The sequence below is a fragment of the Phyllobates terribilis genome, unplaced genomic scaffold, assembly GCF_046119375.1.
Source record: "Phyllobates terribilis strain yellow unplaced genomic scaffold, ASM4611937v1 Scaffold_11__3_contigs__length_659146591, whole genome shotgun sequence".
Taxonomy (NCBI): domain Eukaryota; kingdom Metazoa; phylum Chordata; class Amphibia; order Anura; family Dendrobatidae; genus Phyllobates; species Phyllobates terribilis.
In genome coordinates, this window is record NW_027362771.1 from 583413927 (window position 1) to 583558105 (window position 144179).

Genomic DNA, 144179 nt, shown 5'->3' on the forward strand with positions numbered 1-144179 from the left:
TCATAGCACTGAGTGGGCTCTCACTCATAGCACTGAGCAGGGTCTCACTCATAGCACTGAGCTGGGTGTCATAGCACTGAGCGGGGTCTCATAGCACTGAGCGGGGTCTCACTCATAGCACTGAGCGGGGTCTCACTCATAGCACTGAGCGGGGTCTCACTCATAGCACTGAGCGGGGTCTCATAGCACTGAGCGGGGTCTCACTCATAGCACTGAGCGGGGTCTCACTCATAGCAATGAGCGGGGTCTCGCTCATAGCACTGAGCAGGGTCTCACTCATAGCAATGAGCGGGGTCTCGCTCATAGCACTGAGCAGGGTCTCACTCATAGCACTGAGCAGGGTCTCACTCATAGCACTGAGCAGGGTCTCACTCATAGCACTGTGCGGGGTCTCACTCATAGCAATGAGCGGGGTCTCGCTCATAGCACTGAGCAGGGTCTCACTCATAGCAATGAGCGGGGTCTCGCTCATAGCACTGAGCAGGGTCTCACTCATAGCACTGAGCGGGGTCTCACTCATAGCACTGAGCGGGGTCTCATAGCACTGAGCAGGGTCTCACTCATAGCACTGAGCGGGGTTTTATTGGCACATTTTATTTTTACCGTCTGGGCTCTGGATCTTCTCCCTTTCTCCATAGCCAGGCCTCCATTCTGGGCACAGAGTTTATATCTTTATTCAGTTTTTCTTCCCGTATTACAAGCTCACAACTGCAATCATACAGGCACTCACACATCATCAGCTTTATCTTTGGATCAGTCTCTTTGCTAATTTTAAGTTCCAGTTTAAAAATACTTTTCTTCGTTACTCTAGCACTGGGGATTTATTCAAAATTGAAGGCATACTGAACCAGCATGGCTACCACAGCATCTTGCTGCGGCATGCTGTTCCGTCCGGTTTGTGTTTAGTTTGATCATCATTTATTTTTCAACAGGCTGTGTAAGGGCTATTTGACCAAGAAGGAGAGTGATGGGGTGCTACGCCAGATGACCTGGCCTCCACAGTCACCAGACTTGAACCCAATAGAGATGGTTTGAGGTGAGCTGGACCGCAGAGTGAAGGCAAAAGGGCCAACAAGTGCTAAGCATCTCTGGGAACTCCTTCAAGATTGTTGGAAGACCATTTCCGGTGACTACCTCTTGAAGCTCATCAAGAGAATGCCAAGAGTGTGCAAAGCAGTCATCAAAGCAAAAGGTGGCTACTTTGAAGAACCTAGAATATAAGACATATTTTCAGTTGTTTCACACTTTTTTAAGTATATAATTCCACATGTGTTAATTCATAGTTTTGATGCCTTCAGTGTGAATGTACAATTTTCATAGTCAAGAAAATACAGAAAAATCTTTAAATGAGAAGGTGTGTCCAAACTTTTGGTCTGTACTGTACATGCAACCGCCAATCCTCACAAGATCTTCTTCTCTACTCCCCTCTTAATTCCTCTTCCCACAATCGCATATAAGATTTCTCCCGTGCATCCCCCTACTCTGGAACTCTCTACCCCAACATATCAGACTCTCGCCTACCATGGAAACCTTCAAAAGGAACCTGAAGACCCACCTCTTCCGACAAGCCTACAACCTGCAGTAACCACCGCTCCACCATACCGCTGCACGACCAGCTCTACCCTCACCTACTGTATCCTCACCCATCCCCTGTAGACTGTGAGCCCTCGGGGGCAGGGTCCTCGCTCCTCCTGTACCAGTCAGCGACTTCTATTGTCTAAGATTACTGTACTTGTTTTTATTATGTATATCCCGTTTCACATGTAAAGCACCATGGAATAAATGGTGCTATAATAATAAATGATAATAATAAAGAGTGGCAAGAATAAAGTAATTTTTGAAAGCAAGCCATAAGAAGTCCCTTTCGCCGTTTGCAAAAAGTCATGTAGGGGACACAGCAAGCATGTGGGAAAAGGTGCTCTGGTCATATGAGACCAAAGTAGAACTTTTTGGGCTAAATGCAAAAAGCTATGTATGGCGGAAAACTAACACTGTACATCACCATGAAAACACCATCCCCACCATCACACATGGTGGAGGCCGCATCATGCTGTGGGGAGGCTTTTTTTCAGCAGAGACAGGAAAGCTGGTCAGAGTAGATGGGGAGTTGGATAGAACTAAATACAGGGCAGTCCTGGAGGAAAACCTGTTAGAGACTGCAAAAGACTAGAGACAAGAACATAACTACATTAATACTGCTCCTGGTAGCTGGGAATATAGAAGCGAGGAACCATGTCATTGGCTTCTGTGAATGTTAGAACATACATGTCCAGCTCAATCTTCTTGTACAGGGCAGGTTATATGAATTTTATGATACAGCACTGTGTCTTGATGTTCAGTACCATGGACAGTGGAGAACAGCAGATATCATGCAATATAACCTTTGATATATTTTTGACTTGTGTATCTCCTCTTTTTAGGAAACTACAATTACCAGCAGACCCTAACATCTGCAGAATTTTTCTTTATAAATGAGTGGGATATGCCAGCTGGTGTAGAAGTACAAGTGCCAGCATGCACACAGAAATTTACATAGAGATATCTTAGTTTGTTGTACAGTGCATGGTATAAAATATCCATGATCATCCATCAAGTCCTACCAGGGGTCAGAGTAAGCTTGTATGAGGACTGAGCATATAAGAAGGAGCGGCAGGTGCTGGACACAAGGCAGGTGCTGGACACGGGGCAGGACAAGACTCGGGGCAGGACAAGAAACGGGGCAGGACAAGACACTGGGCAGGACAAGACACAGCTACAGCAGGAAAGAGAACACAGCACTCTCCATTGTCTCCAATATAATGTCAGGAGGAAAGTGACAACCTCAGCACAACTCTTCTCATAATCATACACACAGTGACCCATCACCTCCCACTCACAGTCACATGCACACTGTATACAGCTCATACACCTCCTAACCTAGTCTTATACACAGCATACAGCTCATACTTCTCCTACCAAGGGGGCCATCATAAAGTGTGGGGGCCATCATACCGGGTGAGGGGGCAGTAGGGTGGCCATCATACAGGGTGGGAGCTAATAAGGGGGCCATCATACAGAAGGGGGCGGTAGGGTGGCCATCATACAGGGTGGAGGCTAATAAGGGGGCCATCATACAGAGTGGGGCACTGGGGTGACCGTCATACAGAGTGAAAGCTAGTAGGGGGGCCATCCTACAATGTTAGGGCTACTGTGGAACCCATCATACAGAATGAGGCTACTGTGATGGCCATCATACAGTGTGGGGGTAACAGTGCTAACCACTGAGCCACCGTGCTGCCCTGTCATAGTCTTTCTTTCTTTCTTTCATTTTCTTTCTTTTCTTCTTTCTTTTTTATTCTTTTTTTCCTCTCCTCTTTATTTTTCTCTTCTGTTCTTCCTTCCTGCCTTACCATTCTCTTTCACATAATTCCTTTGGTTCTCCCTTTCTTTTTTCCTCTTCCTTCCTCTTTACTTCCCTTTTCCTATACTTTTGCCTCTTTTTTTCCTTATTTCTTTCTCATTTCCAGACTTCCTGCCTTATTTTCTTATGTCTTACCACTCTTTCTTCCTTGTTTCTTCCCTTTCTCTTTCATTTTCCTTCTTTCTTTCTTTCTTCTTTCCTTTCTCTCCTTTTCATTCTCTTTTGTGTAATTCCTTCCACCCTTCAACTCTCGCTTTCTTCTTCATTCCTCTTTACTTCCCTTTCTCTCCCCTGTATTTCTTTTTTTCTCTTTCTTTCTCATTTCTTTCCTTCTTTTTTGCTCTTTCGTTCTCTTTTTTCCTTCCTTCCTCTCCTTTCCATTCACCTGTTCTTCCCCTCTCCCTTTATTTTTTCTTCTTGCTTCATCTTTACTTTCTTTACTTTCTTTTCCATCTTTCCTGTATTTCTTTCTTTTTTCTTCTTTTCTTTTTCTCTTTCTATCTTTCTTTCTTTCCTTCTCCTTTTCTTCATTCATCTTTACCTCATTTTGCCTCTCCCTGCATCTATTCCTTTATTCCTTCATTTACTTCCTTCCTGTTTTACTTTATAACATCTTCTCACTTTTCTTTCTTTTTTCCTTCCTTCGTTTTTATTCTGTCCATTGTCTTTTCTATAATTCCTTCCTTCTCTACCTTCTTCCTTTCTTTTTATCTTCTTCCTTACTTTCCCTTCCTTCCAAAGCATTTTTTTTATTTATTTCTCTTTTTTTCCTTCCTTTGTTTTTATTCTATTCATTATCTTTTATATAATTCCTTCCTTCCCTCCCTTATTCCCTTTTTCCTCTTTCCTTCCAAAGCATTTTTCTTTCTCTCTCTTTCTTTCATAATTTCTTTCCCCTTTACTCTTTCTTCCACACTTCCCTCCCTCTCTGATCCCTTTATTATTTCTTCCTTCCTACCTTTCTTCCTACTTTTATCCTTTTCTTTTTCTTCCTTCTTTACTTCCCTTTCCCTTTAATTAAATTTCTTCCTTTTTTCACCCTTCCATCTCTCACTCCACCTTCTATTTTTTTCTTCCCTCCTTTTCACTTCCCCATCATCCCTTCCTTCCTACTCTTTTCCATCCTTCCTCCTTTTTTTTGTTCCTTTCTTCCTTCCCTCCTACCTTTATTCCTTCCTTATATTTTCCATCTTTACTTCCGCTTCTCTCTCTCCTTTCTTCTGTTTTTTCCTTCCACCTTCCTCGTCTCTTCCGTTTTTCCAGGTCCCTTTACCTTGTACATATCACACATAGGTGGAGATATGTGAACTCGCGGGACGCTATATCATCGTCCATGTAGAATATTCTTGGAGCAACAAAACTGTGGAAAACTTTGATAAATTAGTCGATTAAACAAATATTGATTAGAAGAATGAAAGAATATTCTTTGTACAGCGCTACGGAATGTGCCAGAACTATATAATGATAATTCAGTGAATATATAAATATGTAGTAATGGACTGCGGAAAAGTCAATCCTTGCAGAAACAGATGCAGCAGAGCTGAGTTTGTCATTTGTCGCAACTCCTCGGAATATGAAAATGCCACTAAGCCCAGCCCCGCCACATCAGCTCTGCTACATCAGCCCCTCGCACACTACACCATTCCACTTCCGACAGGCAGTAGAAGGACATCAGATAGGACCAGGGCAATGGACCGCAAGAAACAGGAGGCAGAGGAGGGATGGGGAAAGGATGCAGAGGAGGAGGATGGACAGAGGGGCGACTTCCAGAGAAGGATTAGAGGCAGATACAAGGGATGGGGGCATAGCTGATGGATGGAGACATAAAGGGGCAGCTTGGCAGGTGCGACCGTCCCCTCCTCTATGTCCCTCCACTCAGGGGGGCCTGGAGCAAAGAAAAGGAGGAGAAAAGAAAAAAATCACAAGAAGAGAGGAGGGAGAGATTGAACTTGTCCTCCTCCCTCCGCCCTCCCTCTGCACTCACCCCCTCCAGTCCGCAGCCAATAACGGAGAGAGCTGCACCATCCGCAGTGCCATATATAAGTGTGCAGAGGGGGATCAGACTGTTCACATGAAGGGAGACCAAGGTGACGCAACTTTGGGATTAAAACGAATAACATCAGACTCTTCCCTCTTCCCTTTCTCTCAATCCCCGTCTCCAAAATCTCGTGCCCCCCCCACTTTCCTTTTCATTCCAGACAAAGACCCCCCCTCCCCTCTCACCCCAATCGGCCTGCACAGCACTTTTTTTTTTTCTTGCCTTATCAAGACCGTTTTTTCTATCTATAGATATATCTATTTTGGGATCTTTTTCTACCATTTTTGATATAATTTTGGATATTTTTTTTTCCCTTTTAAGAAGCTGGGGGAATATTTTTTCATAGCGCTTGAATTTTTTAATTTTTTTTTTTTGTAATATTTAGCTTTTCTTTTTTCTTTTTTTTTTTTTTTTCTTCACGCTCCGGTTTCTTGTCTCGATCCCGTGACGGCCGCCGGGAGGGGGCAAGGGAGCGGCGGGGTGGGCAGGCGCACCTCGGACGCCAGAACGCTGAGAAAAGGAACCCGACGGCAAGAGAGGCGCAACCGAAAATCTACAGGATCCAACCTACGTTCCCTCAGCATGGTGACTGTAAGTACCGCCATCTTTCTTTTTATCTAGAAAATGTATAGTGAAGAAAGCGGTTAATCAGGAGGATGCTGCTGGGGTGAGGTATTTTTTTGCGCTGTGCTAGCAGAGGAGGAGGAAGAAGAAGGTGCGGAGAAAGGTGGAGGGATGGAAAGAGAAATCTCAGGGGAGTCCCAGCTGGGACTAGAAGGCATCTTACAATGCAGCAATGAGGACAGAAAGTGGGGGAGGGACGGAAAGGAGAAGGAGCGCGTGTCCTTGGTACTCTGAGATACTATGGATGGATGGATAGATATATAGATAATAGATAGATAGATAGATAGATAAAAAGATAGATATTAATTTAGACATGAGATAGATATGAAATCTTTACAAGATAGATAGAAGATAGATAGATAGATAGAAGATAGATAGATAATAGATAGATAGATAGATAGATAGATAGATAGATGACTTGGGATGGTTGGGTGGGATGGGGTATAAAAATGCAGACACTGCACAGACTGATACCACCATCACCCTGCCCAGTTGCAGCTGGTACCTACAGGAACATGGGGGTGGGGGTTCTTGAGAACAATAGAAGAGACATGGCAGTCACTGGGCGTGTGAGCACGCGTGTATGATGGATGTATACTGCGAAAACGTACTAGAATAATTACCCATATCTTATCAATGTCAATGCCTTGATTAATACATGAATTGGTAACACATCGATCTATCATTATATATATCCATCACTCGGGGCGGTCACACAATACTATATCTATGGCCTTGTTTCCCCCTTTACCGTCCTCCGTTCTTGACATTTTGGGTCACACAGTACTTTATTCTGACTGCCTTATGTGACCCATTTCCAGAAACACCCGGCCCTAGGTCGTCCTTGCACGTGCCTGGCACGCTCACACACCGCCTGGTGTATACTGTCCGGTGTTACATATGGCCTGACATTATATTATCTTCCACATTAGTCCTGGCTCACACATGTCACATGTGCCTGTTCTATCTATCTATCTATCTATCTATCTATCTATCTATCTATCTATCAATCTATCATCTATCTATTATCTATCTATCTATCAATCTATCATCTATCTATATCTATCTTCTATCATCTATCTATCGATCTATTATCTATCTATCAATCTATCATCTATCTATATCTATCTTTTATCATCTATCTATCTATTATCTATCTATCATCTATCTATTATCTATCATCTATCTATTATCTATCATCTATCTATCTATCCATTATCTATCTATTATCTATCTTCTATCTATTATATATCTATTATCTATCTATTATCTATCTATTATCTATCTATCATCTATCTATTATCTATCTATTATTTATCTATCATCTATCTATTATCTATCATCTATCTATTATCTATCTTCTATCATCTATCTATCTATTATCTATCATCTATCTATTATCTATCTATTATCTATCTTCTATCTATCTATTATATATCTATTATCTATCTATTATCTATCTTCTATCTATCTATTATCTATCTTCTATCTATCTATTATCTTCTATCTATCTATCTATTATCTATCTTCTATCTATTTTCTATCTATCTATCTATTATCTATCTATTATCTATCTTCTATCTATCTATCTATTATCTATCATCTATCTATTATCTATCATCTATCTATCTCTTATCTATTATTTATCTTCTATCTATCTATTATCTATCTATTATCTATCTATTATTTATCTTCTATCTATCTATTATCTATCATCTATCTATTATCTATCATCTATCTATCTCTTATCTATTATTTATCTTCTATCTATCTATCCCTCTATCTATCTATTATCTATCTATCTATCTATCTATTATCTATCTATTATCTATCTGTCTATTATCTATTATCTATCTGTCTATTATCTATCTATCTATCATCTATCTATATATCTATGTATATCTATCTATTTTTAATCTAATATCTATTATCTATCTATCTATTATCTATATATCTAATCCCAAAAACAAGCAGCACTTCAGTTTAAGTGAAGAAAATAGTAGGCTTCTTTATTTGACCAAGAGTTATCCACTTACACTGGAGTGCTGCATGTTTTTTGACAAAAGATGGTGACCTCCGTGGACCAGTGGATTACATGGCATACACCCAAATTATTGCCTCATCTATCGCTCTATCTATCATCTATATATTATCTATCTATTATCTATCTTTTTATCTCATATCTATCTATCTGTGGTTTTGGTTGTCAGCCACTTCCGGCGTCCCTGCCCGTGACAGTCCACCTTATGTTACATGCGGCCAGTGCCCGAGTCTGTGCCATGCATCCCTCTTCAAAGGCTCCATTCTGTAAGGAACCTCACTCTGGCTCCGTCCTCCTCCTCCTCCTCCCTGTTTTCTCTGCATTATCCATCCCTTCCTAGTCCTTTCTCTGTCACACACAATCCGTCCTCTGTCTGGCACGCTCAGTTTTCACACCATATGCGCTCTAACCCAAGACATACAGATGTAGCAGAGCTGAATTTGTCATTTAACTCTTTGCAATACATCTTTTGTGGAACATGAGATCTCTTAATGTATTCCATGAACCTTCCATCCTGGGTGACAAAACAATGAAAGATGGTTTTACAATGAGTTGTGCAAGATGGTAAACTCAGCCCTGCTGCATCTGACAAGCTTGGCTCTGCTAGATTTGATAGAGTGGCTAGTGGGGATGTATATTATAAAATCGTACCGCACAAGACATATCTGCAGGCCAACACATGTGGGCCTCGTATAACCAGTGCAGAGATTTATATATCAGGATGCTGTTTATGTGCGGAGATTAATATATGGAAATGTTGCTTATGTTCTGCAGTTTTGAACATGGAGCTTACGTTACAATAGAGGAGTCGGGGTGGCGGTGATATTGACAGGGAGATAGATGAAAGAGACCATAATGAGATTTGGAGAGGCGACGGAAGGAAGGGACTTATACCCAAGATGGAAGCAGATTGATGAGGAGGAAATTTGTGAGACAAAGAAGAGTATGGAAGACCGTGGTCTGTAGGTGGCGGGTGTCACCATGATACATTGGACTAGGAACAGGGTCACATATTCTGGATTAGAGGAAGATGGAGGGGACGTAGACATGGGTATAAAAGGGAATCTATCATTAGGTGCAGCAGGATGTGGAGGAGGGGGGGGGAGATACTGAGAGGAAGAATGGAGGTGGACGCTCAGAGGAAGCAACAATGATGTGAAGGACATTGTGAAGGAGAAAAGATAAACTCAGTATTGTTGTCAGTGATTCCAGGTCAATCTTTGAGGGGTTTGGCCAAGGTAAAATGTTGATTTATATAAACACAGATTGAAAGCTTAGTGTGGTACAGGCTCACCTAGAGATCTTTAAGATAAAGGATAAATGTAAAAAAAATGATAAACATAAAACTACAAGGGGGCTAAAAACATGTGGAATCTTTACACATGTTGCAGTAGTCTCTCAAACGCCATGTCTCAAAACCACCCACCTCTGCCATAAGTGTACCTGCTTGTAGAGATGAATATGGCACCTATTGCCTTTCCACTTCTACCTAAAATACAAATTCCTGGAAGGGTACTACCTGTTCCATAAACTTTATAGCTCCAGAAGTTATAGCAATCATAAGGAAAAGAGAATGGAAAACTAAAGAACTAGTATCATAAAAAAAAAATAGAATGTTGTTAGGTCCCGCTATGGGTGCCTAATACACCCCTGGTTTTAAAAATGTCTTTAATTTCTTGAATATCACAGTTGTGTGGTCTTAAAATAACATAACACAGAAATTCTACACCTACTGGACAATTTTTGATGCCAAAACATAGCTGTGGCACTGATCTGAAGATTTCAAACCTGATATGACATATATCTTATTATGTCATTATTTTCTGGACATGCGGCTTTGATTATGACTATGGTTCTTAAAGCTTCTGTTAAGAATCTAATATTGAAATCGTGTTACTCCTCTGTACACCTTCTCCCCTATCATGGAAGTATATGGAACGTACTGAATACATGAATACACTAAATGATGACATGGCGGTAGAAACTGAAGCAAACTTCTATTTGAATGAGAATACGTTTGTCAACTCTAACTTTACTAATGATCAATGAGCATCCCTCAAAATAAATTAAGACCACAGTAGTATATGAGTAATAACTCTTCATGTAGTCTATGGACACTTATTTTTATGGGTTGCATATGAATGTACAGCAGTGTAAATTTTGCATGCCTGTCGTGGCCCCCATAAATGGACTTGTTTCTGTTTACTATGTGAATTTACAGGCAGCAAACCAGTAGACAACAACCATTAGATCTTCTAATTAAGCAATTAGGCCACAAATTGTTACTTTACTGCAGGCCTTCAAAGGGCCAACAATTATAAAAGAAGAACCAAATGAGCAACTTAAACGGAGTGGCTTTGTTTGAACTAATTAGCATTATTTTCCCGGTAATGAGAACTGAGCGCAATGAAAGAAAAAAGACTTTACACCATAGTGATGTGACCTGTGAGTATCACTGTAAGCTGCAATGTCAACCATGCCTTCACTTCACAGTATAAATAGTCTGTGGACCTCAACCCAGACAAGAGCCTTGCAAATAGTCCTTACACTCTTTATAATCATATAGCTGCCATTAATGGCTGGGTAATGATTAACATTATTACAATACTCCATAACTTCATTGTTGGTCAACAACACTCGGACCATTGGGGAACCTTTCTCTACTAAATCATATTCTGACTTTTCATCCTAGCTCTTTGAGTAGATTTTACATTTTCAATATACCGGGAAGGCTTTGGTTTCATATTCTTCAGAGTTTTTCTTCATTGACCTTATTGGCAATTCAACTATACAACATTCATCTCTCATTTTATTATTAAAAGTTATTGTATATGCCAACACAGCTCCAAATTCTCAAACACCCTTGAGATTGTTCTTTAGTTTATTTGTGCATCACTTGGCAGGTGCTTCTGCTTCCTCCTCCTCCTCCGTTCCTTCACCTTCTTGGTGATCTTCATGCAAGTTCCTTTCATTAATGAATAAGTCTGGTCATCTGATGGGTTTGGACAACATGAATTCTATATCAATTCAGTTGATAAGAAGTCCAAAACATTACTGTAATAACTCACCTGGTGAGATGTATTTGCTAAGCTGTAGGTCATGGTGAGAAGCATGGACCAGAGTTGGATAGGCCGAATGCTATGTGGAACTGCAAGGATCAGTAGAGTTGGATATTCTGAATGTCACGTGGATCAGAGGAACCGGATGTGATGGAGGGCACATGAATCTGCAGAGTTGGATATGCTAGACAGTGCATGTACAGCAGAGCTTTATGAGATAGATGGCAAATGGAACAGCAAGGGTCAGCAGATCAGGAGATGTGGACAGGCACCTTGGAATAATAGAGCTGAGTATACAGACAGCACCTTAAAGTGGCTGAGCAATTTACATGGTTAGGGACCTTTGCACAGCAGAGACTAGGGTGCAGACAGCACCTTAGAATACAGTCATGTAGACAGAAAGGTACTTTGATGCAGCGGGGCCAAGTGTGTGAATAGTAGCTTGGCAAAACAGAACTGAGCTGGCAAGCAGGTACCTTGATGTAACAGAGCACAGCTAATCTTCTGGCTAGGCTTAAGTGTTGGAACATGGTTGCACCATAACATGACAATCTTAATACTCAGGTGGTGTGCAGGGCCTGAATCAGCCTTAAATGGGATGAGATACCATGATTACCTGTTGCATACAAGGTAAGAGAGAGCTGGGCGTCAGGGAAGGAAAAGGCGCAGACCGCTGCTTGAGTTGGGGTGGATAAGTAACAGTTACCTTACTCTTCGAGATATTGGTGATCATCCGTGTAGCTGCTGATCTTCAATGTACCTCTACAGTAGAAGTAAAAAGTAGTCAATGTAGAATGTCCCCTCATCAGAAGTCCTATAACAATGACACTGCTAGACCTTATGACTATCCGTGTGACTTTCTAACTGTGGAGTAAACTCCAAGCCGTATCTGGAATTCAATAAAGTGTTCCCCTATAGTTATAATAACTCTTTCTGAATTCTAGTGCATGTTGTGCCTATGACAAAAGTTACTTTACCCTTTTCCAACTTAATTACAACTTTAAATCATATCCATCCTTTCAGATGGCATTTTAGAATAAGTTGCCCTTTATGTGTACATAAATACTATTTCATTGCATGACTTGGATCCTACTTTTTCCCCCAACTTTTTCCTCTCCATCTCAAATTTTCAGTTGTATCTGAGCTAGTGGGTAGAGACTAGGTGCTTTGATGTCTCCCATACACAGCATACACAGGTATGAGGAGGATTCCTGCTCTCCTGTATCTGTGTTGCACATGTTCAGAAGCTGCCATAGCACAGAGGACATCCACAGCAGTACTGAGCAGTGTAGCTGAGAATCCAGCACTGGCGTAGAATAATGGAGAGAGGAGCAGAATCTCTGATTAGATACAGTATATATACACTACCGTTCAAAAGTTTGGGGTCATTTAGAAATGTCATTATTTTTTAAAGAAAAGCACATTTTTTTCAATGAAGCTAACATTAAATGAATCAGAAATACACTCTATACATTGTTAATGTGGTAAATTACTTTCTAGCTGCAAACATCTTGTTTTTATTGCAATATCTACATAGGTGTATAGAGGCCCATTTCCAACAACCACCACTCCAGTGTTTTAATGGTACATTGTGTTTGCTAACTGTGTAAGAAGGCTAATGGATGTTTAGAAAAGCCTAGAAAACCCTTACACAAGTATGTTAGCCCTGCTGAAATTGGTTTGGCTGATTTGAGAAGCTATAAAATTGACCTTCCTTTGAGCTAGTTGAGAATCTGGAGCATTACATTTGTTTGTTCTATGAAACTCTCAAAATGGCCAGAAAAAGAGAACTTTCATGTGAAACTCGACAGTCTATTCTTGTTCTTAGAAATGAAGACTATTCCATGCGAGAAATTGCCAAGAAGCTGAAGATTTCCTACAACGGTGTGTACTCTCTACAGAGGAGAGCACAAACAGGCTCTAACCAGAGTAGAAAGAGAAGTGGGATGCCCCGCAGCACAACTGAGCAACAAGACAAGGACATTAGAGTCTCTAGTTTGAGAAATCGACGCCTCACAGCTCCTCAACTGGCAGCTTCATTAAATAGTGCACGCAAAACGCCAGTGTCAATGTCTACAGTGAAGAGGCGACTCCGGGATGCTGGCCTTCAGGGCAAAGAGGCAAAGAAAAAGCCAAATCTGAGACTGGCTAATAAAAGGAAAAGATTAATATGGGCAAAAGAACACAGACATTGGACAGAGAAAGATTGGAAAAAAGTTTTATGGACAGACGAATCAAAGTTTGAAGAACATTTGTGAGACGCAGGACAATGACCCAAAGCACACCTACAAATTATGCATGAACTATTTAGGGAAGAAGCAGGCAGCTGGTATTCTATCTGTAATGGAGTGGCCAGCGCAGTCACCAGATCTCAACCCCATTGAGCTGTTGTGGGAGCAGCTTGACCGTATGGTACGCAAAAAGTGCCCATCAAGCCAATCCAACTTGTGGGACAGGCTTCAGGAAGCATGGGGGGAAATTTCTCAAGATTACCTCAGCAAATTAACAGCTAGAATGCCAAAGGTCTGCAATGCTGGAATTGCTGCAAAGGAGCATTCTGTGACGAAAGCAAAGTGTGAAGGAGAAAATTATTCTTTCAAATAAAAATCATTATTTCTAACCTTGTCAATGTCTGGACTATATTTTCTATTCATTTTGCAACTCATTTGATAAATAAAAGTATGAGTTTTCATGGAAAACACAAAATTGTCTGGGTGACCCCAAACTTTTGAACGGTAGTGTATATATACACGCTTGTGCTATCTATTTAGGTGAATTTTCAACATGACCGTACTGACTGGAAATGTTAAAGGTCTGGTTCATTTTCCTCAACCTCAGAGGTATATCTATAGGGCAGAGGCCCCCATCCCGTAGTTTGGCTTCTGGGCCTCTGCTGTGTGGCTTGTGACTATCTGCTAGTTCGGCGCATTAGCGTTGGTATACCAGACAGACTAGAGTTGGATGAAGTGAAATATGGGACGAGTCATGGAAAGTCTGCAGAGTAGCGGCACTGCGGCTGCCTCCTCCTTCTTGGTGTGGTATCCCTCTTAGCGCAGGGCTGTCCTGGTCACCTCCTCATCCTCCTAGCTTGTCCCTAGCGGTCTTCCTCAGCACTGGCCACTTCTTGGCTGCCGGCTCCATATTGCACAGTCCTCTACTCCCAAGTATGAGTATGCACAATACAAACACCCGGCTCCCCATTGTTCCCCAAAATCTAGAACTCTTAATATCTTGAACATTTTCCACCACCACAAGTTATTAAAGTGAGAGGAAAACAGGTCATAAGAGTGCGCATTTTACATAATTACCGTTAAATAATTATTCTGGCTCCATTAACTTCCGTATCGGGAGGTGCATCACATCTACAGATACCAGCCGTGACGTGTGTAATTGGCAGCTGTTGTGGACCTGTTGTATTTATCAGGACCTGTGCGCAACACCCGACGATGGCTCCTTTACCCTGACGTGACGTCACCTGCGCTGCTCATCTCCCAATTAAGGATTGTCCCACTCCACTCACTTCAGTATCGGGAAGTGAGAAGTACTGGTGCAGGGACATATGCACCACCAACAGGTATCACGCAGGTACGAAAAAGGATTAGAATAGGACAAGAGCAGAGACCTGTCAACCTGTAGGTATCTGTAGATGTAACGTCACTTCACTGGTGCTGCTTGCCTCCCCGAAACCAAAGTGAGTCACCTTTTAAGGACCAGTTATCGGACATTTGTGGAAATATGGCTTCTATCATTTCTTCCCATAGATTGTGGCTTGTGGCCAACTCTCAAAGCTGAATGTGGCTCTCAAGGTAAAACAGGTTGTGGACAACTGCCACAAGGGGTGCAGATGGGACCAAAGGGCTCTCTGATATATAATTAACCCAATGTAGGTGGAGGAGGGTCCAAGGTGAAAAATGGCATAATCACTAATGGGAAAAATGGTGGCACCTTGGAGTTGACAGAAGGCGTAAGAGATAACTGTCGCCTATTGCTTGCTTTTCTGGCTCACGTGGCGGACTTTAAGGTTGTATATGTTGGTATCTTTGGCTCATGTATTGGATGTCATATATTTTGACATAATTACACCGGTTTTATTTTAGGTGAAGAGATGAAGAAACAGAGGTGCGGGGGTTGTGGGGCAGGTCCAAACGGCTGCGATATCTTTATGGCTGCACCTCATCCAGGCGGCACCGGTGACAGGCGCATCTCTCCTGCAGTCATTATCCTTGTACTTGTGCGGCTTTGTTCAGATCTGCTCTGATCCCCTCCTCGCTGTCTCCTCTCTATTCATAGATGCCTACACAGGAGGAGAAGGAGAGCGTCTATTTTTGTGAGATGATTTTATACACCTGGGTTATTTTTATACTGTGAGATCTCTGTGCATTCACCTGAAAGACTCAGACTGTGTAGGCTGCAGCGACGCCGTCACCCGGCAGACACAGATACACTATCTCACGTGCAGTCCCTATCACTAGTATTCACTACAACCGATATACACAAAAACCACCCTACATCAAAGAGGTTTCTTTATGGCGTAAAAATACTTGTAATGTCGCAAAATATTTGCACAACTCAAAGTTTTGTAAACATTTTCTTACTCTTGGCTATGGCGACACAGGGAGTGGCAAAGCACGATAGCCAATATCATCATGATTTGTGCCACAAGGGTGTAATAAATTACACAAAAGACATAAGAGAGCCCCGAGCTGGGGTAACATTTCTGACCAAGGCGCATATGAGTTGTAGGGTCAAATTCATTAAGAAATATAGGCCTCACAGTAAAAGTGGCATATCCTACTGCACAGCACTTTTCATTACCTTTGCTATACAAAACAGCCGCATGCAAAATGCTACCTCTCCCTCACACTACCACACCATGTCAGGTATACACAGCACAGGTACAGTACACACATCTCCTCCTCACACTACTACTACACCATGCCAGGTATACACAGCACAGGTACAGTACACACATCTCCTCCTCACACTACTACTACACCATGAGAGGTATACACAGGACGGGTACAGTACACACATCTCCTCCTCACACTACTACTCCACCATGACAGGTATACACAGCACAGGTACAGTACACACATCTCCTCCTCACACTACTACTGCACCATGACAGGTATACACAGCACAGGTACAGTACACACATCTCCTCCTCACACTACTACTACAGCACCATGACAGGTATACACAGCACAGGTACAGTACACACATCTCCTCCTCACACTACTACTACTACACCATGCCAGGTATACACAGCACAGGTACAGTACACACATCTCCTCCTCACACTACTACTACACCATGACAGGTATACACAGCACCGGTACAGTACACACATCTCCTCCTCACACTACTACTACACCATGACAGGTATACACAGCACAGGTACAGTACACACATCTCCTCCTCACACTACTAATACAACATGACCGGTATACACAGCACAGGTACAGAACACACATCTCCTCCTCACACTACTACTATACCATGACAGGTATACACAGGACAGGTACAGTACACACATCTCCTCCTCACACTACTACTACACCATGACAGGTATACACAGCACAGGTACAGAACACACATCTCCTCCTCACACTACTAATACACCATGACAGGTATACACAGCCCAGGTACAGTACACACATCTCCTCCTCACACTATTAATACACCATCACAGGTATACACAGCACAGGTACAGTACACACATCTCCTCACACTACTACTACACCATGACAGGCATACACAGCCCAGGTACAGTACACACATCTCCTCCTCACACTACTACTACTACTACTACTACTACACCATGTCAGGTATACACAGACCAGGTACAGTATACATATCTCCTCCTCACACTACTAATACACCATCATAGGTATACACAGCCCAGGTACAGTACACACATCTCCTCCTCACACTACTATTACACCATGACAGGTATACACAGCCCAGGTACAGTATACACATCTCCTCCTCACACTACTACTACACCATGACAGGTATACACAGCCCAGGTACAGTACACACATCTCCTCTTCACACTACTACTACACCATGACAGGTATACACAGCATAGGTACAGTACACACATCTCCTCCTCACACTACTAATACACCATGACAGGTATACACAGCCCAGATACAGTACACATATCTCCTCCTCACACTACTACTACACCATCACAGGTATACACAGCACAGGTACAGTACACACATCTCCTCCTCACTACTACTACACCATGACAGGCATACACAGCCCAGGTACAGTACACACATCTCCTCCTCACACTACTTTTACCCCATCACAGGTATACACACCACAGGAACAGTACACACATCTCCTCACACTACTACCACACCGTGTCAGGTATACACAGCCAAGGTACAGTATACATATCTCCTCCTCACACTACTACACCATGACAGGTATACACAGCCCAGGTACAGTACACACATCTCCTCCTCACACTACTTCTACACCATGACAGGTATACACAGTACAGGTACAGTACACACATCTCCTCCTTACACTACTTCTACACCATGACAGGTATACACATCACAGGTACAGTACACACATCTCCTCCTCACACTACTACTACACCATGACAGGTATACAAAGCCAAGGTACAGTATACATATCTCCTCCTCACACTACTACACCATGACAGGTATACACAGCCCAGGTACAGTACACACATCTCCTCCTCACAATACTACTACACCATGACAGGTATACACAGCCCAGGTACAGTACACACATCTCCTCCTCACACTACTACTACACCATGACAGGTATACACAGTAAAGGTACAGTACACACATCTCCTCCTGACACTACTACTACACCATGTCAGGTATACACAGCCCAGGTACAGTATACATATCTCCTCCTCACACTACTACACCATGACAGGTATACACAGCCCAGGTACAGTACACACATCTCCTCCTCACACTACTACTACACCATGACAGGTATACACAGTACTGGTACAGTACACTCATCTCCTACTCACACTACTACTACACCATGACAAGTATACACAGTACAGGTACAGTACACACATCTCCTCCTCACACTACTACTACACCATGACAGGTATACACAGTACTGGTACAGTACACACATCTCCTCCTCACACTACTACTACACCATGCCAGGTATACACAGCCCAGGTACAGTACACACATCTCCTCCTCACACTACTACTACTGCACCATGACAGGTATACACAGCACAGGTACAGTACACACATCTCCTCCTCACATTACTACTACACCATAACAGGTATACACAGCCCAGGTACAGTACACACATCTCCTCCTCACACTACTACTACTGCACCATGACAGGTATACACAGCACAGGTACAGTACATACATCTCCTCCTCACACGACTACTACACCATGACTAGTATACACAGTACAGGTACAGTACACACATCTCCTACTCACACTACTACTACACCATGACAGGTATACACAGCACAGGTACAGTACACACATCTCCTCCTCACACTACTACTGCACCATGACAGGTATACACAGCACAGGTACAGTACATACATCTCCTCCTCACACGACTACTACACCATGACTAGTATACACAGTACAGGTACAGTACACACATCTCCTCCTCACACTACTACTCCACCATGACAGGTATACACAGCACAGGTACAGAACACACATCTCCTCCTCACACTACTACTACACCATGACAAGTATACACAGTACAGGTACAGTACACACATCTCCTACTCACACTACTACTACACCATGACAGGTATACACAACACAGGTACAGAACACACATCTCCTCCTCACACTACTACTACACCATGACAAGTATACACAGTACAGGTACAGTACACACATCTCCTACTCACACTACTACTACACCATGACAGGTATACTCAGCACAGGTACAGAACACACATCTCCTCCTCACACTACTACTACACCATGACAGGTATACACAGCCCAGGTACAGTACACACATCTCCTCCTCACGCTACTACTACACCATGACAGGTATACACAGCACAGGTACAGTACACACATCTCCTCCTCACACTACTACTACACCATGACAGGTATACACAACCCAGGTACAGTACACACATCACCTCCTCACACTACTACTACACCATGACAGGTATACACAGCGCAGGTACAGTACACACATCTCCTCCTCACACTACTACTACACCATGACAGGTATACACAACCCAGGTACAGTACACACATCACCTCCTCACACTACTACTACACCATGACAGGTATACACAGCGCAGGTACAGTACACACATCTCCTACTCACACTACTACTACACCATGACAGGTATACACAGCACAGGTACAGTATATACATCTCCTCCTCACACTACTACTACTGCACCATGACAGGTATATACAGCACAGGTACAGTACACACATCTCCTCCTCACACTACTACTACAGCATGACAGGTATACACAGCCCAGGTACAGTACACACATCACCTCCTCACACTACTACTACACCATGACAGGTATACACAGCGCAGGTACAGTACACACATCTCCTCCTCACACTACTACTACACCATGACAGGTATACACAGCCCAGGTACAGTACACACATCTTCTCACACTACTACTACACCATGACAGGTATATACAGCACAGGTACAGTACACACATCTCCTCCTCACACTACTACTACAGCATGACAGGTATACACAGCCCAGGTACAGTACACACATCACCTCCTCACACTACTACTACACCATGACAGGTATACACAGCACAGGTACAGTACACACATCTCCTCACACTACTACTACACCATGACAGGTATACACAGCCCAGGTACAGTACACACATCACCTCCTCACACTACTACTACAGCATGACAGGTATACACAGCACAGGTACAGTACACACATCTCCTCACACTACTACTACACCATGACAGGTATACACAGCACAGGTACAGTACACACATCTCCTCCTCACATTACTACTACACCATGACAGGTATACACAGCGCAGGTACAGTACACACATCTCCTCCTCACACTACTACTACACCATGACAGGTATACACAGCCCAGGTACAGTACACACATCTCCTCCTCACACTACTACTACAGCACCATGACAGGTATACACAGCCCAGGTACAGTACACACATCTCCTCACACTACTACTACACCATAACAGGTATACACAGCACAGGTACAGTACACACATCTCCTCCTCACACTACTACTACACCATGACAGGTATACACAGCACAGGTACAGTACACACATCTCCTCCTCACACTACTACTACTACACCATGACAAGTATACACAGCACAGGTACAGTACACACATCTCCTCCTCACACTACAACTACACCATGACAGGTATACACAGCACAGGTACAGTACACACATCTCCTCCTCACACTACTACTACACCATGTCAGGTATACACAGCCCAGGTACAGTATACATATCTCCTCCTCACACTACTACACCATGACAGGTATACACAGCCCAGGTACAGTACACACATCTCCTCCTCACACTACTACTACACCATGACAGGTATACACAGTACAGGTACAGTACACACATCTCCTCCTCACACTACTACTACACCATGCCAGGTATACACAGCACAGGTACAGTACACACATCTCCTCCTCACACTACTACTACACCATGACAGGTATACACAGCACAGGTACAGTACACACATCTCCTCCTCACACTACTACTACTACTACACCATGACAGGTATACACAGCCCAGGTACAGTACACACATCTCCTCCTCACACTACTATTACTGCACCATGACAGGTATACACAGCACAGGTACAGTACACACATCTCCTCCTCACACTACTTCTACACCATGACAGGTATACACAGCACAGGTACAGTACACGCATCTCCTCCTCACACTACTACTCCACCATGACAGGTATACACAGTACAGGTACAGTACACACATCTCCTCCTCACACTACTACTCCACCATGACAGGTATACACAGCACAGGTACAGTACACGCATCTCCTCCTCACACTACTACTCCACCATGACAGGTATACACAGCCCAGGTACAGTACACACATCTCCTCCTCACACTACTATTACTGCACCATGACAGGTATACACAGCACAGGTACAGTACACACATCTCCTCCTCACACTACTACTACACCATGACAGGTATACACAGCACAGGTACAGTACACACATCTCCTCCTCACACTACTACTACTACTACACCATGACAGGTATACACAGCCCAGGTACAGTACACACATCTCCTCCTCACACTACTATTACTGCACCATGACAGGTATACACAGCACAGGTACAGTACACACATCTCCTCCTCACACTACTTCTACACCATGACAGGTATACACAGCACAGGTACAGTACACGCATCTCCTCCTCACACTACTACTCCACCATGACAGGTATACACAGCACAGGTACAGTACACACATCTCCTCCTCACACTACTTCTACACCATGACAGGTATATACAGCCCAGGTACAGTACACACATCTCCTCACACTACTACTAATGCACCATGACAGGTATACACAGCCCAGGTACAGTACACACATCTCCTCACACTACTACGACACCATGACAGATATACACAGCACAGGTATAATAATAATTTTAATTTATATAGCGCCAACATATTCTGCAGCACTTTACAATTAAGCGGGGACATGTACAAACAATAAATTCAATACAAGGTGAGACAGTTTAAACAGTTACATCAGGAGTGAGGTCCCTGCTCGCAAGCTTACATTCTACAAGGAAATGGGGGGACACAATAGGTGGAAAGTGCTTGTTATTTTAGGTCTGGCAATTATAATAAGTCGGGATTATCATATAAAGCTGTATGATCCGGTCATCAGCCAGTATGTTTAAGTGCAATACTCAATTACCGAGTGCAGTTATCGTGTGCATGGAGGTTGTAGGGACAGATGAGCAGTAGGGAGCAGATTCTGAATAGTATTTAGGAGGGAACAGAGGAAAGTTAGTTTACTGGGTATTTGAGATGGTAGGCTTGTTTAAAGAGATGGGTTTTTAAAGCGTGCTTGAAGACATCGGGGCGAGGCATCAATCGGATCGTCTGGGGTAGTGCATTCCAGAGAACTGGCGCAGCACGAGAGAAGTCTTGGAGACGGAGGTGCGAGGTTCGGATTATGGGGGATGTTAGTCTTAGGTCATTTGTGGAACGGAGGGCACGTGTAGGACGATAGACTGAGATGAGAGAGGAGATATAAGGTGGTGCAGAACTGTGGAGAGCTTTGTGGGTGAGAGCAATGAGTTTATATTGGACCCTGTAGCGAATGGGTAACCAGTGTAATGACTGGCACAAGGTGGAGGCATCGGTGAAGCGGCTGGACAGAAATACGACCCTGGCTGCCGCATTCAGGACAGATTGGAGAGGGAAATTTTGGTAAGAGGGAGACCGATCAGAAGAGAGTTGCAGTAGTCCAGACGAGAGTGAATGAGAGTGACAGTCAGAGTTTTAGCAGTTTCCAAAGTGAGAAAAGATCGGATTCTGGAGATGTTTTTAAGATGCAAGTGACAAGAGCGAGTGAGTGATCGGATATAGGGAGTAAAGGAAAGGTTAGTGTCGAATATGACCCCAAGGCAGCGGGCGTGCTGCTTGAGAGTTATGGTTGAAGCCTCCAAGGTAATTTCGATGTTAGGTAGAGTTAGGTTAGTAGAGGGGAGAAACACAAAAAGTTCAGTTTTGGAGAGATTCAGTTTAAGATAGAGGGAGGACATGATGCTAGACACAGTAGACAAACAATCCTTGGTATTTTGTATTAGGGTAGGGGTGATGTCAGGGGAAGAAGTGTATAATTGGGTGTCGTCAGCATAGAGATGATACTGGAAACCCAAATCTGCTGATTGTTTGTCCAATAGGGGCAGTGTATAGAGAGAAGAGGAGGGGGCCTAGGACTGAGCCCTGCGGGACCCCGATAGTAAGGGGACGAGGAGAGGAAGAGGAGCAGTACACACATCTCTTCCTCACACTACTATTACACCATCACAGGTATACACAGCACAGGTACAGTACACACATCTCCTCCTCACACTACTACTACACCATCACAGGTATACACAGTACAGGTACAGTACACACATCTCCTCCTCACACTACTACTACACCATCACAGGTATACACAGCACAGGTACAGTACACACATCTCCTCCTTACACTACTACTACTACACCATGGTAGGTATACACAGCACAGGTACAGTACACACATCTCCTCCTCACCCTACTACTACACCATCACAGGTATACACAGCACAGGTACAGTACACACATCTCCTCCTCACACTACTACTACTACACCATGGCAGGTATACACAGCCCAGGTACAGTACACACATTTCCTCCTCACACTACTACTACTACACCATGGCAGGTATACACAGCACAGGTACAGTACACACATCTCCTCCTCACACTACTACTACACCATGACAGGTATACACAGCACAGGTACAGTACACACATCTCCTCCTCACACTACTACTACTACACCATGACAGGTATACACAGCACAGGTACAGTATACACATCTCCTCCTCACACTTCTAATACACCATGATGGGGATACACAGCACAGGTACATAGAAAACAATAAAATTCTGGGCAGCCCAATACATCATTGATCTATCAACTCATAAATTATCCAACCTACAGAGCACCATTATTGAGTCAAACAAGATCCAGACCATAAATTACAACAAACTCAGATCATATTTATTGAAAACACATAGACAAACACAATAAAAGAGCCATGCGAAATGGCCTCGGCACATGATAATAATTCCTCCTTAGTAATAGCTACAGAGGTATAAGTACAGGCTCACAACATAATGAGCAAGAAAAGCATACAAAAGGTTATATATAAATACATGTGTATACAGGGAAGACCTAGAGTAACCGCTTAAATTATTGATAAACAATATATAATGATCACAAATGGGGCCATAGCAGCAATAATTATCTATCAAGATTATAGATTGTTAGTTGATATGGTAGTTATATCTCATGCTGCCACAATCTCATTAGCTCTCATTGGCAAAAAAAGAGATGTATAAAGTACAGGTATGCCCTGTAATCACAGCAAGCAGGGAGTAACATGTTAAGTAATAATGGCGTGATATTAAGTAATAAGTAAGTAATATTAAGGCGTGATATTAAGTAATGGCGTTAAGCAATAATGACGTGCTTCACCACTTGGTCTCGTGCCCCTACGCACGTTTCACTGAAAGCATCTGAAAACGGATACTGGAAGCCTGTGCTAGCATTTCTTCTGCGGTGTTGCTATCAGTGTGTGAAGAGTGGGAGAAGAGGGTTGCATTGACAATCCAACACAATGGGCAGCACTTTGAACACATTTTATAAGTGGTCATAAACTTGTAAAAAACTCATGAAAGAATAAAGTTATGTTAAAACCAAGCACACCATTGTTTTTCTTATGAAATTCTCAATAAGTGTGATGTGTCACATGACCCTCTTCCCATTGAAAAAAATAAAGTTGGATCCAAAATGGCTGACTTCAAAATGGCTGTCATGGTCACCACCCATCTGGAAAAGCTTTCCCCCTCCCATATACTAATGTGCCACAAACAGGAAGTTGATATCACCAACCATTCCCATTTAATTTAGGTGTATCCATATATATGGCCCACCCAGTATAATCTTGATAGGTTGCTTGATAGATAATTATTAGTGTTGCGCGAGTATGTTCTATTAACCCTTTCGCCGAGTATGCTCGGCCGAGCTCCGAGTATTTACAGCTGCTCGGTGATAAGGTTAAATCGCTCCCGTGTGCATGATTTGCAACTGTTTGACACTTTTATTACATGTGAGGAATGTCTATTTCTTACACATTCCTCACATGTAATAAAGCTGTCAAACAGTTGAAAATCATGCACACGGGAGCGATTTAACCTTATCACAGAGCAGCTGTAAATACTCGGAGCTCGGCCGAGCATACTCGGACAGAACATACTCGCTCAACACTAATAATTATTGCTGCTATGGCCCCATTTGTGATCATTATTTATTGTTTATCAATAATTTAAGCGGTTACTCTAGGTCTTCCCTGTATACACATGTATTTATATATAACCTTTTGTATGCTTCTCTTGCTCATTATGTTGTGAGCCTGTACTTATACCTCTGTAGCTATTACTAAGGAGGAATTATTATCATGTGCCGAGGCCATTTCGCACGGCTCTTTTATTGTGTTTGTCTATGTGTTTTCAAAAATATGATCTGAGTTTGTTGTAACTTATGGTCTGGATCTTGTTTGACTCAATAATAGTGCTCTGTAGGTTGGACAGCGCAGGTACATTACACACATCTCCTCTTCACACTACTACTACTACACCATGACAGGTATACACAGCACAGGTACAGTACACACATCTCCTCCTCACACTACTACTCCACCATGACAGGTATACACAGCACAGGTACAGTACACACATCTCCTCGTCACACTACTACTACACCATGACAGGTATACACAGCACAGGTACAGTACACACATCTCCTACTCACACTACTACTACACCATGACAGGTATACACAACACAGGTACAGTACACACATCTCCTCCTCACACTACTACTCCACCATGACAGGTATACACAGGACAGATACAGTACACACATCTCCTCGTCACACTACTACTACACCATGACAGGTATACACAGCACAGGTACAGTACACACATCTCCTCCTCACACTACTACTCCACCATGACAGGTATACACAGCACAGGTACAGTACACACATCTCCTCGTCACACTACTACTACACCATGACAGGTATACACAGCACAGGTACAGTACACACATCTCCTACTCACACTACTACTACACCATGACAGGTATACACAACACAGGTACAGTACACACATCTCCTCCTCACACTACTACTCCACCATGACAGGTATACACAGCACAGGTACAGTACACACATCTCCTCGTCACACTACTACTACACCATGACAGGTATACACAGCACAGATACAGTACACACATCTCCTACTCACACTACTACTACACCATGACAGGTATACACAACACAGGTACAGTACACACATCTCCTCCTCACACTACTACTACACCATGACAGGTATACACAACTCAGGTACAGTACACACATCTCCTCCTCACACTACTACTCCACCATGACAGGTATACACAGCACAGGTACAGTACACACATCTCCTCCTCACACTACTACTACACCATGACAGGTATACACAGCACAGGTACAGAACACACATCTCCTCCTCACACTACTACTACATCATGACAGGTATACACAGCACAGGTACAGTACACACATCTCCTCCTCACACTACTACTACACCATGACAGGTATACACAGCACAGGTACAGTACACACATCTCCTCCTCACACTACTACTACACCATGACAGGTATACACAGCACAGGTACAGTACACACATCTCCTCCTCACACTACTACTACACCATGACAGGTATATACAGAACAGGTACAGTACACACATCTCCTCCTCACACTACTACTACTACACCATGACAGGTATACACAGCACTGGTACAGTACACACATCTCCTCCTCACACTACAACTACACCATGACAGGTATACACAGTACAGGTACAGCACACACATCTCCTCCTCACACTACTACTACACCATGACAGGTATACACAGCACAGGTACAGAACACACATCTCCTCCTCACACTACTACTACACCATGACAGGTATACACAGCCCAGGTACAGTACACACATCTCCTCTTCACACTACTACTACTACACCATGACAGGTATACACAACACAGGTACAGTACACACATCTCCTCCTCACACTACTACTACTACACCATGACAGGTATACACAGCACAGGTACAGTACACACATCTCCTCCTCACACTGCTACTACTGCACCATCACAGGTGTACGCAGCACAGATAGAGTACACACATCTCCTCCTCACACTGCTACTACTACACCATGACAGGTATACACAGCACAGGTACAGTACACACACCTCTTCCTCACACTACAACTACACCATGACAGGTATACACAGCCCAGGTACAGTACACACATCTCCTCCTCACACTACAACTACACCATGACAGGTATACACAGTCCAGGTACAGTACACACATCTCCTCCTCACACTACTACTACTACACCATGACAGGTATACACAGCACAGGTACAGTACACACATCTCCTCCTCACTCTACAACTACACCATGACAGGTATACACAGCCCAGGTACAGTACACACATCTCCTCCTCACACTACTACTACACCATGACAGGTATACACAACACAGGTACAGTACACACATCTCCTCCTCACACAATTACTACACCATGTCAGGTATACACAGCACAGGTCCAGTATATACATCTCCTCCTCACGCTACTACTACTACACCATGACAGGTATACACAGCCCAGGTACAGTATACACATCTCCTCCTCACACAACTACTACACCATGTCAGGTATACACAGCACAGGTACAGTATTACACATCTCCTCCTCACACTACTACTACACCATGACAGGTATACACAGCACAGGTACAGTACACACATCTCCTCGTCACACTACTACTACACCATGACAGGTATACACAGCACAGGTACAGTACACACATCTCCTACTCACACTACTACTACACCATGACAGGTATACACAACACAGGTACAGTACACACATCTCCTCCTCACACTACTACTCCACCATGACAGGTATACACAGGACAGATACAGTACACACATCTCCTCGTCACACTACTACTACACCATGACAGGTATACACAGCACAGGTACAGTACACACATCTCCTCCTCACACTACTACTCCACCATGACAGGTATACACAGCACAGGTACAGTACACACATCTCCTCGTCACACTACTACTACACCATGACAGGTATACACAGCACAGGTACAGTACACACATCTCCTACTCACACTACTACTACACCATGACAGGTATACACAACACAGGTACAGTACACACATCTCCTCCTCACACTACTACTCCACCATGACAGGTATACACAGCACAGGTACAGTACACACATCTCCTCGTCACACTACTACTACACCATGACAGGTATACACAACACAGGTACAGTACACACATCTCCTCCTCACACTACTACTACACCATGACAGGTATACACAACTCAGGTACAGTACACACATCTCCTCCTCACACTACTACTCCACCATGACAGGTATACACAGCACAGATACAGTACACACATCTCCTACTCACACTACTACTACACCATGACAGGTATACACAACACAGGTACAGTACACACATCTCCTCCTCACACTACTACTACACCATGACAGGTATACACAACTCAGGTACAGTACACACATCTCCTCCTCACACTACTACTCCACCATGACAGGTATACACAGCACAGGTACAGTACACACATCTCCTCCTCACACTACTACTACACCATGACAGGTATACACAGCACAGGTACAGAACACACATCTCCTCCTCACACTACTACTACATCATGACAGGTATACACAGCACAGGTACAGTACACACATCTCCTCCTCACACTACTACTACACCATGACAGGTATACACAGCACAGGTACAGTACACACATCTCCTCCTCACACTACTACTACACCATGACAGGTATACACAGCACAGGTACAGTACACACATCTCCTCCTCACACTACTACTACACCATGACAGGTATATACAGAACAGGTACAGTACACACATCTCCTCCTCACACTACTACTACTACACCATGACAGGTATACACAGCACTGGTACAGTACACACATCTCCTCCTCACACTACAACTACACCATGACAGGTATACACAGTACAGGTACAGCACACACATCTCCTCCTCACACTACTACTACACCATGACAGGTATACACAGCACAGGTACAGAACACACATCTCCTCCTCACACTACTACTACACCATGACAGGTATACACAGCCCAGGTACAGTACACACATCTCCTCTTCACACTACTACTACTACACCATGACAGGTATACACAACACAGGTACAGTACACACATCTCCTCCTCACACTACTACTACTACACCATGACAGGTATACACAGCACAGGTACAGTACACACATCTCCTCCTCACACTGCTACTACTGCACCATCACAGGTGTACGCAGCACAGATAGAGTACACACATCTCCTCCTCACACTGCTACTACTACACCATGACAGGTATACACAGCACAGGTACAGTACACACACCTCTTCCTCACACTACAACTACACCATGACAGGTATACACAGCCCAGGTACAGTACACACATCTCCTCCTCACACTACAACTACACCATGACAGGTATACACAGTCCAGGTACAGTACACACATCTCCTCCTCACACTACTACTACTACACCATGACAGGTATACACAGCACAGGTACAGTACACACATCTCCTCCTCACTCTACAACTACACCATGACAGGTATACACAGCCCAGGTACAGTACACACATCTCCTCCTCACACTACTACTACACCATGACAGGTATACACAACACAGGTACAGTACACACATCTCCTCCTCACACAATTACTACACCATGTCAGGTATACACAGCACAGGTCCAGTATATACATCTCCTCCTCACGCTACTACTACTACACCATGACAGGTATACACAGCCCAGGTACAGTATACACATCTCCTCCTCACACAACTACTACACCATGTCAGGTATACACAGCACAGGTACAGTATTACACATCTCCTCCTCACACTACTACTACACCATGACAGGTATACACAGCACAGGTACAGTATATACATCTCCTCCTCATGCTACTACTACTACACCATGACAGGTATACACAGCACAGGTACAGTATATACATCTCCTCCTCACGCTACTACTACTACACCATGACAGGTATACACAGCACAGGTACAGTATACACATCTCCTCCTCACACAACTACTACACCATCACAGGTATACACAGCACAGGTACAGTATACACATCTCCTCCTCACACTACTACTACACCATGACAGGTATACACAGCACAGGTACAGCACACACATCTCCTCCTCACACTACTACCACACCATCACAGGTATACACAGCCCAGGTACAGTACACACATCTCCTCCTCACACTACTACTACACCATGACAGGTATACACAGCACAGGTACAGTACACACATCTCCTCCTCACACTACTACTACACCATGACAGGTATACACAGCACAGGTACAGTACACACATCTCCTCACACTACTACTACACCATGACAGGTATACACAGCCCAGGTACAGTACACACATCTCCTCGTCACACTACTACTACACCATGACCGGTATACACAGCACAGGTACAGTACACACATCTCCTCACACTACTACTACTACACCATGACAGGTATACACAGCACAGGTACAGTACACACATCTCCTCTTCACACTACTACTACACCATGACAGGTATACACAGCACAGGTACAGTGCACACATCTCCTCCTCACACTACTACTACACCATGACAGGTATACACAGCCCAGGTACAGTACACACATCTCCTCTTCACACTACTACTACACCATGACAAGTATACACAGCACAGGTACAGTGCACACATCTCCTCCTCACACTACTACTACACCATCACAGGTATACACAGCACAGGTACAGTACATACTTCTGCTTCTAACTACTACTACTACTACGAAACCATGACAAGTATATACAGCAGGTATACACATGAGTACACGTATCTCTTCCTTACAGAACTGCTTTACACAATGACAGGTATAAAGAGCACATATACAGTACACAAATCCTCCTCACACACCGTTACTTCCTGACAGGTATACACAGTCCTGGTACAGTACACGCATCTTCTATCACTACTACTACTACACTATAACAAAAATCCACACACAGGTGCAGTACACAAGTCTCCTCCTAACACTACTACCGTACTACTTCATGACAGGTATACACAGCCCAGGTACAGTACACACATCTCCTCCTCACACTACTACTACACCATGACAGGTATACACAGGACAGGTACAGTACACACATCTCCTCCTCACACTACTACACCATGACAGGTATACACAGCACAGGTACAGTACACATATCTCCTCACACTACTACTACACCATGACAGGTATACACAACACAGGTACAGTACACACATCTCTTCCTCACAATACTAATACACCATGACAGGTGTACACAGCACAGGTACAGTACACACATCTCCTCCTCACACTACTACTACACCATGACAGGAATACACAGCCCAGGTACAGTACACACATCTCCTCCTCACACTACTACTACACCATGACAGGTATACACAGCCCAGGTACAGTACACACATCTCCTCCTCACACTACTACTACACCATGACAGGTATACACAGCCCAGGTACAGTACACACATCTCCTCCTCACACTACTACACCATGACAGGTATACACAGCACAGGTACAGTACACACACCTCATCCTCACACTACTACTACTACACCATGACAGGTATACACAGGACAGGTACAGTACACACATCTCCTCCTCACACTACTACACCATGACAGGTATACACAGCACAGGTACAGTACACACATCTCCTCAAATACTACTACTACACCATGACAGGTATACACAACACAGGTACAGTACACACATCTCTTCCTCACAATACTAATACACCATGACAGGTGTACACAGCACAGGTACAGTACACACATCTCCTCACACTACTACTACACCATGACAGGAATACACAGCCCAGGTACAGTACACACATCTCCTCCTCACACTACTACTACACCATGACAGGTATACACAGCACAGGAACAGTACACACATCTCCTCACACTACTACTACTACACCATGACAGGTATACACAGCCCAGGTACAGTACACACATCTCCTCACACTACTACTACACCATGACAGGTATACACAGCCCAGGTACAGTACACACATCTCCTCCTCACACTACTACTACACCATGCCAGGTATACACAGCACAGGTACAGTACACACATCTCCTCCTCACACTACTACTACACCATGACAGGTATACACAGCCCAGGTACAGTACACACATCTCCTCCTCACACTACTACACCATGACAGGTATACACAGGACAGGTACAGTACACACATCTCCTCACACTACTACTACACCATGACAGGTATACACAGCACAGGTACAGTACACACATCGCCTCCTCACACTACTACTACACCATGACAGGTATACACAGCACAGGTACAGTATACACATCTCCTCCTCACACTACTACTACACCATGACAGGTATACACAGCCCAGGTACAGTACACACATCTCCTCCTCACACTACTACACCATGACAGGTATACACAGCACAGGTACAGTACACACACCTCATCCTCACACTACTACTACTACACCATGACAGGTATACACAGGACAGGTACAGTACACACATCTCCTCACACTACTACTACACCATGACAGGTATACACAGCACAGGTACAGTACACACATCGCCTCCTCACACTACTACTACACCATGACAGGTATATACAACACAGGTACAGTACACACATCTCCTCACACTACTACTACACCATGACAGGTATACACAGCACAGGTACAGTACACACATCTCCTCTTCACACTACTATTACACCATGCCAGGTATACACAGCACAGGTACAGTATACACATCTCCTCCTCACACTACTACTACACCATGCCAGGTATACACAGCCCAGGTACAGTACACACATCTCCTCTTCACACTACTACTACACCATGCCGGGTATACACAGCACAGGTACAGTACACACATCTCCTCCTCACACTACTACTACACCATGACAGGTATACACAGCACAGGTACAGTACACACATCTCCTCCTCACACTACTACTACACCATGACAGGTATACACAGCACAGGTACAGTACACACATCTCCTCCTCACACTACTACTCCACCATGACAGGTATACACAGCACAGGTACAGTACACACATCTCCTCCTCACACTACTACTACACCATGACAGGTATACACAGCACAGGTACAGTACACACATCTCCTCCTCACACTACTGCTACACCATGACAGGTATACACAGCACAGGTACAGTACACACACCTCATCCTCACACTACTACTACTACACCATGACAGGTATGCACAGCACAGGTACAGTACACACATCTCCTCCTCACATTACAACTACACCATGACAGGTATACACAGCACAGGTACAGTACACACATCCCCTCCTCACACTGCTACTACACCATGACAGGTATATTCAGCACAGGTACAGTACACACATCTCCTCCTCACACTACAACTACACCATGACAGGTATACACAGCACAGGTACAGTACACACATCTCCTCCTCACACTAGTACACCATGACAGGTATACACAGCACAGGTACAGTACACACATCTCCTCCTCACACTACTACACCATGACAGGTATACACAGCACAGGTACAGTACACACATCTCCTCACACTACTACTACACCATGCCAGGTATACACAGCACAGGTACAGTACACACATCTCCTCCTCACACTACTACTACACCATGCCAGGTATACACAGCACAGGTACAGTACACACATCTCCTCCTCACACTACTGTACCATGACAGGTATACACAGCACAGGTACAGTACACACATCTCCTCACACTACTACTACTACACCATGACAGGTATACACAGCACAGGTACAGTATACACATCTCCTCCTCACACTACTGCAACATGACAGGTATACACAGCACAGGTACAGTACACACATCTCCTCACACTACTACTATACCATGACAGGTATACACAGCACAGGTACAGTACACACATCTCCTCCTCACACTGCTACTACATCATGACAGGTATACACAGCACAGGTACAGTACACACATCTCCTCCTCACACTGCTACTACACCATGACAGGTATACACAGCACAGGTACAGTACACACATCTCCTCCTCACACTACTACTACACCATGACAGGTATACACTACACAGGTACAGTACACACATCTCCTCCTCACACTACTACTACACCATGACAGGTATACACAGCCCAGGTACAGTATACACATCTCCTCCTCACACTGCTACTACATCATGACAGGTATACACAGCACAGGTACAGTACACACATCTCCTCCTCACACTACTACTACACCATGACAGGTATACACAGCACAGGCACAGTACACACATCTCCTCCTCACACTACTACTATACCATCACAGGTATACACAGCACAGGTACAGTACACACATCTCCTCCTCACACTACTACTACAGCACCAAGACAGGTATACACAGCACAGGTACAGTACACACATCTGCTCCTCACAGTACTACTACTACACCATGACAGGTATACACAGCACAGGTACAGTACACACATCTCCTCACACTACTACTACACCATGACAGGTATACACAACACAGGTACAGTACACACATCTCCTCCTCACACTACTACTACAGCACCAAGACAGGTATACACAGCACAGGTACAGATCACACATCTCCTCCTCACACTACTACTACTACACCATGACAGGTATACACAGCACAGGTACAGTACACACATCTCCTCACACTACTACTACACCATGACAGGTATACACAACACAGGTACAGTACACACATCTCCTCCTCACACTACTACTACACCATGACAGGTATACACAGCACAGGTACAGTACACACATCTTCTCCTCACATTACTACTACACCATGACAGGTATACACAGCACAGGTACAGTACACACATCTCCTCCTCACACTACTACTACACCATGACAGGTATACACAGCACAGGTACAGTACACACATCTCCTCATCACACTACTATTACACCATGCCAGGTATACACAGCACAGGTACAGTACACACATCTCCTCATCACACTACTATTACACCATGACAGGTATACACAGCACAGGTACAGTACACACATCTCCTCCTCACACTACTACTACACCATGACAGGTATACACAGTACAGGTACAGTACACACATCTCCTCCTCACACTACTACTACACCATCACAGGTATACACAGCACAGGTACAGTACACACATCTCCTCCTCACACTACTACTACACCAACACAGGTATACACAGCACAGGTACAGTACACACATCTTCTCCTCACATTACTACTACACCATGACAGGTATACACAGTACAGGTACAGTACACACATCTCCTCCTCACACTACTACTACTGCTCCATGACAGGTATACACAGCACAGGTACAGAACACACATCTCCTCACACTACTACTACACCATAACAGGTATACACAGCACAGGTACAGTACACACATCTCCTCCTCACACTACTACTACACCATGACAGGTATACACAGCACAGGTACAGTACACACATCTCCTCCTCACACTACTACTACTACACCATGACAGGTATACACAGCACAGGTACAGTACACACATCTCCTCCTCACACTACTACTACTACACCATGACAGGTATACACAGCACAGGTACAGTACACGCATCTCCTCCTCACACCACTACTACACCATGACAGGTATACACAGCACAGGTACAGTACACACATCTCCTCCTCACACTACTACCACACCATGTCAGGTATACACAGCACAGGTACAGTACACACATCTCCTCCTCACACTACTACTACACCATGACAGGTATACACAGCACAGGTACAGTACACACATCTCCTCCTCACACTACTACTCCACCATGACAGGTATACACAGCACAGGTACAGTACACACATCTCCTCCTCACACTACTACTACTACTACTACACCATGACAGGTATACACAGCACAGGTACAGTACACACATCACCTCCTCACACTACTACTACACCATGACAGGTATACACAGCACAGGTACAGTACACACATCTCCTCCTCACACTACTACTCCACCATGCCAGTTATACACAGCACAGGTACAGTACACGCATCTCCTCGTCACACTACTACTACACCATGACAGGTATCAGGGGCATACATAGAAATCATGAGGCCTGTGAGGCAGTGAGGGAAATCATATACAAGGGTCCTTAGGTGTCCCCCAGGATGTGCATAAAAACATACTGAACCCGCTGGTTAGCATTGTAATTACAGCCACAGTTGTGGCTACAATGCAAAGTAAAAGAGAGTGTGGCCTGGGTCAAGCTATTTGACCTAGTCAGATTTAGGAAAACCTGACATGGGCTTTTAATTTTGGAGAGATCTGTAGGATGGTATGGAGACGGATCCCTCCCTCCATCCGGGTCTTCGGAGTGGCCCATGTCCACAAATTCTTATTTCAACTTTCAGTTAAGGTTTGGGTGTGTCAGTATTTGGTTTTGCAAGAATCAGAGCAGAAGCTGTGTGTATGTCAGGTGTGTGTGAGACTGAACACAGGTGAGAGCCAGAGAGAGCCAAGCCATTGCCGCACTCACGAGTTACACGGTGGTGCGGTCACCCATGGTAATGGGTTGTTACAGACTGTTACTAACAATCTGCCTGCGAACCAGAGGATAAAGTTTGGATTTATCTTCGTAAGTTGATAAGTTGACAAAATAAAGATATTTAAGTTAAACTATCTTGGGTCACTGCCTCATTACCGCACTGTCGTGAAAGCCGCTGTCTTATAGGCCCCATAGCAGAAGTTCTAATTGAGCCTACCCCACCCCCCCACCCCCAAAAAATAATTAATTAATTTCGGCAGGGTCGCATTGACTCGCCCATGGGGATATGGGGGACTCAGTACCCGGGCCTTTACCTTCTTTGTAGGATGTCACGGCAGTCGGTTCCCGGGCCCGTACCCTGGGGTCACTCTTTAAAAGGGGGTTTTTGTTAACAGTTTGTCTCATGACGCCACCTGTGGTTTCTGGTAATAGTTACCAGCGCTGCTGCAGACCTCCGGGGTATGATGGGATGGCAGCTGGGATGTTTCTGCTCCCCACAGGCGGAGCGGACCCCCTGGGCAGGGTTGATGGAAGGAATGCAGGGCGTTGTAGCGTAGGAGGGATGATGGCGTAGCGGCAATAACCGACAGAGACAGTGGAGTGCAGTCGTGCGATTTTACTCACAGTTCTTTTTAGGTTCCACAGGTACACTGTACAGGTTATCGCTTCCCGCGTCGCGCTGCGTTCACCAAGCAGGGGTTCAGAAGTACCTCCGGCAATTCGAGAGTACTTATCGGGACCCCCTTTCCATATGTTCCTTTCCTCATCCGACTTTCCGCGCTGGGTCTCTCCCTCCTGCCCTGCGCCTCACAAACTGAGTCCCAAGATGGCGTCCTCGGATCCCTCAGGGTCACCTGGAGTTCCCTGATCCTACACGGCTACCTTTCTTGGCTACTCGGATGCGAGTATGGCAACTGCACCATAAAAGTCAGAAGCCTCCAGTTTCCTAGCCGAGACTTGAAGTGACACGACTAGCCCAGGGATTGGTTCCCTTCTTGCGGCCTGGTCCCTCTGACACTTGACAGATTAGCGCGTACGGGTGGCTTCCTGCTCCTTCCGTACCCCTGGGACCCCTTCAGTTACCGGAGCCTTCGTCCTCTGCTCTCCTCCTCTTCTCTCCTCTGCTGGGCCTCATTCACTAGGCCCACTCTGGAGCAGAGCTCATGCAGAGCACCTCCTCCACTCACTAGAGTAGGAACTCTCCCCTACTCACTGCACACTCCTTCTCTCTCTAACTAAGATGGATCCCCTATTTATACTCCTAACAAATGCTCCCCTAAACTCCTTCCTCCACCCACACCCACTACTTGGTTCCCCCTCACTCTGGTTCCCCCCACTCCAGCCAGGGACAGGGCTCAGCAGAACACAGTGCATCTTGCCCTTCCAGCCGGCCTGGAGCAGTGTAGTGTTGGATGCAGGTGTTGGGGTCCCGGGCTGTACCCTTTCCTTACCAGAGAGTGAGGCACCACCAGTTGTAGTACCTCTGTGGCGACTGAACCCTCAGGGGCGCCACAACATAAGATCATATCTCACAACTTTGCGGCCTTTGCAAAGTAATTTTTCTCCTACTAAAGCCCTAGATTCCTTTCATTGCACCCATATAGTATAATGCTAACAAAAGTGCCCCACAAATGATGTAGGATACCCCACAGTGGATTGTATAATGGCCCACATTAGCATTAAATACTGTATAATGGGCCGCACTAGTTCTCCAAACAGTTTAATGGCCCCCACACAACATAATGGACCCCACACAAACCTTCACACTGTATAATTGCTTGCATACAGTATAATGGCCCCCACATAGCCCTCCAAATATTATAATGGCCCCCACATAGCCCTCCAAATATTATAATGGCCCCCACATAGCCCTCCAAATATTATAATGGCTCCCAGATAGCCTTCCATATAGTATAATGGGCCTCACATAGCCCTCCATGTAGTATAATGGATTACCTTTCATACATTGCCTTTCATATATTATAATGCACTTCTCATCATCCTCCATATATTATAATGCCCTTCCATATACCTCCATATGGTACAATGCAATCCCCATAGTCCTCCATACAGTATAATGCAGTCCCCACAGTTCTCGATATTGTATAATGCACTCCCCATAGTGCTCCATATAGTATAATGCATCCCATAGTTCCCCTACATTATACCGCACTCCCCATAGTCCTCCATATAGCATAATGCACCCCATAGTTCTCCAAATAGTATAATGCACTCTATAGTCCTCCATATAGTATAATGCACCCCATAGGCCTCCATATAGTATAACGCACTCCTCAAAGTCCTACATATAGCATAACACACTCCCCATAGTCCTCCATATAGTATAATGCTTGCCATAGTCCTCCATATAGTATAATGCACCCCATAGTACTCCATAAAGTATAATGCACCCCATAGTCCTCCATATATTATAATGCACGCCCCATAGTCCTCCATATAGTATAATGCACGCCATAGTACTCCATATAGCATAATGCACTCCATAGTCCTCCATATATAGGGTGGGCCATTTCTATGGATACACCTAAATAAAATGGGAATGGTTGGTGATATTAACTTCCTGTTTGTGGCACATTAGTATATGGGAGGGGGAAAACTTTTCCAGATGGGTGGTGACCATGGCGGCCATTTTGAAGTCAGCCATTTTGGATCCAACTTTATTTTTTTCAATGGGAAGAGGGTCATGTGACACATCAAACTTATTGAGCATTTCATAAGAAAAACAATGGTGTACTTGGTTTTAATGTAACTTTATTCTTTCATGAGTTTTTTACAAGTTTATGACCACTTATAAAATGTGTTCAAAGTGCTGCCCGTTGTGTTGGATTGTCAATGCAACCCTCTTCTCCCACTTTTGACACACTGACAGCAACACCGCAGAAGAAATGCTAGCACAGGCTTCCAGTATCCGTTGTTTCAGATGCTGCACATCTTGTATCTTCACAGCATAGACAATTGCCTTCAGATGACCCCAAAGATAAAAGTCTAAGGAGATCAGATCGCGAGACCTTGGTGGCCATTCAACTGGCCCACGACTACCAATCCACTTTCCAGGAAACTGTTCATGTAGGAATGCTCGGACCTGACACCCATAATGTGGTGGTGCACCATCTTGTTGGAAAAACTCAGGGAACGTGCCATCTTCAGTGCATAAAGAGGGCAACACATCATCATGTAGCAATTGCAGATATCCAGTGGCATTGAGGTTTCCATTGATGAAGAATGGCCCCACTATCTTTGTACCCCATATACCACACCATACCATCAATTTTTGTGTTCCAACAGTCTTGGAGAGATCTATCCACTGTGGGTTAGTGTCTGACCAATAGCGGTGATTTTGTTTAACTTCACCATTCACAAAACAGTTTGCCTTATCACTGAACATAATGTTCTGTGTAAACTGAGGATCCTGTTCCAATTTTTGTTTTGCCCATTCTGCAAATTCAGTGCGCCGATCTGGGTCATCCTCGTTGAGATGCTGCAGCAGCTGGATTTTGTAAGGTGCCATTTGTGAGTAGCTAATACCCGCCGAAGGGATGTTCGACTGATGCCACTCTCCAGTGACATGCGGCGAGTGCTACGCTGTGGGCTCTTGCTGAATGAAGCTAGGACAGCCACTGATGTTTCTTCACTAGTGACAGTTTTCTTGCATCCACATTTTGGCAAATCCAACACTGAACCTGTTTCACGAAATTTGGCAAGCCGTTTGCTAACTGTAGCATGGGAGATGGGTGGTCTCGTAGGGTGTCTTGCATTGAAATCTGCTGCAATGACCCGGGTACTGCGTTCACCAGACATCAACACAATTTCTATCCGCTCCTCACGTGTTAACCTCTGCGACATGTCAATGGCTGTAAACAAAGAGAAACTTGTAAATAACTCATGAAAGAATAAAGTTACGTTAAAACCAAGCACTGCATTGTTTTTCTTATGAAATTCTCAATGAGTTTGATGTGTAACTTGCCCCTCTTCCCATTGAAAAAAATTGTAGTTGGATCTAAAATGGCCGACTTCAAAATGGCCACCATGGTCACCACCCATCTGGAAAAGTTTTCCCCCTCCCATATACTAATGTGCCACAAACAGGAAGTTGATATCACCAACCATTCCCATTTTATTTAGGTGTATCCATATAAATGGCCCACCCTGTAGTATAATGCACGCCATAGTTCTCCATATAGTATAATGCACTCCCCATAGTCCTCCATACAGTGTAATGCACCCCATAGTCCTCCATACAGTGTAAGGCACCCCATAGTAACATCTCCTCCTCATTCCCCTGCTGCTCCGGTCTCTGCATCGAGTGTTCTGAAGCGCTGCACATCTCAGCACAGCGGGCGCCATGTAGTGACATCATCGCGCCCACTACGCTGAGACGTCAGATGCAGAGGAAGAATGATAGAGGAGGGATCGCCAGCTGACGCTCTCTCCTCCATCATTGCTTTCAACTAAATCTGCATCCGGGATGCTGATACAGTTGAATGTGCGGTACGCCACTGACGGGTACAGTTGAATGTGCGGTACGCCACTGACGGGTACAGTTGAATGTGCGGTACGCCACTGACGGGTACAGTTGAATGTGCGGTACGCCACTGACGGGTACAGTTGAATGTGCGGTACGCCACTGACGTGTACAGTTGAATGTGCGGTACGCCACTGACGGGTACAGTTGAATGTGCGGTACGCCACTGACGGGTACAGTTGAATGTGCGGTACGCCACTGACGGGTACAGTTGAATGTGCGGTACGCCACTGACGGGTACAGTTGAATGTGCGGTACGCCACTGACGGGTACAGTTGTATGTGCGGTACGCCACTGACGGGTACAGTTGAATGTGCGGTACGCCACTGACGGGTACAGTTGAATGTGCGGTACGCCACTGACGGGTACAGTTGAATGTGCGGTACGCCACTGACGGGTACAGTTGAATGTGCGGTACGCCACTGACGGGTACAGTTGAATGTGCGGTACGCCACTGACGGGTACAGTTGAATGTGCGGTACGCCACTGACGGGTACAGTTGAATGTGCGGTATGCCACTGACGGGTACAGTTGAATGTGCGGTATGCCACTGACGGGTACAGTTGAATGTGTGGTACACCACTGACAGGTATACACCGCACATCTGTGCACGATTTCTTATACAGTCTTCTCTGCGCATGATGCCATAGTGATTGTGTAGTATACAGTATATAGTCAGTCCATTGTAGTTCTTCAGATGGATTTGTCTTTGACCACTTATGTACATGCAGCTTCATTTAGGAAAACATTGGCCACAGAGACTTGTAGTAAAGCTGTCACTAATCAGCGTAAACCCCCATACTGCAGAATGCTCTATGCAGGGCTATGGGAAGGAAGGTAACACTAATTATGCTTTGTGTATGCAGTTTTAGTTGCTGAATCGCAGAGTACATATTGATTCCCTGCAGGAAGCATCTTCTAATCAGCATTTTTTGTTCGTACCTGGCTTTACGTCAAATTTCCCACGTTATAGGAAAATCTAAGCAGTGCAAAATCAATTCTGCCAGATCTGCACTTTCCAGCACATTTTTGTGTTACCGTGCTCAAAAACTACCAAGGACCATTGATGGACCTGGTTTTCTTACATAGAGCCGTAGAAACTTTTGGACCACCACTGTCCATTGCCTGGGTGCGATTGCAACCTCTGCAACCAACCAGAAGGCGTACTCCAGGACCCTTGTGTGATAGAGACCCCAAATTGGGCCCATTTTCACCTTCCAAGAGCTATAACTTTTTTTTATTTTTCAGTCGATAGTTGTATCAGAGATTTTTTTCTCGCAGTACGAGCTGTAATTTTCATTATTACTATTTTGTGGACCATATGGATGTTCTTTTATTTCTCTTCTTTAGGGGAGACAAAAATGACCAAAAAACTTCAATTTTGCCATTTTGACTTTTATTTCCCTTTTTCTAAACGTTACATTATGGGACAAAATTTATAATATTTTATTAGGTCAGATAATTCCTCATGCAACAATACCAAGTATGTTTTGGGTTTTTTTTTTACGCTTTCTTAGATTTCCTTTACGTTCCTAAAAAGGAGGTTGATATGGAAGTTTATATATGAATTATTATAGTTATATATATATACAGACATGGCCGAAAGTGTTGGCACTCTTGAAATTGTTCCAGAAAATGAAGTATTTCTCCCAGAAAATTATTGCAATTACTCGTTTTGTTATACTCATGTTTATTTCCTTTGTGTGTATTGGAACAACACATTAAAACAGAGAAAAAAAAGACAAATTGGACCTCAATTCACACAAAAAACCCAAAATGGGCCAGACAAAATAGTTGGCACCTTTCCAAAATTGTGGGTAAACAACTTTGTTTCAAACCTGTGATGCTCGTTCAAACTTACCTGTGGCAAGTAACTGGTGTGGGCAACATGAAAATCACACCTGAAACCAGATAAAAAGGGGAGAAGACTCAATATTTGCATTGTGTGTCTGTGTGTGCCACACTAAGCATGGACAGAAAGAGGAGAAGAGAACTGTCTGAGGACTTGAGAACCAAAATTGTTGAAAAATATCAACAATCTCAAGGTTACAAGTCCATCTTAAGAGATCTTGATGTTCCTTTGTTCATGGTGCGAAACATAATCAAGAAGTTTACAACCCAGGGCACTGTAGCTATTCTTCCTGGACATGGATGGCAGAAAAAAATTGATGAATGATTGCAACGCAGGATAGTCCGGATGGTGGATAAGCAGCCCCAATCAAGTTCCTAAGAAATTCTGCAGGCTCAGGGTGCATCAGTGTCAGCGCAAACTATTCGTCAACATTTGAATAAAATTAAAGCTATGGCAGGAGACCCCACTGCTGACACACAGGCATGAAAAAGCTAGACTGCAGTTTGCCAAAATGTAAGTGAGTAAGCCAAAATCCTCCTGGGAAAGCATCTTATGGACAGATGAGACCAAGATAGAGCTGTTTGGTAACGCACATAATTTCACTGTTTACCGAAAACGGAATGAGGCCTACAAAGAAAAGAACACAGTACCTACAGTAAAATATGGTGGAGATTCAAAGATGTTTTGGGGTTGTTTTGCTGCCTCTGACACTGGGTGCCTTGACTGTGTGTAAAGGCATAATGAAATCTGAAGATTACCAAAGGATTTTTGGTCATAATCTAGTGGCCAGTATACTTCATACATACTACATACTTCAAGAAGCTCCCAGAAATGGATGGAAACAAAGTGCTGGAGAGTTCTGAAGTGGACAGCAATGAGTCCGGCTCTAAATCCCATTGAACACCTATGGAGAGATCTTAAAATTGCTGTTGGGAGAAGACACCTTCAAATATGAGAGACCTGGAGCAGTTTGCTAAAGAAGAGTCTTCCAGGTGAGAGGTGTAAGGAGCTTGTTAATGGTTATAGGAAGCGATTGATTGCAGTTATTTATTCAAAAGGGGGTGCAACCAGATATTAAGCTAAGGGTACCAACAATTTTGTCCAGCCCAATTTTGGGGTTTAATTGCAATAATTTTCGGGAAGAAATACATCATTTTCTGGAACAATTTCAAGGGTGCCAACACTTTCGGCCATGACTTTGTATGTATATATGTGTATATATACTATATATATATATATATATATATTTTTTACATTAATGATAAATTAATGAAGCTCAGCTGAGCTATAGATGTACAAGCATGGCAGACATGGGGGTCTTCAGTAGCCCGTCACTGTCATGACAATGCCATCAGCATTAGTGATGAGTGAGCATTCTCGTTACTCGAGATTTACAAGCATGCTCGGGTGTTTTTCGAGTATCTTCAGCGTGCTCGGGTGTTGTTTTAATCACTGCGTGCTCATGATTTGCGACTGTTTGACAGCTTTAATACAAGTGAGGAATGCCTGTTTCTTAGGCATTCCTCCCATGTATTAAAGCTGTCAAACCATCGCATATCATGAACACAGAGTGACTAAGACATAACACTCGAGCATGCTGAAGATACTCAGCGAGCACCCGAGCATGCTTGCCGAAAGGGTTAACATACTCGCTCATCACTAATCAGCATCCTTCAATCAAGTGATGGCTATCAGAAAGGACACTTCTTCACGTCCAACCACTTAAATGCCGCTTAAACACTTGGCAGTATCATCCAAGGGGTTAAACTACTTCAGTTTGATATAGGTGCCGAGTGCGTCACACAGCTGGCACCGGTGCTGTATGTAGCTTCTGGCTCCGCGCCATGCTGTACACACATCAACAATACATGTACAGCAGGTTGAAATCTGAGCCGAATAGGGCCCCCAGGGTGCAGGGGGCCCCAGTGGTTGCCCAGGTTCCCGGGTGCTAACGCCATTCCCTATAGTTATAGTCCAAATATCAAAGTTGGGTAGACCCCTGTGTTGTACCGATCTCTATGCCGATCATTAATGGCGAAATACCACATCATGGAGTCATACCGTTGCCGGCATTTCTATTTCAGCTTTGTCATTCTCTGTCTCAAGAGGGAGATGAAGGGGTTATAGCGGAGCATGTTATAGCAGCACTTGCCGTTTTATCCATAGGATGCTCAGTTTCTATGACAACAGGACCAGTAGGCCTCGGGCCTATATTCCAGGCCTTGCAAGACAGATGTCTGCAAAAGAATTGCAGGGGGTGGCTAACAATGAAAGGCTTTGCCGCAGGACCGGGCCTGTGCGCACATGCCTGTGAAGATTGAGCCATATCGAATAAATCATAGAGGATGCTGACAGAATACACGGAGGCTAGATAGACGGAAAATGGAGGCTAGGCCGCAATTAAAGGGCATTTCCACCTTCAGTATGAAAAGTCCTTGAAATCTCTCACGTTATGGAAAATGTGACTCAGCCGTAATGTCTGTGTCTAAGAAACCAATAAGTGGCCATTATAGACTCAGTCAATTTTTTTTTTTGCCATATTAACACAATTTAGTAAAATTTTAGGGATTCATGTAAATCTCTGACATGTTGGGAAACCTGGATTGAATGACCCATGGTGCATAAAATATTACGCACAACTAATATTAAAAAGTTGTCCACCTCTGGAGACTTTATTTTTTTGTTTATTTTTACTTAAATGCATGTTTTTTGGAGATAAAAATCATTTTTGCAATTGGGTTTCATTAAAAAAAAATGTCATCGTTTTGCATTTACAGACGTTTTGTTTGACGACACATTCAACTTTAGTCATAAATCAGCTGAAGGCAGCTAAAAAAAAAAAAAAGGAAAAACAATTACCGGTACTAACTTTCCTCGTTAGACTACTGCCAAAACAAGCTCACTGATAGATTTTCAGTTAACTCATTCTGCAGCCAGCAATAAACAGTGCAACGCAGAGGCTGTAGAAGGAAAAATATTTCATGTTAACCAATTAGCCAAAAATACATGCATTTAAGTAAAAAAAAAAAAAAAAAATGTTTCCAAAGGTAGACAACACTAGGGATGTATTGCTGTTTATTCACTTCACTGGTGAAAGATAGAAAAAAAAATACTAAAGTTAATTGCGAAAGACACTTACGCCACTCTCATTGCTTAATTCTCGCTGCAGGATGCAGCCCCAGAGCATAGATGATGTCCATGAAAGATGACTTGACTCTCATTAGTATGGACCTTGTGATGACCTCTAATATGCAGAAGGGTCATGGGAAACCGTGCTTCTTATTACATATATTCCTTATAATGCACCAGGCCCTTTTTTATAATACATGAAGCAAGAAGTAAATCATCCCGGTTTGTAAAATTGTACATTTTGAGCTCACATTTACTGCAATTCTCCACTGTTTCCTAGTTATGACAGGTGGAGTAGCCCTTTAAATAGGACCTGTCACCAGGACAAAAATTGGCCATTTTTTACTCTTATTTTATTTCCACTGCTTCCATGAGTTTTCCAATTTTTTTATTTTTATTTTTTTTAATCCACCTTATGATTTTGGAGATATGAGACTTTTTATTTGCCGCTAATTTTTCTGTCCTTTACTGAGTGGGTGTGGCTCAAAGGATCCTCTGGGGCGTGTCTTTAGGCTGTTTTGCACCCTATAAGCACCGCCCTCTTGGTAAGAACCAATAAAATTGGCGCTAAATAAAATGGACAATATCTCTTGAACCTTATGGCAGATTTAAGAAAAACAAAAAATGGAATACTCGGGGGAACAGTGGGAATAAAATAAGAGCGAAGACGGGCAAATTTTGACCTGGTGACAAGTTCTTTGACTAAAATGAGTTTTCAGAAAAATATGATTAGTAACGCAAGTTGAGTTGGGGAATGGCATGACGCAACCGCAGCTTTTTTCCATTCACCTGGGCAGCATGTACTCAGCAACCGATCTGAGGTCAGAGAAGGAGCAAAGGGGCTTGACAGTATCCAAATTATCTATCTGCCATAGCAGTCAAATTTCAAAAAAAAAATTAAGGGTTCTTCTATGTAAAACAGCTGTAGGCTTTTAAAGAAAAAAAAATATCTCTATAGGTGGTTAGATAAAATTTTGCCAAAATGGCCGATTTTGACCAGATTGAAAAATTGTTGGCTGATTAGGTGAAACAGTGGTTTGTTTCGACCAACGAGCATTGCTTCAAAACACCAAAAGGGAATGTTGGATCCTCTGCAGATTATGGTGAATGTTGGCTGCTCCATCGACTGAAAAAAAAATCTACTTGTGTCCGATGCAGCTTGAGATTTTTATCTGGCGTTCATGGGGGCCTTAAAGGACTAAGAATTTTTTTTTAGAGAGAAGAAAACAAATCAAAGGTTTATGGGTTGATGGGACAATTCCAGTCATATGGTGAGGGCAATGTGGCCCTTAAACTACTGGGGCCAGCCAGGATCCTTAGCAGACATTTTACAATGTACAAAAGGGAATTGTGATGTATTAAGGGAGTAGGAAGGGGTTCCAGGAATTGGGTTCTCCCTAAATTGGAACAATTGATACTATGGTTGTCTAAGTTCTGTAGTGGTGTAAATTGGAGTTGCAGAGGTTGCAGTTGCATCTTTACACTTGAGCCTCAAGGATGCCCAAAGGGCCTTCAGCTTAGTTAAAGGGGTTCTCTGGTGAAAATAAGTTATCACTTACCCACAGGATAGGGTGGAGGTCCGACCACTAGGAGAAAGGGTAACTTTTATCCCATTAAGAATGGAGCGGCAGTGGGCATGCTCAATTGTCACTCCATAAATCCCTGCCCCAGGTGCTCCATAGACTGTGAATGGAGCAGTGGCCTGGTGTTCGACTTGCCATGCCATTTTGTAACAGAGATAAAAGTTTTCCGTAGGAGATAAAAATTCTGCTGATTAGTGGTCGGACCCCCTCCAACCAGCAAGTTATCACCTAAATTGTTTACACTGGGCAACCCCTTAAATTTGACATTTTCAGGAATGAACTTGAAGCTTCAGGGCCTCAATACAAAATCAGTAACGAAGCTCCCAGCTGCATGGACCATTTATAGTACCGGTGACTTCTTATGTGACAGGGGATCTTTCGTCCCCCATTACGGACCAAGACCCAAATATGAATCCTGCATTGAGCAGGGGGTTAGACCAGATGACCCTGCAGGTCCCTTCCAACTCTAACATTCTAGGATTCTATGATTCTATATAACTGATATTTCAGCCCTCTTACCATTCACCATTACCTGATCCTTGCCCGTTGGCAACATACCTCGACATCTGCAGTTGGAGCAGGGAGGCTTGGTTAATAATAATATCACATATTAATAAGAATAATTTGACGTCATTATTATTATGTGCTGATGGGTTGACTATTTTTTTTCTAATTCTCGCTATATATAGAAGAAGCATGAACGGCTTTGATGCCAGCGTTTCCATATCTGGGTCACTGGCAATGACTTGGTACCCAGTTAAAAGAACTGTCAGCATTTCGTTCTTGGATAAAGATTCGCTTGAAGGGGTTTCATTCAGGGAAGGTGGGGGAAGAAGGGGGCCTCGTCCTTAACCCATTCACTGCTGTAGGGCTTGGCCAGTAATGAGTTTAAAGCTTTATCTCCTCTGTCCCCTTTCCCTTAATCCTCGGCCTGGAGGATGAGTAGGGTCTTTAAAGGCATAATGCGGCTGCAATCTCGTTAAAGACATCCTGCTTATTCGCGGCTGCCAGGCTAATTACAGCGGGAGGCTCGCGGCAGACAGATGCCCATCAAGCCCCTCCATACACTGACATGTACACAGATGTCCCTTCCTATCCGTGATGGTGGCCGGTGTAGAAGAGAGTTTAGATGGCACCCTATCAGTACTGGACACATGTTCACCGCCATTTATCCACCACACCGGGGCCCAGGAGTTTAGTGTGTCATATTCAGTCCAGCTGCTGCAGAACCTCTTAGTGAGGAGAGTTAATGAGGATTGACATGAGGTTCTGCCGCAGCATGTGTGTAGCCTAAGAGGTTCTGCATGTATCCTGTAAATCCTGACCGTATAACTATAGTCAGTTCAAGGGTTGCAGTTGCACAGGGGAATAGTGGGCCCAGAAGGTCCCTTAGGCCCATATTCTTAAAGACCCGTGATAGTTGGAGATTTTGCCTGACCTTATACTGTGAAGGCATCACAACAGATCTGCCTCATATTCCTGATGACCTCATGAGATTTCCGGCATATGGTGACATAATCACATGCTTTGGTATTGTGTGCCAGGGAGAGCCGCCATTACAGATGACCTCACAAGGTGAGGCCATGATGTGACTCACTAAGCCGTGACATAAAGATGGACACTGACGTGCTGCTCTCTTCTCTTCTTCTCTTCCCTCCAGCAGATAATAAGCACCATGGAGACGCAGGCCAGCAATGGTCCCGGCAGTGTGGGCATTCTCAATGGCACAAACGGAGCTGCGGACGACAGTAAAACCAACTTGATCGTCAACTATCTTCCTCAGAACATGACGCAAGAAGAGTTCAAGAGCCTTTTCGGAAGCATCGGAGATATTGAGTCCTGTAAGCTCGTCAGAGATAAAATCACAGGTACGAGGCCATATAAAGGGTTAATAGGTAGCACCATCGGGCACTGTCCGGCCATTATTATTGTGGGCAGGACGGAGTACACGCAGATGTGCCGTATGGCAACTCTTGAGTCCGTCGCAGAGAATGGTTCTGTGATGGGACCGAAACGTCGCCACATGGAGTAATAAAAAATCCTCCTTTTTTTCACATTCATTTGGAGTGCTGCCTACTTTTTCTAATTATCTATTATCTATCTAATATCCATGTTTGTATAATTAATATCTATCATCTATCTTTCTCCTATAAATGTTATATTTCTCATCAGTCTATCCATCTATGTAAATATAAAGAAGGCACTCCAAAAGTTGGGATGCTGCCTGCCTTCTTTATATTTTATATAGTGGACTTCAGGTCACTGTCCAGGGGCTTATACCAATACTCCATGGTGTGGCTGGTATCATTTTTTTTCATTGATTTCTGTTATCTATCTATCATATATCTTTTATCTATATATAATTCTCATCTATCTGTCTATCTAGCGAGCTAAATACAGTGGCATGTAAAGGTTTGGGCACCCCTGGTCAAAATTACTGTTATTGTGAACAGTTAAGCAAGTTGAAGATGAAATGATCTCTAAAAGGCCTAAAGATGACACATTTCCTTTGTATTTTAGGCAAAAAAAAAAATATTGTAATTTTTTACATTTTAAAAAATGCAAAAAGGAAAATTGGTCGATGCAAAAGTTTGAGCACCCTTGAAGATTTGTGTGCTCAGATAACTTTGACCAAGGTTTCAGGCCTTAATTAGCCTGTTAGAGTTATGGCTTGCTCACTATCATTGTTAGGAAAGGCCAGGTGATGCAAGTTTCCCAGCGTTATAACAACCCAGCCTCCTCTAACCTTGTGCCAAAAAGCAGCAGCCATGGGTTCTTCTAAGCAGCTGCCGAGCACTCTGAAAATAGTGGAAGCCCACAAAGCAGGAGAAGACTATAAGAAGATAGCAAAGCGTTTTCAAGTTGCCCTTTCCTCAGTCTGAAATGTAATTAACAAATGGCAGTTACCAGGAACAGTGGAGGTCAAGATAAGGTCTGGAAGGCCAAGCAAAATTTCGGTGAGAGCTGCTCATAGGATTTATGGAAAGGAAAATCATAACTCCTGCTTGACTACAAAAGATCTTCAGAAAGATTTAGCAGACTCTGGAGTTGTGGTACATTGTTCTACTGTTCAGATACCTGCACAAATATGGCCTTCATGGAAGAGTCATCAGAACCTCTCCTGCATCCTTACCATAAAATTCAGCATCAGAAGTATGCAAAAGAAGATCTAAACAAGCCTGATGAATTTTGGAAACAAGTCCTGTGGACCGATGAGGTTATAATAGAACTCTTTGACCACAGGAAAAGAACATCTCGCCAACCATTAAGCATGGGGGTGGCTCAATCATGCTTTGGGGTTGTGTTGCAGCCAATGGCATGGGGAACATTTCACAGGTAAAGGGAAGAATGGAATCAATGACATTTCAACAAATTCTTGATGTAAATATAACACCATCTGTAAAAAAGCTGAAGTTGAAAAGAGGAGGCTTCAACAAATGGATAATGATCTTAAACACACATTAAAATCCACAATAGACAACCTCAAAAGGCACAAGCTGAAGGTTTTACAATGGCCCTCACAGTCCCCTGATCTGAACATCATTGAAGATCTGTGGCAAGACCTCAAAATAACAGTGCATACAAGATGACCCAGGAATCTCACAGAACTGGAAGAATTTTCCAAGGAAGAATGGATGAAAATCCCTAAAAAAAAAATTGAAAGGCTCTTATCTAGCTACAAAAAGCGTTTACAAGCTGTGATACTTTCAAAAGGGGGCGCTACTAGGTACTAACCATGCAGGGTGCCCAAACTATTTCATCGGCCCATTTTCCTTTTTTGGAATTTTTAAAATGTAAAACATGAAAAAAATCTATATTTTTTTGCCTAAAATACAAAGGAAATGTGTCATCTTTAACTTTAGCCCCTTTAGAGATCATTTCATCTTCAACTTGCTTAACTGTTCACAATAACAGGAATTTTGACCCAAACTTTTACATGCCACTGTACCTGTTATCTATCTATCTATATATCTATCTATAGAAAAGAAGCAGCACCTGCAAAAGATTTATAAGGGAGCCTCCCAGGCAAACACTGTTCCTCCATCGTAGAGACAAAATAATGGAGACAGCACGCCGATTGAAAACGTAGACAATTTTTTTGTGGTTTAATAGCCCATTACGGTGACGTTTCAGTTCATACAAAATTGTGCTATTAAACCACAAAAAAATTTCTATCAAGGTGCCATAACTCATTAGCTTATCAGGTGTAAAAACTTTATAAAAATAATTTAAATATAGTATATCTACCTATCAGTAACTATATCTCATATCTATCCATCGTCACACTCGTTGGACCCGATGCGTTTGATTCAGAACGTTCTCCTGGTCAGGGACACATCTTTGGCCCGGGGTTGTGTAGATGTCTGTTTATCATTATTGCTCCTTATTAATGGAAGGTAAAGCATGTTTGACCAAGACAACTAATAGTTTGGGAGGGCAGCATCATCCAGCCCTGACCTTAGGGTGAAGACCTCCAAACTGTCTCCATCTATGCCAAAAAATATCGTGGGTAAGAGCCGCAAGTTTAGTATCTATAAATAAAAACTAATAGAGTGGAGGGAAGAGATGAAAAGATTTCTCGAATTGTCTTTGTTCCCTAGCTGTATGTTGTATTCGCTGTTGCAGGATGGTTTCTACATTGTTGACAGTAGGAAGGTTCACACCCTGGACATTTTTTCAAAAATTAGGTTTTTTTTTTTTTTAAGCTCAGTCATCATTGATTTCCTATGGAGGAGTCATCATTGAAGAGTCATTCACTGACTGTTTTACATGGATTACTTTGGAGAACATGGTTGACAGATGGAGAACACGGTTGACAGATGGAGAACACGGTTGACAGATGGAGAACACGGTTGACAGATGGAGAACACGGTTGACAGATGGAGAACACGGTTGAAAGATGGAGAACACGGTTGAAAGATGGAGAACACGGTTGAAAGATGGAGAACACGGTTGAAAGATGGAGAACACGGTTGAAAGATGGAGAACACGGTTGAAAGATGGAGAACACGGTTGAAAGATGGAGAACACGGTTGAAAGATGGAGAACACGGTTGAAAGATGGAGAACACGGTTGAAAGATGGAGAACACGGTTGAAAGATGGAGAACACGGTTGACAGATGGAGAACACGGTTGACAGATGGAGAACATGGTTGACAGATGGAGAACATGGTTGACAGATGGAGAACATGGTTGACAGATGGAGACATTTTGGAGGTTTTCGGCCTAGGGTTAGGGCTGGACGGTGCAACCCAACCTCTTAGGAACGCGGTTGTGTAAATGTAGCACGTTGGCGGACGGGACACCATTTAACATGGGATTTGTCCTCAGAAACCCCCGTCATATATTCCATTCGTCTCCCAAATCCATGTATCTAGATGCAGGATCTTGGTACAGGCAGGTGGTGGCTTTGTGGTCACCAGGAGACCTCTGACCCGTGAGTGCGGCTCCAGCCGGGATCCTTTTATGCTGTCTCTGACTTATGTCCTATGAAATAACACCGACAACCACGTATCTAACTTCTCCCTGCAGGTCAGAGCTTGGGATACGGATTTGTAAACTACGTGGACCCCAATGATGCAGATAAAGCCATAAACACCCTCAATGGACTGAAACTACAGACGAAGACTATCAAGGTGAGGAGAGGACTGTGGGAGAAGCGTTTCCTGCATATGGTATCACACAATGGCTTAGATACACCAGCTCAGTAAATAGTATCATACATGACAAGCTTAGATAATTGGGCTCAGCAGTCAGTATCACACATAACTGACTTATATACAACAGCTCAGTAGACAGTATCACGCTTGATAAGCTTAGATACTTCGGTTCAACAAATAGTATCACACATGATAAGCTTAGATACTTTGGCTCAGTAGACAGTATCACACAAGAAAGGCTTAGATGCATAAGCTCAGCAGACAGTATCACACAAGAAAGAAATTAGATACATCAACTCAGCAGACAGTCTCTATCATGAAAGGCTTAGATCCAGCGAATTAGCAAACAGTATTGCATTATAGACTAGTATCACACATGATAAGCTTAGATACTTTGGCTCAGTAGACAGTATCACACGTGATAAATTTAGATTAATCTGCTCAGCAGTCAGTATCACACAAGATAGGATTAGATACACAGCTCATCAGAGAGAATCACACGATAAGATTAGATACACGGCTCAAAAGACAGTATCACATATAATAGGATTGGATACAGCAGCTCAGCAGGCAGTATCACACAGGCTTAGACACAGTGTAGCAGCAGACGGTACCACACACACTGGCTTAGATACAGTGTATCAGCAGACAGTATCACACACAGGCTTAGATACGGTGTATCAGCAGACAATATCACACACAAGCTTAGATACAGTGTATCGGCAGACAGTATCACACACAGAACAGACTTAGATACAGTGTATCGGCAGACAGTATCACACACAGAACAGACTTAGATACAGTGCATCAACAGACAATATTACACACAGGCTTAGATACAGTGTGTCAGCAGACAGTATCACATATAATAGGATTGGATACAGCAGCTCAGCAGGCAGTATCACACAGGCTTAGACACAGTGTAGCAGCAGACGGTACCACACACACTGGCTTAGATACAGTGTATCAGCAGACAGTATCACACACAGGCTTAGATATGGTGTATTGGCAGACAGTATCACACACAGAACAGACTTAGATACAGTGTATCAACAGACAATATTACACACAGGCTTAGATACAGTGTGTCAGCAGACAGTATCACATATAATAGGATTAGATACAGCAGCTCAGCAGGCAGTATCACACAGGCTTAGACACAGTGTAGCAGCTGACAGTACCACACACACTGGCTTAGATACAGTGTATCAGCAGACAGTATCACACACAGGCTTAGATATGGTGTATTGGCAGACAGTATCACACACAGAACAGACTTAGATACAGTGCATCAACAGACAATATTACACACAGGCTTAGATACAGTGTGTCAGCAGACAGTATCACATATAATAGGATTAGATACAGCAGCTCAGCAGGCAGTATCACACAGGCTTAGACACAGTGTAGCAGCTGACAGTACCACACACACTGGCTTAGATACAGTGTATCAGCAGACAGTATCACACACAATCTTAGATACAGTGTATCGGCAGACAGTATCACACACAGAACAGACTTAGATACAGTGCATCAACAGACAATATTACACACAGGCTTAGATACAGTGTGTCAGGAGACAGTATCACATATAATAGGATTAGATACAGCAGCTCAGCAGGCAGTATCACACAGGCTTAGACACAGTGTAGCAGCTGACGGTACCACACACACTGGATTAGATACAGTGTATCAGCAGACAGTATCACACACAATCTTAGATACAGTATCGGCAGACAGTATCACACACAGAACAGACTTAGATACAGTGCATCAACAGACAATATTACACACAGGCTTAGATACAGTGTGTCAGCAGACAATATAACTCACAGGCTTAGATACAGTGTATCGGCAGACAGTATCGCACACAGATTTAGATACAATGTATCAGCAGACAGTATCACACACAGGCTTAGATACAGTGTATCGGCAGACAGTATCGCACACAGATTTAGATACAATGTATCAGCAGACAGTATCACACACAGGCTTAGATACAGTATATAAGCAGACAGTATCACACACAAGCTTATAGATACAGTGTATAAGCAGACAGTATCACACACAGGCTTAGATACAGTGTATCGGCAGACAGTATCGCACACAGATTTAGATACAATGTATCAGCAGACAGTATCACACACAGGCTTAGATACAGTATATAAGCAGACAGTATCACACACAGGCTTATAGATACAGTGTATAAGCAGACAGTATCACACAATAGACTTAGATAAATCAGTTCAGCAAACAGTATTGCACATTATGAGCTTAGATACAGCCGACAGTATCACATGACAGGATTAGATACACCATACACAAAAAAACATTCACCACAGAATTTGCTGTAAACGTGCGATTTATTTGCTTTTTGCTGTAGCGTATCCCCCATGATGCGCTGAGATACACCTGCTCAGGTGCATAGTACCGCACGTAGCTTAGATACGCCGCGTCATTGCCATCCATATTTTCCTACATGTGACGTGAGGGCTGTGCACATACAGAGAAGGGGAATAATGAGTGTGTCCCACCCTACCACAAAGAGTCAGATGTGCCCCCCCACCCGTGACAGATGCCCCCTATCTCTCCATCTTCTCCCTGAAGGTCACGTCTTATGGTGGAGGCAGCAGGTCAGGGAGGACCGGAGAAGTCTTTTGTCTTCCCTTTGTCATTGAAATCTGGGGCCCCGGGGGAGAGCGGTGCTGTGAATAGTGGGGCGAGGGGGAGGAGGCCAGACAAAGGCCCTTCGCCATCTGTCCCCTCTCCGGCTAATTATGGGGTATTTCCCCTGGAGATTAAGTGATGGGGGGCAGCGGAGATTGGCACAGGAAGCCAGCTGCTGTGATTAAAACCCAAATCAGCTCCTCGCAGGAAAACTTAAAGGATAAGTCCTGTGTAGCCGAAAAGTGACTTAATCAAGGCTAATAATGGCGAGGTCAGGCGCTCAGCGGCGGCTCCGTGACCAAACACAGCGCCGCGTTTAATGGCTGTCATCTCCACTCCGACCTAATGACAGTGACATGGAGCACGCGGCCTCCGTGCCGGGGTGTGAGCAGACAATGCGCGGCCTCTACATCTAACATCAATGGAAATGAGCCCAGCAACAAGACTACAACTCCCAGCAGATCAGTGGAACATAACTTCACTATGAATTAAGAGATATTTAATAGAGGGGATTACACTCCCCCCCTCCATATTCAGCAAAGTGTGGCGACAATGAGCTTCTCTCACCCTGGACGACCCGGCACATCCATAAATAGACGATTCATTTCAGTGAGAACCATGACATACTTAATTTGTCCTGTGGTGGCGCTACAGAAGAATTAAACATACGCTGCTTATCTGCTACTGCAGTACTGCTCTGTAAACTGTATACGAGTATACAGATGATACAGTAAATTGTAGGGGACGTTCACTGTCAGTGCAGGTGCTCACTTTATATTTGCTTCTCTATTTGGCCCAGACCGCAATGACAACTTCTTCCATCCATGACTCATCTCTGCAGAATGTAACACACAGGCATCTTTAGCTTTTTAGCAACCCGTCTACTTTTCCCCTACCTCTACACCAACTCCATACTGCCATAGACAGTAATAATGCCCACTTCAATATAACAGTGCTCCCCTCTGTGCCTCCATATAGCAATAGTGCCTCCTCTGTGCCTGCATATAGTAATAGTGCCCCTCTCTGTGCCTCCATATAGTAATAGTGCCCCTCTCTGTGCCTCCATATAGCAATAGTGCCTCCTCTGTGCCTGCATATAGTAATAGTGCCCCTCTCTGTGCCTCAATATAGTAATAGCGCTCCTCTCCATGCCTCCATATAGTAATAGCGCCCCTCTCCATGCCTCCATATAGTAATAGCGCCCCTCTCCGTGCCTCCATATAGTAATAGTGCCCCTCTCTGTGCCTCCATATAGTAATAGTGCCCCTCTCTGTGCCTCCATATAGTAATAGTGCTCCTCTCCGTGCCTCCATATAGTAATAGCGCCCCTCTCCATGCCTCCATATAGTAATAGCGCCCCTCTCTGTGCCTCCATATAGTAATAGTGCCCCTCTCTGTGCCTCCATATAGTAATCGTGCCCCTCTCTGTGCCTCCATATAGTAATAGCGCCCCTCTCCGTGCCTCCATATAGTAATAGTGCTCCCCTCTCCGTGCCTCCATATAGTAATAGCGCCCCTCTCCATGCCTCCATATAGTAATAGCGCCCCTCTCTGTGCCTCCATATAGTAATAGTGCCCCTCTCTGTGCCTCCATATAGTAATAGTGCTCCTCTCCATGCCTCCATATAGTAATAGCGCCCTTCTCCATGCCTCCATATAGTAATAGCGCCCCTCTCTGTGCCTCCATATAGTAATAGTGCCCCTCTCTGTGCCTCCATATAGTAATAGTGCCCCTCTCTGTGCCTCCATATAGTAATAGCGCCCCTCTCCGTGCCTCCATATAGTAATAGTGCTCCCCTCTCCGTGCCTCCATATAGTAATAGCGCCCCTCTCCGTGCCTCCATATAGTAATAGTGCCCCTCTCTGTGCCTCCATATAGTAATAGTGCCCCTCTCTGTGCCTCCATATAGCAATAGTGCCTCCTCTGTGCCTGCATATAGTAATAGTGCCCCTCTCCATGCCTCCATATAGTAATAGCGCCCCTCTCTGTGCCTCCATATAGTAATAGTGCCCCTCTCTGTGCCTCCATATAGTAATAGTGCCCCTCTCTGTGCCTCCATATAGTAATAGTGCCCCTCTCTGTGCCTCCATATAGTAATAGTGCTCCTCTCCATGCCTCCATATAGTAATAGCGCCCCTCTCCATGCCTCCATATAGTAATAGCGCCCCTCTCTGTGCCTCCATATAGTAATAGTGCCCCTCTCTGTGCCTCCATATAGTAATAGTGCCCCTCTCTGTGCCTCCATATAGTAATAGCGCCCCTCTCTGTGCCTCCATATAGTAATAGCGCCCCTCTCCGTGCCTCCATATAGTAATAGTGCTCCCCTCTCCGTGCCTCCATATAGTAATAGCGCCCCTCTCTGTGCCTCCATATAGTAATAGTGCCCCTCTCTGTGCCTCCATATAGCAATAGTGCCTCCTCTGTGCCTGCATATAGTAATAGTGCCCCTCTCTGTGCCTCCATATAGTAATAGCGCCCCTCTCCGTGCCTCCATATAGTAAAAGCGCCCCTCTCCGTGCCTCCATATAGTAATAGCGCCCCCCTCAGTGCCTCCATATAGTAATAGTGCCCCTCTCTGTGCCTCCATATAGTAATAGTGCCCCTCTCTGTGCCTCCATATAGTAATAGTGCCCCTCTCTGTGCCTCCATATAGCAATAGTGCCTCCTCTGTGCCTGCATATAGTAATAGTGCCCCTCTCTGTGCCTCCATATAGCAATAGTGCCCCTCTCTGTGCCTCCATATAGCAATAGTGCCCCTCTCTATGCCTCCATATAGTAATAGTGCCCCTCTCTGTTCCTCCATATAGTAATAGTGCCCCTCTCTGTGCCTCCATATAGTAATAGCGCCCCTCTCCGTGCCTCCATATAGTAATAGTGCTCCCCTCTCAGTGCCTCCATATAGTAATAGCGCCCCTCTCCGTGCCTCCATATAGTAATAGTGCCCCTCTCTGTGCCTCCATATAGCAATAGTGCCTCCTCTGTGCCTGCATATAGTAATAGTGCCCCTCTCTGTGCCTCCATATAGCAATAGTGCCCCTCTCCGTGCCTCCATATAGCAATAGTGCCCCTCTCCGTGCCTCCATATAGCAATAGTGCCTCCTCTGTGCCTGCATATAGTAATAGTGCCCCTCTCCGTGCCTCCATATAGTAATAGTGCCCTCTCTGTGCCTCCATATAGTAATAGTGCCCCTCTCTGTGCCTCCATATAGTAATAGTGCCCCCTCTGTGCCTCCATATAGTAATAGTGCCCCCTCTGTGCCTCCATATAGTAATAGTGCCCGCTCTGTGCCTCCATATAGTAATAGTGCCCCCTCTGTGCCTCCATATACTAATAGTACCCCCTCTCTGTGCCTCCATATAGTAATAGTGCCCCCTCTGTGCCTCCATATAGTAATAGTGCCCCCTCTGTGCCCCCATATAGTAATAGTGCCCCTCCCTGTGCCTCCATATAGTAATAGTGCCCCTCCCTGTGCCTCCATATAGTAATAGTGCTCCCTTCCTAAAGAGAATCTATCATTATAATCAACCCTCCTAAGCCGTCTATTTGAGCATGAAGGTCATAGAAAATGGAATAAAATGATACCTTGATATCCGCTATCTGCTTTATTATTCCAGAGAAATCCACTTTTTTTCTTAATATGTAAATGAGCTGTTAAGATCTATGGGCCGGACACTGATCTCCTGAGAATCTGCCTCCAGAGATTATTATAAATAAAAGAGGACACTACCAGTGTGAGTCAAGTAGATCAGGAGAGCAAACTGTCAGTCATTACATGTCTCACACTGGTAATGTCCCCTTTTATTTATAATAATCTCTGGAGGCAGATTCCCAGGAGATCTGTGTCCGGCCCAGAGATCTTAACAGCTCATTTACATAATCAGAAAAACGTGGATTTCTCTGGAATAAAACATTGGATTGCAGATATGTAAGGTGTCATTTTATTCAACTTCCTATGACCAGCGTGCCCATATAGATGGCTTAGGGCTGATCCTACTGACAGATTCCTTTTAAATCTGTCAGTGCCCTGCAAATAAAAAAAATGAAAATACACTGAAACAAACCACATCCCATTCCCACGACGGTGCTGTCCTCTTCCTTTTCCTCTGCAGTCCGGCACAGACAGTGCAATGAATTAATAATGTCATGGAGCCATTTGACATTCCCTGCATGACCTCGACCTCTGGAAGGTCGCCTGCCTGGAGCAGTCTGCGGCCTGTCTGAGTGGCTGGTGAAGAAGGGAGCTCACAACCATCTCCTTTGCTACAGTAAATGTGAAAACTGTTATAAGTAATGCGGACCCAAGTAGCCCACTGCTAAACCAGTCCATCTGGCATCTGTCAGTCCAGCCCTGACTGACAATAAGTTGCATCCAGAGCTGCACTCACTATTCTGCTGATGGGGTCACTCTGTACATACATTACATTACTGATCCTGAGTTACATCCTGTATTATACTCCAGAGCTGCACTCACTATTCTGCTGATGGGGTCACTCTGTACATACATTACATTACTGATCCTGTACTGATCCTGAGTTACATCCAGTATTATACTCCAGAGCTGCACTCACTATTCTGCTGGTGCAGTCACTGTGTACATACATTACATTACTGATCCTGTACTGATCCTGAGTTACATCCTGTATTATACTCCAGAGCTGCACTCACTATTCTGCTGGTGGAGTCACTGTGTACATACATTACATTACTGATCATGAGTTACATCCTGTATTATACTCCAGAGCTGCACTCACTATTCTGCTGCTGCAGTCACTGTGTACATACATTACATTACTGATCCTGTACTGATCCTGAGTTACATCCTGTATTATACTCCAGAGCTGCACTCACTATTCTGCTGGTGGAGTCACTGTGTACATACATTACATTACTGATCCTGAGTTACATCCTGTATTATACTCCAGAGCTGCACTCACTATTCTGCTGGTGCAGTCACTGTGTACATACATTACTGATCCCGAGTTCCATCCTGTATTATACTCCAGAGCTGCACTCACTGTTCTGCTGGTGGGTTTGCTGTGCACATACATTACATTATTTGATTTCCCGCCACATCCCAGTGATTCCTCTATGAGGTGTACGGCCGTGGATGGACACAGTTGCATCAGATCACTGTGTGACAGTGACGCAGGCTCAGGGTAGGCTCCCTAGAGCGTCCCAGCATTTCTGTGGTAACAGTGTCTATGGGCGCAGCAAACAGTCAAACCTCTCAGGGGAGATCAGACAATTAACCTCTTCACTGCTGCAAGCACCGCCATTATGTAGGAGAGTGTACAACCTATGGGGCACATACCTGATGACTCTATACCGAGCCCAAACCCATGCTCTCCATTCCCCGTTCACGCATGGCATATACATCTATATAAGGTTACCTTTGGTATGATGTTTTGTTATTCTCTATCTTTCCCAGGTATCCTACGCCCGCCCGAGCTCAGCCTCCATACGCGATGCCAACCTGTACGTGAGCAGTCTCCCGAAAACCATGAATCAGAAAGAAATGGAACAGCTCTTCTCCCAGTACGGCAGAATTATCACTTCGCGCATCCTGGTCGACCAGGTCACAGGTATAAATTATCACACTGGGGCATGGATGTCTGCGGAGCCATTAATAAAGTCGGAGCAAGCATTTGGCGCAGGTCTCCTACCTCATGCTGGCTGCTATCACAGCCTGTCTATATACAGTAGTATGCAAAAGTTTTAGGCAGGTGTGGAAAAAATATCACAAAGTAAGAATGCGTACAAAAATAGGAGTGTTAATAGTTTATTTTTATCAATTAACAAAATGTAAAGTGAATGATCAAAGAAGAAATCTAAATCAAATTAATATTCGGTATGACCTCCCTTTGCCTTCAAAACAACATCAGTTCTTCTCAGTACACTTCCACAAAGTCTGGGATTTTGATCATCATTTTGAGATAAGGGTTAAAAGTCATGAACTAAAACAGAAACAGCTGTGTAGGATGTTTAACACTGGTTGAGGAACAGACAAACTCTGCTACAAAGGTGAGGTTGTGGAAGACAGTTTCAGGTCACAAGTCATACACAAGCACAGCAAGAAGACACAAGATAGTTAGCCAGGTCCATAAATACTTGGACAGTGAGTGAGAAGTTTTGGCATTTTAGCTGTTTACCAAAGCATACTCAAGATAGAGTTATATAATCAAATTGGGCTTACAGTGCAGACTCTCAGCTTTAATTTGATGGTATTCACATCCTATTTGGAGTAAGGGTTTAGGAATTACAGTTGTTTAATATGGAGCTGAGTCTTTTTAACGCAGGGCTGCATGGGTGTTTCCCTCGTTAATCCAACATAAATTAAGCATGTAAAAGGTTTGGAGCATATTCCAGGTGTGGCATTTGCATTCGGAAGCTGTTGCTGTGAACCTACAACATGCGGTCAAATGGGACTCTCAATGGAAAAGAAACAGACCATCATTAGGCTGAAAAAAAAAATCTATCAGAAAGATAGTAGAAATGTTAGGAGTGGCCAAATCAACAGTTTGGTACAATTCTGCAAAAAAAGCACAGTCGTGAGCTTGGGAACTCAAAAAGGCCTGTTGTCCACTGAAGACAACAGTGGTGAATGATGGCAGAATTCTTTCCATGGTGAAGAAAAACCCTTTCACAACATCCACCCAAGTGAAGAACACTCTCCAAGAAGTAGGTGTTTCAGTTTCTAAGTCTACCATAAAGAGAAGACTTCATGAGAGCAATTACAGAGGGTTCACCACAAGGTGCAAACCATTAATCAACCTTAAAAATAGAAAGGACAGATTGGACTTTGCCAAAAAATATCTAAAGAAGCCACCCAGTTCTGGAAAAGCAAAACTAAGATAAACCTGTACCATAATGATGGGAAGAAGAAAGTACGGAGAAGATTGGACCGGCTCATGATCCAAAGCACAGCACAGCACACCCTCTGTAACACATGGTGGAGGCAGTGTGATGGCGCGGGCAGGCATGGCTTCCAATGGCACCGGGTCACTAGTGTTTATTGATGCTGTGACTGAAGACAGAAGCAGCCGGATGGATTCTGTGTGTACAGGACGATACTTTCTGCTCAGAGTCAACCAAATGCAGCAAGGTTGATTGGATGGAGCTTCACAGTACAGATGGATAAATGACCCAAAACATCCTGCGAAAGCAAAGAAGTGGATTATTCTGCAATGGCCGAGTCAATCACTAGATGTCAACCCCATCGAGCAGCATTCCACGTGCTTAAGACACAACTTAAAGGGAATTTGTCAGCAGCTTTTTGCTATGTAATCTGAGGACAGCATGTATTGGGAGCTGAGACACTGAATTCAGTGATGTTTCATTTACAGGTGCATCTCACTAAATTAGAATATCATCAAAAAGTTAATTTATTTCAGTTCTTTAATATAAAAAGTGAAACTCATATATTATATAGAGTCATTACAGAGTGATCTATTTCAAGTGTTTATTTCTGTTAATGTTGATATGAGTTTCACTTTTTGTATTGAAGAACTGAAATAAATTAACTTTTTGATGATATTCTAATTTAGTGAGATGCACCTGTATTAGGCTATGTACTGTTTACTTACAATTAAGGTTTTATCACTAGGAGATTATCATTGCCCTGACCACAGTAAACGTGAGCACTAGTCCAACCCCATCACCTCCTCTGATAAGCAGCTCACTGTCCATAGACTATGTATACAAAGAGCCTGATGGTGGCGAGGGGGGGCGCTTTACGAGCTCTCCTGCACGCTACATCTAAAAACTCTGATTGTGTCACAACAGCTGCATCCAGTAAACTAAGTGACACATCGCTGGAATCAGGGTCTCTTTTCCTACATTATGCTGCTCTCAGATGAGGTAGCAAAAACCTGGTGACAGATTCCCTTTAAGGCAGAAAGACTCCGAAACAAGCAACAACTGAAATTGTTGTAAGTAAAGACCAGCAAAGCCTCAAAAAGGAGGAAATCCAGCATCTGGTGACCTCCGTGGCTTCTAGACTTCCGTCAGTCATCACCTGCAAAGGATTCTTTACAAAGTATTAAAAATGAACATTTTATTTACGGTAAAGTTTAATTTGTCCAATTACTTTTGAGCCTCGGAAATGAAGATACTTTGTAGAAATATGGGTGCAATTCCTAAAAGTTTCACAGGATATTTTTGTTCAACAACTTTATTAAACCTGAAAGTCTTCACTTCAATTGCATCTCAGATGTTTTATTTCATTATATACAAAATAGTGGCCTGCAGAGCTGAAATCACGAAGATTCGGTCACTGTCCAAATATTTCTTGACCTAGTTTTATACTACATCAGCCAGGTCTCTTCCAGGTAAAGATTTCAAAGCAGAATGGGGATCTTTAGAAGATACGCCAAAAAATGGGCAACGTTGAGGATCGTAGACACAATGGTCGGTCCAGGAAACTTGTGCAGCAGATAAAAGACACATCATGTTTACTTTTCTTTGAAATCAGAAGATGTCCAGCAGTGGCATCAGCTCAGAACTGTCATCAACAAGTGGGACCCAGCTGCACCCGTCTACTGTTCGGAGAAGTCTGACCAGAAGTGGTCTTCATTGAAGAATTGCCCCCAAAAATCCTACCTTCCACTTAGTAACAAGGCCAAGTGACTCATCTATACATGAAAACATAGGAACTGGGGTACAAAAAAGTGGTGCTGTGGACTGATCAAAATTTGAAATATCTGATTGTAATAGAATACAGTTTATGCCCGAAGGGCTGTAGAGATGCACAATAATGAGTGTCTGCAGGAACGTGAAACTTGTTAGAGGCTCCATGCAAGTTTGCAACTGCAATCAGCAAATGGAGTTGTGGATTAGGTCAGGTTTAATGGTGTCCTCAATGTTTAGAAATACAGGCAGCTACTTATCCATCATTCAATACATCAGGGAGTTGTCTGATTGGCTCCAAATTTATTCTGCAGCAGGACAATAGCTCCAAACATCCAGCCAATGTCAATAAGGACTTCTTCAGTGTAAAGAAGAACAAGGAGTCCTGGAAGTGATGATTTGACCCCACAGAGCCCTGATCTCACATCATCCTGTCTGTCTGGGATTATATGAAGAGACAGAAGGATCTGCACAAACCTCATCCACAGAAGATCTGTGGTTAGTTCTCCAAGATGTTTGGAACAACCTCCTACCAAGCGCCATCCAAAACTGTGTGCAAGGACAGATACAATTGATGCTGTTATGAAGGCAAATGGCGGTTGTGACGCCCTGCGGCTGCAGGCTGTCACAGAACTTCTGGGTGTTGCACAGACGGATTCTCCCCAGTGGCCTCAATACATGCAGACACCTCCACCCAAGTCCACTAGATGGAGCCCTGTCAGGTATATATATACTGGGGGGTGGAGTTCAGGAAGTCAGTCAGTGGGAAGCAGTGAGTGTGACACGATGCAACAGCACCAGACAAGCTGAAGTCTGTGTGGCTGAAAGCCAGGCTAGGCCCAAGCTGCGGGCTAGTCTGTCTAGTGGAGAGCGTAGAGTGGGCTAGAAGGCAAGGAGAAGAGAAGAGCCATGAGGGACAGAGGAACCACAGAGGGTTCGTCCCCTGATGCAAGCTGGGCACCGGGCCCGAGCCTATTGGGACCTCCATGCCCAGTAGGGAATCCGGCATACTGAGGAGGATTTCACATCCCTCGGTCCACCCGTGAATACCGCACATTCAGAGGACTAGGTACCATGAAGGCCCCAGCATCCAGGGAGAGTGGTAACCAGGTGAAAGCCCTCGCCGCAAAGCATACGGGTGAGAGAAACATCAAGGAAGCTAGACCCTGTTCCAGGCAGGTCAGAAGCTCCAGGGAGAGAGACAGGAAGATACAGACTTACACCCGCTCACTGGGGAGCAAGTCCAGAAGTGCACACCACCTACAAGTACCCCGGATCATACCTGCCTACCATCTGCAGTAAAGGTACTGAAACAAGCCCCGGTGTGTGTGTCTGTTCTTCCTCTGACCCGGCTGGGTCCCCTCTCTCCTGCATCCCTTCACACTACACTGCCCCGGGGGCCCGCTCCACCTGTGGGGAGCAGAAACATCCCAGCTGCCATTCCATCACCCCCGGAGGTCTGCAGCAGTGCCGGTAACTATTACCGGAAACCACAGGTGGCGTCACGAAACAAACTAAAAACACTAAAACCCCCCTTTTAAAGAGTGACCCCAGGGTACGGGCCCGGGAGCCGACTGCGGAACATCCCAAGAAGGTAAAGGCCCGGGTACCGAGTCTACCCCCCATATATTCCCCCTGGGTGAAACACGGTCACACCAAATATTGAGGTTATTTAGGTTTCTCTTTTTTCGTTTACTTTGCATTTTGTTATTTTATAAAAATAAACTATTAATACTTCTATTTTGAAAGCATTCTTACTTTCCAGCATTTTTTCCCACACTTGTTAAAAACTTTTGCACCATAATGTATGTGACTTTATTATACTTGTCATTGTATCACAGGGAGGGACTTAAAACAAGTCTGTGTCACCTAGAAAGATAGTGTATTGTACAACAAATTGAATTTGCCGTGACCAATTTAGCATATTTAGAACCAGGAATGTAAATATTGGTCACCTATAGAGAGGAACCCAGGAAATCCAAGATAAATTCACATAGAACTTACAGCTGGATCACTTGCCCCAAGATTGTTTTCCAAACTGTTCACAAAATAGAAGTAGTTAGTTACACCCTGTAAGTGGATGTTTCCTTACATATAATTTTGCATTTCTCTCCTTACAGGGGTCTCTAGGGGAGTAGGCTTCATCCGATTCGATAAGAGGATAGAGGCTGAGGAGGCTATCAAAGGGTTGAACGGGCAAAAACCTCTTGGTGCCAGCGAACCAATCACCGTGAAATTTGCCAACAACCCTAGTCAGAAAACAGGCCAAGCTCTGCTTACCCACCTTTATCAGACCACAGCCCGGAGGTACACAGGACCTCTTCACCACCAGACACAGAGATTCAGGTGAGAGACCCACCACCCGAAATCCAGTTCTTCACAAATTATCAAACCTTTCATCTTCCTTCTTGAACTTTCCCCACTTCGTGTAACAGTCCCGTCACTCATACCATACATCTGTTGCTAACAGTGTCCTCGTAATTAATCCTTCTGACTCTCAATGCCAACTCATCGTCAATTCTATGGCATTCTTATGTACCATCTACAACTGATGTCTATACATTGCTCAAACCCTTTGCAGATGTTTTGTTGATGTATAGGTGCCATACACCTGCATAAACTATAGAATAGAAAGAAGTGGTGGTCCTCTCTTTTTGAGTTTTTTTCTTGCCGCCATACAATCTGCCAACACCCATTATTATCTGTCCACCACCTACCTTTTTCTCAACATTTCCTCGATTTCTTTCCAACTTTTGCCATCCGTCTATATTACTGTATTTGTCACCACCGTCTAAGATCTCCATGTCTTGGTTATATGATATCCAAACGAGCACCAGTGTGGTCTTCAACATGTCCCATGATACAATTAGCTGTTTCGAAACCTAGTACAATGAAATATGAGACATCTTAATCCCAGATTATTTGAAATGTCCACAAGTCTTTCTTTCCAAGTGGTTTCAACATCGCTCTCCATCCAAAAACACCTTCTATGCATGTCTACAGTAAGCATTGATTTAGGTGTACCGCCAGTTGACATTACCGCCCTCACATACAATAGATAAAAATGGGCTAATGTTCATTGGTTGAACAAAAGTCGATGACCCAAAATATATCACAGATTACATCAGCTAATGTATTTTTTTATCTGATGATGCACCTAGTGTTGATCCAACATGCCCGACCAGTGTTTTGGATGATTATGGGTGCTCATTGTCAGTTGAAGCAAACGATCGTTCATTATGGTCATGATTGACCATTTTGTTCAACTTTAATCTAATGTGTATGGACTCCCTTAGTGCTCCCTGACTCTTCAGTAGCTAATATAATGTTAGTTGACGAGCCTTTGATCAGGTGCCATCTATATATTGAACATATTTATATTCTCGAATTCTTGTAATTTCCATGGAGGAAACATACCCAGTCTAGTAGCATTTACTACCAGCCACGACGGCTTATATAAGCGGACCCCGAGCCTAATGTCACCATGGTGTCTTGATTTCTCCATCACATAAAAGGTTAAGGCTTCCTAGGTCTTCTCACCAATTGCTCATTCCATAACAAGTCTCCACTCTTACCCCCCCACACACTCATCCAATCCTCTCTAATCAGTTAATTCTACTTTTTAATCACATTTCCCATCTTCTAAGACATACAAGAGTATAAAAAAAAAACCTTTTCTGGATATCAAAAAGTTTATGAACCATTGTCCGAGACGGGGACAATTCACTTCTCCAAGATTCCCTCTACTCTTTACACATTTACAATCTTTTGCTTGATGACCAAGCTTTGGAGTTTAGCTCTTTCAGGTGGGATTCGGACGTTGTGTTTTCGGAAAGACTATCATCATGCACATTAACGAAAGTTGTCAAACACAAGGCCAATTGATCAATGCACAAGAAGTCTGTCAACATTGTCTTGTCATGATCGAATGCTGGTTGTATGGATCTTGAGAATAATTATTTAGACCTGGGCAATGTCTGTTGGGTTATGGTTACCCAACTGGAAGTCACTGGATAGAAGTGCCCTGGTGGCACAAAAAATAGAAATCTCTACTGTGGATTATGGTTGTGAGGCATTGCATGGCTATGGATGCTGCCCACTATTGGGTGACGTTGTATAGCTCCAATCTTTCATGACTATACTTCCGTAGAAAAGACTTTGTGGTCATATGTATGAAAGAACTAGGCCAGTGTCATGTATGTGATGATATGTAAGAATACGTGTATTGATGTATGGAATAGAGTTGTGGTCACCTCCCGGCTCTTTCTTTTTTTTTGTTTGTTTCCTTTTTTTTTCCACTACTTTTTTCTTTTCTTTTTTTTTGTTCTCTCTGGGGCGGCATTGTGGACCCCATCCCTCTATTCCTTGCGCGATGACTAATGTACCACTCCCTCTCCTGTCCCTTCTATCGCAGGCTGGACTCTTTAATAAACATGGCGTATGGAGTCAAGAGGTAAATAAGAGACCCAGACCAATCCCTTTGGCTACTTTGAGCTCTTTTCTTAGTCTGTATCCACTGCGGCTTAATGAACGGGCTGAGATACCCTACTGAAGAGGGCGACACTTTCACCAGAGATGTAGATTATAGGGGTATTTGGTCCCGATAGTAACAGCAAGGGTCATAACGATTGGGTGAATATCATTTTTTGGCTCTGGCCTCTAAGGATAAAAAGTTGGGACCTCATAGGTACCTTGATGGGAGCTTTTAAAGTCCCAAATTCTTCATTAAATCCCATAATAATCCTCATAGTCGTGGAAGATCAGTCGGCCTTTTTTCTCCCTTACATGGGAAGAGGAGATCTTTTCTCCTTGCCTATGCCACTGTGAGCACAGGGCTAGCCTTCTTTATAGATATCTAAAACAGGAAAGGGGCAAAACCTCAATTCAGCCATTCCTACTAACAAAGGACTGGATGACACCAGAAGAAGGCCCTCGGTCAGTTCTCTGTTTTTATGGATATTCCCTACTTACTAACACGAGATGGTATCTCTTGCCCGTACAATAACCAGCAGTTCCCCGTCCTCTCCCCTACTTAGATTCGTGGCTGACTATAAATTATTTGCTACTTTTTGGCTGCTCTGAGATTTTTCTTTTAGTATTTTTTATTTTTTTACAGTTTTGGTATTACCTGTTTGTTCTTTGTTTTGTTTTTTAATTTTTAGAGACTTTTTTTTGCCATATTGTTCTGGCTGTGTTGTGTCGTGTTGTGTGTATCGTCTAAAGCAAGAGCAGATATAATAACATGGCGTTAGCGCTGTTATTGTGCCGTTAGCCATAACAACCAATCAGATATTAGTGTTAATGGACAGTCATTGTAGCAGGGGCAATGGGTTGACAGTGCCCAGTTGAGCTGAAAGCCATTGGGGGGCGCTTTTATCTCCGCCAATAGCCCTTATAACCTCTGTGGAACTATGATATCATCAAATACACATTGCTTCGAGGTAGGCACGATCAATAATAGTATTTACCGCTAAGGTCACCTGATCCCCGTCTCAGCAGAACTCTTATCTGATTGGTTATTATGTGGGACAGAATTTTGCTTATATATCCACCATGTTATTAAAGAGGACTTGCCACTTGCTCAAAAAAAAAGGAGTTAAATATCTTGTTAAAATCCCTGAACTCCCCTGATTCTGCCGCCCTCTTCCGTTTCGCGCTGCGTTGCTCCAAAGCGGAGATAATCAAATGTATTTCTTCTGGAGCCCAATATGTGAAATCTCTGGTTGTAGTGTAACTGGGCATTTCTTCAGAGTCTTTTCTGGGCGTGTGTACTTTCATCCCTCCCTCCCATATGTTACCAGTCGCAGCTCAGCAGTGATTGGTTTTGTCTGGGAGGAACATGTGAAATTGCACACCCACAGAGAAGACTCTGAAGAAACACCCAGTTACACTACAAGTCGAGATTTCACATACTGTGAATACAGAAGAAACAAAAGTGAATATCTCTGGAAAGGAGCGACGCAGCACAAAACAGAAAAGAGCGACAGAATCAGGGGAGCTCAGAGATTTTTACAAGGTATTTAACTTAGCTGTTTTTGAGCAAGAGATAGGACTTCTTTAAGCTTTCAGACGTTTTGTTATGTTCTGCATATAGAGATATCTGTAGTAGTACTGCCCGGTATCTAATTACATGTTAGATACACTCCCCAGTAGAAAGTATCTAACCTTTGGCTGTAGACTCTTCATGTTCCTAAGCCAGTTTTCTGTAATTCTTGGAAAATGACATGGGTTTGTGATTTTCGACGGCTCAGATTCAGCCTATTAATTCCAATGGAGGTGGGGATTCTAGAGTGGCCATAAAAAAATGTCAAAAATATGTACATGAGCTATTCCAAAAATTAGAATTGCCAAGGAAGTGAGCCAGCCCCTTACTAGTCAGTCACAGTTCTCCATGACAGTACCAGTCAGTCATAGTACTCCTATAGCAGTGTGGGCAACATTATTCCCATAACAGAGCTAAGCACAGTCCTCCCACAATAGTACCAGCAACAGTTCCCCAGAACAGAGCTAGCCATAGTTCGCCCATAAGAGCAAGCCACAGTCCGCTCGTAACAGTGCCAGCCATAATAACAGATATAGTCTGCTCTTTACATTGTTATAGTGGTACTATAACTGGCAGAGACAAACACAGTGCTCCCATAAGAGCCAGTCGCAGGGCTCTCATAACTGTGCCAGTTATAGTACCACAATAACAGAGACAATCAAAGTACCCTAATGACTGGGCCAGCCATATTGCTTCACAGCTGTGCCAGCCTCCAAACTTCCACAAGAGTACCAGCTTCAGTACCCTAGCATAGAGCCAGCACAGTCCTGTCATCAAAGTGCCAACCATAGCATCACCATAAGTGAGCTTATCATAGTATTCTAATAACTGTGCCAGTCACAGTGCCCAGATAACAGTATCAGCCTATATTACCCCAAAACAGGGAAAGTCAGTGTCCTAATGACTGGAACAGTCACAGTACTCTAAAACTGTGCCAGCTACAGTGCCCTGATAATAGTGCCAGTTATACTACACCAAAGACAGTCACAGATCCCTAATAGCTGTGCCAGTCATAGTGCCGTGATAACAGTGCCAGTCATAGTACCCCAAAACAGAGACAGTCAAAGTGCCCTAATGACTGGAACAATCACAGTGCTCCTATAGCAGTGACAGATCAGTAACCTTATAACCACAGTGCTTTTATAAGAGTATCAGCTACGGTGCCCTAGAACTGAGCCAGCCATGCTGTTCTCATAACTGTTCCAGCCATAGTAGCCCCATAACAGAGCCAAATACAACTTCCTCATAACAGTATCAACCATGGTAGCCACATACAGTCAAATACAACTTCCCCATAAAAGTACCATACCAGGGTAAAATATCGCCTCCTCATAACAGTACCAACTATGGTACCATCATACAGTCAAATACAACTGCCCCATAACAGTACCATACCAGGGTAAAATACAGCTTCCTCATAACAGTACCAACCATGGTAACCCCATACATTAAAACACAGCTTCCGCATAACAGTACCAACCATGGTACCGTCATACAGTCAAATACAACTGCCCCATAACAGTACCATACCAGGGTAAAATACAGCTTCCTTGTAAAAGGACCAACCATAGCACCCCAATAACAGGGCCAATCACAGTGGCAACCATAATGCTACAATAGCACTGTGATGCCCATTAGAGAGCCAACCCCAAGGTTCCAATAACAGTACCAACTACAGATCCTCCAGAACAGAGCCAAGCAAAGCCCTCTATCAAGAGTGCCAGCTAAAGTCTCCAAGAACAGCCAGCCACATTACACCACAAAGTGCCAACCACTGAGCTTATATAGTGCCACACTTACCTCCACCACCACCATAATTAACTTTAGCAAGAAGTTCACAGATGACATCCAAAGTCAATCGGACAGTTCTGGTGACAGTAAGAAGCCTCGGAGGCTCAGTATTCATTCAGCTCATGACTCATAACTCCTACATATGAATTCTGCCATACTACAGTGCCTTGGAAAAGTATTCATACCCCGTGAACTTTTCTACATTATTTCACATTATACCCACAAATTTAAATGTTTTTATTGGGATTTTATATGATCCACCATCACAAAGTGGCAAGCATTTGTGAAGTGTAAAGGAAATGATACAAGGTTTTCTAAATATTTGAAAAATATAAATCTGAAAATTGTGCCGCGCATTTGTATTCAACCCCCTTAGTCAATACTTTGTAGGACCACCTTTCTCTGCAATTACTGCTGCAGTGTTTTGGGGTCTGTCTCTATCAGCTTTGCACATCTAGAGGTGACATTTTGCCTCTTCTTCTTTGCACACTCGCTCTCGCTCGGTGAGATTGGATGGAGACGTCTGTGATCAGCAATTTTCAAGTCTGGTCAAAGATTCTCACTGACATTTAGGTCTGGACTGTGACTGTGCCATTCACACACAGGGATATGCTTTGATCTAAACCCTCCATTGTAGCTCTGGCAGGATGTTTAGGGTTATTGTCCTGCTGGAAGGTGAACATACGCCCCAGTCTCAAGTCTTTCGCAGCCTCTAGCAGGTTTTCCTCCAGGATTGCCCTGTTATTAGCTCCATTCATCTTCCCATCAACTTTGACCAGCTTCCCTGTCCCTGCTGAAGAAAAGCCTCCCCACAGCATGAAGCTACCCACCATGTTTGACGGTGGGGATGATGTTTTCAGGGTGATGTGCAGTGTTAGTTTTCTGCCACACATAGCATTTTACATTTAGCCCAAAATGTTCTACTTCGGTCTCATCTGACCAGAGCACCTTCTCCCACATGCTCGCTGTGTCCCCTAAATGGCTTTTTGCAAACTGAAAACAGAACTTCTTATGGTTTCCTTTCAAAAATGTCTTTCTTCTTGCCACACTTCCATAAAGACCAGATTTCTGGAGCATATAACTAATAGTTGTCCTGTGGACAGATTCCCCCACCTAAGCTGTGCATCTCTGCCGCTCCTCCATAGTGACCATGGGCCTCTTGGTGGCTTCTCTAATTAGTGCTCTCCTTGCTTGTGATGTCAGTTTAGTTGGACGGCCATGTCTTGGTATGTTTGCAGTTCTGCCATACGTCTTCCATTTCTGGATGATAGATTGAACAGTGCTCCGTGAGATGTTAAGAGCTTGGGCTATTTTTTTTATAACCTAACCCTGCTTCACTCATCTCCACAACTTTATTCCTGATTAGTTTGTTTTTTTCTTTGGTTTTCATGATGCTGTTTGATCCCTAATGTTCTCACACAAACCTCTGAGGCCTTCACAGATCAGCTGTAGTTATACTGAGAATACATTTCACACCTGTGGACTCAATCTACTAATTATGTGACTTCTGGGGGCAATTGGTCACTCAGGATTTTATTTAGGGGTATCAGACTACAGGGGGCTGAATACAAATGCACATCACAATTTTCAGAATTATATAATTTTTTAAATATTTAGAAAACCATGTATCATTTCCTTTACACTTCACAAACATTTGCTACTTGGTGTTGGTATATCACATAAAATCCCAATAAAAAAAAACATTTAAGTTTGTGGGTGCATTGTGAAAAAATTTAGAAAAGTTCAAGGGGTATTAATACTTTTTAAAGGCACAGTCCACGGAGGTGCTGTTTCCTTAATATTATTATCTGGTTACATCAGAATATCTGCAACATACCTAATATATTGAATCTATATCTGCATAGGCAGCATCATGTGCCGATCAGTTTACAAGTTCAGGTGTCACAAACATCATTTATGTCCTGCAGTCATCGGCACAAGTCTAATAATGAAATGTGAGCTCAGGACTATGTATATTAACATAATAGGTTGAAACAAAAAGAGTGTAGGAATAAAATAAGTTCACTACAAGACAACATTAAATTCAACTATTAAGTGTTGTCTCCTCAAACTCCAGTAGCATACAGAGCTGTATTCAAAGTTCTGCTGGCTGCGCTGATACAAACAGCTTGGCTACTAATCTGCAGCTCATTGTACTGTGAGAAATGCTTTATTTCCTATAAATACTATATGTATTTATACTCAACCCATCAGGGGAAATCAAGAAAATCTGGAGGACCCCTGGATAAAATGGTGGACACATACATTTACTCCATCCCTACTGTAAACTAGACTTGGAGTTTCTATCTTCTAATGAACCTCTAACCACGTACAAAGGAAAACCAAAACTCCATAGAACCAAACCTGAGAGCTAACTGGAAACCAGCAAAAGTTTGAATGTAGTTTTCGCTGAAACTAGAGTAGTAGACTGGGCATATCTCAACATCAAACCACCGAGCGCCTCATATTGACACCTACATAGGGTTCTACCTTGCCCTAGTTGGGTTATGTAGCTGAGTGCTACCATAAAAACAGCAGAAGTTTGCATTCCTCTTTGGCTGTTACCAGCATAATAGACTAGATGTAGCTCACAAATAAAGTACCTGAATGTCGTGATGATCGCTGTGCTCCTTATGTTGATGTAGCTGGAAAACTTCTATTTGAGCATACGTTCCTGATTCTTCGAGGATCATCCTTGACCTTTTGGAGTCTTGATGTATCTGCTTGTGTTCTCTTCCATCCTGATACACATTTGTAGTTAGTTTATAGCTCTAAATCATTTCCATGTCTTCACCTGTCATTCTTTTGTTCATCAACTTGGCAGAAAACAAAATGTTAGGCTCTTTTTCAGGTCAAGTAATCAATCGCCTTTTTGCTCCTCAATATTGTATATTTTAGGGTGTTCTTCTTTCTAATGATTCACTCCTACTTTTCACTCTCATGGACCTATTCCTTACACCCAATGTAGTCCGCTCTCTTTCCTCCCCAGGTTCTCACCCATAACCATCGACAGTGTTACCAATCTTGCCGGAGTCAGTTTGACGGGTCCTACCTCTGCTGGCTGGTGCATCTTTGTCTACAACCTATCTCCGGAGGCTGACGAGAGCGTCCTGTGGCAACTGTTCGGGCCATTCGGTGCAGTGACAAACGTCAAAGTTATCCGGGACTTCACCACAAACAAGTGCAAAGGTTTCGGATTCGTCACCATGACAAACTACGACGAGGCGGCCATGGCCATTGCCAGTCTGAATGGATACCGGTTGGGGGATAGGGTCCTGCAAGTTTCATTCAAAACTAGTAAACAACACAAAGCATGAAAGAGAGGGCAATGAGTGGAGGGCAGAGGGCAAGGAGAGTGAGAGAGAAGTGGTTAAGACAAGAGGGTAGAAGTAAGGTATGCCAACGTCTAGACATACATCACATTCTGACTCCCATGAAATTATAGACAGGGAATTAGAAGCTGATCCGTGCTCAGCACAAATATAAGCTTCCTGTGGTCTACCAGGTTTGGATCCACTGGTTCATAGTTGACCACAGCTAGGGTTTGGGAGCCAATTCTGATTGTTCTAGGGTTTTATGAAGGGTCGAACGCCACTGGTGCCAACCCCCGCTGGGCATATGGCCTATTAACTGATCATGATACTTCTCCAGCTATCTTAGAACCTTCAGAACTTGGTGTAACCACAAGATGTGATTGGGCGCCATCCAAAATAAGCAAACATTTGGGTAAAAAAAAAGTGTCCCACCTCCATGGTGGGAACGGGCTGACATTTCGAGTAAGACAGCATGTGTTTGGTTTTTAATCTCTCTCACTTTGGTCGTGAACTGGTTTACTATTCTGCTGCCGTATGGCTTAGCACCATTTCGCTGCCTCTATCCCTTATCCCATCCCCACCACTCGATATCCTCTCTTCTCCTTAAGAGTAATAAACAAAGAATTGAGAGCAGAAACAAGAGAACAAAAAAAAAATATCTATTTTTATAAAAAAGGAGAAAAAAATCTCAATGAGCATTTTAAGCCTTTCGCACTTGTCCCAAAATAAAGAGTCCATGAAAAATATATAGGTACATAATAATAGCTCTTTTAAATCATTACGGGGTAAAGCAACAGAACAAATAAACAGCAAAAAAAAACAAAACACAAAAATAAACTTTTTTCTACCAGATAAAATACCCCCTTTCCATGCTTGTGGCTTCCAAGAAGAATTAAAGTAAAAATATTATGCAAAAATAACTTGGGGGGTCATTAAAAAATGTTGAAATTTCATATCTACATTTATGTTGGCAAGTGCAAAAATACAATTTTGATCATTTTTATTATTTTTTTTTTTATTTTGTATTTTGTGGATTGGTCATAAAAAAGGATGGTCATATTCGCTTCAGGAATACAACAGAAAAATATACAACTTGCAATAATTCATATCATTTTAATTCCCCCAAGTTGTTATTGCCTAAGAGAAAGAAAAACATATCTGAACCCGTGATGCATTTTAGATTTGAACTGCAATATATTTATATGTTCCGGGATTCCCAATTTTTGGGACTTGTTTAGAAGACTTTTCATTCAGACTGTCTTTATATATTTTACACAGTGGCCCCTGTTTTATTAATTAAAACATGCAACATCCATCATCATAATGGAAAATCCCAAAAATTGTGTATTTTTTATTAATTATTATTATTGTCATTATTATTATTATTATTATTATTATTGAGTATTGTGCCAGGCTTGGGTTAAAATGTCTGGACTGGTTAAAAGTTAAGCTTCAGTCCCACTTATCAAGAGAAAAAGTAAAAAATGAAAAATTTATTTTCATTAATTCAAAAATATTAGAAAAAACAATATTACGATTCCAACAAGGAAACAGAAGCAGAAAATGATTATTTGTATATGTCTTACATTGAGAATTAGTCCTGCTCTTTACCATTGGAATTTGATAGACTTCTAAAACGTTTTTAAACAAAAAAAAAATGAAATAAAACTCAAATTTCTCAAATTTTATTAAAGGGAATCAATCTGTCACCGGGTATTTGCAATATGATCTAGCAGGTGAGACCCTGATTCCAGCAATGTATCACTTAGTAAACTGGGGTCAGCAGTTGTGATACAATCACAGTTTTCTCTGCTGCTTAGAATGTTGAGTTGTGTATAACGCCGCCCACATCACTGATTGGCTGCTTTCTGTGTAGCAGTGCTGGGGGGGGACGTGGTTGGACCAGGAGGCAGGAGTGATAATCTCCTGCTGATAAAACACTGATTTTATTGAAACAGTTAAACACAGCCCTGTAAGTGACACAACACTGGAATCAGTTTTTTTCCCCTACATCATGGTGCTCTCAGATTACATAGCAAAAACCTGCTGACAAATTCCCTTTAATAGTCGTAATAAAAAAATATTTTTTATTACTAGAATAATTTAATTAATTTAAAAGAAAAATGTTAAACCAAGTCAAATTATATATATATATATATATATATATATATATATATATATATATATATATATATATATATATATATATATATATATATATATATATATATATATATATATATATAAAATTTACAAATCAAATATTGAGATTATTTTTATTATAATTCATTTCTTTTTCCCCCCTCTTTTACATATTAGTCTGACCAAAGCCATACTAACTATTTTCACAGAGAGGGGACAGTATATATCAAATGCGAAAATTAATAGATTTGCTAAAGCTGGCTTTCCTCAATGAAAATCAGAACAGAAATAACATTGAAAAAATTCAAAAAGAAAAAAAAAAAAATTGGAAAGTGGGACTGAAGTCTTAAGAAAAGCAAATATCCATAATATATACATTGAATTAGCTTGCCGTTGAATTGTGTAGCTAAAAACAAAAAAAAATAAAAGTAGAGATAATTTGGTTGTTTATTAGTTAATGTCTGTTCTATAACTCGTTTTTGTTTTTTTTTGGTTACTTTTTTTTTTTAGGTTTACAGCCCAGACATTTTTCTAACATGTGTTTTTTTTATTATTTAATTTGATTACATTTTTTTGTGCTTTTATTTCTAATATTTAAAAAAATATATATATAAGGTAGTTGGGATCAGAGGACATCGCTCGATCCCTTAATTTTAGTTAGTTCTTTGTGTTCTAGGTTCTGTGTGGTTTCTTTGACTGTGTTTAGTAGAATGTTGTAGGATCTCTTGAAATTTAAAAATTAAATGAAAAGTCGACAAAGCATAAAAAAAAAGACATTTATGTAAAGAAGAAAAAAGAACAACAGAGAAAAATGTAAAAAAAATTTGAGAACCTGGCGAGATCTTTTGAAATGTTGTTTTTAACTTATTTGGAAGTATTTATTCTTTATTTGCGTGGGTATAAAATATGTGCATATTTATGTTTGTTGAGCGTAAGCAAACAAGTTTTTTTCTTTTTTTTTTTTTTTTTTTTTTAAAATCCGGTCAAAGCCCAGTCTCCATAGAGAATATAGGGCTTATTTGGGAATTGGAAGAAAAGGTAATAATTTATTTAAAGAACAAAAGGGGTTGACACATTGTTTAAAAAAAATAAAAAATAAAATAAAAAAAAAAAAGAAGAAAAAAAAGAATAACTTGCATTTTTTATAAGCTGGTTTGAAATCCATTGAGCTGAGAGCACTGAATAATAAAACGTATAAAAAAGGAAATAAAAAGATTATTAATAAAAAAAAAAAAATTGTTGTACTGATTATTTTGTAAGGGTGGAAGTAAGAGGTGTGATTGGGATTTAAGAGTACGTTGCAAAACCCCATTAACATGAATTCCACAGAAAAATCTGAGAAATTTCACAAGGAAAAATGAATCTAATGAGAAATAACAGCCGATATGTGGTGAAAAACATGGATTTGCTACAATACATCTGTACACATCCAGTGTCACCTTGTCCGTAGGCTGTGTATGATACTGATGTCTAAAGTGAGATTTTGATTGGTCTGTCTTTTTCTGGTTTTAAATTTTCAAGTATAGAACTACTATAATACTGCCCCCTATGTACAATAATATAACTACTATAATACTGCCCCCTATGTACAGTAATATAACTACTATAATACTGCCCCCTATGTACAAGAATATAACTACTATAATACTGCCCCTATGTACAAGAATATAACTACTATAATACTGCCCCCTATGTACAGTAATATAACTACTATAATACTGCCCCCTATGTACAAGAATATAACTACTATAATACTGGCTCCTATGTACAAGAATATAACTACTATAATACTGCCCCTATGTACAAGAATATAACTACTATAATACTGCCCCCTATGTACAAGAATATAACTACTATAATACTGCTCCTATGTACAAGAATATAACTACTATAATACTGCCCCCTATGTACAGTAATATAACTACTATAATACTGCCCCCTATGTACAAGAATATAACTACTATAATACTGGCTCCTATGTACAAGAATATAACTACTATAATACTGCCCCTATGTACAAGAATATAACTACTATAATACTGCCCCCTATGTACAAGAATATAACTACTATAATACTGCCCCTATGTACAAGAATATAACTACTATAATACTGCCCCTATGTACAAGAATATAACTACTATAATACTGCTCCTATGTACAAGAATATAACTACTATAATACTGCCCCCTATGTACAAGAATATAACTACTATAATACTGCCCCGATATATAAGAATATAACTACTATAATACTGTCCTTATGTATAAGAATATAACTACTATAATACTGCCCCCTATGTACAAGAATATAACTACTATAATACTGTCCTTATGTATAAGAATATAACTACTATAATACTGCCCCCTATGTACAAGAATATAACTACTATAATACTGCTCCTATGTACAAGAATATAACTACTATAATACTGCTCCTATGTACAAGAATATAACTACTATAATACTGCCCCTATGTACAAGAATATAACTACTATAATACTGCTCCTATGTACAAGAATATAACTACTATAATACTGCTCCTATGTGCAAGAATATAACTACTATAATACTGCTCCCTATGTACAAGAATATAACTACTATAATACTGCCCCTATGTACAAGAATATAACTACTATAATGCTGCCCCCTATGTACAAGAATATAACTACTATAATACTTCTCCTATGTACAAGAATACAACTACTATAATGCTGAATCACATGAAAGTCATAGGAAACCTTGCGGTAACCTGGTATTCAGCTCACCCATGGACTGAGGATCTCCTCTGCACAGACGCCTTGTAGTATAGCAAGGAACAATGAAGAGAAAAGGAAAGTACATCCAGCACTGGGTCCTCATAAAAAGTTCTTCTTTATTGCAAATCCAAAAAAATCTCTAGACAGAGTAATCGCATACGTGTTTCAGACTGTTATGTCCTTACTTATTGCATAATACTGCCCCTATGTATAAGAATATAACTACTATAATACTGCTCCTATGTACAAGAATATAACTACTATAATACTGCCCCTATGTACAAGAATATAATTGCTATAATACTGCCCCATGTACAAGAATATAACTGCTATAATACTGCCCCCTATGTACAAGAATATAACTACTATAATACTGCTCCTATGTACAAGAATATAACTACTACAATACTGCTCGTATGTACAAGAATATAACTACTATAATACTGCCCCCTATGTACAAGAATATAACTACTATAATACTGCCCCCTATGTACAATAATATAACTACTATAATACTGCTCCTATGTACAAGAATATAACTACTATAATACTGCTCGTATGTACAAGAATATAACTACTATAATACTGCCCCCTATGTACAAGAATATAACTACTATAATACTGCCCCCTATGTCCATTAATATAACTATAATACTGCCCCCTACATACAAGAATATAACTACTATCATACTGCTCCTATGTACAAGAATATAACTACTATAATACTGCTCCCATGTACAAGACTATGACTACTATAATACTGCCCCCTATATACAAGAATATAACTACTATAATACTGCTCCCTATGTACAAGAATATAACTACTATAATACTGTCCCTCTGTACAAGAATATAACTACTATAATACTGCTCCCTATGTACAAGAATATAACTACTATAATACTGCTCCTATGTACAAGAATATAACTACTATAATACTGCCCCTATGTACAAGTATATAACTACTATAATACTGCTCCCATGTACAAGACTATGACTACTATAATACTGCCCCCTATGTACAAGAATATAACTAATGTAATACTGCCCCCTATGTACAAGAATATAACTAATGTAATACTGCCCCCTATGTACAAGAATATAATTACTATAATACTGCCCCCTATGTACAAGAATATAACTACTACATTACTGCTCCCTATGTACAAGAATATAACTACTATAATACTGCCCCCTATGTACTAGAATATAACTACTATAATACTGCCCCCTATGTACAAGAATATAACTACTATAATACTGCCCCCTATGTACAAGAATATAACTACTACCACCTGCCTTATAATGCCCCATGCAGGATGTCACTCCCCCCCCACCATATAATGCCCCATGCAGGATGTCACATCCCCCCCTCCCTTATAATGCCCCATGCAGGATGTCACTCCCCCCCACCATACAATGCCCCATGCAGGATGTCACATCCCCCCCTCCCTTATAATGCCCCATGCAGGATGTCACCTCTCCCCCCCTCCCTTATAATGCCCCATGCAGGATGTTATTCCCCCCTCCCTTATAATGCCCCATGCAGGATGTCATTCCCCCCCTCCCTTATAATGCCCCATGCAGGATGTCATTCCCCCCCTCCCTTATAATGCCCCATGCAGGATGTCATTCCCCCCCTCCCTTATAATGCCCCATGCAGGATGTCATTCCCCCCCTCCCTTATAATGCCCCATGCAGGATGTCACTCCCCCCCACCATATAATGCCCCATGCAGGATGTCACATCCCCCCCACCATATAATGCCCCATGCAGGATGTCACATCCCCCCCACCATATAATGCCCCATGCAGGATTTCACATCCCCCCTCCCTTATAATGCCCCATGCAGGATGTCACTCCCCCCCCACCATATAATGCCCCATGCAGGATGACACATCCCCCTCTCCCTTATAATTCCCCATGCAGGATGTCACCCCCCCTTCCTTATAATGCCCCATGCAGGATGTCACATCCCCCCCTTCCTTATAATGCCCCATGCAGGAAGTCACATCCCCCGCATATAATGCCCCATGCAGGAAGTCACATCCCCCGTATATAATACCCCATGCAGGAAGTCACATCCCCCTCCATAGTGCCCCATGCAGGATGTCACACCCCCCCCTCGTTTATAATGCCCCCTCCACGATGTCACACACCCCACCCCACCATTTAATGCCCTATGCCCCCATACAATAAAAAAAAAAATCCAATACTCACCTCACTCCTCACGCGCGCCGGCATCTTCCCGCTCTGCGCTGTGACCGCTCAGGAGAGAGCGCGGTGGAAAGACGTCACCGCGCCCTCTGACCTGAGACGTCACAGAGCTGCAGCGGAAGAGACAGGAGCTGCTGCGGAGGCACGGGGAGGGGTAAGTATTGCGCCGGGTGCTGATCTCCCGAAGGTAGCTGCATGGAGGTCAGCGGCGCCTCCAGTCAGGGGACTTATGCTGCGAGCAGCCGGCTGCATCGCCGCTGACCTCCATGCGGCAGATGAGCCGCTAACGGCCGCCATCGTTTTCTGAAATGCCGCGTCGCTGATTGGCCGCAGCCGGACCAATCAGCGACGCGGGATTTCCTGGACAGAAGGACAGACAGACAGACGGGATAAGACAATTATATATATTAGATAATACTGCCCCCTATGTACAAGAATATAACTACTATAATACTGCTCCTATGTACAAGAATATAACTACTATAATACTGCCCCCTATGTACAAGAATATAACTACTATAATACTGCCCCCTATGTCCATTAATATAACTACTATAATACTGCTCCTATGTACAAGAATATAACTACTATAATACTGCTCCTATGTACAAGAATACATCTCCTATAATACTGCTCCTATGTACAAGAATATAACTACTATAATACTGCCCCTATGTACAAGAATATAACTACTATGATACTGCCCCTATGTACAAGAATATAACTACTATAATACTGCCCCCTATGTACAAGAATATAACTACTATAATACTGCCCCCTATGTACAAGAATATAACTACTATAATACTGCTCCTATGTACAAGAATATAACTACTATAATACTGCCCCTATGTACAAGAATATAACTACTATAATACTGCCCCCTATGTACAAGAATATAACTACTATAATACTGCTCCTATGTACAAGAATATAACTACTATAATACTGCCCCTATGTACAAGAATATAACTGCTATAATACTGCCCCCTATGTACAAGAATATATCTACTATAATACTGCTCCTATGTACAAGAATATAACTACTATAATACTGCTCCTATGTACAAGAATATAACTACTATAATACTGCACCTATGTACAAGAATATAACTACTATAATACTGCCCCCTATGTACAAGAATATAACTACTATAATACTGCCCCTATGTACAAGAATATAACTACTATAATACTGCCCCTATGTACAAGAATATAACTACTATAATACTGCCCCTATGTACAAGAATATAACTACTATAATACTGCTCCTATGTACAAGAATATAACTACTATAATACTGCCCCTATGTACAAGAATATAACTACTATAATACTGCTCCTATGTACAAGAATATAACTACTATAATACTGCCCCCTATGTACAAGAATATAACTACTATAATACTGCCCCCTATGTACAAGAATATAACTACTATAATACTGCTCCTATGTACAAGAATATAACTACTATAATACTGCACCTATGTACAAGAATATAACTACTAGAATACTGCCCCTATGTACAAGAATATAACTGCTATAATACTGCCCCCTATGTACAAGAATATAACTACTATAATACTGCTCCTATGTACAAGAATATAACTACTATAATACTGCTCCTATGTACAAGAATATAACTACTATAATACTGCCCCTTATGTACAAGAATATAACTACTATAATACTGCCCCCTATGTACAAGAATATAACTACTATAATACTGCCCCCATGTACAAGAATATAACTACTATAATACTGCCCCTATGTACAAGAATATAACTACTATAATACTGCCCCCTATGTACAAGAATATAACTACTATAATACTGCCCCTATGTACAAGAATATAACTACTATAATACTGCCCCTATGTACAAGAATATAACTACTATAATACTGCCCCTATGTACAAGAATATAACTACTATAATACTGCTACCTATGTATAAGAATATAACTACTATAATACTGCCCCCTATGTACAAGAATATAACTACTATAATACTGTCCCCTATGTATAAGAATATAACTACTATAATACTGCCCCCTATGTACAAGAATATAACTACTATAATACTGCTCCTATGTACAAGAATATAACTACTATAATACTGCCCCTATGTACAAGAATATAACTACTATAATACTGCCCCCTATGTACAAGAATATAACTGCTATAATACTGCTCCTATGTACAAGAATATAACTACTATAATACTGCCCCCTATGTACAAGAATATAACTACTATAATACTGCTCCTATGTACAAGAATATAACTACTATAATACTGCCCCCTATGTACAAGAATATAACTACTATAATACTGCCCCCTATGTACAAGAATATAACTGCTATAATACTGCTCCTATGTACAAGAATATAACTACTATAATACTGCCCCCTATGTACAAGAATATAACTGCTATAATACTGCCCCTATGTACAAGAATATAACTACTATAATACTGCCCCCTATGTACAAGAATATAACTACTATAATACTGTCCCCTATGTACAAGAATATAACTACTATAATACTGCTCCTATGTACAAGAATATAACTACTATAATACTGCCCCCTATGTACAAGAATATAACTACTATAATACTGTAGCATAGAAAGGTGCCCACGCCCGCTCACTGAGACACAGGTGCACAGATCTAGTATGGCATAACTGATAGCCGAAAAAAAGAAAGTGAAAATCCAGCACTCTTGAAGTGTATAAAAATTGTATAAAAAACACCTTTTATTTTCAAAAATTAAAAAACAATCCAGAACAAGAAAATATCAATCTGACGCATTTCGAGGGCACAATGCGCTCTGAGTCCTGTGAATATTTTGACAAAATCATAATTTTTATGCAGATTTCCAACTTAAAACTGTATCAATTTTAATGCTTATTGGATGAAGCAGATCAGGTGATGTATAATTGTGAAATGAGGAAGGTGCGGCCTAAGGATACAATGCCCTTCATAAAGGTGTGCAGAATTATTAGGCAGCGTGTTTTCCTCAGGCAAAATGGGCCAAAAAGACTTTAATTGCTTACCGGTAATGGGATTTTCCAGAACATTTGACAGCACACAGAGAGAGATGATCCTCCCTTCAAGGACAGGAAACCTACAGAATAAAAGGGAGCAGCCCCCCAACGCATCAGTGGTTTACAGAGGAGGAGATGTTTGATAGTATGAGCATGAGAGGTATGATAGTGATCAGTGCTTACCTGGAAGCTCATGGGCTCCAAAGCAAAAGCTCTAACAGGGCCCCCATTTATTGCAAATCTTTAATAGTATTGGTCTTTTCATATAGGTTAAAGAGACTTTTGGGATCCCTTAGGCTCCAGGGCCGGGTGCAATTGCAACCCTGTACCTATTGTAGTTACGTCCCTGATAGTAATTATGCATACATCAATGAACAATTCTCATTTCTTCTTTTTTTTTTTGCGACACCACGGTCAACACCATAAAGAACCAAAAGTCACCCTCCAATTACCAGTGACGGGAGGGAATATAAGGGTGTTGTCAGGGGTTCTGGAAAATCCCATCACCAGTAAGTAATTAATGTCTTTTACTAATCACTCATGACAGCACCTACTTAGAGTTAAAGAGAACCCTTAACCTTAGGGCTGGACCACTGCTTCAAAAACCCTTCTCACAAAGGAAATATCAGCAGAAGTCCAACCTATGGTGCTTGTAGAAGGTGCAAGGTGAGGGCCACATCGCAGCCTTACATATCTGCTCGATGGAGACATTCACTTTCCCCGCCCAGGAGGTTGAAATAGCCCTAGTAGAATAAGCCTTCAGGTCCCCTGCAACTACTAGGTTACTTGCTGAGTAATCTAACTCAATAGCCTCTTTAATCCATCTAGCTAGTGTGCTTTTGGAAGCCCCAAGCCCCTTTTTGGGGCCCTGAAAGGACACGAAAAACTGACCAACATCTCCAGGCTTTTGTGGCCGAAAGACGTATTTCAAGAGTCCTCTTGACATATGCTTTTCTTCCTCCTTAGGGGTCCCTGGATTAGCACAAGAGGAAGGGAGCACAATTTCTTGACTCCTATGGAACTTGGAGGCCACCTTGAGAAGGTAGACCGGATCCTGTTTTAAAACTACTCTGTCTTCCAGGATTTGAGTAAACGGAGGATTATCCAATAGGGCTTGAAGGTCCCTGTCCCTACGTGCAGAGGTCAAAGCCCCCAGAATGATGGTTTTCAGTGTAATAAACTTGATAGAAGCTGAATCCATGGGTTTGTACGGGGGTTTGGTTAATGCCGTGAACACTAGATTCAAATCCCAAGATGGCAGTTTCGGGTTCGATACTGACTTGGACCTTTTTGAATCTTAAAATCCAACGATCACTTTCCAGAAATGGTCATATAGGACACCCAGAGACGATACCTGGACCTTAATTATACTTGTAGACAGTCTTTGTGCTAACCCTTTCTGGAGAAATTTTCATACCTTTCTGTTCAGATTGTCCACAATAAGATCTATTTCTGGGAGCCCACATAGGTTCATAATTTGATCGAACACCTTCTGAGTCAGAGTTCATCCTCCCTGTTTCCGTTGGACGCTACTTAAAAAGTCTGCTTTGTAAATGTTTTTCTCCTTTATGTGAAGAGTTGTCAGGGACAAGAGATGAGCCTCCACCATTCGAAACATCTGATCGGTCTCTGTTATTAGGGATCTGGACTTCGTTCCCTCTTGATGACTTATATAGGCCACAATTACCCTGTTGTCTGACAGGATTCTTACATGGTGACCTTGTATGGACAAAAGTAGCTCTTAGTGCCTGCCTTACCGCCAAAAGCTCTTTTAGGTTGGAGGAAATGGACTTTTCTTCTTCCATCCATTTGCCCTGGACCAGGAGATACAGTAGATGTGCACCTTGCATTTGTTGTAATTATCCAAGATATCCGATTCGTCCAGTATATCCCTTTGGGCTGGTTTTGTTTCTAGACACCAGAGGAGAGAGCGAATTATTGTCGAAGAAAGAGTTAATTTGGCATTTGCCCTTTCAATGCTTGTCAGGATTTCCCATTACAGCACTCAAGTGTGTGCCTGAGTCCATGCTACTGCCGAGAAACAGGAGGATAAAGATCCTAACACTGACATTGCCTTCCTTAAGAGTCGGGACCGGATTGTCTACCAATTTTGATACTTGGCAAGACACCCTCTCCTTTTATTCCTCTGGAAGAAAACAACTCCGATTGATCGCATCTAGGAGAAGGCCAAGAAGAACCTATACCTTTTTGGACTCTAACCTTGATTTTTTTTTTTTTTATTTACTATCCAGACCAAATGTGTCAGGGTAGCTCTGAGCCCTTCACTGCTCGTCAGATCTGCCCTCAATCAGGAGATCGTAGAGGTGAGGTTTCACCAGTGTATCACTCTCCCGAAAGTGATCTGTCATCTCGGCTACAATCTTAGTAAAAATCCGAGGAACAACAGACAATTTGAAGGGAAGGGCCCAAAACTGAAAATGCCGGATCTTCCCCCTTTATGCTGAGAGCTACCCTCAGGAATTTTTAGTGTTCTGCATGAATTGGAACATGATAATATGGATCTTTTAAATCCAGAACTGCCATGTAACAATCTGGATAGAGAAGCTTTATTGCCGATCTTATGGACTCCATTTTGAAAGATTTGATTCTCAAATATTTGTTTAGGTTTATGATGGTTCTGAAAGTCGCATCCATTTTTTATTACTAGAAAGACGGGTGAGTAGAACCCCTGTCCTTTTTCTTGTTTTGGGACCTCTATCAGGACCGATTTTTTTCCCACTAGCTCCAGAACTACTTTTTCTATAGCCAGCTGTTCCCCAAGGGAACTTTGGGCTTTTGTTACTAAAAAATTATGTGGGGGGACAGCCAGAAACTCTAACTTTAGGCCAGATTCTACGATGTTAAGAAACCAATTGTTTGAAGAAATGTGTGCCCAGGTAGGAAATAAGAGACTTAGCCCATCCATTACCTGGGGCATGGTGTCAGTGTGCAGGCTTTTTGTTCTCAGAAGAGGGACCTCCGAACATGAAGCCTCTGCTTCTCTTCCTCTGTCCCCCCATTTGTCCTCGTTTCTTGGGGGTCTTTTACGATTGTATCTCCTCCGAAAAGATATTTTATGAGGGCACAACCAGATTAGGGAACCTCTTTTTATTGCTTTCTCCAAGATATCACCCACTACAGGGCCAAAGAGGTATTCACACTGACAAGGTATAGAGCAAAGCCTAGATTTCGACATGATATCTCCCGACCAATCCTTCAACCATAAAGAACAACATGTCGCATTAGATAGAGCAGCAGATCTGGTTGGCAAACAAATTGTGTCTGCTGAGGCACGTGGCAGAAAGGCTGCCGGCCTCGCCAGCATAAGGAGAGCATCTAGAATACTTTCTCTCGCCATCTTATTACTCAGCTAGCATTTCATGATGTCCAACAACAGGGACCTGATCTTCCATTTGTAATCTATGGCTGGTTTAAAAGACCCCGCTGAAGACTCCAAAACCCTCTTTCGAAGACCGTCCGCCTTCCCATCAAGGTGGTCTTTTAATGCTCCCATATCAAAGGGTAATAAAGATTTCAGAAATGCCTTTGAAATGGCTACATCAATCTTTGGAGCTTTATCCCAGACGGTCGTCAAAGTATCTTCCTCAAAGGGGTAATAAATTTTGAAGCGGACGGTAAGAACCCTTTCCGCTTAGGCTCCTTCCATTCCCATTTGATAAGTGAAAATACCTTATCATTCACAGGAAAGGTCCAATGTTTACTTTGTTCTAGTCCCCCAAATATTATGTCCTGCATGGATTTTGGAGCCCTGGACTCGTCTATGTCCAGAGTGGACCTAATAGCCTTAATCAGCTTTCCGTTTCAATTGGAAAACATGGACGTCCTGCACCCCATTCGTCAGAAGCGGATGATAAAGAAGATACATCTTCTCCTGACATGACCAGCTCATCTGAAGATACAGCTCTGGTCTTTGTTTTCTCTCTTTAGGGAGGATTAGGGACCTAAGGGAACTCTTTGCTTCCACCATAGTTAGAAATCTAACATCTGAAAACGAAGCCAGGAGATTCCTCACGGATAATTTTCTCTATACAAGACTGACAGAGTCTCTTCTCCCACGTACCTGATAGCATCCCTTTACATAGCGCACACTTCTTGTGCTTCGTTTTTTAAACACATTTTCTAGTTTTTTCAAAAAAAAAAAAAAACAGGAATATGACAAAAAAACTCCCTTTAAAAAATGTAAATGTATTCACGGAGGTCACTTACAATGGCTTTCAAAAGTACTCACCCCTTTGACATGTTTCATATTTTGCTGCTTTTTTTGAGGGTCTGCATCAGTTCATGTAAAATAACAAAATAACTGAAAACTTCCATGTGCATAACTAGTCACCCCCCGAAAGTAGAGCCTCCTTTTGCGACACAGTTGTAAGTCTCTTGGACAAGTCTCTATGAGCTTTCCACATCTGGCCACTGGGATTTTTGCCCATTCCTCAAGGCAAAACTGCTTCAGCTCCTTCAAGTTAGATGGATTCCTCTGGTGAACAGCAATCTTCAAGTCTGAAAACAGATTCTCCATTGGATTAAGGTCTGAGCTTTGACTAGGCCACTCCAAAACATTTACACGTTTCTCCTTAAACCACTCGAGTGTTGCTTTCGCAGTATGCTTTGGGTCATTGTCTTGCTGGAAGGTGAACGTCCGTCCCAGTCTGAAATCACTGACAGACTAAAACAGTTTTGGTCAAGAATATCCCTGTATTTAGCACCACCCATCTTCTCCGTGACTCTGATCATTTTCACTGTCCCTCCTGCCAAAAAACATCCCCACAGCATGATGCTACCACCACGTTTCACTGTGGGGATGGTGTTCTTGGGTGATGGGTTGTGTTGGCTTGGCGCCAGACACAGATTTTACCATGGTGGCCAAAACATTCAGTTTTGGTCTGATCCCACCACAGATTCCTCCATACATTTGGGGAGTCTCCCACATGTCTTTTGGCAAACGCAAAACGAGCCTTACAATTTTTGTAAGTAAAGGCTTTTTTCTGGTCACTCTTCCGTAAAGGCCACCATTATTTTTTTTTTTAAGAATCCAACCTGACTTGTACTTCTCTACAACATTGTCCCGGACGTGTTTGGAGATCTCCTTGACTTTCATGGTGTTGTTTGGAGATCTCCTTGGACTTCATGGTGTTGTTTGGAGATCTCCTTGGACTTCATGGTGTTGTTTGGAGATCTCCTTGGACTTCATGGTGTTTGGTTAGTGGTGCCTCTTGATTAATGGTGTTGCAGCCTCTGTGGCCTTTCAGAAAAGGTAAAGTGTATATACTGACAGACAAGTGACACTTGGATTGCACACAGGTGGACGTCCTGTCACTAAGCATGTGACTTGTGAAGTGAATTGCTTGCATCAGACATTTTTAGGGGCTTCATAGCAAAAGGGGTGAATACATATGCACATGCCAATTTTTAGTTATTTGATCCCATACATTTAATTTATGCCTTTATTTTTCTCACTTCACTAGCTTGGACAATTTACTGCTGATGCATCACACACACAAGTCGGATTACAAAACTATTTACACACAGGTTGTAATGTAACAAAATAGGTAAAAAGTCAAGGGGTGTGTGAACACTTTCGCAAGCCACTGTATCCACTCAGGAACTTTTAAGTACTGGATTGGGAGGAATCACTTCTTCCAAATGATCCCCACTGGAGGCTGTGGATTCATAAATTGTGTTGCCAATTCACTGTCTGGCCACCACTGGTGACGACCACTGCTGCTGCTGCAGTTAAAGAGGAACTTCCAACTGACTGCTGACCAGCCATCATCCCCCACGGAAGCCACAGTGGGAGAAAAACGCCATGTGAAAGCCCCCACAGACTTCATCTTTACAAACTGAATAACACCAAGTTTTTAACCTGTCTATGTTCTGCGGTCCACCCATTCTCTTTAAAAGGAACCTGTCACCAGAAAAAAAACAAACCCGTTATTAACCTGCAGCATACAGCGAAGGTGATTAACCATCTATCTGCATGTTAATAGTGTTTTTTCCCTTAAATAACCTTGGTTGCTCTTCTCTGAACTCCCCTCTAGCTCAGCTATATCCTTTTTATACACCAGAGACCAAAATTGTACCCAGTATGCCAAGTGTGCCTGAACTTGTGGCTTGTATAGAAGCAAAACTATATTCCCGTCATGAGCATCCATGTTTCTTTTAAGGCATACCATGATTTTTGTTTTTGCTTTAGCAGCAGCTGCCTGACACCACTGATCACTAAAGTTGAGTTTGCTGTCTACTAATACACTGGCCAGTTGTACCCAATGAAATACTATTTAGGAGATAGTTCTACATTTAGGTTTCCTCTTTAAAACTGGATCCTTTTGCATTAATCTATTTATAAAGTGCCTTTTTCTTTGCCCCAGCCGCCGTAAATCCCTTTGTAATATTAAATGATCCTCCTCTGTTATTACCTTGTAGAGATTAGTATCGTCTGCAAATATTGACATTCTACTCGGTACATCCTATACAAGGTCATTTATAAACATATTAAAAAGAGGGCCCAATACTGACCCCTGTGGTACCATATTATTGTGACCAAATCAGTGTCTTCCATTAAAAACCATCTTCTGTTTCCCCTTCACACATTTTCCCTTAGTCCTATTGCTCTCATTTTATGCAATCAAATCATAGCTCACATTCACCCATTATCCCAATGATTTAATATTGTTGGAAGCAAATTATGATTTCTAATTCCTTCATCTTGTAGGTAAGGCCTCTAGCATTAGTGTACATGCACTTTATGTATTTCGCTGTAAGTCTTTTTCTCTTCTCTGTATCTGTCCTAACCCCATAATATCTATATCTATATCTATCATGAGGTTAGGAAATATAGATGTATATAAAACACTACCTGAATACGCCACTAGGAGGAGCTCATTACATAGACTATTGTAGCTCCTATCGAACAAGTCCTCAGTGAGCTCCCCCTAGTGGTGGCTGCTGATGTGCAGAAAAGAATAAAAAACACAATTCTGATTGTCATTGAGAACAAAGCACTAGTGACAAAGTGACACGATTGATGAAGGAAAAAAAAAAAAAAAAAAGTGTATAACACCTTGAGTTTTTATAGAAACTAAACATGTATTTCTGAGCACAGAACAATCCCACCACTAGCATGGAAACAAGAAATACAATAGCAGCTACTTGGAATATATTTTTTTTTTAAATAAAGGGGATATCCTTGATTTATGTATATTTAAAAAAAAAAAGTCTACATTTATCAAGCAAAATTGCCATTTCTGTCCTTGGGCTTTGTCTGGCTTTGCAGTTTACTTGTATGGGAAAGAGCTGCAATACCAGGCACAACCAATGGGCAGAAGTGTCACTGTTTCTCAAGAAAAAAAAAATACATTTAATGGATATCCCCTTTAAGTCCCAAGTGTGAGAACAAAGTGAAGGTGACGCAGGGGAGCAGCGTTTGAGGGGATGGCGGATGGAATGTGTCTTTCGGTTGCCTGTGTCCTTTACTGCAGAGATGGGGCGAAGGTGGGACGGGGTCTGGAATGAGGTTGGGGGGGGGGGGAGGACGATGCTGTAGTGAGGAACCAGCGTGGCCGTTAGATCTAACGCTTCACAGTTTGCTACGTCCTCTGCGGACAAAGAAAAAATATCACCATTAGTGTGTGTTCAATATGAAAACAGGCACATAATGTACATTCATGCATCATCTTCCATCTTCAGGAGCACACTGCTCCCCGGCCTCCCTGCTTTGCACTCGACAGTAACGACAATCACCTCGATCCCTGTCCCCATCGGGTCCAATCGAACCTATCAGTATGTACATAGACAATTCTTCATTTAGTCTATCCAATGTCAGGTTCTTTTGTAGGATGCAGGAGGCTCAGGAGCTGAGCCCGCACCATACCCAGCAGATGCTGGATGTGTCACACAGCCAACATATTCCTCACGTATTGAGATATCGCCACGAAGAAACACAAAGTTTTACTCTACCAGCAAAGTGAATAAGCTCTCTAAAGTCTCGTGCACTCGCTGCTTATTTTTTCCTTGCAGATTTGACGCAGTTTCCAATCAGCAGGCTGTCATTTCTTCCACCCAAATAACTGAATAATAAACGTATAAAAACCCACCCGTAGTTTAACTAACGTTTTTTCCTGTCAACGCTCCAATATTTGTAGCAGATTTTTCATACCCAAAGGGAATTTGTCACTAAGTTTTTGTCACCTAATCTGAGAGCAGCATAACGCAGGGTCTCTCCCAGGGTTACTGGGCTGCCTGCTGCAGTTTTGATAAAATCAGTGTTTTATCAGCAGGAGATTATCACTAGAAGACTAGTAAACCTGCTGCCATGTAGTTCTTCATACTCATGAGCTCTGTATAACCTCGCCCCCTCACACTACTGATTGGCAGCTTTCTGCCTATGTACAGTGTACACAGCAGAAAGCAGCCACTGTGCATAGGCAGAAAGCTGCCAATCAGTGGTGTGGGGTTATACAGAGCTCAGCATTCAGAGACCTGCTAGCTCTGAGAAACTGAGATTGTATCAAAACTGAAGCAAGCAGCCCAGTAAGTGACACAATCGCTGGAATCAGGGTCTCCGGCACTGTGCCATCAGCAGCAGCTCCTCCAGCACGGAGTACCCAGCGTTGCCATGCCTAGGCCTATGTCAGCGCTCGTCCTGTCTGATCTGATGGAGGGACACATGCAGGGTTATGCGGCACCTGTTCTGCTGGTGTCACAGCTCGTCATGCTCCTCCTGGGGGATGTCTACCGGCTGATGACAGGCGGCCGGAGTGAAGAACTCCATGAGGTATTCGCAGCGACTGGGTTCAGAGGTCGACGTGACCACGGTCTCTTTACCGCAGTACAGCTTCACCTGCGGACCAGGAAAAACAAGCAAAAAACCCCACATTATTCACGCGTGTCAGCGCGTCCACCACTGGCAGCACACGGAGTATAAGCACAGAAAACAGGGATAAAAAAGGTTACTGCCGGGTCATTCACATTACTAATAAATATATTATATATATATATATATATATATATATATATATATATATATATATATATATATATATATATATATATATATATATATATATATATATATATATATATATATATCTCTCAGTCACCCTACAGTGGGAGGGGCAGACGCCCATGTCACAAAGCTCCTCCCCTCCTATTCCCCCGTGGTGGGAGGGGCAGACGCCCATGTCACTTAGCTCCTCCCCTATCCCCCTGTAGTAGGAGGGGCAGATGCCATGTCTCAAATCTCCTCCCCTCCTGTGGTGGGAGGGGCAGATGCCCATGTCACAAAGCTCCTCCCCTATTACCTTATGGTGGGAGGGGCATGTCACTTAGCTCCTCCCCTATAGTAGGAGGGGCAGATGCCATGCCACATAGCTCCTCCCATCCTATTTCCCTGTGGTGGGAGGGTCAGACATGTCAATTAGCCCCTCCCCTCCCATTCCCCTGTGGTGGGAGGGGCAGATGTGATGTCACTTAGCTCCTCCCCTATTCCCCCTGCAGTAGGAGGGGCAGATGCCATGCCACATAGCTCCTCCCATCCTATTCGCCTGTGGTGGGAGGGGTAGACTCAGTCACATAGCTCCTCCCTCTTGACTATCACATGGGAGTGGCACACTGCATGTCACATAGCTTTCCCTACTCCTTTCTGGGTCACCACAAGGGGGGGCAAATCCTTTCCATCACTCACTTGTGTCGATCGGTTTGGTCCCTGCCAACAGGCTGTGCCTTGTTCATATTTCATTGTACTAAATCGATCATTTTCGGGTCCCGACCAGAATCCCCACGATCTGTGGAAAAGAAGAATCATCAGAAATAATTGGGCCCCAAGATCTAAACACAAAAAAGACCAAAACCTCTCACCCCAGATTAGTCTCCGAGCCGCCAACCTTCGGCTTCTGCGTCACACGACTAAATGGGCACAAGCGATAAATATACCTGGGAAAGAAAATCACAGGGACATCCAATAATACAACCCGAACACAATCACCCCATATACAGGGACTTATAGTACACAATCACCCAGGAACGTCTCCCGGTATACTCACTCGCTTGTCAATAGCTCATAGCATTGTCCATAAAGATAAGAAAACTCCCCGTGTGATCCAAAATTCAACGAGATCTCCTTCTCCAGATTCCTAAACACAAAAGTGCAAGAAAGGTCAAAGCCCAACGAGAGAACCGAGGTAACGTAATACTAGGGGTAATAAGAGGCTCAAGAGCCGGGTTACTGTAATAGGGGGTTATAGGGGCAATAAGAGGATTAGGAGCCGGGTTACAGGGTAATAAGAGGCTCAGGAGCCGGGTTACAGGGGTAATAAGAGGCTCAGGAGCCGGGTTACAGGGGTAATAAGAGGCTCAGGAGCCGGGTTACAGGGGTAATAAGAGGATCAGGAGCCGGGTTACTGTAATAAGAGGTTACAGGGTAATAAGAGGATCAGGAGCCGGGTTACTGTAATAAGAGGATCAGGAGCCGGGTTACTGTAATAAGAGGATCAGGAGCCGGGTTACTGTAATAAGAGGATCAGGAGCCGGGTTACTGTAATAAGAGGATCAGGAGCCGGGTTACTGTAATAAGAGGATCAGGAGCCGGGTTACTGTAATAAGAGGATCAGGAGCCGGGTTACTGTAATAAGAGGATCAGGAGCCGGGTTACTGTAATAAGAGGATCAGGAGCCGGGTTACTGTAATAAGAGGATCAGGAGCCGGGTTACTGTAATAAGAGGATCAGGAGCCGGGTTACTGTAATAAGAGGATCAGGAGCCGGGTTACTGTAATAAGAGGTTACAGGGTAATAAGAGGATCTGGAGCCGGGTTACTGTAATAAGAGGTTACAGGGTAATAAGAGGGTCAGGAGCCGGGTTACTGTAATAAGAGGCTACAGGGGTAATAAGAGGATCAGGAGCCGGGTTACTGCAATAAGAGGTTACAGGGGTAATAAGAGGATCAGGAGCCGGGTTACTGTAATAAGAGGTTACAAGGGTAATAAGAGGATCAGGAGCCGGGTTACTGTAATAAGAGGATCAGGAGCCGGGTTACTGTAATAAGAGGTTACAGGGTAATAAGAGGATCTGGAGCCGGGTTACTGTAATAAGAGGTTACAGGGTAATAAGAGGGTCAGGAGCCGGGTTACTGTAATAAGAGGTTACAGGGTAATGAGAGGGTCAGGAGCCGGGTTACTGTAATAAGAGGTTACAGGGTAATGAGAGGATCAGGAGCCGGGTTACTGTAATAAGAGGTTACAGGGGTAATAAGAGGATCTGGAGCGGGGTTACTGTAATAAGAGGTTACAGGGTAATGAGAGGATCAGGAGCCGGGTTACTGCAATAAGAGGTTACAGGGGTAATGATACGATCAGGAGCCGGGTTACTACAAACCTAATGGTATCCTCGATTTCTCGCAGGGACTTCTCCGCTTCATCATACTGATTACGAGCCACTTGAGCAGCTGCAATAAAGACAATATTGAGAGGCTTTTAAAGGACGATAGGGGCGGTAGTCATTACTTAGAGGATGGATTATGTCACTTACTGTCTATCAGAGCCTGGGTGGCCTCGTCATACGGGGGCATCTCCACCTCCTCTGTGGGTGACTTGCTTGGTGGAGCCTGTGATGGACACGAGGAGCGGATCACGCACACAAAACCTTACGTGTTACACCTTCCCCTCCCCCACACGCCGGCCGTACTGATGTGTACTATAATGAATGTTATAATAAATCCCTCTTCCTTACACTCATTAGCTCCCCTTAGCGGCGGCTCGGGGAGGCAGAATTTTCTTATGGACTTACCTTGTGATCTTCATCCGAGTCGTCATCATCATCCTCATCTTCCTCAGCTACGTCATCATCATCCTCATCTTCCTCAGCGGGGATTTCTGGGTGGCTTTCTGTCCCCTCTTCCACTGGAGGCAATGGTGGGGCGTCGCTCTAGCAAACATTAAGCCCCCATGAATATCAGCCACAAGCAAGGGCCAGAAATCCTGGTATCAGCCCCTACCTCTGACTTGAACTTTTCTTTAATCTGTGGCCACACAGAGTCCAGGAAAGTGGCTGTGTCCACCGAGTACGACCCTCCGAGGAGATCCTGCACCGAGGAAGAAGACACGACACCCGATTAGGGTCCCGAGGTGGTCCGCTCAGCGCCACAGCCCCTTCCTCCTTCATCAGTCACACCACACCCATTAAGGAACTGCGGCTCAGATCACATTCACTTCTATAAGGAGCTGCAGTACCCAATAATGGCCACTACACAGTGTACAGCGCTGAGCTGGACCTCTGGGGGCTTCAAATAGCTCATCGGTAGGGTGCTGGACCCCAACTGACATCATTTGGCCAAGTGACTGTGATAAGAAAGGGGATGATTGCAGACTGCAGCCAAAGAGGCACAGCTTTCTCTCAAGTGCACCGCTGCCCCAACTTGCTGCGCTCCCTCCACCCACGGGCCTCACCAGGGCTTCTTTTTCGGACAACAATCCATCCCCATCTGAATCCAGCTCCATGTGAGAGAGCAGCTCCGGTGTGGAAAGCCTATAGAAGACAGACATGATGAAGGCACAGGTCTGCATGGGAGCTGTATACACAAAACGTCAGAAGCGTGGCCCCTCTGATCTGCACCACTCACATGCCGTCTGAATCCTTGTCCAGCTCGGCAAACACTTCCAGGGAGCGTTTTTTCTCCATGGCGGCCTTCTCAACATCCCTCCGCTCTGCAAGAGGCAAACGCAGATCTGTAAATGCCCCAAATCCGGGGTAATAAAGCTGCGAGTGACGGGCGGCGGCCAGCACCTTCCCACTCCTTCTTGTGAGCATCTTTCGCTTCCTTCTCCGGTTCCTCAGCCGCCTCCTTCTCGGTGCGCAGGATGTCCACCTGCGCCTGCACGCTCTGCCGCTTCTCCACCAGCTCCTGCAGCTGCACCTGCACGGGAAACAGTCAGCATGCGGGAAATGTGAGCGCTAAACTGCTACCAATGTGAGGGCAATTAGACCCTACAGGACACCATGAGTGCACTCGGCTGACACGCGCCCCTCCTGGTCCCAGCGCCATAAGTGCACTCGGCTGACACGCGCACCCTCCTGGTCCCAGCGCCATAAGTGCACTCGGCTGACACGAGCACCCTCCTGGTCCCAGCGCCATAAGTGCACTTGGCTGACACGCGCACCCTCCTGGTCCCAGCGCCATAAGTGCACTCGGCTGACACGCGCACCCTCCTGGTCCTAGCGCCATAAGTGCACTCGGCTGACACGCGCACCCTCCTGGTCCCAGCGCCATAAGTGAACTCGGCTGACACGCGCACCCTCCTGGTCCCAGCGCCATAAGTGAACTCGGCTGACACGCGCCCCTCCTGGCCCCAGCGCCATAAGTGCACTCGGCTGACACGCGCACCCTCCTGGTCCCAGCGCCATAAGTGCACTCGGCTGACACGAGCACCCTCCTGGTCCCAGCGCCATAAGTGCACTTGGCTGACACGCGCACCCTCCTGGTCCCAGCGCCATAAGTGCACTCGGCTGACACGCGCACCCTCCTGGTCCTAGCGCCATAAGTGCACTCGGCTGACACGCGCACCCTCCTGGTCCCAGCGCCATAAGTGAACTCGGCTGACACGCGCACCCTCCTGGTCCCAGCGCCATAAGTGAACTCGGCTGACACGCGCCCCTCCTGGCCCCAGCGCCATAAGTGCACTCGGCTGACACGCGCACCCTCCTGGTCCCAGCGCCATAAGTGCACTCGGCTGACAAGCGCACCCTCCTGGTCCCAGCACCATAAGTGCACTCGGCTGACAAGCGCACCCTCCTGGTCCCAGCGCCATAAGTGCACTCGGCTGACAAGCGCACCCTCCTGGTCCCAGCTCCATAAGTGCACTCGGCTGACACGCGCCCCTCCTGGTCCCAGCGCCATAAGTGCACTCGGCTGACACGCGCCCCTCCTGGTCCCAGCGCCATAAGCGCACTCGGCTGACACGCGCCCCTCCTGGTCCCAGCGCCATAAGTGCACACATTCATAAATCGCTAGCAGCGGATTATCTGTCCTGAGAACAGAAGGATAAGGCATATTGAAGTCCACATGCCCAATCCCCTCAATCTGTCACTTTGAATGGTCGGCCAGTCCCACCAAGATTAATCTACGGCCATGACCACCCTCAGGGCCATCACCTGTTTCTCCTCTCTGCCTTTTCGGGCTTCCTCGATAAACTTCTGCTTCAGCAGCATGCCCTCCCGGGCCATCTCGGCCTTCTTCTCCAGATCCTCTCGCTCTTTTTTGCCCATCTCTCTGAGAAAGACCAGAAAGAGATAGAAGTGAAAAATCCCCCCGCCCAAAAAAATACTAGCAAAAGATCATCATCATCTCCACAGGGGGGCGCTCCTCACCGGCACGTGTTCTGGCAGTGCGCTCCGCTGTTATACTCGTCGGTGGTGTCACAGCAATCTGCAGGGAGAGGAGAAGATTGTAAGCTCTGCGGCTCCTGATAGACAATAGGTTATAAGATCTCTGCTTGCTCTCAGTGAATGGGACCATTCTGAGCCGAAAGCAAGCGCAGACCCAATACCTCTCACAGCTGAGGGTTTGCTGCAATTGTACCGTCTACACAGGCATCAATTAAAGGGATATACCCATTTGCCAGGATCTGTGGTGGTCCGGTCTGACCTCCGGGACCCACGCCCATCCCACGACTGAAGGGGACACGGCGCAGTGACCTCTTTTCAGACTTTCCCCATGTTTAGTAACCTGTGTGTTTAGTGCATATGAAACTACGATCTCCAGTGTGCTGGGACTTGTGGTTCCACAAGTTCCGGATGATGTGATTCCTTACCACAGATGCCGTCGTTGACCCGCGAGGATGGGATGTACTGGGGCTTGAACCCGGGGTTGGTACAGTGGAATTTTCCATTGGAGCATGCAGCGGTTCCTGATGGGAGGAAAGAAGGCCCACAGCCTGGTCATTAAGGAGTTAAACAGACTGGAGAACGGATGGTTGTAACGTACAATTGGGCACCATGTAATACCAGGTTTATCCACCAGACGGCGCTCTCCTTACCGGGCTCGTCGGTTCCATCCGCGCAGTCGCAGTAGTCGTCGTTCACGCGGTCGAAGAGGATGGTCTTGGACCCGTCCAGGCAGGTGAAGGGTTTGGTCTCATCGTAGAAGCTGCGATCTGTGAAAGACAGCGACGCTGAGAATATGGCGGCTGTCTAACGACGCGTCCCTTTAAGTCACAGGTCCCTCACCATCTGCTATCACTATAGCCAGCACTGAGGTGGTCACCCAGCTTTCCCAGATCCTCGATTGCCATTTCCGCAGAGCTATGGTCGTGTGGGGTATAATACTAAGCTGTTTTATCACTCAGGGGTCTGGGAAAGCTGGGTGACAGCACATGGGAGAGATGTAGTGCTGTCCGTATATTTGCCATCCCAGACTGCGCAAATCAGATCAGTTCTACTGAAATTCATCTGCTGACTCCATAGCCGAGCAGACTGGTCACTCAGGAGTCTGGGAAAGCTGGCTGGCATCGCATGGGAGAGTCATAGTGGTGGCCATATATTGGTTACCAATATTTCTCAAGATTGGCCACAACTACTAAATGCCACCCAGCTTTCCCAGACTCTCGAGTGGCACATCTGCTCGGCTATAGATGCGGCAGATGTATTACAGTTTAATTACACTGATTTGCTCTGCTTGGGAAAGCTGGGTGACAACGTAGTCACAGCAATGGCAAGTGCAGGAGTTGTCACCCGGCATGACACAGCAATAGGGGAAGCCGTATATTGCCACCCAGCTTTCCCAAACTGAGCAAATAGAATAATCTACCTGCTGCATCCAAAGCCATTCGCTCAGTCTGGGAAAGCTGGGTGGCAATATACGGCTTCCCCTATTGCTGTGTCCTGCCGGGTGACAACTCCTGCACTGGCCATTGCTGTGACTACACTGTATCACCCATATAAGGCTCCCACTATTGCTGTCTCATGTCTTGTCACCCAGCTTTCTCAAATTCCTGAGTGGCAAACCTGAATACACTCAACATCTACAGATTTGCCTTTCCGAAATCTAAAAAAGCCGTGTAACGACTCCTGCAAGAGAGGTAATTGTGACTGTTGTGTCACCCAGCTTTCCCAGACTGAGCAAATTGGATTAGTTCTAGTGCTGTGATTCATCAGCTGCCTCCATAGCTGAGCAGGCTGGCCTCTCAGGAGACTGGGAAAGCTGGGTGGAATCGCATGGTGGAGCTGTGGTGGTGGCCAGAATTCAGAAGCATAAGTAATCAATAAATGGCTACTACTTAACAGCTCTGGCGTGCAATGCCACTCTGTTTTCTCAGACTCCTGAAGTCTGCTCAACTATGGATGCAGCAGATATATTACAGTAAAATTAATTAGACTTTCTGGGTCTGGGAAAAGCTGGGTGACAATATAAAGCTTCCACTACAGCTATCACACGTGCTATCACCCAGCTTTTCCACACTCCTGAGTGGCATATCTGTGTACTTTTGTAGGAAAAACATCCAACAACTATTATGCAGACTTGCCATTCAGAATTCTGAAAAAGCCGGGTGATGACTCCTACATCGGCCATTGCTTTGACTACAATGTGTCACCCAGCTTTCCCAAGCAGAGCAAATCGGTGTAATTCATCTGCTGCATCCATAGCCGAGCAGACTTGTCATTCAGGAGTCTGAGAAAGTGGAGTGGCATTGCACGCCAGAGCTGTAAAGTAGTAGCCATGTATTGATTACTTATGCTTCTGAATTCTGGCCACCACCACAGCTCCACCATGCAATGCCACCCAGCTTTCCCAGTCTCCTGAGAGGCGAGCCTGCTCAGCTATGGAGGCAGCAGAAGACTTAGAGTAGAACTAATCCAATTTGGTCAGTCTGGGAAAGATGGGTGACACAACAGTCACAATTACCTCTCTTGCAGGAGGCGTCACCGGGCTTTTTTAGATATCTGAAAGGCAAGTCTGCACAATAATAGATGTTGGGTGTTTTTACTGCAAAAGTACTCAGATTTGCCACACAAGAGTCTGTGAAAGCTGGGTGACAAGACATGAGACAGCAATAGTGGAAGCCTAGTATTGGCACCCAGCTTTCCCAGACTGAGCAAATAGAATAAACTACCTGCTGCATCCATAGCAAAGTAGCCTTGTCTTTCAGAAGTCTGGGAAAGCTGGGTGTTATTTCATGTGAGAACTGAGAGGGAGGCCATTTATTAATTACACCCGTTTCTCTAAGGCCCTGCCATGCGATGTCACCCAGCTTTCCCAGACTTCTGAGCGACCAGCCTGCTCTGGAGGCAGCTGATGAATCACAGTAGAACTAAACTGATTAGCTCAGTCTGGGAAAGCTGGGTGACAACAGAGTCACAATTACCGCTCTTGCAGGAGGTGTAACCCAGCTTTTTCAGACTTCTAAATGGCAAGTGGGCATAATTATATGTATTTGATGCATTTCTGTATGTACGACAGCTGCATTGGAAGTGATATATTGCCACCCAGCTTTTCTAGTCTCCTGAGGGACAAATCGGCTTCGTTTTCTTACTAGACGTACCTCAGACACGCACAGCTGCCAGCCAGGACTCTGGAGAAGCTGAATGACCATCGACGTGAGCACAGGTCAATATGGACAGCAGTACAGCTCCGATCATCCAGCTTTCCCAGACTCCTGAACGGCAGCAGTGCTTTCTTACAGGGGTTGCACCATCTTGCATATTTAGAAAGTGTTTATGTAATGCGTAGAAGGAGACTGAATAACCCATTTAAGGGCGTAGAAAGACATAAATAGATTGATTTTCCATTCAGAAGTCCGGGAAAGCTGGGTGACACCTTATTGACATATTACCTGGTCCATACAGAAAAATCTAGAATATGAGCAGAGCATTAGGTTTTCCTGGTGCAGTTCACAGGACAGTCAGCAGAGAGCGCTGAAACCTACAGACAAGTGACAAGAATGAGGTACAGACCCTTGAATGAAGCTTATCACCAACACTTAAAGAAAAACCGTCAGTGTCACAGCGCCACCAAGAGTCCGGGAGGAAGTATTGCCTATTGGTGTATAGAATAGCAGTAATAATGAATGAAGTCAGCACTCACTGGACAGGGAAACCCCGCGAGGTCTCTTCACCTCCACCGCCCGACAGGCGAGCCCGGCCAGGAGGACCAGGAAAACAACCAGCGACCGCATCTCCGCAACCAGGAATCAATATCCGCCTTCCGGAGCCTCGTTGACACTGTCAGTGGGAGAAAAGTCTCAGAGAAGATGCACTTCCGCAGACGTCACTTCCGGACGAAACGAACGGCCATCTTGGTTGAGGCATCAAATCAATTGTTTTAACGCTTTTCTTAAACGATGGCGATGAATAATGGAAATTATTTAATCAGAGACTGTGTTATAATTCATTGGTTATTTTTGACATTTAGACAGAAAGAGAGTCTTAACATGGTCGATATATCCCCATAGGAAGTGGTATGAGAGTACCAAGATGGCGGATGGGGCTCAGCCAATGGAAACGCGTTGTCAGCCGTTGTTAGGGAAACAGTTACTAAGCAGCAGAGTTGTTGGGGACAGAGGAGCTGCTACTGGAGACATTAGAAGGTGAGCACCGAGTCGTGTGCAGTGTGTGATATATACAGTAATGGTGGAGGAGACGTCACCACAGGGGAATATGGGGGCAACCGGGGGCTTTGTGTGATATATACAGTAATGGTGGAGGAGACGTCACTACAGGGGAATATGGGGGCAGCCGGGGGCAGTGTGTGATATATACAGTAATGGTGGAGGAGACGTCACCACAGGGGAATATGGGGGCAGCCGGGGGCAGTGTGTGATATATACAGTAATGGTGGAGGAGACGTCACCACAGGGGAATATGGGGGCAGCCGGGGGCAGTGTGTGATATATACAGTAATGGTGGAGGAGACGTCACCACAGGGGAATATGGGGGCAGCCGGGGGCAGTGTGTGATATATACAGTAATGGTGGAGGAGACGTCACCACAGGAGAATATGGGGGCAGCCGGGGGCAGTGTGTGATATCTACAGTAATGGTGGAGGAGACGTCACCACAGGGGAATATGGGGGCAGCCGGGGGCAGTGTGTGATTTATACAGTAATGGTGGAGGAGACGTCACTACAGGGGAATATGGGGGCAGCCGGGGGCAGTGTGTGATATATACAGTAATGGTGGAGGAGACGTCACTACAGGGGAATATGGGGGCAGCCGGGGGCAGTGTGTGATATATACAGTAATGGTGGAGGAGACGTCACTACAGGGGAATATGGGGGCAGCCGGGGGCAGTGTGTGATATCTACAGTAATGGTGGAGGAGACGTCACCACAGGGGAATATGGGGGCAGCCGGGGGCAGTGTGTGATATATACAGTAATGGTGGAGGAGACGTCACCACAGGGGAATATGGGGGCAGCCGGGCAGTGTGTGATATCTACAGTAATGGTGGAGGAGACGTCACCACAGGGGAATATGGGGGCAGCCGGGGGCAGTGTGTGATATATACAGTAATGGTGGAGGAGACGTCACCACAGGGGAATATGGGGGCAGCCGGGGGCAGTGTGTGATATATACAGTAATGGTGGAGGAGACGTCACCACAGGAGAATATGGGGGCAGCCGGGGGCAGTGTGTGATATATACAGTAATGGTGGAGGAGACGTCACCACAGGGGAATATGGGGGCAGCCGGGGGCAGTGTGTGATATCTACAGTAATGGTGGAGGAGACGTCACCACAGGGGATTATGGGGGCAGCCGGGGGCAGTGTGTGATATATACAGTAATGATAGAGGAGACGTCACCACAGGGGAATATGGGGGCAGCCGGGGGCAGTGTGATATATACAGTAATGGTGGAGGAGACGTCACCACAGGGAAATATGGGGGCAGCCGGGGGCAGTGTGTGATTTATACGGTAATGGTGGAGGAGACGTCACCACAGGGGAATATGGGGGCAGCCGGGGGCAGTGTGTGATATATACAGTAATGGTGGAGGAGATGTCACCACAGAGGAATATGGGGGCAGCCGGGGGCAGTGTGTAATATATACAGTAATGGTGGAGGAGACGTCACCACAGGGGAATATGGGGGCAGTGTGTGATATATACAGTAATGGTGGAGGAGACGTCACCACAGGGGAATATGGGGGCAGCCGGGGGCAGTGTGTGATATATACAGTAATGGTGCAGGAGACGTCACTACAGGGGAATATGGGGGCAGCCGGGGGCAGTGTGTGATATCTACAGTAATGGTGGAGGAGACGTCACCACAGGGGATTATGGGGGCAGCCGGGGGCAGTGTGTGATATATACAGTAATAGTGGAGGAGACGTCACCACAGGAGAATATGGGGGCAGCCGGGGGCAGTGTGTGATTTATACAGTAATGGTGGAGGAGAAGTCACCACAGGGGAATATGGGGGCAGCCGGGGGCAGTGTGTGATATCTACAGTAATGGTGGAGGAGACGTCACCACAGGGGATTATGGGGGCAGCCGGGGGCAGTGTGTGATATATACAGTAATGGTGGAGGAGACGTCACCACAGGAGAATATGGGGGCAGCCGGGGGCAGTGTGTGATTTATACAGTAATGGTGGAGGAGAAGTCACCACAGGGGAATATGGGGGCAGCCGGGGGCAGTGTGTGATATCTACAGTAATGGTGGAGGAGACGTCACCACAGGGGATTATGGGGGCAGCCGGGGGCAGTGTGTGATATATACAGTAATGGTGGAGGAGACGTCACCACAGGAGAATATGGGGGCAGCCGGGGGCAGTGTGTGATATATACAGTAATGGTGGAGGAGACGTCACCACAGGAGAATATGGGGGCAGCCGGGGGCAGTGTGTGATTTATACAGTAATGGTGGAGGAGAAGTCACCACAGGGGAATATGGGGGCAGCCGGGGGCAGTGTGTGATATCTACAGTAATGGTGGAGGAGACGTCACCACAGGGGATTATGGGGGCAGCCGGGGGCAGTGTGTGATATATACAGTAATGGTGGAGGAGAAGTCACCACAGGGGAATATGGGGGCAGCCGGGGGCAGTGTGTGATATCTACAGTAATGGTGGAGGAGACGTCACCACAGGGAAATATGGGGGCAGCTGGGGGCAGTGTGTGATATATACAGTAATGATAGAGGAGACGTCACCACAGGGGAATATGGGGGCAGCCGGGGGCAGTGTGATATATACAGTAATGGTGGAGGAGACGTCACCACAGGGAAATATGGGGGCAGCCGGGGGCAGTGTGTGATTTATACGGTAATGGTGGAGGAGACGTCACCACAGGGGAATATGGGGGCAGCCGGGGGCAGTGTGTGATATATACAGTAATGGTGGAGGAGATGTCACCACAGAGGAATATGGGGGCAGCCGGGGGCAGTGTGTAATATATACAGTAATGGTGGAGGAGACGTCACCACAGGGGAATATGGGGGCAGTGTGTGATATATACAGTAATGGTGGAGGAGACGTCACCACAGGGGAATATGGGGGCAGCCGGGGGCAGTGTGTGATATATACAGTAATGGTGCAGGAGACGTCACCACAGGGGAATATGGGGGCAGTGTGTGATATATACAGTAATGGTGGAGGAGACGTCACCTCAGGGGAATATGGGGGCAGCCGGGGGCATTGTGTGATATATACAGTAATGGTGGAGGAGACGTCACCACGGGGGAATATGGGGGCAGCCGGGGGCAGTGTGTGATATATACAGTAATGGTGGAGGAGACGTCACCACAGGGGAATATGGGGGCAGCCGGGGGCAGTGTGTGATATATACAGTAATGGTGGAGGAGACGTCACCACAGGGGAATATGGGGTCAGCCGGGGGCAGTGTGTAATATGTACATTAATGGTGGAGGAGACTTCACCACAGGGGAATATGGGGGCAGCCGGGGGCTTTGTGTGATATATACAGTAATGGTGGAGGAGACGTCACCACAGGGGAATATGGGGGCAGCCGGGGGCTTTGTGTGATATACACAGTAATGGTGGAGGAGACATCACCACAGGGGAATATGGGGGCAGCCGGGGGCAGTGTGTGATATATACAGTAATGGTGGAGGAGACGTCACCACAGGGGAATATGGGGGCAGCCGGGGGCTTTGTGTGATATATACAGTAATGGTGGAGGAGACGTCACCACAGGAGAATATGGGGGCAGCCGGGGGCAGTGTGTGATATATACAGTAATGGTGGAGGAGACGTCACTACAGGGGAATATGGGGGCAGCCGGGGGCAGTGTGTGATATCTACAGTAATGGTGGAGGAGACGTCACCACAGGGGAATATGGGGGCAGCCGGGGGCAGTGTGTGATATATACAGTAATGGTGGAGGAGACGTCACCACAGGGGAATATGGGGGCAGCCGGGCAGTGTGTGATATCTACAGTAATGGTGGAGGAGACGTCACCACAGGGGAATATGGGGGCAGCCGGGGGCAGTGTGTGATATATACAGTAATGGTGGAGGAGACGTCACCACAGGGGAATATGGGGGCAGCCGGGGGCAGTGTGTGATATATACAGTAATGGTGGAGGAGACGTCACCACAGGGGAATATGGGGGCAGCCGGGGGCAGTGTGTGATATATACAGTAATGGTGGAGGAGACGTCACCACAGGAGAATATGGGGGCAGCCGGGGGCAGTGTGTGATATATACAGTAATGGTGGAGGAGACGTCACCACAGGGGAATATGGGGGCAGCCGGGGGCAGTGTGTGATATCTACAGTAATGGTGGAGGAGACGTCACCACAGGGGATTATGGGGGCAGCCGGGGGCAGTGTGTGATATATACAGTAATGATAGAGGAGACGTCACCACAGGGGAATATGGGGGCAACCGGGGGCAGTGTGATATATACAGTAATGGTGGAGGAGACGTCACCACAGGGAAATATGGGGGCAGCCGGGGGCAGTGTGTGATTTATACGGTAATGGTGGAGGAGACGTCACCACAGGGGAATATGGGGGCAGCCGGGGGCAGTGTGTGATATATACAGTAATGGTGGAGGAGATGTCACCACAGAGGAATATGGGGGCAGCCGGGGGCAGTGTGTAATATATACAGTAATGGTGGAGGAGACGTCACCACAGGGGAATATGGGGGCAGTGTGTGATATATACAGTAATGGTGGAGGAGACGTCACCACAGGGGAATATGGGGGCAGCCGGGGGCAGTGTGTGATATATACAGTAATGGTGCAGGAGACGTCACTACAGGGGAATATGGGGGCAGCCGGGGGCAGTGTGTGATATCTACAGTAATGGTGGAGGAGACGTCACCACAGGGGATTATGGGGGCAGCCGGGGGCAGTGTGTGATATATACAGTAATAGTGGAGGAGACGTCACCACAGGAGAATATGGGGGCAGCCGGGGGCAGTGTGTGATTTATACAGTAATGGTGGAGGAGAAGTCACCACAGGGGAATATGGGGGCAGCCGGGGGCAGTGTGTGATATCTACAGTAATGGTGGAGGAGACGTCACCACAGGGGATTATGGGGGCAGCCGGGGGCAGTGTGTGATATATACAGTAATGGTGGAGGAGACGTCACCACAGGAGAATATGGGGGCAGCCGGGGGCAGTGTGTGATTTATACAGTAATGGTGGAGGAGAAGTCACCACAGGGGAATATGGGGGCAGCCGGGGGCAGTGTGTGATATCTACAGTAATGGTGGAGGAGACGTCACCACAGGGGATTATGGGGGCAGCCGGGGGCAGTGTGTGATATATACAGTAATGGTGGAGGAGACGTCACCACAGGAGAATATGGGGGCAGCCGGGGGCAGTGTGTGATATATACAGTAATGGTGGAGGAGACGTCACCACAGGAGAATATGGGGGCAGCCGGGGGCAGTGTGTGATTTATACAGTAATGGTGGAGGAGAAGTCACCACAGGGGAATATGGGGGCAGCCGGGGGCAGTGTGTGATATCTACAGTAATGGTGGAGGAGACGTCACCACAGGGGATTATGGGGGCAGCCGGGGGCAGTGTGTGATATATACAGTAATGGTGGAGGAGAAGTCACCACAGGGGAATATGGGGGCAGCCGGGGGCAGTGTGTGATATCTACAGTAATGGTGGAGGAGACGTCACCACAGGGAAATATGGGGGCAGCTGGGGGCAGTGTGTGATATATACAGTAATGATAGAGGAGACGTCACCACAGGGGAATATGGGGGCAGCCGGGGGCAGTGTGATATATACAGTAATGGTGGAGGAGACGTCACCACAGGGAAATATGGGGGCAGCCGGGGGCAGTGTGTGATTTATACGGTAATGGTGGAGGAGACGTCACCACAGGGGAATATGGGGGCAGCCGGGGGCAGTGTGTGATATATACAGTAATGGTGGAGGAGATGTCACCACAGAGGAATATGGGGGCAGCCGGGGGCAGTGTGTAATATATACAGTAATGGTGGAGGAGACGTCACCACAGGGGAATATGGGGGCAGTGTGTGATATATACAGTAATGGTGGAGGAGACGTCACCACAGGGGAATATGGGGGCAGCCGGGGGCAGTGTGTGATATATACAGTAATGGTGCAGGAGACGTCACCACAGGGGAATATGGGGGCAGTGTGTGATATATACAGTAATGGTGGAGGAGACGTCACCTCAGGGGAATATGGGGGCAGCCGGGGGCATTGTGTGATATATACAGTAATGGTGGAGGAGACGTCACCACGGGGGAATATGGGGGCAGCCGGGGGCAGTGTGTGATATATACAGTAATGGTGGAGGAGACGTCACCACAGGGGAATATGGGGGCAGCCGGGGGCAGTGTGTGATATATACAGTAATGGTGGAGGAGACGTCACCACAGGGGAATATGGGGTCAGCCGGGGGCAGTGTGTAATATGTACATTAATGGTGGAGGAGACTTCACCACAGGGGAATATGGGGGCAGCCGGGGGCTTTGTGTGATATATACAGTAATGGTGGAGGAGACGTCACCACAGGGGAATATGGGGGCAGCCGGGGGCTTTGTGTGATATACACAGTAATGGTGGAGGAGACATCACCACAGGGGAATATGGGGGCAGCCGGGGGCAGTGTGTGATATATACAGTAATGGTGGAGGAGACGTCACCACAGGGGAATATGGGGGCAGCCGGGGGCTTTGTGTGATATATACAGTAATGGTGGAGGAGACGTCACCACAGGGGAATATGGGGGCAGCCGGGGGCAGTGTGTGATATATACAGTAATGGTGGAGGAGACGTCACCACAGGGGAATATGGGGGCAGCCGGGGGCAGTGTGTGATATATACAGTAATGGTGGAGGAGACGTCACCACAGGGAAATATGGGGGCAGCCGGGGGCAGTGTGTGATTTATACGGTAATGGTGGAGGAGACGTCACCACAGGGGAATATGGGGGCAGCCGGGGGCAGTGTGTGATATATACAGTAATGGTGGAGGAGACGTCACCACAGGGGAATATGGGGGCAGCCGGGGGCAGTGTGATATATACAGTAATGGTGGAGGAGACGTCACCACAGGGGAATATGGGGGCAGCCGGGGGCAGTGTGTGATATATACACTAATGGTGGAGGAGACGTCACCACAGGGGAATATGGGGGCAGTCGGGGGCAATGTGTGATATATACAGTAATGGTGGAGGAGACGTCACCACGGGGGAATATGGGGGCAGCCGGGGGCAGTGTGTGATATATACAGTAATGGTGGAGGAGACGTCACCACAGGGGAATATGGGGGCAGCCGGGGGCAGTGTGTGATATATACAGTAATGGTGGAGGAGACGTCACCACAGGGGAATATGGGGTCAGCCGGGGGCAGTGTGTAATATGTACATTAATGGTGGAGGACACTTCACCACAGGGGAATATGGGGGCAGCCGGGGGCTTTGTGTGATATATACAGTAATGGTGGAGGAGACGTCACCACAGGGGAATATGGGGGCAGCCGGGGGCTTTGTGTGATATACACAGTAATGGTGGAGGAGACATCACCACAGGGGAATATGGGGGCAGCCGGGGGCAGTGTGTGATATATACAGTAATGGTGGAGGAGACGTCACCACAGGGGAATATGGGGGCAGCCGGGGGCTTTGTGTGATATATACAGTAATGGTGGAGGAGACGTCACCACAGGGGAATATGGGGGCAGCCGGGGGCAGTGTGTGATATATACAGTAATGGTGGAGGAGACGTCACCACAGGGGAATATGGGGGCAGCCGGGGGCAGTGTGTGATATATACAGTAATGGTGGAGGAGACGTCACCACAGGGAAATATGGGGGCAGCAGGGGGCAGTGTGTGATTTATACGGTAATGGTGGAGGAGACGTCACCACAGGGGAATATGGGGGCAGCCGGGGGCAGTGTGTGATATATACAGTAATGGTGGAGGAGACGTCACCACAGGGGAATATGGGGGCAGCCGGGGGCAGTGTGATATATACAGTAATGGTGGAGGAGACGTCACCACAGGGGAATATGGGGGCAGCCGGGGGCAGTGTGTGATATATACACTAATGGTGGAGGAGACGTCACCACAGGGGAATATGGGGGCAGTCGGGGGCAATGTGTGATATATCCAGTAATGGTGGAGGAGACGTCACCACAGGAGAATATGGGGGCAGCCGGGGGCAGTGTGTGATATCTACAGTAATGGTGGAGGAGACGTCACCACAGGGGAATATGGGGGCAGCCAGGGGCAATGTGTGATATATACATTAATGGTGGAGGAGACGTCACCACAGGGTAATATGGGGGCAGCTGGGGGCAGTGTGTGATATATACAGTAATGGTGCAGGAGACGTCACCACAGGGGAATATGGGGGCAGCCAGGGGCAATGTGTGATATATACATTAATGGTGGAGGAGACGTCACCACAGGAGAATATGGGGGCAGCCGGGGGCAGTGTGTGATATATACAGTAATGGTGCAGGAGACGTCACCACAGGGGAATATGGGGGCAACCGGGGGCAGTGTGTGACATATACAGTAATGGTGGAGGAGACTTCACCACAGGGAAATATGGGGGCAGCCGGGGGCATTGTGTGATATATACAGTAATGGTGGAGGAGACGTCACCACAGGGAAATATGGGGGCAGCCGGGGGCAGTGTGTGATATATACAGTAATGGTGGTGGAGACGTCACCACAGGGGAATATGGGGGCAGCCGAGGGCAGTGTGTGATATATACAGTAATGGTGGAGGAGACGTCACCACAGGAGAATATGGGGGCAGCCGAGGGCAGTGTGTGATATATACAGTAATGATAGAGGAGACGTCACCACAGGGGAATATGGGGGTAACCGGGGGCAGTGTGTGATATATACAGTAATGATAGAGGAGACGTCACCACAGGGGAATATGGGGGCAGCCGGGGGCAGTGTGTGATATATACAGTAATGGTGGAGGAGACGTCACCACAGGGGAATATGGGGGCAGCCGGGGGCAGTGTGTGATATATACAGTAATGGTGGAGGAGACGTCACCACAGGGGAATATGGGGGCAGCCGGGGGCAGTGTGTGATATATACAGTAATGGTGGAGGTGACGTCACCACAGGGGAATATGGGGGCAGCCGGGGGCAGTGTGTGATATATACAGTAATGGTGGAGGAGACGTCACAACAGGAGAATATGGGGGCAGTCGAGGGCAGTGTGTGATATATACAGTAATGATAGAGGAGACGTCACCACAGGGGATTATGGGGGCAACCAGGGGCAGTGTGTGATATATACAGTAATGGTGAAGGAGACGTCACTACAGGGGAATATGGGGGCAGCCGGGGGCAGTGTGTGATATATACAGTAATGGTGGAGGAGACGTCACCACAGGAGAATATGGGGGCAGCCGGGGGCAGTGTGTGATATATACAGTAATGGTGGAGGAGACGTCACCACAGGGGAATATGGGGGCAGCCGGGGGCAGTGTGTGATATATACAGTAATGGTGGAGGAGACGTCACCACAGGAGAATATGGGGGCAGCCGGGGGCAGTGTGTGATATAAACAGTAATGATAGAGGAGACGTCACCACAGGGGAATATGGGGGCAGCCGGGGGCAGTGTGTGATATATACAGTAATGGTGGAGGAGACGTCACCACAGGGGAATATGGGGGCAGCCGGGGGCAGTGTGTAATATATACAGTAATGGTGGACGGAGACGTCACCACAGGGGAATATGGGGGCAGCCGGAGACAGTGTGTGATATATACAGTAATGGTGGAGGAGACGTCACTACAGGGGAATATGGGGGCAGTGTGTGATATATACAGTAATGGTGGAGGAGACGTCACCACAGGGGAATATGGAGGCAGCCGGGGGCAGTGTGTGATATATACAGTAATGATGGAGGAGACGTCACTACAGGGGAATATGGGGGTAGCCGGGGGCAGTGTGTGATATATACAGTAATGGTGGAGGAGACGTCACCACAGGGGAATATGGGGGCAGCCGGGGGCAGTGTGTGATATATACAGTAATGGAGTAGACGTCACCACAGGGGAATATGGGGGCAGCCGGGGGCATTGTGTGATATATACAGTAATGGTGGAGGAGACGTCACCACAGGAGAATATGGGGGCAGCCGGGGGCATTGTGTGATATATACAGTAATGGTGGAGGAGACGTCACCACAGGGGAATATGGGTGCTGCCGGGGGCAGTGTGTGATATATACAGTAATGGTGCAGGAGACGTCACCACAGGGGAATATGGGGGCAACCGGGGGCAGTGTGTGATATATACAGTAATGGTGGAGGAGACTTCACCACAAGGAAATATGGGGGCAACCGGGGGCAGTGTGTGATATATACAGTAATGGTGGAGGAGACGTCACCACAGGGGAATATGGGGGCAGCCGGGCAGTGTGTGATATCTACAGTAATGGTGGAGGAGACGTCACCACAGGGAAATATGGGGGCAGCCGGGGGCAGTGTGTGATATCTACAGTAATGGTGGAGGAGAGATCACCACAGGGAAATATGGGGGCAGCCGGGGGCAGTGTGTGGTGTGTGATATATACAGTAATGGTGGAGGAGACGTCACCACAGGGAAATATGGGGGCAGCCGGGGGCAGTGTGTGATATATACAGTAATGATAGAGGAGACGTCACCACAGGGGAATATGGGGGCAACCGGGGGCAGTGTGTGATATATACAGTAATGATAGAGGAGACGTCACCACAGGGGAATATGGGGGCAACCGGGGGCAGTGTGTGATATATACAGTAATGGTGGAGGTGACGTCACCACAGGTCAATATGGGGGCAGCCGTGGGCAGTGTGTGATATATACAGTAATGGTGGAGGAGACGTCACCACAGGAGAATATGGGGGCAGCCGGGGGCAGTGTGTGATATATACAGTAATGATAGAGGAGACGTCACCACAGGGGAATATGGGGGCAACCGGGGGCAGTGTGTGATATATACAGTAATGGTGGAGGAGACGTCACTACAGGGGAATATGGGGGCAGCCGGGGGCAGTGTGTGATATATACAGTAATGGTGGACGAGACGTCACCACAGGAGAATATGGGGGCAGCCGGGGACAGTGTGTGATATATACAGTAATGGTGGAGTGAGACGTCACCACAGGGGAATATGGGGGCAGCCGGGGACAGTGTGTGATATATACAGTAATGGTGGAGGGAGACGTCACCACAGGGGAATATGGGGGCAGCCAAGGTCAGTGTGTGATATATACAGTAATGGTGGAGGAGACGTCACCACAGGGGAATATGGGGGCAGCCGGGGGCAGTGTGTGATATATACAGTAATGGTGGAGGAGACGTCACCACAGGAGAATATGGGGGCAGCCGGGGGCAGTGTGTGATATATACAGTAATGATAGAGGAGACGTCACCACAGGGGAATATGGGGGCAGCCGGGGGCAGTGTGTGATATATACAGTAATGGTGGAGGAGACGTCACCACAGGGGAATATGGGGGCAGCCGGGGGCAGTGTGTAATATATACAGTAATGGTGGACGGAGACGTCACCACAGGGGAATATGGGGGCAGCCGGAGACAGTGTGTGATATATACAGTAATGGTGGAGGAGACGTCACTACAGGGGAATATGGGGGCAGTGTGTGATATATACAGTAATGGTGGAGGAGACGTCACCACAGGGGAATATGGGGGCAGCCGGGGGCAGTGTGTGATATATACAGTAATGATGGAGGAGACGTCACTACAGGGGAATATGGGGGTAGCCGGGGGCAGTGTGTGATATATACAGTAATGGTGGAGGAGACGTCACCACAGGGGAATATGGGGGCAGCCGGGGGCAGTGTGTGATATATACAGTAATGGAGGAGACGTCACCACAGGGGAATATGGGGGCAGCCGGGGGCATTGTGTGATATATACAGTAATGGTGGAGGAGACGTCACCACAGGAGAATATGGGGGCAGCCGGGGGCATTGTGTGATATATACAGTAATGGTGGAGGAGACGTCACCACAGGGGAATATGGGTGCTGCCGGGGGCAGTGTGTGATATATACAGTAATGGTGCAGGAGACGTCACCACAGGGGAATATGGGGGCAACCGGGGGCAGTGTGTGATATATACAGTAATGGTGGAGGAGACTTCACCACAAGGAAATATGGGGGCAACCGGGGGCAGTGTGTGATATATACAGTAATGGTGGAGGAGACGTCACCACAGGGGAATATGGGGGCAGCCGGGCAGTGTGTGATATCTACAGTAATGGTGGAGGAGACGTCACCACAGGGAAATATGGGGGCAGCCGGGGGCAGTGTGTGATATCTACAGTAATGGTGGAGGAGAGATCACCACAGGGAAATATGGGGGCAGGCGGGGGCAGTGTGTGGTGTGTGATATATACAGTAATGGTGGAGGAGACGTCACCACAGGGAAATATGGGGGCAGCCGGGGGCAGTGTGTGATATATACAGTAATGATAGAGGAGACGTCACCACAGGGGAATATGGGGGCAACCGGGGGCAGTGTGTGATATATACAGTAATGATAGAGGAGACGTCACCACAGGGGAATATGGGGGCAACCGGGGGCAGTGTGTGATATATACAGTAATGGTGGAGGTGACGTCACCACAGGGGAATATGGGGGCAGCCGTGGGCAGTGTGTGATATATACAGTAATGGTGGAGGAGACGTCACCACAGGAGAATATGGGGGCAGCCGGGGGCAGTGTGTGATATATACAGTAATGATAGAGGAGACGTCACCACAGGGGAATATGGGGGCAACCGGGGGCAGTGTGTGATATATACAGTAATGGTGGAGGAGACGTCACTACAGGGGAATATGGGGGCAGCCGGGGGCAGTGTGTGATATATACAGTAATGGTGGAGGAGACGTCACCACAGGAGAATATGGGGGCAGCCGGGGACAGTGTGTGATATATACAGTAATGGTGGAGTGAGACGTCACCACAGGGGAATATGGGGGCAGCCGGGGACAGTGTGTGATATATACAGTAATGGTGGAGGGAGACGTCACCACAGGGGAATATGGGGGCAGCCAAGGACAGTGTGTGATATATACAGTAATGGTGGAGGAGACGTCACCACAGGGGAATATGGGGGCAGCCGGGGGCAGTGTGTGATATATACAGTAATGGTGGAGGAGACGTCACCACAGGAGAATATGGGGGCAGCCGGGGGCAGTGTGTGATATATACAGTAATGATAGAGGAGACGTCACCACAGGGGAATATGGGGGCAGCCGGGGGCAGTGTGTGATATATACAGTAATGGTGGAGGAGACGTCACCACAGGGGAATATGGGGGCAGCCGGGGGCAGTGTGTAATATATACAGTAATGGTGGACGGAGACGTCACCACAGGGGAATATGGGGGCAGCCGGAGACAGTGTGTGATATATACAGTAATGGTGGAGGAGACGTCACTACAGGGGAATATGGGGGCAGTGTGTGATATATACAGTAATGGTGGAGGAGACGTCACCACAGGGGAATATGGGGGCAGCCGGGGGCAGTGTGTGATATATACAGTAATGATGGAGGAGACGTCACTACAGGGGAATATGGGGGTAGCCGGGGGCAGTGTGTGATATATACAGTAATGGTGGAGGAGACGTCACCACAGGGGAATATGGGGGCAGCCGGGGGCAGTGTGTGATATATACAGTAATGGAGGAGACGTCACCACAGGGGAATATGGGGGCAGCCGGGGGCATTGTGTGATATATACAGTAATGGTGGAGGAGACGTCACCACAGGAGAATATGGGGGCAGCCGGGGGCATTGTGTGATATATACAGTAATGGTGGAGGAGACGTCACCACAGGGGAATATGGGTGCTGCCGGGGGCAGTGTGTGATATATACAGTAATGGTGCAGAAGACGTCACCACAGGGGAATATGGGGGCAACCGGGGGCAGTGTGTGATATATACAGTAATGGTGGAGGAGACTTCACCACAAGGAAATATGGGGGCAACCGGGGGCAGTGTGTGATATATACAGTAATGGTGGAGGAGACGTCACCACAGGGGAATATGGGGGCAGCCGGGCAGTGTGTGATATCTACAGTAATGGTGGAGGAGACGTCACCACAGGGAAATATGGGGGCAGCCGGGGGCAGTGTGTGATATCTACAGTAATGGTGGAGGAGAGATCACCACAGGGAAATATGGGGGCAGCCGGGGGCAGTGTGTGGTGTGTGATATATACAGTAATGGTGGAGGAGACGTCACCACAGGGAAATATGGGGGCAGCCGGGGGCAGTGTGTGATATATACAGTAATGATAGAGGAGACGTCACCACAGGGGAATATGGGGGCAACCGGGGGCAGTGTGTGATATATACAGTAATGATAGAGGAGACGTCACCACAGGGGAATATGGGGGCAACCGGGGGCAGTGTGTGATATATACAGTAATGGTGGAGGTGACGTCACCACAGGGGAATATGGGGGCAGCCGGGGGCAGTGTGTGATATATACAGTAATGGTGGAGGAGACGTCACCACAGGAGAATATGGGGGCAGCCGGGGGCAGTGTGTGATATATACAGTAATGATAGAGGAGACGTCACCACAGGGGAATATGGGGGCAACCGGGGGCAGTGTGTGATATATACAGTAATGGTGGAGGAGACGTCACTACAGGGGAATATGGGGGCAGCCGGGGGCAGTGTGTGATATATACAGTAATGGTGGAGGAGACGTCACCACAGGAGAATATGGGGGCAGCCGGGGACAGTGTGTGATATATACAGTAATGGTGGAGTGAGACGTCACCACAGGGGAATATGGGGGCAGCCGGGGACAGTGTGTGATATATACAGTAATGGTGGAGGGAGACGTCACCACAGGGGAATATGGGGGCAGCCAAGGACAGTGTGTGATATATACAGTAATGGTGGAGGAGACGTCACCACAGGGGAATATGGGGGCAGCCGGGGGCAGTGTGTGATATATACAGTAATGGTGGAGGAGACGTCACCACAGGGGAATATGAGGTCAGCCGGGGGCAGTGTGTAATATATACATTAATGGTGGAGGAGACGTCACCACAGGGTAATATGGGGGCAGCCGGGGGCTTTGTGTGATATATACAGTAATGGTGGAGGAGACGTCACCACAGGGGAATATGGGGGCAGCCGGGGGCTTTGTGTGATATACACAGTAATGGTGGAGGAGACATCACCACAGGGGAATATGGGGGCAGCCGGGGGCAGTGTGTGATATATACAGTAATGGTGGAGGAGACGTCACCACAGGGGAATATGAGGTCAGCCGGGGGCAGTGTGTGATATACACAGTAATGGTGGAGGAGACGTCACCACAGGGGAATATGGGAGCAGCCGGGGGCTTTGTGTGATATATACAGTAATGGTGGAGGAGATGTCACCACAGGGGAATATGGGGGCAGCCGGGGGCTTTGTGTGATATATACAGTAATGGTGGAGGAGACGTCACCACAGGGGAATATGGGGGCAGCCGGGGGCAGTGTGTGATATATACAGTAATGGTGGAGGAGACGTCACCACAGGGGAATATGGGGGCATCCGGGGGCAGTGTGTGATATATACAGTAATGGTGGAGGAGACGTCACCACAGGGCCACAGGGGAATATGGGGGCAGCCGGGGGCAGTGTGTGATATATACACTAATGGTGGAGGAGACGTCACCACATCGGAATATGGGGGCAGTCGGGGGCAATGTGTGATATATACAGTAATGGTGGAGGAGAAGTCACCACAGGAGAATATGGGGGCAGCCGGGGGCAGTGTGTGATATCTACAGTAATGGTGGAGGAGACGTCACTACAGGGGAATATGGGGGCAGCCGGGGGCAGTGTGTGATATATACAGTAATGGTGGAGGAGACGTCACCACAGGGAAATATGGGGGCAGCCGGGGGCAGTGTGTGATATATACAGTAATGGTGGAGGAGACGTCACCACAGGGGAATATGGGGGCAGCCGGGGGCAGTGTGTGATATCTACAGTAATGGTGGAGGAGACGTCACCACAGGGGCATATGGGGGCAGCCGGGGGCAGTGTGTGATATCTACAGTAATGGTGGAGGAGACGTCACCACAGGGGAATATGGGGGCAGCCGGGGGCAATGTGTGATATATACAGTAATGGTGGAGGAGACGTCACCACAGGAGAATATGGGGGCAGTCGGGGGCAGTGTGTGATATATACAGTAATGGTGGAGGAGACGTCACCACAGGGGAATATGGGGGCAGCCGGGGGCAGTGTGTGATATATAAAGTAATGGTGGAGGAGACGTCACCACAGGGGAATATGGGGGCAGCCGGGGGCAGTGTGTGATATATACAGTAATGGTGGAGGAGACGTCACCACAGGGAAATATGGGGGCAGCCGGGGGCAGTGTGTGATATATACAGTAATGGTGGAGGAGACGTCACCACAGGGGAATATGGGGGCAGCCGGGGGCAGTGTGTGATATCTACAGTAATGGTGGAGGAGACGTCACCACAGGGGAATATGGGGGCAGCCGGGGGCAGGGTGTGATATCTACAGTAATGGTGGAGGAGACGTCACCACAGGGGAATATGGGGGCAGCCGGGGGCAATGTGTGATATATACAGTAATGGTGGAGGAGACGTCACCACAGGAGAATATGGGGGCAGCCGGGGGCAGTGTGTGATATATACAGTAATGGTGGAGGAGACGTCACCACAGGGGAATATGGGGGCAGCCAAGGACAGTTTGTGATATATACAGTAATGGTGGAGGAGACGTCACCACAGGGGAATATGGGGGCAGCCGGGGGCAGTGTGTGATATATACAGTAATGGTGGAGGAGACGTCACCACAGGGGAATATGGGGGCAGCCGGGGGCAGTGTATGATATATACAGTAATGGTGGAGGAGACGTCACCACAGGGGAATATGGGGGCAGCCGGGGGCAGTGTGTTATATATACAGTAATGGTGGAGGAGACGTCACCACAGGGGAATATGGGGGCAGTCGGGGGCAATGTGCGATATATACAGTAATGGTGGAGGAGACGTCACCACAGGAGAATATGGGGGCAGCCGAGGGCAGTGTGTGATATCTACAGTAATGGTGGAGGAGACGTCACCACAGGGTAATATGGAGGCAGCCGGGGGCAGTGTGTGATATATACAGTAATGGTGGAGGAGACGTCACCACAGGGGAATATGGGGGCAGCTGGGGGCAGTGTGTGATATATACACTAATGGTGGAGGAGACGTCACCACAGGGGAATATGGGGGCAGCCGGGGGCAGTGTGTGATATATACAGTAATGGTGGAGGAGACGTCACCACAGGAGAATATGGGGGCAGCCGGGGGCAGTGTGTGATATATACAGTAATGGTGCAGGAGACGTCACCACAGGGGAATATGGGGGCAGCCGGGGACAGTGTGTGATATATACAGTAATGGTGGAGTGAGACGTCACCACAGGGGAATATGGGGGCAGCCGGGGACAGTGTGTGATATATACAGTAATGGTGGAGGGAGACGTCACCACAGGGGAATATGGGGGCAGCCAAGGACAGTGTGTGATATATACAGTAATGGTGGAGGAGACGTCACCACAGGGGAATATGGGGGCAGCCGGGGGCAGTGTGTGATATATACAGTAATGGTGGAGGAGACGTCACCACAGGGGAATATGAGGTCAGCCGGGGGCAGTGTGTAATATATACATTAATGGTGGAGGAGACGTCACCACAGGGGAATATGGGGGCAGCCGGGGGCTTTGTGTGATATATACAGTAATGGTGGAGGAGACGTCACCACAGGGGAATATGGGGGCAGCCGGGGGCTTTGTGTGATATACACAGTAATGGTGGAGGAGACATCACCACAGGGGAATATGGGGGCAGCCGGGGGCAGTGTGTGATATATACAGTAATGGTGGAGGAGACGTCACCACAGGGGAATATGAGGTCAGCCGGGGGCAGTGTGTGATATACACAGTAATGGTGGAGGAGACGTCACCACAGGGGAATATGGGAGCAGCCGGGGGCTTTGTGTGATATATACAGTAATGGTGGAGGAGACGTCACCACAGGGGAATATGGGGGCAGCCGGGGGCTTTGTGTGATATATACAGTAATGGTGGAGGAGACGTCACCACAGGGAAATATGGGGGCAGCCGGGGGCAGTGTGTGATATATACAGTAATGGTGGAGGAGACGTCACCACAGGGGAATATGGGGGCATCCGGGGGCAGTGTGTGACATATACAGTAATGGTGGAGGAGACGTCACCACAGGGAAATATGGGGGCAGCCGGGGGCATTGTGTGATATATACAGTAATGGTGGAGGAGACGTCACCACAGGGAAATATGGGGGCAGCCGGGGGCAGTGTGTGATATATACAGTAATGGTGGTGGAGACGTCACCACAGGGGAATATGGGAGCAGCCGGGGGCAGTGTGTGATATATACAGTAATGGTGGAGGAGACGTCACCACAGGAGAATATGGGGGCAGCCGGGGGCAGTGTGTGATATATACAGTAATGATAGAGGAGACGTCACCACAGGGGAATATGGGGGCAACCGGGGGCAGTGTGTGATATATACAGTAATGATGGAGGAGACGTCACCACAGGGGAATATGGGGGCAACCGGGGGCAGTGTGTGATATATACAGTAATGGTGGAGGTGACGTCACCACAGGGGAATATGGGGGCAGCCGGGGGCAGTGTGTGATATATACAGTAATGGTGGAGGAGACGTCACCACAGGAGAATATGGGGGCAGCCGGGGGCAGTGTGTGATATATACAGTAATGATAGAGGAGACGTCACCACAGGGGATTATGGGGGCAACCAGGGGCAGTGTGTGATATATACAGTAATGGTGAAGGAGACGTCACTACAGGGGAATATGGGGGCAGCCGGGGGCAGTGTGTGATATATACAGTAATGGTGGAGGAGACGTCACCACAGGAGAATATGGGGGCAGCCGGGGGCAGTGTGTGATATATACAGTAATGGTGGAGGAGACGTCACCACAGGGGAATATGGGGGCAGCCGGGGGCAGTGTGTGATATATACAGTAATGGTGGAGGAGACGTCACCACAGGAGAATATGGGGGCAGCCGCGGGCAGTGTGTGATATATACAGTAATGATAGAGGAGACGTCACCACAGGGGAATATGGGGGCAGCCGGGGGCAGTGTGTGATATATACAGTAATGGTGGAGGAGACGTCACCACAGGGGAATATGGGGGCAGCCGGGGGCAGTGTGTAATATATACAGTAATGGTGGACGGAGATGTCACCACAGGGGAATATGGGGGCAGCCGGAGACAGTGTGTGATATATATGACGCGCCCCTGGGCCTACTTGGTGTAGCGTTGCGCACGCGCGGACTACCCGGAGCTGGGCCTGTTAGGGGTAGTAGTCTCGTGGCGGTGACCCGGTCCGTGCCCAGGGAGTCAAACTGTGTGGCTGAGTATTAGCAGTAGGTGTTGGACGACTACGCCACCCGTTGAATGCAGCTATGGAGCTGCCGCTGCAGGGCAGACCGCTGAGGCCGGTGGAAGGATTGTGCAGCGTGAATGGTATAACCCCCAATGGGAGGGGTATGGCCTCAGGGCAGCCGACGTGGATGATGGGGGTAGCAGGAACCACTCAGAGACGATGCGGTGTAGTTCAGGGTCTTTACTGGTGATAAAGATAGACCCTCCCGGAGTACTGGCTAGCGATCGGGGCCTGGTCAGTCTTTGAGCAGATGGGATTTCCCCTGGCCAAGCGGAGTTGTAGGCCTCCCCAACTAATTGTACTCTTCTGGCTACCTTGCTAGAGGCGGGTAAAAGTAGCCCACGTCCCTGAGTGTACCGTGTGGTGCTCACCCGTATGGCCGGTGACTCGGGGCCTTCTAGTGGCTTCCGCTCCACGATGGCGGTGCTGGTCCCACGCGTGTGACCGTGCCTTCGGGTTTCTTGGCCAGAGGACCTGAAATCCCCTGCCGGTCGGTTTCTGCTGCTGGGTAAGGATTAGTCCCCACAGCCTCGGACTCCGGGTCCGGTGGTAACTCTTCAATCAGGGCGAGCTCTTCAGCAGCCAGCCCCTGATTCCTTGTAGCACTGCTCCCACTGAGCTCCTGATCTTTCTTTCCTATAGCTGCTCCTCTTCTTAACTCTACTCTTCTTAACTCACTAACCCTGCCTCAGCCCCAGTTTTATATAGGGGAAGTTCTTCCCCTCCCAGGACTGGGCAGGAGGTGTGGCATGCATAGGATTCCTGACCAAGAGACCTCCCACCTGCTCTCAGACGTAATATCTCTATCACTGTGGCAACCAGACCCCTGGGGTGTCACATTCCCCCCTAGTGAAATTTAGTACTCCGGGACTAAACATATTTTTGTAACATAATAAATTACAAACAGAAACAACGCAATAAAGAAAAACATTAGGATGGTCACGGCATGTCCGCAACCGGGTGCAGTCTTTGAAGAAATCAAAGGTGTCCATTTCACCAAAACAAGGAGACGTAACCAGGTAGGGGTCTGTCCTGCCCCGAGTCCTTATCAGTCTTTTAGTCCATTCCTGGGTTACGCTCCAACATATGTACAAAGGATTCCCGGTAAATCCACCAAAGACTCCTACAAATAACTAGAAACACATAATTATACACAAGCAACAACAAACAGGTAAACATTAATAAAATAGCTTGAACATTTAGATCCTCCACCGTACGGGCAACTGGCCTCTAGTGACCCTAGTGGACCTACGGAGCTGGCTGACTGGTCCTGAGCTACAGGGTATAGGAGCTGTCAAGGGTAAACTGGGCAGCCGTCTACGGACTCTTTGGCTCACTAGGGGTATGGCAGGCTCACTATAAGCAGAGGGTTGATTCTCCGGGTCTGCTTGTGTGGGGTCTTCTGCCTCCTGGACCGGCTGTTCTTCCAGCTCTACCTGTGTCTCCGTAGGCACTTGGGATGCTGGTTGGAGGAACGTGAGGACGGGTACCACAACAGCACCATTGACTTGAGTCCAAGACCGAGGGAAGTCTCCAAGCACAGTACTAATCATATCTTCCCTTTCCTCTACGGGTCGAGGGTCTTCTTGTTCCTCTTCAGGGTTCCGTAGCTGTTCGGGACACTTCTTCAGGTGATCCCGGGATACAATGGCTGTGGTTTCCCCTCCGTCTTTACTGATTGTACAGATCTTTGGGTTGTCGTGGCTTGAGGGCAGTACGGTGTACGGGTCCTTCTCCCACTGGTCGTCCAACTTGTGGAGCCGTCTTTTCCTCTTCAAGACCTGCTCTCCGGGCACCAGGGGAACAGCGGGAGCATACTGGTTGTAAGTTTTCTCTTGTCTTTCCCTAGCTTGACAGAGACTTCGCTCCACGCTCTCCTGTACTTTCCGGTACTGCTGCTGCCTCTCTGTGTCCCAGTCTGCTTCTGGTGAAGTGTCCTCGGGTGTCAGGACTCCCATCTCCAGATCAACAGGAAGCTTACCAGGTCTTGCCCTCATTAGGTAAGCCGGGGTACAGTTGGTGGAACCTACAGGGATGTGGTTGTATAGGTCCACCAGGTCGGGCAGCTTTTCAGGCCACAGACTACGTTCTTCCAGGGGCAATGTTTTCAGAAGATCTATCACCACCTGGTTCATTTTCTCACAAAGTCCATTAGTTTGCGGGTGATAGGGTGTTGTTCTTATCTTCCGGCAGCCATACAGGGTGCAGAACTCCTGGAAGACTTCCGCTTCAAAGGCAGGCCCCTGGTCCGTCAGCACCTGCTCCGGGTATCCGTGCGGACGGCAGAAGTGCTGCTGGAAGGCTCTAGCTGCTGTTTGAGCCGTTAAGTCCTTGACGGGGACGACAACCAAGAACCGGGAGTAGTGATCCACGATGGTTAACGCGTAGACGTAGCCACTTCTGCTTGGGGTCAGTTTTACATGATCCAAGGCTACCAGTTCCAACGGCTGTCTGGTGATGATGGACTGCAGGGGAGTCTTCTGGCTGGCACGGTCCCTCCTTCTTAGGTTGCATGGGCCACAGTCTCTGCACCACCTCTCGATGGTTCCTCTCATGCCTACCCAATGGAACCGCCCGCGCAGCAGGAACTCCAGCTTCTTCCATCCGAAGTGCCCAGCTCCGTCGTGGTATGCCTCCATCACCATAGCTGCGTCTCTTCTTGGCACCACTACTTGCCAGATTAGTTCATGCGTCCGGGAGTTAACCATTCTGCGGCACAACTTCCCCTTGTAAAGGAACAGTCGACTCTTCTCAGCCCACAGTTGCTTGGCTTCCTCCGGAGCATCTGGGTCAAGGCGTGCATCTGGCCGAGTCAGCATCTCCTTTACCAGTCGGACGGCAGGGTCACTGTCTTGCGTCTCCGCCCAGTTGTAATGAGGTAATGGGTTGAACGTAGCGGATTGCTTACTCCTTACACAGTGGGAATACTGGATAGTCCCATGACGGTGGAACGCGGGGAGTTCAACTTCTTCCAGTTCCTCTGAATCTTCCCCTACGTCCGGTAGGTTCGGCATCCTGGACAGGGCGTCCGCGTTGGTATTGGAGCGTCCTGCCCGGTATTTGATTGTAAACTCATAGTTGGACAAGCGGGCCATCCATCTCTGCTCTAGGGCACCGAGTCTTGCAGTGTCCAGGTGTGTCAACGGGTTGTTATCCGTGTACACGGTGAACCGGGAAGCAGCGAGGTAGTGCCTAAAGCGTTCGGTGACTGCCCACACCACTGCCATTAACTCTAGCTTAAATGAGCTGTAATTCTCAGGGTTTCTTTCGGTGGGTCGCAGTTTTCGGCTGGCGTAAGCAATTACCCGTTCCTTCCCCTGCTGGATCTGGGACAGTACGGCTCCTAGCCCGATGTTACTGGCGTCGGTGTAGAGGATAAAGGGCTGGCTATAATCAGGGTACGCCAGGATTTCATCCCCCGTGAGGGCCATCTTCAGCTGGCGGAAGGACTCTTCTTCCAGCTTCTCCCATCTGAAGGGTGGCTTCTGGTTCTTGGCCTTCCTGGACTGGCCTATCAGGAGGTCCTGCATAGGAGCTGCCTTTTTGGTGAAACCGGGAATGAACCTTCGGTAGTAGCTTACCAACCCGAGGAACTGCCTCACTTCCTTTACGCTGGAGGGGCTTGGCCATTCCTTAATTGCGGTGATCTTATCAGGGTCGAGAGCCACTCCGTCAGCACTCACCACGTGTCCCAGGTACTGCACCTTTGGCTTCAGGAGGTGACACTTGGAGGGTTTCACCTTTAGGCCGTAACTTGCCAGAGCTTCGAACACTTCCGCCAGGTGTTTCAGGTGGTCCTCGTAGGTCTTGGAATAGACGATGACATTGTCCAGGTATAACAGGACCGTCTCAAAGTTTCGGTGTCCCAGACAGCATTCCATCAATCGCTGGAAGGTTCCTGGTGCGTTGCAGAGTCCGAACGGCATGCAGGTAAACTCGCTAAGTCCCATCGGGGTGGTGAATGCGGTCTTCTCCCGGTCCGCCTCTGCTACAGGAACCTGCCAGTACCCGCTAGTGAGATCCAAGGTGGAGAAGAAGTTAGCAGATTTTAAAGCAGCCAAAGACTCCTCTATTCTTGGTAAGGGGTACGCATCTTTGTGTGTGATACGGTTAATTTTCCGGTAATCTACACACATTCTCATGGTGTTGTCTTTCTTTTTGACCAAGACTAGTGGAGCTGCCCAGGGGCTACAGCTATCCCTGATTACCCCAGCCTCCTTCATGTCTCTAAGCATCCCCTTGGCGTGTTGGTAGTGTGCAGGGGGTACGGGTCGATACCTCTCTTTTATGGGAGGATGGTCTCCCGTGGGGATGTGGTGTTCTACCCCCTTGACTCGCCCGAAGTCTAACGGGTGTTTACTAAACACTCTCTCGAACCACCCGGTAGACTCCCTGTTTCTGGTGGGAGGGAGTGGAGTCAGCACCCAAATGTAGTTGCTGACACCAATCCTCCATTATTTTCGTAGAGCCGTTACCTTCCTCCGGGTGAGATGGAGGCAAGGGTTCCACAGACTGTATAGAATTTTGGTTGATAGTATATAATTTGGCTAGCGTAGCATACCGGGGCAGGTATACTTCCCTTTTCCCGATATTTATTATACGAACGGGCACCCTCCCATGGCGTACATCAACTACCCCCCGTGCTGTCAAAATGGTGGGCCTACTGTCTGAGTAGACTGGTTCTACCATGGCCTGGTAATCTCTACCTCTCAGACCAATAGCTGCCCGGCACCAAATCATCATTTCACTTTTCGGGGGCATGGCAATAGGGAAAGGGTCACACATTCTTACGCTACCAATCTCACCACCGGAGAGTTCCACCTGTTGCCGTCGCATCAGTGCCCGGATCTCTTTCTGGAGCACTCGCTGCTGGCCGGAGCTGGCGTTCTTGGCAACCTGCTGTAAAATGAAAATCACCTCTGCAAGACAATTTTCAATCACATTAGTTCCTAGAGTTATCTTTGGGTGACTCTCGCGCTTGTCAATGTCTACAATGATCAGTCCCTGTGCTGCCAGTTCGACTCTACCGATTTTAATGGTCATTTCTTTAAATCCGATCTGTGGCACGGGCTGACCATTACTTGCGATGATACTCAAGTCGTCGTCTGGATAGCGGGTTATATCCGAGTCATTCCAGTACTGCTTGAAGAGCACGTACGGGATGGTGGTGACCTGTGACCCGGTGTCCAGTAGGGCACTCATAGGGATGCCATCCAGTACCACAGGCAAAACTGGACGTCCTCCCACATATTTGTCGCGCCAGTTCGATGGGCCTGGTGATCTTTTTCCTGGGGGTTGGCCCTCTACCCCAGGTTGTGCCAGTTTAAAGGACAGTACCTTGCCATATGTCCGGGTTGATTGCAGCGGCGGCAGATAGGTTGTCCGTCCTCGTTGTACCGGTCGCTGGGTCTTCCTCTGGCCGGTGGGGTCCTCCTTGGTCGACGCCACGGGATGTCCTCCGGTCCGGATGCCAGCTGGATCTTCCCTGGAGTGGAAACCTGTAAAGACTGCACAGTTCGGGTTAGCGCAGCAACGCTTTTAGCTAGCTCTTGGACCTGATGGTGCAGGTCCGGAGCCGGGTCATTGTTCAAAGCCTGCGCATCAGCCCCCACAGGCCCTGCCGACAAGGGCGCCGCCTCCTGGTGGTAAGTGATAGCTGGGCCCCTGTGGGTCACAACGCCACCCGGTGTCGGTTCTCGGAGCACCCGGATGGCTCTGTCCTTGAACTGTGCAAAGTCCAGATGAGGATTCTGTAAGGCTATGGCCCGCAACTGGGTTCGGTGGACATTGCAATATAGTCCCTCTATAAATTGCTCGGTCAACAGCCTGTCCTCGTTTCCCACGCTGTCAGGGTCGGTCTGCTTAATGACTCTCAAGGCCTCTTGTAGGTTTAGTGCATAGTCCCTTATACTCTCATGTGCTCGCTGCTTGCACCCATAGAATCTAAGCTTGATCTCGGCTGAGGTGCGGGTATCAAAGGTGTCCCTCAGCCGGGTTAGTATCCCTGCGACAGTCCTCCTCCCAGGTGGCCAGGACTTTACCTCCCTTTGGGCTGCCCCGGTTAGTTGGGCCACCAGGATGCTCACTTTTTGCTCTTCTGTGAGGGGGTACACCTGGAAGAGGCTATCCAGCTTTTCTTTAAAGTCATTCAGGGTATGTGACTCCCCTGAGTACTGGGGTAGCCAGGCTGCTCCCGGGATATAGGGCATGGTGAAAGGCATGACTGCAGCAGCGGTGGCGCTGGCTGGGGTTGAGGCAGTGAAGCTCTCCTCCGTATCCGACATCTTTCTCCCCCCTAGTGGACCGTGGCCTACCTTGCGATGATCCTCTTCCGTAGGCCGCGGCTCCGCAGTGGATCGTCAGGGTTGAGGACCTTCCGTCGCGCTCCTGTGACGTCAGCGTCTGCTGGGCTCCTTCCAGGACCTTTACGCAACGTCCGGACGTGAGGCGGGGCTTCAGTTCTCGCGCGCTTTCGGAGTCCACGCCCCTCTTCTTCCCGCGCGGCGTCTTCAAGATGGCGTCCAACGGCGGGAAAACTCCACGGATGGCGGGAAGAAGGCAGAAGATGGCGCCGGATGGCGGGAAAACTTCGCGGATGGCGGGAAGAAGGTAGAAGATGGCGCTGGATGGCGGGAAGAAGGTAGAAGATGGCGCCGGATGGCGGGAATCTTCACCACTGGTAAGTTTGAACAGTCTTTTTCAGGCACGCAGTACCCGGTGGTTGCGGGCACGAAATCCTGCCGACTACGCCAAAAGTTGACGCGCCCCTGGGCCTACTTGGTGTAGCGTTGCGCACGCGGGGACTACCCGGAGCCGGGCCTGTTGGGGGTAGTAGTCTCGTGGCGGTGACCCGGTCCGTGCCCAGGGAGTCAAACTGTGTGGCTGAGTATTAGCAGTAGGTGTTGGACGACTACGCCACCCGTTGAATGCAGCTATGGAGCTGCCGCTGCAGGGCAGACCGCTGAGGCCGGTGGAAGGATTGTGCAGCGTGAATGGTATAACCCCCAACGGGAGGGGTATGGCCTCAGGGCAGCCGACGTGGATGATGGGGGTAGCAGGAACCACTCAGAGACGATGCGGTGTAGTTCAGGGTCTTTACTGGTGATAAAGATAGACCCTCCCGGAGTACTGGCTAGCGATCGGGGCCTGGTCAGTCTTTGAGCAGATGGGATTTCCCCTGGCCAGGCGGAGTTGTAGGCCTCCCCAACTAATTGTACTCTTCTAGCTACCTTGCTAGAGGCGGGTAAAAGTAGCCCACGTCCCTGAGTGTACCGTGTGGTGCTCACCCGTATGGCCGGTGACTCGGGGCCTTCTAGTGGCTTCCGCTCCACGATGGCGGTGCTGGTCCCACGCGTGTGACCGTGCCTTCGGGTTTCTTGGCCAGAGGACCTGCAATCCCCTGCCGGTCGGTTTCTGCTGCTGGGTAAGGATTAGTCCCCACAGCCTCGGACTCCGGGTCCGGTGGTAACTCTTCAATCAGGGCGAGCTCTTCAGCTGCCAGCCCCTGATTCCTTGTAGCACTGCTCCCACTGAGCTCCTGATCTTTCTTTCCTATAGCTGCTCCTCTTCTTAACTCTACTCTTCTTAACTCACTAACCCTGCCTCAGCCCCAGTTTTATATAGGGGAAGTTCTTCCCCTCCCAGGACTGGGCAGGAGGTGTGGCATGCATAGGATTCCTGACCAAGAGACCTCCCACCTGCTCTCAGACGTAATATCTCTATCACTGTGGCAACCAGACCCCTGGGGTGTCACATATACAGTAATGGTGGAGGAGACGTCACTACAGGGGAATATGGGGGCAGCCGGGGGCAGTGTGATATATACAGTAATGGTGGAGGAGACGTCGCCACAGGGGAATATGGGGGCAGCCGGGGGCAGTGTGTGATATATACAGTAATGGTGGAGGAGACGTCACCACAGGGGAATATGGGGGCAGCCGGGGGCAGTGTGTGATATATACAGTAATGATGGAGGAGACGTCACTACAGGGGAATATGGGGGCAGCCGGGGGCAGTGTGTGATATATACAGTAATGGTGGAGGAGACGTCACCACAGGGGAATATGGGGGCAGTGTGTGATATATACAGTAATGGAGGAGACGTCACCACAGGGGAATATGGGGGCAGCCGGGGGCATTGTGTGATATATACAGTAATGGTGGAGGAGACGTCACCACAGGGGAATATGGGGGCAGCCGGGGGCAGTGTGTGATATATACAGTAATGATAGAGGAGACGTCACCACAGGGGAATATGGGGGCAACCGGGGGCAGTGTGTGATATATACAGTAATGATAAAGGAGACGTCACCACAGGGGAATATGGGGGCAACCGGGGGCAGTGTGTGATATATACAGTAATGGTGGAGGAGACGTCACCACAGGGGAATATGGGGGCAGCCGGGGGCAGTGTGTGATATATACAGTAATGGTGGAGGAGACGTCACTACAGGGGAATATGGGGGCAGCCGGGGGCAGTGTGTGATATATACAGTAATGGTGGAGTGAGACGTCACCACAGGGGAATATGGGGGCAGCCGGGGACAGTGTGTGATATATACAGTAATGGTGGAGGAGACGTCACCACAGGAGAATATGGGGGCAACCGGGGGCAGTGTGTGATATATACAGTAATGATAAAGGAGACGTCACCACAGGGGAATATGGGGGCAACCGGGGGCAGTGTGTGATATATACAGTAATGGTGGAGGAGACGTCACCACAGGGGAATATGGGGGCAGCCGGGGGCAGTGTGTGATATATACAGTAATGGTGGAGGAGACGTCACTACAGGGGAATATGGGGGCAGCCGGGGGCAGTGTGTGATATATACAGTAATGGTGGAGTGAGACGTCACCACAGGGGAATATGGGGGCAGCCGGGGGCAGTGTGTGATATATACAGTGATGGTGGAGGAGACTTCACCACAGGAGAATATTGGGGCAGCCGGGGGCATTGTGGTGCTAGTGTCCCCAAGGAGGAAGAAACAGGCTCCTTTTCCAGAGATTTCCTCCACTTCTGCTGCGCCATTCTCTAGTATCTGAATATGTCTGTTTGCTGGAGGTTCATGAAATGGCGGCATTGCCAGCATGTACAATATAATGACTGTCCACAGCAAATTTACCAGAGATGCACACAGGAGGGCGACGTTACCCAGATCCCCAAATAAATACAGCCCCCCCAGAGGCCCTGATAAGAGAGACCCCTGACCAGACCACCCAAAATATAGACCTCTGACTAGACTACCCCTAAATACTGACCCCCAACTAGACTACCCAAAATAGGGACCCCAGTCCGGACTACCCTTAAATAGGGACACTAGACTGGACTACCCCTAAATACATACCCCAGACAGGACTCCCCTATCTACAGACCCCAGAACGGACTGCCCCTAAATACAGACCACCTGTCCACCCAAAATAGAGACCCTTGACCAGACCACCCTATATACAGACACCAGAGCGGACTACCCCTAAATATACACCCCAGATCCGACTACCCCTGAATAGAGACCCCCAACCGTACTACTCCTATATACAGACCCCGGACCGCACTACTCCTAAATACATATAAATAATAAAAGACTTCTAAACAGAAAACAGGTGTGTACAGGTGCTTACTAAGAGTAGCCATCTCCATAAATATCCAATAAATAAAGTAGCACTCTGTAGCGCTGTAGCGTGTGAATATGACTTATGAGAAAATTGAATTGCATTATTGCTCTAGGAAACTGAAAATAATGACGATACTTAGCACATAATTTGGCCAATTCACGTCTGCCCAGTAGCAATGGCAAAGCGACCTTCTTTTGCTGGGAATCCATCCTAATGTGAATCCTCTTCTAGCCTGAAGCCGGCATTTATATGTGTAGGTAGGATCCTGCTGCAATGAAAACCACCACGGGCTGATGGGCGGAGAGCTTGGATAGAGGACCTGAATGAATTGGCCAAATTATGTCCTTAGTGTCTCCATTTTTTTCTTATTTTCTAGAGCAGTAATACAATTCAAATTTCATATAATTCATGTTTACAGGCTATAGCGCTACAGAGTGCTGCTTTATTTGTTATTTACCCTTAACTACAGACCCCAGATAGGACTTACTTTAAATAGAGAACCCAGGGTGGGCTAGCCCTAAATACAGTCCCCAGGGCGGGCTACCTTTAACAACAGACCCCAGACAAGACTACCCTAAATAGAGACCCCAGAGCGGGCTACCCCTAACCACAGACCCCAGACAGGACTATCCCTAAATAGAGACACCAGGGTGGGCTAGCCCTAAATACTGTCCCCAGGGCGGGCTACCTTTAACAACAGACCCCAGACAAGACTACCCTAAATAGAGACCCCAGGGCGGGCTACCCCTAACCACAGACCCCAGACAGGACTATCCCTAAATAGAGACACCAGGGTGGGCTAGCCCTAATTACAGACCCCAGACCGGACTACCCATAAATACAGACCGGACTACCCCTAAATACGGACCCGACTACTCCTAAATACAGACACCCGACCAGACTACCCCTATATGCAAACCGAGCTATGACAGGTCAGTACAGGTTTTCCTTTCCTGCTGCCTGCACCCTCCCTGCGATGGCTGCCCCCAAACATCTGATGCCAGTGTGATCTTACCCCTCATTTTCTCCTCTCTGCCAGGCAGCCATGCCCAGCACCGCCGCGCTCTCCGGGGTGAAGCCTCCCATTCATGAGCAGATCACAGAGCTGCAGAAGAAGATCCAGCTCCTGGGTAAGAAAGTCCACGGTGAGCTGCAAAACTACTGGTGACCCCGGGCTTGGGTGCCGTGACCAGTGCGGACCCAGGGGTCACCAAAATGGCAGCCGATATCACAGCATCGCACGGTAATATGGAGCAGCGGCCGGGCATAATGCACATTATAATGAACTGTTGCCCGCTCTTGTCAGATGGCGACCACAAGGCGTACCAAGAGAGCGCCAGCTCCACCATCCACAAGAACCGGGAGACCATTCAGTTCCTGCGGCAGGAGAACAAGAAGCTGCACAAGAAGTTGGCGGACGCCCTTGCGGTAAGGTCCAAGAAGCGGATTGGCAGGCTGACATTTAGCTCACCATAAGGCCAGTTCCATGAAGACGGTCTCAGTATGTTTGCATGTTATGGAATTGGCCCAGAACTTTCTCATCATCAGCCATTTCCTTGCTCTGCTCCTTAGGGGGACGAAAAGGTGATAAAAGAGGCTTTCCACAGTCACATGGTGGAGAGGGCAGCCATGAGGAGCAAAAGTGGACAAGTAAGTGATTATGTGGTCATACGTGGTTCAGTCCATGGTCACTTAAAGGGAATCTCCAGTGAGTCCCTCAGGAGAAGAAGACATGCCAGACTGCAGTTCTGTATCTGGTGGCCGACTTGCCATGGCTGACAACTGCAGATCTCCAATGTTCTGTGTGAGCTTTGCTGTTCCAGCTTTTACACTGTGACCCCCCCACTGGTCACAGCACCTGGTGTCAGCTGTTTGGTGCGGGTGCAGGGTGTCGGACCCCCACTGATCTGATGTTGATGAACTAGCATAAGTCTTCTGTCAGCCGACATCCCCTGCACCTCTTCCGATTAGTATGCCCGACACAATGCTGTGTGTGCGTCTCACTGGAACGATGCCAGACCTGCAAATCAGGAAAAGTTCCAACATTCCCAGCAGGGAAGGAGGAGGATCATACTGCTTGTTCCTGCAGGGAAGGAAGGGGATTGCAGGGCTTGTTTACGGCAGGGAGGAGGAGGATCATAGGGCTTATTTCCAGCAGGGAAGGAGGAGGATCGTAGGGCTCGTTTCCCGCAGGGGAGGAAGAGGATCATAGGGCTCGTTTCCAGGAGGGAAGGAGGAGGAGCGTAGGGCTTGTTTCCAGCAGGGAAGGAGGAGGATCGTAGGGCTTATTTCCAGCAGGGAAGGATGAGGATTGTAGGGCTTGTTTCCAGCAGGGAAGGAGAAGGATCGTAGGGCTTATTTACAGCATTGAAAGGAGGGAGATTGCAGGGCTAGTTTCCAGCAGGGAAGAAGGAGGATCGTAGGGCTAGTTTCCGGCAAGGAAGGAGGAGGATCGTAGGGCTCATTTCCGGCAGGGAAGAAGGAGGATCGCAGGGCTCGTTTCTGGCGGCCCCGGAAACTAATGAGGCCGATGGACCCGGGTCCTGTGAATCGATTCGCTCATCTCTGTTCATCAGTATCACAGACCCTCTAACAACTTGATAGATGATGAACAACCATTTTAGTGGTGATAACAATATAATTGTGTCCTCAGGCCGCTGTCCAGCTGATGGACCAGAAACTCTGCGACAAGATCAAGCGGCTCAACGCCCTGCGCCATCAGACGGACGGACGGAGGAAACGCTTGGAGGAGCTGCAGACTGTATATAAACAGAGCTGTGGTGAGGAGGAAGACAAGCCCGAGAACGATGGCGGAGCCATACCGGAGGAGCAGGTGATTGCCCATCAGATCGGTGGCCTAAGAGTCGGCTTGTGAGCGAGGCAGTTTCGTGGGTGATAATACGGAGCGTCCTTCCATCTGGTTGAACAACTCAAACACTAAATCATGGGGTTGTTTACCTTTAGACTCACCTAATCCTCCCACTAGAATTTCTAAAGCCCTCGAGTCTCCCTTTCTATCCTGCCTGGTCCACCTTAAATATGTTTCTGGAAAAGCTGGGTAATGGCTGCCATCACAGCACCCCTGTACCCAGCTTATCCTCAATGAGAAGTGTAGCTGGTCAGTAGGGATATAGCCCCTCTCTGCCATTACAGCACCCACATTGGGGGGATCACTCAGAGATGTTCCCATATCTACATAATCATTTAGGACCACTTTGAGCGTGTATCGGCAGTCATGTTGCTTTTCGAGAGTGGGAAGGATGTAGGTTAATGGGGTCAGACAGAATTGAAAAAAAAAACATAGTCGCTTTCTTTCAAAAACTGCCTCTCACCCCTCGATAGGTTGCGCCTGGTTTTGTCAGCCACATTTACTTCCATGGAGTGTCGCTGCAGTACCAGATACAACCTGTGGACAGGTGTGGCACTGTTGTTGAAAGAAGACAACCATGTTATGTTTTTCTAATCTTGTACCACCCCTTTAATCACTACCTCTGTATGATGACACTATACAACCATATAATCCTGTGTCTTCATCTTCTACTTGTTTCATCCGCAGAATGAAGCCTCAGAACAGGAGGAAACTCCTCAGCAGGTTATTTACTAATTATCTGTTAATTGCAAAACTTCTTGTGTCTCCTGTGACTCTGACGGAGGCCGCTATGTAATATCCCATGTAATATATGTAGACCAGACATGTGAGAATCTTTATCACATCGCAGGATACATTTGGGGCATCTTTAGAACCCACACTTCTTGGTTGGCTTACATTGCGCTCATCTGCACTTGTGGGGACATTTGGTCAATATGAGGCCCCCATATTACACCTATGGGTCTGAAAGGAACAAATCTCTTAGATGGGTTATCTACGACCTAAAGGGATTGTCCAGGCTTGGGGTTCAGTCTCTCTATGTGACTGCAGACTTGTGAATCCTCATGGCGCACGCTTTTCAGGATTCTTTGGCACTGGTGCAAGGTAGCTGGCAGGTGCATGACCACAAGTATATGATTTGCATATGTGCAGTCACATGCCGACTAGACAAGTGAATTGAGCGAGACCGGACACGTCTAGTCGGAATGTGATCGGAAGTCTGCAAATCACATACATGTGGTCACATGAGCGCCCGCACCTGGCGCCGAAGAATCCTGACAGTGGGCACTGAGAGGATTCACAAGCACGGACGCCCCCCTTACACATTAGACTTACGTCTGCTGAGTCCGCCAATATCAACTGGTTCGGCCGGCAGTCTAATATGTATGGGGGTCTTGGACAGATAATTGTCGGGGTAATAAAGGATCTGGTTTGTCCGATTTTGGACCGTTGATCCTTTTGTTCACCCAGAGATACCCGGCAGCGACTCTCTCATAGAGAACAAAGGAGCGCTCCATCTCCGGTGTATGGGAGAGACAGCTGCCAGCCGGTGAAACATCAACAACCATCTAAGGTGTATGAGGGGAGGGTGGACTTTATCTAGGGTGATAACACCTTAATGCTGTAGTCAATTTTTATTTTTGCACTTTAATGTTAACTTCTTTTCTTCCAAGAGCCATAGCTTTTTATTCTTCCCTTGACATTGTGATACGAGGGCTTGTTTTTTGTGGGACGAGTTGTAGTTTTGAACGACACATATCACTTTGTACTGAAAAATCCAACTTTAGTATCCCGTTTACTCCCAGTCGAGGATCGGTGGAGATGCTTGGAGTCGGACCCCTACTTATCTGATATTAAAGGGGATGTCTTAACTTCATTTCTTCAGGTCCTCACCTCTCCTATCCCTCGGCTCACTGCATTGCCGGGGGGCTCCTGAAGTTTAAGGCTGCGTGCCCACAATGCGGATTTAATGCGTTTCCCGACTTAATTTCTGCCGCGAAAACGCATTAAAAACGCATGTTAAGTTGTCTGCCATGTTTCCCAATGATAATCCGTATGTGCCGTGCACAATTGCGGCGATTTCGCCACAATTCCGCACAATTAATGGTTGTGCTGCGGATTTTTCCGCAATGATAATCCGCAGGGGAAATTTCCGCAGCACAACTATTAATTGTGCGGAATCGCGGTGAAATCGCCACCATTGACTTGCATGGGACCGCATAACATCCGCATGCATACTTGGACTTGCAGTTCCATGCAAGTCAATGGCGGCGATTTCACCCTGATTTCACCTTGTATGCATGCGGATGTTATGCGATTCAATGCGCGGATGGTACCCCGGTCTGGAGAAGAGGAGACTCTCCTCCGGACCCGGGTACCATAGAACCTGTAATTAAAAAAGAATAAAATAAAGAAAAAACACACTTACCTTCTGATGGCCCCTGTCTGCTCCCGGCGGCGCTGCTGGCTCTTCGGTTGCTCGCGGTGGTGTCAAAGGACCTTCCATGACGTCATTTAGTCATGTGACAGGTCACACGACCGCTGACGTCCTTTTTAGAGCACCGCGAGCCGCCGAAAACACCGGACGCACCGGAGAAGGAGACCAGGGGCCATCGGAAGGTGAGTATAATGTTTTTTTTTATTTTTCAACATTTTTATTCTTTTTTTACTATTGAAGCTGCATTTGCAGCATTGTAACTTGGTCACACAACATAAATCCATGCCGGTTGCATGGATTTATATAGTGTGACCAAGTTGTCAAACACTTTCCAAGTGATGCTAAAATCTCTTGGAAAGCGATTGACAACCTGCATGCGAAATCGCATGTTCAAAACGCTTCACAAACGCTTCTACCTGGCAGGAAAAACGCATGTACAATCCGCATGTAATACCCGCATGCATTTTTTCTGCCAGGGAGATGCAGAAATGCTCCGCAGCATTTCTGCATCATGGGCACTTACAGTTCAGTCCGGGAACATGGTCGCACCTTTGGTCCAAAGAACACGCATCGTAGTAGAGGCAGCTTTGATTCTGCTCATTTTATAAGCCGTTTGCAATTTTAACCCCATAAGAATTGGAGAAACCCGTCTCCTGAGGATGGGTCATGGGCCATGGACGGCTTTTAACCCTTTACATGCCCTCTGCCTCCTCCTCCAGTCTCTGCGCCTACTAGAAAATCGTCTGGAAAAAGCGCAGCTGAAATTGCAGGAATCGGGACACATATACAGCGTGTACCAGAAGCTGAAGGACCATATGCAGGTGACGTACGAGACGTAGCTACTCCCTCTCCTCCCCACACCATGCCATGTTACGTCTGAGGGTCCCGAGCTGTACGTTACTGTGCTACCATTTCTGCAGGAGGAAAGCCTGACGTTTCAGTCACAGCTGGATCTACTCGAAGCCGAGATCCTCCGACAGAGGAATGAACTGAAGGAACTCCAGATGATGAACAAGGATGCGGTGATGTCACGGGATATGGCCCGGGTATGTGGGGGTGGCCCGGGTATGTAGGGGGAGGCCCAGGTATGTGGGGGTGGCCTGGGTATGTGGGGGAGGCCCGGGTATGTGGGGGGTGAACCGTGTATGTGGGGGTGGCCCGGGTATGTGCGGGGTTGAAATGTGTATGTTGGGGTGGCCCAGGTATGTGGTGGTAGCCCGGGTATGTGGGGGGTGAACTTTGTATGTGGGGGGTGGCCCGGGTATGTGGTGGTGGCCCAGGTATGTGGGGGTAGGCTGGGTATGTGGGGGGGTGAACCGTGTATGTGGGGATGGCCCAGGTATGTGGGGGTAGCCCGGGTATGTGGGGAGGGTGAACCGTGTATGTGGGGGGTGGCCCGGGTACCTGGGGGGTGAGCCGTGTATGTGGGGATGGCCCAGGTATGTGGGGTTAGCCCGGGTATGTGGGGGGGTGAACCGTGTATGTGGGGGGTGGCCCGGGTACCAGGGGGATGAGCCATGTATGTGGGGGGTGGCCCGGGTATGTGGGGTTAGCCCGGGTATGTGGGGGGGTGAACCGTGTATGTGGGGGGTGGCTCGGGTATGTGGGGGGTGAGCCGTGTATGTGGGGGGTGGCCCGGGTATGTGGGGGTAGCTCGCGTATGTGGGGGGAGTGAACCGTGTATGTGGGGGTAGACCGGGTATGTGGGGAGGGTGAACCGTGTATGTGGGGGGGGTGGCCCGGGTATGTGGGGGGTGAACCGTGTATGTGGGGGCTGGCCCGGGTATGTGGGGGTAGCTCGGGTATGTGGGGGGGGTGAACCGTGTATGTGGGGGGTGGCCTGAGTATCTGGGGGGTGAACGGTGTATGTAGGGGTGGCCTGGGTATATGGAGAGTGAGCTGTGTATGTGGGGGTAGGCCCGGGTATGTGGGGGTAGCTTGGGTATGTGGGGGGTGAACCGTGTATGTGGGGGTGGCCCAGGTGTGTGGGGGTAGCCCGGGAATGTGGGGGGGTGAACTTTGTATGTGGGGGGTGGCCCGGGTATGTGGGGGGTGAGCCGTGTATGTGGGGGGTGGCCCGGGTATGTGGGGCGCTGAACCGTGTATGTGGGGGTGGCCCAGGTATGTGGGGGTAGCCCTGGTATGTGGGGGGGTGAACTGTGTATGTGGGGGTGGCCCAGGTATGTGGGTGGGTGAACCATGTATGTGGGGGTGGCCCGGGTATGTGGGGGTGGCCCGGGTATGTGGGGGGGTGAACCGTGTATGTGGGGGTAGCCCGGGTATGTGGGGGGGTGAACCGTGTATGTGGGTGGTGAGCCGTGTATGTGGGGGGTGGCCCGGGTATGTGGGGGTAGCCCGGGTATGTGTGGGGGGGGTGAACCGTGTATGTCGGGGGTGGCCCGGGTATGTGGGGGGTGGCCCGGGTATGTGGGGGTAGCTCGGGTATGTGGGGGGGGGTGAACCGTGTATGTGGGGGGGTTAACCGTGTATGTGGGGGGTGGCCTGAGTATCTGGGGGGTGAGCCGTGTATATGGGGGGTGGCACGGGTATGTGAGGGTAGCCCGGGTATGTGGGGGGGGGTGAACTGTGTATGTGGGGGTAGCCCAGGTATGTGGGGGGGGTGAACCGTGTATGTGGGGGGGTGAACCGTGTATGTGGGGGGGTGGCCCGGGTATGTGGGGGGTGAGCTGTGCATGTGGGGGGTGGTCCGTGTATGTGGGGGTAGCTCGGGTATGTGGGGGGGTGAACCGTGTATGTGGGGGGGTGTGAACCGTGTATGAGGGGGATGGTCTGAGTATCTTGGTGGTGAACAGTGTATGTATGGGTGGCCTGGGTATATGGAGAGTGAGCTGTGTATGTGGGGGGTAGCCCGGGTATGTGGGAGGTGAATGGTGTATGTGGGGGTGGCCGAGTATGTGGGGGAGTGAACCATGTATGTGGGGGGGGGATGGTCTGAGTATCTTGGTGGTGAACAGTGTATGTAGGGGTGGCCTGGGTATATGGAGAGTGAGCTGTGTATGTGGGGGGTAGCCCGGGTATGTGGGAGGTGAATGGTGTATGTGGGGGTGGCCGAGTATGGGGGGGGGGTGAAACGTGTATGTGAGGGTGGCCGAGTATGTGGGGGGTGGCCCGGGTATGTGGGGGGTAAGCCGTATATGTGGGGGGTGGCCTGGGTATGTGGGGGGTGAACCGTGTATGTGGGGAGGTGAACCATGTATGTGGGGGGGAGGTGAACCGTGTATGTGGGGGGGTGAACCGTGTATGTGGGGAGGTGAACCATGTATGTGGGGGGGAGGTGAACCGTGTATGTGGGGGGGTGAACCGTGTATGTGGGGAGGTGAACCATGTATGTGGGGGGGAGGTGAACCGTGTATGTGGGGGGGTGAACCGTGTATGTGGGGAGGTGAACCATGTATGTGGGGGGGAGGTGAACCGTGTATGTGGGGAGGTGAACCGTGTATGTGGGGGGGTGAACCGTGTATGTGGGGGGTGGCCTGGATATGTGGGGGGTGAACGGTGTATGTAGGGGTGGCCTGGGTATATGGAGAGTGAGCTGTATACTGTATGTGGGGGTGACCTAGGTATTATGGGGGGTGGGCCGTGTGTGTGTGGGGTGGCCCGGGTATGTGGGGGGTGAGCCATGTAAGTGGGGGGGTGGGCCATGTATGTAGCGGGTGAGCCGTGTATGTGGGGGGTGGCCCAGGTGTATGGGGGGTGGGCTGTGTATGTGAAGGGTTGAGCCGTGTATGTGGGGGGTGGCCCAGGTATGCAGGGGGTGGGCCGTGACATATGGCTCACTTATGACTATACACAGTGTAGTAATTCCTTTTGGGGTTACACAGTAAAATCCCATTTATACCGGCCGATTTCTGCCCGGAAACTAATGCTAATCGACTGTATAGAAGTCGATCTGCGCTCGTTTAATGACCCATAACGATCACTCTGTACTTGTCACTCAACCAGTCCCCAAATCTGCAAATTCCTACTTATGATGGGCAAAACGCCCAATGGCTTTGAGGTCTCCTCCACCCACCATTGATTTATATTATCCTCCTTTACAGACAGAACTTCAGCAGCAGGAAGAGGAGTTTCACCGCGAGCGCCGGGAGAGGGATCGGATCCTTCAGGAGTACAAGCGTCAGGCAGAAGAGAGACGTATGTTCGCTGAGCGCGCGGAAAGAAGAGTAAGTAGCCATTTGTGATCAGCAATCCATACTGCATATAAGCTCCCCCTAGTGGTGGCACTTCACACTTATAATTTTGGCCATAGATTTTCTTGTAGGATCCGCCAACTATCTCATAAGTTTTCTAGCAGGCGAGCGATGGCTCCTGCGAGGTGTCAACATATTCTTAACTTGCACTGTCCCCATTCTTGACTTTTTAGGCTCAGCGTGTGACTTTGCCTGGAGAGGACGCTCCTACCGACATCCAACTGGTATCTAATGGACACGAAGAAGAAAAGGCAATCCGGTCCTATCAGGAGGCTTTTCAGAGGATAAAGGAGGCCACAGGGGTGACAGATACACAGGTGAGAGGCCGCCCTCATCAGGTCACCCACAGATTTTCTATTGAATTCAGTTCTGGGTTCTGGCTGGGTCATTCCAAAACTTTGATCTTTTTCTGGTGAATCCGTTCTTTTGTTGATTTGGAGATCACTTAGAGTGAAATTCCTCTTCATCTTCAGCTTTTTAGCAGAGGCCTGAAGGTTTTGATGCAAAATTGACTGATATTTGGGACTGTTCATAGTTCTCTCCACCTTGACTATTGCCCCAGAATCCAGCCCCAAAGCAGAATTGTTCCTCCACCATGCCTCACTGTAACGGGTCCGGGAGGCGGAACCTCTGAGCTACTATACAAGGGGGCGGCCCTTGTAAGGGAGCGGGTGGCAGTCTCTGGGTGAACGGACAGGGAGTTACGGCAAGTGATCAGGGCAGTCTCTGGGTAAGGGGTAGGTACGACCTGTGATGGCAGAGCCTCCGGGTAGGCTAGCAGGCAGATGGTAGATGTGTGCTCCCAGGTGAGCAAGCGAGAGTCTCTGGAATAGCAGGTGGTCACGGCACGTGACGGCGGAACCTCCGGGCTGGCAGGCAGGTAGGTAACGGAGAAGCGCTCCCAGGTGAGCGGGCAAGAGTCTCTGGAATAGCTGGTGGTCACCG

At 46.3% G+C, this 144179-nt stretch overlaps 3 protein-coding genes across 8 annotated transcripts in view; 2 read left to right on the forward strand and 1 right to left on the reverse strand.

Annotated features, from left to right (window-relative positions):
- Positions 1–5431: 5431 nt before the first annotated feature.
- On the forward strand, positions 5432–79256 carry ELAVL3 (ELAV like RNA binding protein 3). Of its 5 annotated transcripts, none has more exons than XM_073654267.1 (7): positions 5432–6029; positions 49559–49766; positions 53431–53534; positions 61656–61809; positions 66973–67198; positions 69267–69305; positions 75655–79256. In XM_073654267.1, the coding sequence occupies exons 1-7, from the start codon at positions 6021–6023 to the stop codon at positions 76001–76003; spliced, it is 1089 nt and encodes a 362-aa protein (XP_073510368.1). In that variant the 5' UTR covers positions 5432–6020; the 3' UTR covers positions 76004–79256. The 5 variants fall into 5 exon arrangements, with proteins under 5 accessions (XP_073510368.1, XP_073510370.1, XP_073510369.1 ...); XM_073654269.1 differs by having other exon boundaries at positions 75676–79256; XM_073654268.1 differs by having other exon boundaries at positions 49562–49766.
- A 13969-nt stretch (positions 79257–93225) lies between these two features.
- PRKCSH (PRKCSH beta subunit of glucosidase II) lies at positions 93226–104435 on the reverse strand. Its single transcript, XM_073654274.1, has 17 exons — positions 104245–104435; positions 101201–101317; positions 100976–101071; positions 100533–100590; positions 100317–100434; positions 98952–99081; positions 98788–98872; positions 98615–98693; positions 98164–98250; positions 97956–98093; positions 97698–97773; positions 97545–97614; positions 96216–96305; positions 96031–96105; positions 95858–95957; positions 94860–95014; positions 93226–93770 (listed from the first exon to the last, which is right to left on the reverse strand). The coding sequence occupies exons 1-16, from the start codon at positions 104333–104335 to the stop codon at positions 94874–94876; spliced, it is 1551 nt and encodes a 516-aa protein (XP_073510375.1). The 5' UTR covers positions 104336–104435; the 3' UTR covers positions 93226–93770; positions 94860–94873.
- A 159-nt stretch (positions 104436–104594) lies between these two features.
- ODAD3 (outer dynein arm docking complex subunit 3) overlaps positions 104595–144179 on the forward strand; it is a 47897-nt gene continuing 8312 nt past the window's right edge. The window contains exons 1-11 of one of the 2 annotated variants that reach the window (XM_073654273.1): positions 104614–104746; positions 125953–126103; positions 134757–134847; positions 135024–135145; positions 135290–135367; positions 136371–136550; positions 137274–137309; positions 139743–139844; positions 139944–140069; positions 143085–143207; positions 143408–143551. In XM_073654273.1, coding sequence (XP_073510374.1) covers positions 134763–134847; positions 135024–135145; positions 135290–135367; positions 136371–136550; positions 137274–137309; positions 139743–139844; positions 139944–140069; positions 143085–143207; positions 143408–143551 — 996 coding nt within the window. In that variant the 5' untranslated portion in view covers positions 104614–104746; positions 125953–126103; positions 134757–134762. Of the gene's footprint in view, positions 104747–125952; positions 126104–134756; positions 134848–135023; positions 135146–135289; positions 135368–136370; positions 136551–137273; positions 137310–139742; positions 139845–139943; positions 140070–143084; positions 143208–143407; positions 143552–144179 lie in introns of both variants that reach the window. The other variant, XM_073654272.1, reaches the window with a different exon arrangement.

Excerpts from the sequence above, each read along its gene's own strand:
- PRKCSH (XM_073654274.1), bottom strand. The coding sequence starts at position 104,335 with ATGCGGTCGCTGGTTGTTTTCCTGGTCCTCCTGGCCGGGCTCGCCTGT. Across the intron at positions 98,873-98,951 it reads TCACAAGAAGGAGTGGGAAG|AGCGGAGGGATGTTGAGAAG; the intron begins GTGCTGGCCGCC and ends TGCCTCTTGCAG. Across the intron at positions 98,694-98,787 it reads GACAAGGATTCAGACGGCAT|GCTTTCCACACCGGAGCTGC; the intron begins GTGAGTGGTGCA and ends TGTCTTCTATAG.
- ELAVL3 (XM_073654267.1), top strand. Across the intron at positions 53,535-61,655 it reads TACAGACGAAGACTATCAAG|GTATCCTACGCCCGCCCGAG; the intron begins GTGAGGAGAGGA and ends TATCTTTCCCAG. Across the intron at positions 61,810-66,972 it reads CCTGGTCGACCAGGTCACAG|GGGTCTCTAGGGGAGTAGGC; the intron begins GTATAAATTATC and ends CTCTCCTTACAG.